The 144,179-nt window shown below is 43.4% G+C and overlaps 2 protein-coding genes across 4 annotated transcripts; one reads left to right on the top strand and one right to left on the bottom strand.

Moving 5' to 3' along the window:
- The first annotated feature begins 217 nt into the window (after nt 1–217).
- On the top strand, nt 218–51,515 carry LOC141132644 (hepatitis A virus cellular receptor 1 homolog). 2 transcript variants are annotated; one of them, XM_073621263.1, is made up of 7 exons: nt 218–368; nt 21,918–22,259; nt 25,841–25,894; nt 32,190–32,275; nt 34,574–34,682; nt 37,783–37,819; nt 49,747–51,515. In XM_073621263.1, the coding sequence occupies exons 1-7, from the start codon at nt 320–322 to the stop codon at nt 49,820–49,822; spliced, it is 753 nt and encodes a 250-aa protein (XP_073477364.1). In that variant the 5' UTR covers nt 218–319; the 3' UTR covers nt 49,823–51,515. The 2 variants fall into 2 exon arrangements, with proteins under 2 accessions (XP_073477364.1, XP_073477363.1); XM_073621262.1 differs by having other exon boundaries at nt 34,571–34,682.
- Nucleotides 51,516–64,336: 12,821 nt separating this feature from the next.
- PARP11 (poly(ADP-ribose) polymerase family member 11) lies at nt 64,337–120,901 on the bottom strand. 2 transcript variants are annotated; one of them, XM_073621254.1, is made up of 9 exons: nt 120,654–120,901; nt 117,471–117,582; nt 113,605–113,742; nt 101,778–101,898; nt 97,203–97,278; nt 90,449–90,521; nt 88,652–88,782; nt 73,430–73,581; nt 64,337–64,768 (listed from the first exon to the last, which is right to left on the bottom strand). In XM_073621254.1, the coding sequence occupies exons 2-9, from the start codon at nt 117,480–117,482 to the stop codon at nt 64,455–64,457; spliced, it is 1,017 nt and encodes a 338-aa protein (XP_073477355.1). In that variant the 5' UTR covers nt 117,483–117,582; nt 120,654–120,901; the 3' UTR covers nt 64,337–64,454. The 2 variants fall into 2 exon arrangements, with proteins under 2 accessions (XP_073477355.1, XP_073477356.1); XM_073621255.1 differs by lacking the exon at nt 120,654–120,901 and adding an exon at nt 120,491–120,642.
- Between the last annotated feature and the right edge of the window lie 23,278 nt (nt 120,902–144,179).

Here is a 144,179-nt window from a genome sequence, read left to right as displayed (position 1 = left end):
CAATTTGCATAAGTGTGAGTCAAAAACAAAATGACATTTTAGGCTTTACCTAGGTGGCAAAAAAAAACCCCACATTCTCTGTAATATACGTGGAACGGTTACAGTAACACTCATCACAAAACTCTCTAGGTTCTCTTAAGTTTCGAGTTCCTGCTTTCTTTTGGGGGTTCCTATTTCTTCACCGCTGTGATATAGATGAATACATGTGATTCAGTAATGACCTATTACTTCCTTCTAGAAATGCTAAACTTCCTTCTAGAAATGCTTGTCACAATATAGAGACTAAGTGAGAAGTTATGGGTTGTTATTTGCTATAGACATGAAACAGATGTGTGTCGCATTCTACTTCTTTCTGCTGCTTGTCAAGGGTAAGTAAATGGGAAGGTTGGGCAATAACACAATGAGGTTTCATCACCAAGGGAATAGAGACCATTTACTTAACAAAGTGGAAATTCATTTTGTAAAGTTTTTTTGCACTGATCTTTGCAAGTAAGATGAAGCTGCAGAGCCGGGTCATCCACAAGGCAACCTAGACAGGAACCCAGGGCTATATCCTTCATGCTCCTGATGTAAACCAAGGTAAGAAAGCAATTGGCCTGTCACTTCTTTAGAGGGATACACTTGTAGGCAGTTGGTGTCTGATGGGGCCATGCTATTATCTGTTACAGACATTGAAAATGTGCTTATTGTAATTCCTATGAATGCCAATAAAAGGAAAGGGGGAGGGTTAAAGCTTCTACCTTACCTTCTGTCCCAGGTAAGATATCCATTAAGGTAAAAAACCTTTTGTATCACAGATGCCCCCTCACCCGCCCTTATACTTGCCTGACCCCCATCGTGATCCAGCGCTGTGCATGAGAACTGAGGCTCACTTGGCTTTGTCCCTCTTCCCTGGGCAGATCGATAGCAGCAGGAGCCATTGGCTCCTGCTACTCTCAATCAACTCCAGTGACGAGGAAGCAGGGGGGCAAGGCTTGAGTCTTACTGTCTGTGTCAATGGACGCAGCAGCGAGTCTGGGGTCGGGAGTGAGCCCGCATAAGTGCCTCCATGGGAATCACCATTCTTATTGGGGCCACAAGCATGAGAAGAGGAGCCAGCAGCGCCGGCTGGGGACCCGAGAAGAGGAGGATCGGGGCCGCTCTGTGAAATTCTATTGCACAGAACAGGTAACTATAGACGTGTTTGTTATTTTTTAATTGTTTTTTTCCTTTACAACCACTTTAAGGTTTGACAATAAACCCTGGAAGCCGATCGGTACTATGCAGAGCTGCACCAGATTTTTAATTCTCCAGTTTTAGTAAATGCCCCTCCCATATCTTTGAAACTGTGTTCACATTAAACCAAATCAATAGTGTTGTTCATGAGTGGGTATCCAAAGTGAACAAAAGTTCACCGTATTTACCCTTACTTGCTTTCAGTCTCCTTGCTAAGTGAACAGTCTCTACTCCTTTAGTAAATCAACCCAAATGCAAAAAAGTGCCATAGACCATTGCAACCAATCAGAATTTGTCTTTAACTGTGAGAGCCCCAAAATCATTTATGGGTGGGCACTGGTGAGATGAATCATCCACTGGCCTTTTTTAATATGTCTGTGACCCCAATTATGAGATCTACATGAAGTTCATAATTTTCCTTCAAATGCAATTCCAAAAATGTTTTAAAACTTTTGATGGGAGGAGGGAGATGGGATCTTAGTATCTGCATTGCCAAAACTGAAAAACCCAAACTTGAATACCTGTTTTATGAAGGAGGGATGGAGGGGCAACTAATTTGAATTTTGTGAGCTGCAATTCTTGCATTACATAAATAAATTCAGCAATTTATTATCTTAGTAAAATGGGCCAGCTGTTTTTGACTCCTTAGGGTCAAGTGCAAATTCCTTGAGGTCATTTTGTTTATTAAATTATACACAGGAAAAGAGATGAGCAAACTTTTGAAAAATATGATCTCCTGTGGTTTTGGCAAACATCTAGGAACTCGTGAGTCTAGCAATGTAGGAGTTACTAAATCAGAAGCCCCATAGAAGTCAATGAGAATTCAAATTAGGCTCCAAAAGAAGTGTCTTTTAAAGAGCAGCCAATGTGAAATTGTGCAGAATGATTTTGGAAGCCCCTAGTGGCATTGTGAGACATATTGATGTGGCCACAAAATGTAAAAAGTGGATGCACACCGGGGTAATTGAAAAAAAAAAACAACAACAGCAGCACCTAGGAAGCCCCAAAACTGTACCTGGATTGCTAAAACAGAAGGGTGGCCCTGGCAGTTAAAAAATAACTCCATATTTGTTGAGAAAAAAACATTCCCCTCTGGGTGATCAATGTACATTGCAAGGAATTTAACAAACTTTGTTGCAGATTCCTATCTTTTGTTATTCTGAAGAAATAGCTGCCTTTTTGTCTGTGTCCATGTGCAAAGTGAATTTGTATGGGAGTGGTTTTAAAAATTATCATTCAGCTGCTGTACCTGCAGGGATCTAATGGGGAAATTGGCAAGCTCTGCCTCTCTTTAGATGTGATTTCTCTTTGGGAGCATTTCACCAAAAATTACATTGCAACACTGTACCCATAAGAAGTACATCTGCTATAAGAATGGTCTCTTTATTCTTGAGCCTTTGATGGAACTCATAATGAAAAGAATCTGAAAGGAAGAAAAGAGGAAACTATATAGTGTAGTATGTTCTACTCCACTTTTGCTAAACTTAAAATCCTATATTGTGCTCACATTTTCTTAAACTACAGTATATATGCTCCTTTTTATATATCTTTACTATCCAAACAATAATGCAAGTCTTCCATCCACCTCAATTTGCTCCTCTTCTCCAGTTGTTGTACGTCACCCTTCCTGGGAGAAATCCTCACACCTCCAAATAGATGCTGGGAGCTCCCAAAAAGTTGTATTTTACACATAGGGGTTGATTTACTAAAACTGGAGAGTGCAAAATCTGGTGCAGCTGTGCATGGTAGCCATTCAGCTTCTAACTTCAGCTTGTTCAATTTAGTTTTGACAATAAAACCTGGAAGCTGATTGGTTTCTATGCAAAGTTGCACCAAATTTTGCACTCTTCAGTTTTAGTAAATCAACCCTATAGTCTGATACCATAAAAAGGTATTCACTAAAATATGAACCAAAACCTACTCACAAATAGGGATGAGCCTGATGTTCGAGTCGAACGTAAGTTCGACTTGAACATTGGGTGTTCGCCGAATAGTGAACAATTTGGGTTGTTCGCGGCAAATTCGAAAGCCGCGGAACACCCTTTAAGTCTATGGGAGAAATCAAAAGTGCTAATTTTAAAGGCTTATATGCATGGTATTGTCATAAAAAGTGTTTGGGGACCCGGGTCCTGCCCCAGGGAACATGTATCAATGCAAAAAAAAAGTTTTAAAAACGGCCGTTTTTTCAGGAGCAGTGATTTTTAATAATGCTTAAAGTGAAACAATAAAAGTGTAATATTCCTTTAAATTTCGTGCCTGGGGGGTGTCTATAGTATGCCTGTAAAGTGGCGCATTTTTCCCATGTTTAGAACAGTCCCTGAACAAAATGACATTTCTAAAGGAAAAAAGTAATTTAAAAGTACTAGCGGCTATAATGAATTGTTGGGTCCCAGCAATACAGATAAAAGTAATTGAAGAAAACGACATGGGATCCCTCCCAGTCCATTACCAGGCCCTTAGGGTCTGGTATGAATCTTAAGGGGAACCCCAAACCAAAATTTACAAAAAAAAAATTGCGTGGGGGTCCCCTCCAAATTCCATACCAGGTCCTTCAGGTCTGGTATGGATATTAAGGGGAACCCTGCGCCAAAATAAAAAAATGGCGTGGGGGTCCCCCAAAGATGCATACTAGAACCTTATTTTTGAGCATGCAACCTGGCAGGCCACAGGAAAAGAGCGCCCCCCCTCCTGAACCGTACCAGGCCACATGCCCTCAACATGGGGAGAGTGCTTTGGGGTAGCCCCCCAAAGCACCTTGTCCCCGTGTTGATAGAGACAAGGGCCTCATCCCCACAACCCTTGCCTGGTAGTTGTAGGGGGTCTGCGGGCGGGGGGCTTATCGGAATCTGGAAGCCCCCTTTAACAAGGGGACACCCAGATCCCGCCTCCCCCGTTTGAAATGGTAACGGGTACATTGTACCCCTACCATTTCACAAAAAAAGTGTCAAAATGTTAAAAAAAAACCACAAGGCACACCTTGGGACAAGTCCTTTATTAAAAAATAAAAAAATAAAAATGTCCCACGAAGTCCATTCATCTTCTTCTCTCTCTCTGCCGATGGACCAAAAAAATAAATAAAAAATATCTGCCTCCATGGGAGGCACCCGCCGTATGACGCATCCTCGCAGGTGACAGTTCTTTTATAACTGAGGGCGAGGACAAGCGGTGACATACCCGGTGACCCCGCCCCCCTCTGACGCATGGGACTTCCCATGGCTTTTCTGGGGCGTCAGAGGGGGCGGGGCCACCCAGTTATGTAAACGGGTGGCCCCGCCTCCCTCTGATGCCACGGGGAAGCCATTGGGAAGTCCCCATGCATCCGAGGGGGCGGGGTCACCCGGGTACGTCACCGAGTGGCCCCGCCCTCAGTTATAAAAGAACTGCCACCTGCGAGGACGCCTCATACGGCGGGTGCCTTCCATGGAGGTGGATCTTTTTTATTTATTTTTTCGATCTGTCGGTGGAGCGAGAGAAAATGAATGGACTTCGTGGGACATTTTTATTTTTTAATAAAGGACTTGTCCCAAGGTGTGTCTTGTGGTTTTTTAACATTTTGACACTTTTTTTTGTGAAATGGTAGGGGTACAATGTACCCGTTACCATTTCAAACAGGGGGGGCCGGGATCTGGGGGTCCCCTTGTTAAAGGGGGCCTCCAGATTCCGTTAAGCCCCCCGTACGCAGACCCCGACAAACACCGGGCAGGGTTCCCCTTAATATCCATACCAGACCTAAAGGGCCTGGTATGGAATTAGGGGGGATCCCCAAACATTTTTTTTTTAATTTGGTTTCGGGGTTCCCCTTAATATTCATACCAGACCCAAAGGGCCTGGTAATGGACTGGGGGGGATCCCATGCCATTTTTTTCAATGACTTTTATCTGTGTTGCCGGGACCTGACAATTTATTATAGCCGCTAGTAGTTTTAAATTACTTTTTTTCCTTTAGAAATGTCATTTTGTGCAGAGTCTGTTCTAAACACGGGAAAAATGCGCCACTTTACAGGCATACTATAGACACCCCCCAGGTACGAAATTTAAATAAATATTTCACTTTTATTGTTTCACTTTAAGCATTATTAAAATCACTGGTCCCGAAAAAACTGACGTTTTTAAAACTTTTTTTTGCATTGATACATGTGCCCTGGGGCAGGTCCCACGCCCCAAAACACTTTTTATGACAATAACTTGCATATTAACCCTTAAAATTAGCACTTTTGATTTTTCACGTTTGTGTCCCATAGACTTTAACGGTGTTTGCGTGTTCGAACAAATTTTTTGCCTGTTCGCATGTTCTGCTGCGAACCCGAACCGGGGGGGTGTTTGGCTCATCCCTACTCAGAAATAGTGAGTCTAAATCACTGTAGAATGCTTATCTTCCTTAATTCCAAGATTTGTGCTTCCAAGATCATCAGAAAAAAACTGAATATAAAACTATAGTGTAATACCGCTTTAAGAATTAATCCAATCTCTGTGTTCTACCCACTCACATTTAACATGCAAAACCACATGCTTCCTATTAGTAACCGTGAATTGTGTCACCAATCCCACTATCCACCAGATGATCAATCCATGCACCTTACCAAATGTTACACATGTCAGTGCTCCTCATATGATATCTTTCCACAAAAGGTCCACCAATTCTTCCACTCATCCAAACTTATGATTCCCCCATGCAGAGATAGCAAAAAAGATCCATGGTGCTGCAATTCTTTTCAATTATACCATTTATCACAATGCCAATTCACTTACAAACAGGACAAAAAGGCCTCTACACCTCAGTAAAAACGGGTACTTCGGATGTGTGTGATGACTGCAGCGTGTTGTGGGTGTGGTGTTGTGTGTGTGTGTATATATATATATCTATAGATATAGATATATAGATATATCTATATCTATAGATATATCTTTATATATATCTATATATATATCTATATATACCGTATATATAAAGGATATATGTGTGTATAGAGAGAGAGAACTATGCACAGAGCATTATTCACATAAATACATTCTTGTCAGGCTAGTGACAAGTCCATTAAACACATCAAAAGGATATTAATTTTATGCGAGGTCACCTTGGTATTTGGGGAATATCCTGTTTATCTAATTAGGCATTTCAAACAGGACATTGTTTACATACTTGAGGGTGATAAATAATGTTATATGACCATACAAGAAGTATTCATTGATGGTATTTAGACTTGAGGGGTTATTCATGGGAAATGGTGACTTGTTTACCTGGTAGCGCAGTGCATTGCTGTATGATGATTGGCCAGAGCATGCACCATGACCTGCATGCTTTGGCCAATCACAGTGCCCTGAGCTAAGAGAGCCATAATTGGCCAAAGGCAGGGTGCCTTTTGACAATCATGGCTCAGGGGGACTAAGTCCATGCCCCACACTATATAAGGCCGCCTGCACGTCTGCCTCATGTAGTGTGTCATTGGCGTGGATGGAGAGAGAGTGTCATTTAGATTGAGCAGGCAGGCAAATTATTCAGTTAGCTGCAGTCTATTTAATATATATATATACACAGACAGTCTTATATATATATCTATATATATATATATATATATATATATATATATATATATATATATATATATATCCACTGTATCCAGTTTAGCTAGATCTGACTGCAGTCCGTACCTGGAGTACTGTTTCTAATATACTTAATTTAATATATATATATATATATATATATATATATATACAGATAGTCTCATATATATATATATATATATATATATATATATATATATATATATATATATATATATTAGGGCTGTGGAAAAAAAGATTAATTCCTCGATTAATCGTTAATTTTTTTGATCAATCAAAATTTTTTTTGATCGGCAGGCTGCCTGCCCTGGGGCCGCTTTGGGCCAAGCTGTGGCTCCTAGATCAGCTCGTGTGATAGATGCAGTGTTCTGTCTATCGCACGAGCTGATCTAGGAGGAGGGCGGGACTTTTCTCACAGCGCGGCCAAAGTTTTCACACTCAGCTCCGAGACACACAGTGGGAGATGCCCGCAGATTGCGTAATCCAGGCAGAGGCACTGACTACAGTGAGGCTGCGATTATGGGCACGTGAGACTGCATTATGGGCACGGTGAGATTGCATTATGAGCACGGTGAGACTGCATTATGGGCATGGTGAGGCTGCGATTTTAAGCGCAAAGAGGCTGCGATTATGGACATGGTGAGACAGCATTATGGGAACGGTGAGGCTGCGATTATGGGCACGGTAAGTCTGAGATTATAGGCACGGTGAGACTGCATTATGGGCACGGTGAGATTGCATTATGGGCACGGTGAGACTGCATTATGGGCACAGTGAGGCTGCGATTATAGGCACAGCGAGGCTGCGATTATGGGCATGTTGAGACAGCATTATGGGAACGGTCAGGCTGCGATTATGGGCACGGTAAGTCTGAGATTATGGGCACAGTGAGACTGCATTATGGGCACGGTAAGGCTGTGATTATGGGTATGGTGAGGCTGTGATTATGGGCACGGTAAGGCTGAGATTATGGGCAGGGTAAGGCTGAGTTTATTATGTCTTATGACGTCCTAGCCATGCCCCGCTATGTCTGGCTTCGGCCATTGCCATAACAACGGTGCTAAATCAGCTAAAAGTAGTTGGATCTGTATGTGCGTTATAATTAATCGAAATTAGTCGATTTTAAAAAAATCGATTAATCGAACACGAAAATTTTAATCAGTAACAGCCCTAATATATATATATATCTCCACTGCATAAAGTTTAGCTATATCTCACTGCAGGACGTTCCTGGTGTACTGTTTCTAATACAACCCCTGGCAAAAATGATGGAATCACCAGTTCCTGAGGATGTTCCTTCAGTTGTTTATTGTTGTAGAAAAAAAGCAGATCACAGACATAGCCAAAAACTAAAGGCATTTTCAAATGGCAACTTTCTGGCTTTAAGAAACATTAAAAGAAATCAAGAAAAATAATTGTGGTGGCCAGTAACAGTTAGATTTATAGAACAAGCACAGGGAATAAATTATGGAATCACTCAACTCTGAGGAAAAAATTATGGAATCATGAAAAACAAACAAACAAAATAACACTCAAACACATCACTAGTACTTTGTTGCACCACCTCTGGCTTTTATAACTGCTTGCAGTCTCTGAGGCATTGACTTAATGAGTGATAAACAGTACTTTTCATCAATCTGGCTCCAGCCTTCTCTGATTGCTGTTGCCAAATCATCTTTGCAGGTTGGAGCCTTGTCATGGACCATTTTCTTTAACTTCCACCACAGATTTTCAATTGGATTGAGATCCGAACTGTTTGCAGGCCATGACATTGACCTTATGTGTCTTTCTTCAAGGAATTTTTTCACAGTTTTTGCTCTATGGCAAGATGCATTATCATCTTGATAAATGATTTCATAATCCCCAAACATCCTTTCAATAGATGGGATAAGAAAAGTGTCCAAAATTTCAATGTGCATTTATTGAAGATTTAATGACAGCCATCTCCCCAGTGCCTTTACCTGACATGCAGCCCCATATCATAATTGACTGTGGAAATTTGCATGTTTTCTTCAGACAGTCGTCTGCATAAATCTCATTGGAACGGCACCAAACAAAAGTTCCAGCATCATCACCTTGCCCAATGCAGATTCGAGATTCATCACTGAATATGACTTTCATCCAATCATCCACAGTCCACAATTGCCTTTCCTTAGCCCATTGTAACCTTGTTTTTTTGTGTTTAGGTGTGAGAGATGGCTTTCTTTTAGCTTTCCTGTATGTAAATCCCATTTCCTTTAGGCGGTTTCTTACAGTTCGGTCACAGATGTTGACTCCAGTTTCCTCCCATTTGTTCCTCATTTGTTTTGTTGTACATTTTCTGTTTTCAAGGCATATTGCTTTAAGTTTTCTGTCTCGACGCTTTGATGTCTTCCTTGGCCTACCAGTATGCTTGCCTTTAACTACCTTCCCATGTTGTTTGTATTTGGTCCATGTTTTAGTCACAGCCGACTGTGAACAACTAACATCTTGTGCAACACTGCATGATGATTTACCCTCTTTAAGGAGTTTGATAATCCTGTCCTTTTTTTTAATTGACATCTCTGGTGTTGGAGCCATGCTTCATGTCAGTCCACTTGTTGCAACAGCTCTCCAAGGTGTGATCACTCCTTTTTACCTACATACTAACAAGCAGATTTAATCTGATGCAGGTGTTAGTGTTTGTAATGAAAATTTACAGGGTGATTCCATAATTTTTTCCTCAGAATTGAATGATTCCATAATTTATTACCTGTGCTTGTTCTATAAATCTAACTGTTACTGGCCACCACAATTATTTTTCTTGATTTCTTTTAGTGTTTCTTAAAGCCAGAAAGTTGCCATTTGAAATGCCTTTAGTTTTTGGCCATGTCTGTGATCTGCTTTTTTTCTACAATAAACAACTGAAGGAACATCCTCAGGGACTGGTGATTCCATCATTTTTGCCAGGGGTTGTATACTTCAGGCAGGCAGGCAGGTGATTCAGTTAGCTGCAGTGTATTTTATATATATATATATATATATATAATACATATATATTATTATACATTATTATATATATACAGATAGTCTTGTATATTTATATATATATATATATATATATATATATATATATATATATATATATATATATATATATCCACTGCATACAGTTTAGCTATATCTCACTGCAGGCCGTTCCTGGTGAACTGTTTCTAATATACTTCAGGCAGGTGATTCAGTCAGCTGCAGTGTATTTTATATATATGTATATATATATATATATATATATATATATATATATATATATATATATATATATATATATATATATATACAGATAGTCTCGTATATATTTATATCCACTGCATACAGTTTAGCTATATCTCACTGCAGGCCATTCCTGGTGTACTCTTTCTAATATACTTCTGGCAGGCAGGTGATTCAGTTAGCTGCAGTGTATTTTTTATATATATATATATATATATATATATACAGATAGTAGTCTCGTATATATATATATATATATATATATATATATATATATATATATATATCCACTGCATACAGTTTAGCTATATCTCACTGCAGGCCGTTCCTGGTGTACTGTTTCTAATATACTTCAGGCAGTGTACACAGTACACAGTACCGTGCATCCCTAGTGCAGTTGCTACTACTTTTCTGGTGGTGTACACAGTACACAATACATACAGTACACCCATAGCTGCTATTAGACTTCTGGTGGTGTACACAATACCGTGCACCCATAGTGCAGTTGCTACTACTTTTCTGGTGGTGTACACAATACAGTACACCCATAGTTGTTATTATACTTCTGTTGGTCTCTGGTTCTTCTCCCGCTCTCCGGTTCTTCTGCTGGGCTCCTCCGCTATCTTCTGCTCTTTTGCTGCTCTTTTGCTAGCGTTGGCCCGGTCTTCTCCATCATATTCTTCCCTCTTCTCTTCTTCTGATGTTGACACGACGCTCCCTCCCGATGTAATGCTGTGTGCGCGGTGCGCAATGACTTATATAGGCATGGGGTACGGTCACTGGGTGATGTCACCCGGTGACCCTGCCCCTTATGACGTCACAGTCCCAGGGCATGAAACGCGTCGAGTTTCCATGGGGTGCTCTGACAAGTCCGGCTCATTACTTATTCACTGACCCATATATACTTTTTATACATCTAAGATTCATTGAGTACTATGCATTTATCAATGTGTATGTGTACCTATCTTATAGCAGCTCTGTTGCATATGATGTACCAATGCCTGCTAATGTGAAACACCTTGTATTGTATTTATCAACGTTTGCTATCTTTTATGTGCTGCCAAGCTAATGTATATGTATCCATTATGTTTATGCCATTGTGCATGTATACATATGAAAATACTTTTTTACTACTGTTACAAATAAATAAATAAAAAATACCTCCACAAGTCAATTGCCTCATTTAACCACTTGAGGTCCGGGCCATAGCCGAATGACGGCTACAGCGCGGACCTCAATCTCCGGGAGGACGTCATATGACGTCCTCCCCTATGCACGCGCACCGCGCGCACCCTGCAGGGCGCGCGGTGTGCGCGCTGTGATCACCGAGTCACGGAGACTCGGATGATCACAGATCCGAGTAAGGGGCCGGTCCCGGCCCCTTACCATGTGATCAGCTGTCAGCCAATGACAGCTGGTCACATGATGTAAACAAAAGCTCGGTGATCGGTTTCGTTTTCTCCTCACGCTGACAGCGTGAGGAAGAAAAAAAAGCAGATCACCGGCTTATGTCAAAGGGACATCGGTCCCGAAGAGGAAGGAGGCACAGATGCCTCATCTGTGCCTCCAAGTGCCATCTGCCAGTGCCCACAGTGCCCACAAGTGCCACCTATTAAAGCCCACAAGTGCCACCTATCAATGCTCACAAGTGCCACCTATCAATGCCCACAAGTGCCACCTACCAATGCCCACAAGTGCCACCTATCAATGCCCACAAGTGCCACCTACCAATGCCCACAAGTGCCACCTATTAGTGCCACCTAGCAGTGCTGCCATCAATCAGTGCCCAATCAGTGCCCATAACCGCCACCCATCAGTGCCCATAACCGCCACCCATCAGTGCCCATCACTGCCACCTATCGGTGCCCATCAGTGCCGCCTCATCAGCGTACATCAACGAAGGAGAAAAATTAACTGTTTGCAAAAATTGATAACAAAATATTAAAAAATATAATTTTTTTTTTAAATTCTGTCTTTTTCAATTTTTTTAACAAAAAATAAAAACCGTAGAGGTGATCAAATACCATCAAAAGAAAGCTCTATTTGTGGGAAAAAAATGATAAAAATTTCATTTGGGTACCGTGTTGTATGACCGCGCAATTGTCATTCAAAGTGCGACAGCGCTGAAAGCTGAAAATTGGTCTGGACAGGAGGGGGGTTTAAGTGCCCAGTAAGCAAGTGGTTAAAGTCCCACATTCCCCTTTTTCAATGTACTGAACCTGTGCCTCATTTAAAGTCCCAAATTCCCCCCTCTTGGCTACACTTAAAAAATGTACCTGTTCCAAATTACAAACAGATTCAACTTAACAACAAACCTACAGTCCCCATCTTGTTTGTAACCCGGGGACCAACTATATACTGCTGTTCAGAGTATATAGGGCCTGGGGGCCCCATGCCTTTTTTTTTATTTGGGTGCGGTAACATCTGGTAATATCCATACCAGACCCAAAGGGCGGGGGGGGGGGCATTACATTACAGCTGAAAGCAGTTTTAAATGACTTTTTTTCCTTTAGAAATGTCATTTTGTGCAGAGACTGTTCTAAACATGGGGAAAATGCGCCACTTTACAGGCATACTATACACACACACACACACACACACACCCGCCACGATATTTAAAGGAATATTACACTTTTATTGTTTCACTTTAAGTATTATTAAAATCACTGCTCCCGAAAAAAACTGACGTTTTTAAAACTTTTTTTTGCATTGATACATGTCCCCTGGGGCAGAACCCGGGTCCCCAAACACTTTTTATGACAATAACTTGCATATTAGCCTTTAAAATTATCACTTTTGTTTTTTAACGTTCGAGTCCCATAGACTTTAACGGCGTTCGCGTGTTCGCATGAATTTTTGGTCTGTTCACATGTTCTGCCGCAAACCGAATCGGGGGGTGTTCAGCTCATCCCTATTCATCACGATAGAAGCACGGGTATAGATTTTAACACACATTATTTCATTCATGGAAGCCACCTACCGTAGGTTGATGGAGGCTGATGTTCATTGTAATATTTTCAAATACTCTTGTGGATTTGGTCATCTGTTGCAAGTAGCTTGTGGACTTTGTTCTGTGCTGGGACTTAATAAATGCATCTCTCTGGATGTACCAAGTTGCTGCAGGAATAATTTGCTTTTTGGATAAGCGGGGTTTTGTATTTCATACTGGCTAGCGATCCCTTGCCTCAACAATAATAATGATCACTCCTCATCCCTTTCAATACAATGATCTCACTTCTTGTGTGTGATGTCATCCTGAGGCGTTTCATCCAATCAACTTCTTCCTAGGATGTGATTGACAGATGCCCGGCTATCTTTAAAGGGGTGTTCCGGCCGCAATTTTATTTTTTAAAAGTCAGTAGCTACAAACACTGTAGCTGTTGACTTTTAATAAGGACACTTACCTGTCCAGCGAGCCCGCGATGTCGGCCTCCCCGAGGCCGATCCGTCCATCGGATCGGCTGCCGGCGCCTCCTTCTTCACGAAGGGAAACAGGCAGTGGAGCCTTGTGGCTTCACTGCCCGTTTCCTACTGCGCATGTGCGAGTGGCGCAGCACTTTGTGAATGGCCCCGTTGTTTTCTGGGACACACACATGCTGCTCGCTGAAGAGGAGGAAGCGCCGCGGAATAGGAAGAGGCAGATTAGGAAGACTGCCTAGCAACAGGGGTTTCAGGTAAGTTAAAATATTTTTTTTTTCAAATGTTTTTTTTTTAATTAATTAAAAAAATGAATGCAATTTTTTATTTTAGGGTGGCCCCTCCGCTTTAAACACTTGCTTCTGCTCACAGTTACTGCCAGATCCACCATTTTGATTAATGAAAAACTAATTTTTCAATAACACAATTGCTCCTTCATCTAAAAGCAACATATAACTACACACAATACACCTCTTAATCTACTCTAAATCATCCACACAAATACTGAAGGCCTACAAGGGACATCCTACATGCAGATAATACGGAAGTATTTAAATGTATTTAAAAGTATTTAAATAATAATAATAATAATAATAAATGCTTATTTATATGCTAGATATACATTATTTCCTTACTACACTACTCATACTGCCTGACCTTAAATGTATTTTAGATAAACTTTAATTAAAAATGTTATAATATTCCCTAAACACTAGCTGCATAAAATGAAACCACTTATATTAACCACTTATGAATAAACAGAGTGCATTTGGGCATTGTATCCCCATCTAGTGGGGAAAGAAAATATTGCAAATATCACATCTGTTTACAAATCTGAGATGAAGCAATATGTTTAACCCATTGGGTTGTAAACAATTTAGTTCAAATATCCAGTATGTTTAACTTTTGAAGATGTCTCTAGTACAAATTAAACCCTCTCCAATGTTCCTGAATCATATAGATCCCACAACATCTTAGTTGGGATGGGTCACGGTTATGGACTTCTGAAATGTTTACACAAAGAGAGCATTTTTAGACCTTTTTTTAATGTCTGTACATGTTCTCTTAGTCTGACATGCAATTGCCTCGTGGTAAGACCTACATATTACAAACTCTAAATAGTGCAGCACTATCCCTCAAAAAAGTAGATAAGCTAATTAGTGCATATACAGTATGTAACATATAATAAGTATATAAAAAATGTAAACATCAATAAAATTCACGAAAATCAATAAATAAGTGAAAATCAATAGCAGTATAGTTCAATCACATAAAGCCTATTTGTAATAAAAGTCCATCTGGAAAAAGCAACTTCCAGTAAATGTGCAATCCCAGAAACCATAGACTGTTCACTTATCCACCTCAGTGCCGTTCACCCCACCTTTGGGTATCCTCTCACCTGCTTAAATGGATCTCACTACTTTAGGGAGGTGAGCATGCGCTTTCGAAATAGTATATGGACACTTCTCCACCAACTCAACAGTCCTCAGCTCCCCAGTGTGGTATCATTTACATAAAAAGCAAGAAGAAGATCCAATTGTGCAGATCAATTCAGCCAAATTTTATTAAAATAGGAAAGAAACGCACATTTTAGAAGTGAATAAACAGCATATCTAAACAGTATTCACAGGCGTCCACAGCTCTGCCCAACTCCACCCAGCGTGATTACGTCACCGCTCATCTCACGTGTTGCGCCCAACAGGCTTTTTTAAAGGTTTAGACTTCTATAAAAAGATAGAAGGAATTATAAAAAGATATTGACCATTCCTGAGGAAGGATAGAGTTTTGGGTCCCCTTGTCCCCGCCCAACCACATTTTGTAGATCGTAAAAAACACTAATTTAAAAACAAGATTGGTTAAGAATGTTATCTCCACACCAAAGAAAAGTAAAAATGTTATGTTTGACCTAAAAGGTTTTTACCCATGTGGCAAATGTAACATTTGCAGGAACACTAAAATGAAGAGACGTTATATAGAGGAATTTGGTTTCTAAGACTACACAGACAAGATATCGGGTAAGAAAATGTATTTTATGTTACACAACCTTTGTCAACTACTTGATGGAATGCAGTTGTGGTTTACAATACGTAGGTCGTACCACGAGGCAACTGTATATCAGACTAAGAGTACATGTACGGAATATTAAAGAAGGTCTACAAATGCACTCTTTGTCGCAACATTTCAGAGAGGTCCATAATCGTGACCCATTACGATTAAGATTTTGTGGAATCTATATGATCCAGGAACATTGGAGAGGGTCTAATTGTACTAGAGACATCTCCAAAAGCTAAACATTCAGGTTATTGGAACTTAATTGTTTATTACCCACTGGGTTAAACATAGAACTAGACCTCAATTGCTTCATCTCAGATTTGTAAACGGATCTGATATTTGCAATTTTTTCTTTCCCCACGAGATGCGGGTACAATGCCCAAATGCACTCTGTGTATTCAGTAATACGTAATTAATATATTATAATGGTTTCATTTTATGCAGCTAGTTTTTAGGGAATATTATAACATTTTAATAGATTTTTATTTTATTTAAAATACATTTAAAGTCAGGCAGTATGAGTAGTTTAGTAAGGAAATAATGGATATCTAGTATATAAATATTTACATGTTGTCTGTATGTAGGATGTCCCTTGTAGGTTTTCTGGATCTGTGTGGATGATTCAGGGTGGATTTAGGGTATAACTACACACGTAGTTATATGATGTTTTTAGATGTAGGAGCAATGTTGTTATTGAAAAATGAGCTTCCATTAGTCAAAATGATGGATCTGGCAGTTACTGTGGGTAGAGGAAAGTGTATTTAAAGATGTCCAGGCATCTGTCAAATACATCCTAGGAAGAAGTCAATTGGATGAAACGCGTCAGTAGGGACGTCATCACGTACGCCGGGAGTGCAGCGGCAGCCATTTTGAGTGAGGTGTAGAGGCCTTTGTATCCTGTTTGTTTGTAAGTGAATTGGTATTGTGATAAATGGTATAATTTATAAGAATTGCTGCACTATGGATCCTTTTTGCTATCTCTGCATGGGAGAATCATAAGTTTGGATGAGTGGAAGAATTGGTGGACCTTTTGTGGAAAGATATCATACGAGGAGCGCTGACATGTGTAACATTTGGTAAGGTGCATGATGTGATCATCTGGTGAATAGTGGGATTGGTGACACAATTCACATTACTAATAGGAAGCACATGGTTTTGCATGTTAAATGTAAATGAGTAGAACACAGGGATTGGATTAATTCTTAAAGCGATATTACACTATATTTTTATATTTTGTTTTTTTCTGAGAATTTTGGAGGCACAATTCTTGGAATTAAGGAAGATGAGCATTCTACAGTAATTGAGGTTATATGTATAAGAAAATGTAACATTTGGTAACGTGCATGAAGTGAGCGGTGTAACGCAGCACACATGGTGGGTCTCAGATTGGGATTCAAAGGGACACGCATGTTTTAGACTCACTGTTTTTTTCTGAGAATTTTTGCATGCACAAATCTAAGAAATAAAGGATTGTCACGGACTTTGGGCTGCAGGAGAACCATGGCCTGGAGAACTCTGTGTTATAATGTGTTCTTAAGTTATCCAGAGCTGGTCACTAATTGCTTGTGGCTTCTTATGCAAGTTAGATGCAAGTTAGTCTGGGGAGCCGGACTGTCTAAGGAGGTCATTGTTATGATAATAAGACTAGCTCTACTGTGTAAGGTGACCTTTGTCTGAGATAATGGGAGAGACGTTTGCTGTATAAATTCTATGTATTTCTAAAAATAAAGCAGTTCATTTTCTGGTGTACTTCAAGACTGGTGTTGCCTGGTCCTTAGGGTTTTCTATAGCCAGATCCATTGGTCTCCTGTTCCAGGACTTGGGAAGCAGCTTCTTGGCGGAAATACCCAACAGGGTGTCTGGAGTCCGTCACAAAGGGGTTGTAAACCATTGTGTTTTTTCACCTTAATGCATCCTATGCATTAAGGTGAACAAATTCTGACAGTGACTGCCCCCCATTTTACTCACCTGAGCCCTTCGTTCCCTCGGCGGAGACGCACTCTTCCTCTCTGCCTGGGGTTCACGGCTCTTGATTGGATAGATTGATAGAAGCGCAGTCATTGGCTCCCGCTGCTGTAAATCAAATCCAATGACGCGGGCACCAGGGGGCGGGGTCGAGGCCAGCATTCTGTGTCTATAGACACAAATGCTGGACTCGGGAGCAAGTCCCCCAGGGGTTTACCAATGAGAGGAGCCGCCGGGGGACCCCAGAAGATGATGATCGGGGCCACATTGTGCAAAACGAACTGCACAGTGGAGGTAAGTACGATATGTTTGTTATTTTAAAAAAAAAGGGTTTACAACCCCTTTAAGGAAGATGACAGTTCTACAGTGTAAGAGAAGCTCAGTACATATTGGAATGACAAGGCTGGCTCATGCTCATACTTATGTTACTCGCGCAAGCGTATTAATGTGTTGAAAAAAGTATGCAGGTGCACGCGCACACATTCGGGCACTGGCACCAAATGGCCTACTTAACCGCTTGCTGAATCGCCGTCATGTTACGTCAGTAACATAGACGCCACTAGGGGGCGCGTGCGTGCACCCCCTGCTCGCCCACTGAGCCGATGCGAGTGCCCGGCGGTTGCGATCCCCGCTGGGCTCCCGCGATCGCTCGGGGCACACCGAGAACCGGGATTTGTGTGTGTAAACACACAGTTTCCGGTTCTCTGAGGGGAGAACAGACAGATTGTCTGTTCATACAGAGTGTGAACAGCAATCTGTCATCTCCCCTGCACAGTCCCATCCCCCCTTCAGTTAGAACACACACTAGGACAAACTTAACCCCTTCACTGCCCCCTAGTGGTTAACCTCTTCAGTGTCCGACGTGTCCGCCATAATGTCGCAGTCCCGATAAAAATCGCAGATCACCGCCATTACTAGTAAAAAAAAATAATAATAAAAAAGCCATAAAACTATCCCCTATTTTGTAGACGCTATAACTTTTGCACAAACCAATCAATATATGCTTATTGCGATTTTTTTTTTTTTTTACCAAAAATATGTAGAAGAATACATATTGGCCTAAACTGAGGAAAAAAAATGTTTTTTTTAGATATTTTTGGGGGATATTTATGATAGCAAAAAGTAAAAAAATATTGTGTTTTTTTTCAAAATTGTCGCTCTTTTTTTGTTTATGCGCAAAAAATAGAAACCGCAGAGGCGATCAAATACCACCAAAAGAAAGTTCTATTTGTGGGAAAAAAAGGACGTCAATTTTGTTTGGGTGCAACGTCGCACACCCACGCAATTGTCAGTTAAAGCGACGCAGTGCCAAATCACAAAAAGTGCTCTGGTCAGGAAGGGGGTAAAATCTTCCGGGGCTGAAGCGGTTAAGTTGGACTCTCACATGGATGGATTGCTGAGTGGTCTTCATCTAGTACATCCTTTACCCGAGCCTTGACCTTCCATACCCGCTTACCTGTGTACATCTCGGCTTGCCCCTGCCTGCCTACTGTGACCTTCGGCTTGTATTCTGACTTTGCTTCTGTCTTGCGTTCCTGTACCTTGAACCTGGCTGTGTACCGATCCTGGCTTGTGTCCTGACTCTGCCAGATGTTCCTGTACCTCGCTGTCTGGCTGTTAGTAACCTATTGGCTTGCGTTCTGGCTACACTTCTGTCTACCAATCAAGAGTCACCGTATTCCAGTTCCTGCCTGGTCATCTGCTCCCTGCAAACCCCAGCTGGTGTTACCAGCTACACCAGCCCTAGTGCCACTCTGTGCCCTCACACCTCCTGTCATCACTACCAGGGGTGTTAGACAAGAGGAGCAAAAGAAGCCCCTCTACAGCTCAATCTCCACCAGGTATGTGACAAATTGAGTTTATATGCATATACAAAGAAAATTTTATATTTGGTGAGGTGTATGGAGTGAGAGGTGTAACGTGGCACACATGAAGGAATGGGATTTAAAGGGACACACTTGTTTTAGACCCACTATTTGTGAGTAGGTTTTGGTTCATATTTTAGTGAATACGTTTTTATGGTATCACACTACGTGTACAATTTTCCTTTTACATAGTTACATAGTAGGTAAGGTTGAATAAAGACACTAGTCCATCCAGTTCAACCTGTGTAGGTGCACGTGTGTCAGTATTGATAATCATTTCCCATATCCCTGTATGTTGTGTTCTTTAAGATGCACGTCCAAGAGTCTTTTAAAAATATCAATACTCCCCACTGACAGCACCAATTGTAGAAGAGAGTTCCACATCCTTATCGCCATGAGAGTGAAAACCCCCCTAAGCAGCTTAAGGTTAAACCACCTCTCCTCCAATCTCAATGTGTGGCCCCGTGTCCTCGACGAAATAGTTTCTTTCCTATGCTGGGATCACCAATGAGGTATTTGTAAATCACTATCATATCCCCTCTCAAGAGTCTCTTCTTTTTGGGAGTACCTAGCATCCATTTGGAGGTGTGAGGTGAGGATTTCTCCCAGGAAGGATGACGCACCACAATTGGAGAAGAGGAGCAAATTGAGGTGAATGGAAGGTTTGCATTATTGTTTGGAGGGTAAAGGTGTATAAAAATGAGCACATACAGTGTAATTAAATTTGAGCACAATATATGATTTTATGATTGATGTGGAGTAGAACATACTACACTATATAGTTTCCTCTATTTCTTCCATTGAGATTCTTTTCGTTATGAGTCCCAGCAATGGGTCAATAATAAAAAGACAGTTCTTATAGCAGATGTACTTTATTGGATCTTTGAAGATTTTTTTTGAAAGAACATTTAAAGGGACATTGACTTTTTAGTGCTGATTTTAAAATTAATAGAATAAAAATTAAAATAAAAGAATAGAATAGAATATTTTCTGTTCTATACTATTCTATTCCGTTTTATTATATTATATTCTTTTATTTTCTATTCTATTCTGTTCTATTCTATTCTTTAATATTCTAGTTTATTCTAGTCTATTCTATAAAACAGCCTAAGTAGGAATCATCATCTTATTTCACTTTTATACCTTATTGTCTTTATTGCAATATGTTTCCATTTCAAATTCAAATTCATTTTGAATCGATTTGAAAATGGCAACTATACAAAACAAATCCGAATATACAATATTAATTCCAAAAAAAAACATTCTAACATAATAAATACGATGAAAGAAAATTATTAACTTAACTAACAAATCCAAAACGAAACTCATTTTTCCGTCATGCACATCTCTAGTCCTACTTCATATTTGTGCAATATTCAAGCTGGAGCTTATATTTTCCTTTATTGGTTCTTCTGTCCCCACCTTCATCAACAATGATGAGCAAATCTGCTTGGGTTTGAGAGGGCAGGTTCAGTGATCATGTCAAAAAATCCGCAAAGCTTAAAGGGTAACTCCACTTTCGTGGGGAAAACAATGGCAACTAAAAAAAATTATAATATAGCATATACAATTGCAACTCAAGTCATTGCAATTGAATCCTATTAAAAATGACCTTTCCTTTTCAATCTGCAGCTCTTCTGCAAAATGCAATGCAATATGGTTACCTGGAGGCATTCTCCTCAAAGAATGGGTACAGAACGCCCCCCCCAGAAACATCATTTCCCATTTGTATGAGTGGCTCACTGATTCTCCCAGAAGTCTGCACTAAGATTTTAGGCATCCCCTGCAACAAAAATGTAATTTTTTGTGAGAAACGCCCAATAGAAAATCAGATTTAGCTTCACCTAACAGTGTGAAATATTTGTTCCCCAAATCCTTATCTTTTTATACTGTTTTTCCCCTCAGGAACGCACCCTGTGCACAGCAGTATGGCCTCTGGTGCTATACCCAGCCAGTGTATGTGCAGTAGGGGCTCCTGTTTCTGAGATCTGGTGCTCTGCCTGAAGCAACCCAAGCACAGTGTTGTGCATGTGCCAGCTGGGTACAATGGCAGATCTCAGAGACAGGAGCCTCTACTGTGCATGTGCCAGTTAGATAACACCAGTGGCCCCTAACATGAACGTTTCAGCTAGGCATAGCACCAGCAACCCCTACTGTACATGCATTCCACACACAAGGCACCAGATAAGGTAGTGCACATGTGGGGGTGTCACCAGGGAGACACTGGAGACAAAAGAGACACACTTTAGGTGGAAACTCATCAAAGCTAATTTTCATAGGCCGCTAATACTGTAAAGACTGCAAAAAACTGGGAACAGTCGGCAACAGTGACATAATGTATGCAGCTACATGTATTCATTTATTTTTTTCAAAGAAGGAATAATATCACTTTCAATTTGTTGCTGGAGGGGACCTCCGGGGGGGGGGTTGAGCCCAGAGCTGAGCTTTGACACATGTTAAAATGATCCTGGAGCTTGAACATAACTAATAATAAAGAAAATAATTGTTTTGTCTTTAACCATTTACAGTGGCTTTTCTTATCAGAGACATCAGAATGGTAAATGAGATGTTAAAAACTTGATAACAGATAAGATGCTGACATCTACATTTGCAGGTCTTTTCGTATCAGCTAAGGATGTGAATGGATTTGTGGGCGGTGCAGTGACCTTACCCTGTACATACTCCATAAGGGATGGGACAACCTCCACGTGCTGGGGACGAGGCAATTGTCCATCAAGTAAATGTAACAATCCAAACATCTGGACGGATGGCAGCAAAGTGACCTGGAATGGATTTGATTCCAGATACCAGTTATTGGGTAACATACCAGAGGGAGATGTTTCTCTGACTATCAGTAATTTAAGTAAGATGGATGAAGACACATATTGCTGCAGAGTGGAGATCCCTGGCTGGTACAATGATCAGAAACATGAAATAAGTGTGAGAGTACATGAAGGTACGATCCTATGTTTAATTTTTAAGGTGTAGTTGTCAAATAGCAATATTGTTCTTATATACGCTAGTCAAGTATATCAGTTACTGTAACCCAACTCACCATCAGGTACAACCTGCCTCATATACTGAATGAATATAACTGTTTCATCATAAAGAGGAAGTTAAACTCCCTAACATCCCCTCTTGCCTGTTATACAGGGTTTTTTCAGAAAACATACTCCACTGCTCTGATGTCACAAGCCAGGTCCTGCGCTACCATCCTCACTTGCCATCGGGAGCTGGCTGTCTCTTCTGGTTTCTTGCATATGGCTCCCAGTGACATGTCACATGGCCACCCTTCCAACTGCTGTGTGTCCCTGCAGTCTCCTGGGATACTGGATGAGGATATCCCAGGAGGCTACAAGAGCACTGACACATTATTCAGCCCTAGGCAAGAATGAAGAGGATGAGCCAAAGTAAAAAAAAGAAAGAAAGAAAAGAATAGCTTTTTAAAGAGGAAGTAAACTTCCCTGGATTGTTTGTACCTATAGATAAGCCTATAATAAGGCATACCTATAGGTACTGTAAATATCTCCTAAGCTTATACTGGAGACTAGCACATTATGCCTGTAATTTGCAGGTCAGGTAAAAAGAAAAAAAAAGAGGCAGCGTTTACTTCCTCTTTAATATTGCAGAGGGTTGCAGGGAGAGAAAGTCCATTTTGGGAATTAAGGTCTACTTTAATGAGTTAAAAAGTTATTATAGAAGATTTCTAGATTTCCACTAAGATCCATTTGCATTTCAAGTGACTCTATCACTGGTGTAAACAATTATGTAAAAAGCACTTTCTCGCAAATGAAAGGGTTAAAGTGAATACTGTATATAGCCAAACCTTGTTTATTTAGGTCTGGATGGAAAGGGGAAGAATTAGACTGCCTGACAGTTTTTTCTGCAGTTGGAGACTCAGTAAGAGAGATTCCTTCACTTCCTGTCTGGTTAAAAGGCTGTATTTACAATCCTCGTTTTTATAAAAGACTTACACATTGTGGTATGCCTGCCTATAATAGAGGGGCTGCCAGTAATTTATCATTTTGAGTTAACAAACACTTCCAATCAGCTTTTGTGCACCAAATGACTTTGCAAACCCAGATATTACCTTTTAAATGTAGTGGTGATATCATCACTGCCTGTGCAGAGATTACAGAGTTGTGGGAGGGGCCCAGTAGGTCCACCCACTACAGGTTGACTGCAGAAACCTACAGAAGGGGGCGAAGACAAGACCAGTCACTCTGCACAAAAAATGAAAGCAGCAGTGACTGGTCTTTATTACAGAAAACTCCTGCACAGAGGAAAAGTTTCACACTGGATTACTGTACAGATCTGGACAAAATATACAAAGAACACCAAGATTCAAGTAAAAATACACATGACTCTTGTATTTAAATATTGACTTTAATAACTTTTAAAGCAGTGACAGAGTCAGAGTCAGTGTTAACGCTGAATGCAATTTCAAAACCACAGGACAGTATGACTTCATCTGTGGCTTGCGGACATCTGTGAGATTTCATGCACAGATGTTAATGCAAGTCGCAGATGAAATTAACAAAAATAGTGCAGGAATCTTTTTCAAATCAGTGCAAGTCGGAGTTGCACCAATTCGAGCAGTTTCATAGGCACAAACATCGTGCGACTTTTCATGTGATTTTAAACAGTCAAATTGTATGACAAGTCGCACCGGGCTAAACAGAGCACTGGGCAATCATGGCTGAATCATTTAAAAAAAAGATGTTCTCTTGCCAAGGAATAAAGGGCTTTCCTTCCTGTACTTCTGGTGTAATTCATGGTGATATAACAATAGAGGTGGGCACAGACAACAGAGTAGTCAGACTCTAACACACATTATTTTTACTTTTAGGAGAGCAATTCATTAGAAAATTGGCAGTGCTCCATTTTTATAAATTAAAACAATATTGTTAACAGAATATATTTACCTAACGATTACCTGAGCTGCTCTGCCATTGGCTGCCAAACTAAACATGTTTGCCTAGACTAGAGTTCTTCTTTAAATTGTAAATTGTAAATTCAAATGTAACGGATGTCATACTATGAGCAAATAACTGGAAACATTGGCCATTTGTATTTATTAGTTATGTTCTCTTGGGTCTAGCCATGGCTGTTAAAGGGGGCTATTTACTAAAGGCAAATCCACTTTGCACTACATGTGCACTGCAAGTGCACTTGGAAGTGCAGTCACTGTAGATCTGAGGGGGACATGCAAGGAAAATAAAAAACAGCATTTTTGCTTGCACATGATTGGATAATAAAATCAGCAGAGCTTCCCCTCATTTCAGATCTTACCCTCAGATCTACAGCGATCTACAGCAACTGCGCATACAAGTGCACTTTCAAGTGCACTTGCAGTGCACTGGTTGTGCAGAGTGGATTTGCCTTTAGTAAATCAACCCCAACGTTCTTTGTGCCAGAAGGTGGGATTCTATTACCATATTCTTTCTGTGGTGTATTTAAAAAAAAAAATAGTTGGATGAATGTCACAAGCATTTTCCCAGCTATCAGAAATTCTGACAATATTTTGCCTAGAATGTTGTTTTCCTATGCTCCATCTAGTGGCCATAAAGCAGTATTTTTCTGAATCAGGAAAATACCTCATTGTGGCCACTACATAGAGCTTGTGATAATAGGAAATCAACATATTTGGCAAACTACGGTCAGAATTTGTGATGACTGGACAAATGCCTGTGGCATTTGTTCACCAAATAGACCCCTAAGTGTATAGGGGTTGCCATTATTGACTCCCTTTTGACTCCCTCTGGCATCAGTCCTTCAGTAAATCCTTTATTGTACAAGTATGACAATAAGGAAAGTCAGCGTGAAGTCAGAATTTCTGATCTACATACAGTACTTTTTTTCGGGTGAGTTATTCATAAAATACTGAAGCCATTGGATCAGCTAGGCAGCTTGTATTTTGAAACAGGGGTGTCAGCAGTGGCAAACTTTATACTTTCTTGGAATGGGTTTCTTTTAAAATACTTAACTAATCTGTAAATGTAAAGGGTAAAATGCCGCGTACACACAGTCGGACTTTCCGGCATAAAATGTGCGATCAGAGCTTGTTGTCAGAAATTCCGACCGTGTGTAGGCTTCATCGGACACTTTCCATTGGAATTTCTGTCGCACAAAATTTGAGTTCTGGTTCTCAAATTTTCCGACAACAAAGTCTGTTCGCGCAAAAAGTCGTGTTTGTACACAATTGCGACGTACAAAGTGCCATGCATGCTCGGAATCAAGCAGAAGAGACGCACTGGCTATTGAACTTCATTTTTTTTGGCTCGTCGTACGTGTTGTACGTCACCGCGTTCTTGACGTTCGGAAATTCCAACAACTTTGTGTGACTGTGTGTATGCAAGACAAGTTTGAGCCAACATCCGTCGGAAAAAATCCATGGATTTTTTGTCGGAATGTTTGATTAATGTCCGATCGTGTGTACGGGGCATAACATGCATAACAAAAAATCCTTATAAAAAGAAACCAGATTTTTATGATTGTTTATGTTAGTTTCAATCTCCTTTCAAATGTATTTAACAGAACCAAAGAGCACCAAACCTGCACTCACTACGTGGTCCCTTGGCCTTACACATGGTAAGTCTTTGACTTAGTCTCCTACCATCTTTTTACCATTGAACTCCAGGCTGTCAGGAACCATTAATCAGACAGAGACAGAAAATGCCGTAAAAATCACACCATTTAATATAGTGGTAAAAATAGTACAAATAGTAAACGTAGTCAAAACATAGCCAGGGTTCAGTAACCAAATCGGGTTGTCAGAACAAGCCAGGAAATCAGGAAGCCAGAGATCAGCGTAGTCAGAGCAGCAGACAGGATCAGGAACCACAAGGGACGTCACCCAGGCAAGTCTTCAACAGGAACACAGCAGAGAGTCTCTAGATATGTTGACCAAGGCGAAGACACAGGAGATCTAATCCAGGCAGCCTAAATATCCAGCAGGGCTTGCTAATGAGCAGGATGTGATCACCAGGTGAGTCACTGTGGAATGATGAGTACTGGCAATTAACCGACAACTGAGCTGCCTGTGCTCTGAGAAGGGAGGTCTGAGCCCAGCCCTGACAGTACCCCCTCCTTAGCAACCCCTCCCGCCCAGAGGGCCACCAGGTTTGAGGGGAAAACATCTATGGAAAGCACGGAGGAGGACAGGGGCATGTACGTCTGAGGATGAGACCCAAGAGCGCTCCACCGGACCGTACCCTTTCCAATGAACCAAGCACTGTATGCGTCCACAGAACCTATGGGAGTCAATGATGGATTGTACTTCATACTCCTCATGGTTCTCAACCTGTACTGGGTGAGGACGTTGCACAGAGGTGGTGAAGCAGTTGCATACCAAAGGTTTTAATAAGGAGACATGGAATACATTAGAGATATGCATATTAGAAGGAAGGTATAAAGCGTAAAGCCACTGGGTTAATCCTGTGGAGAACACAGAAAGGCCAATTTCAGTGAGGGAACACGGAGTCGGAGGTTGCAAGATGACAGCCAGACCTTCTCCCCAACTTGGTAGGAAGACGCAGGTAGGCGTCTGTGGTCAGCATGGAGACTGTACCTATCATAGGCATGTCACAAGGGCTCTTGGACCTGTACCCAAGTGGAATGAAGACCTCTAATGCAGGAATGCTCTGAGGAACAAATGAGTTAGGCAACATGGATAGTTGGAAACCATAATTCGCCATAAACGGGGACAATCGGGAAGCGGAATTAATGGCACTATTGTGAGCAAACTCCACCCAAGGTAAGAGGTCTGACCAGTTGTTATGATGATCAGAAATATACCAACATAGAAACTGCTCCAAGGACTGGTTGGCTCGTTCTGCGGCCCCATTAGACTGCGAGTGATACACAGAAGAGAAGGAAAGCTGAATTCCCAACTGTGCACAAAAGGCTCGCCAAAACCTTCATGTTCCCCATGACTAAGTCAGTCTTTGATGAAACGTACATCGGGTGATAGGCATGCTGACGTCATCGCGGTGTACTGGTGGATGGGTGTCTGCGAGCCGGCCAGCATTCTCCTACGAGTTTGTTTTACTCCTGTTTGATGTAAGTGCAATACTTCCTTTTTATAATAAATGATATATGCGGATTCACACTATGGAGAGTTCCTCTTTTTGTCCCTATAATGCGGATCGCTGGTGCATTCTGTGAGTCTCAATCCTCTGGCATATCCTTATTACCACAAGTGATCCACTGCTGGTTCTGGTCTAATGTCAGGTTATCGATCCCATTTCACAGGCTTGCTATTGCTTGCCTTTTGGTAAGTGTGCATTTTTTAACGTGGAGGTTCACTGTCACTGGTGTTTTTATTCATCATTTTTCTTTGCACAATAAGGATCGCTTATCAAGATTCACTTCACAGAACGTTATTTCTTTATGGGACTTTTTTTGACGGTACCCCCTTTTATGTGGGGATTTACCACCATACCACACGGCACTCAGACTGTCACAATATGTTTGTTTAATTAATATTTTTTGCAGCGCAGCTTTCCTTTTCCTTTCTTATGTACTGTGTTTGCACATATCATGCAAAATTGAGCTGCAGCTTTTTTATTTTTTTTTTTTCATTTTATTTTGTTTAGCTATTAGCGCGGTATTTCTTCTTTGTTATATTTTCTCTCAGCTTCTGAAGCACACGACAGACATCTGTGTGGTGGCTCTTTAGGGAATTGGAAAATATGAGGATATCGTTGAGATATACCACCACATATAGCTGCAACAAATCTCGGAGGACATCGTTGATAAATTCCTGAAAAACTGCTGGAGAATTGCAAAGGCCAAATGGCATTACGAGGTACTCATAATGACTTGTTCTGATATTGAATGCAGTTTTCCATTCGTTGTCCTTGATATTTCATGAGATTGTATACCCCTCTCAAATCAAGCTTCGTGAAAACCGTTGCTCCCTTGAGGTGGTAAAATAACTCTACGGAACTCTACGTAATCTATGGAATTGGATAAGCATTAATCGTGAAACGATTGAGACTCCTATCATCGATACAAGGTCTTAGTTCACTACTCTTCTTGCAGATGAATCCTTGAGAAAGTGCATCTGCAACATACTCCTCCGTGGCTTTGTCCTCCGAGACAAACAAATAGTAAACCCGGCCACGAGGGGGTGGGGCACCAGGTTAAAGGTCAATTGCGCAATCATATGACCGGTGTGGAGGCAATCTGCCAGCTTGACCTTTGTCAAAGACATTGCTAAAATTGTGGTACTCCTCCGGCAGGAAGGAGAGTGAAGAGGTGCACAAGACTTTAGCCACTTTCTGAAAACATGCCTTACTGCATTGAGGCGACCAGGAAAGAAACTCAGCTCAAAGCCAGTCAAAAGAGGGGTTGTGCCTCTGTAACCAAGGATAACCAATAACCACCGGAAAATGAGGAGAGGAAATTACTTGGAACTGGATCGTCTCATGGTGAAGAGCCCCTACGGCCATGGTCAACCGACCAGTCTCATGAGTCACATGGGCAGGCTATAGAGGTCTCCCATCCAATAGCCTCAATAGCAAGTGGAGTTGCATGAAGCTGCAGCGGAATCGAGTGCTTGGACACAAAGGCACCATCTATGAACAGGCCTGAAGCCCCAGAGTTGATTAGAGCCTGTATCTTGATGGATGACTCAGACCAAGAAAGGCTAACCAGGAACCAGGGGCTTATCCTTCTGGATAACTGGAGACGTAACAACACCACCTAAGCTTGGTCCCCTACAGGACCTCAGGTGCAAGCGTCTCCCCGGACTAGTAGGAAAAGACTTCAAAAAGTGACCTGCCTGGCCACAATAAAGGCACAATCTCTCCCTCCTCCTAAAGGCCCTCTCATCTGCAGACAGACGTATGAAGCCCAACTGCATGGGTTCTACCTCATTGCCAGACTCATGATCAGAAGGTATGGGAGGTGAGGGAGGCAAGGGTGGGACTACAAAGCTCAGAGCCAAACGTACAGGAGGCTTCCACAAGTGCTCCTTAAAGGAAGGTCTTTCTCTGAGTCCGGAGTCAATGAGAATGGCAAATGTGATCAACTTCTCCACCTCAGTGGGTATGTCTCGGGCTGCTATCTCACCTTTGATATTGTCCAAGAGACCATAAGAAAAAGCAGCCAAGAGGGCCTCATTGTTCCAAGCAACCTCTGCTGCCAGAGTACGGAATTCAATAGCGTAATCAGCAACAGTTCCCGTACTCTGATGGACATATGAGGCTCTTGGCAGTAGAAGTGGAGCATGCGGGAATGTCAAATACCCTTTCAAAGGAAGCCACAAACTCTGGGTAACTCAGGACAACAGGTTTTTGCATCTCCCACAGAGGGTTTGCCCAGGCCTGGCTCTCTCAGAAAGCAAAGATATCATGAAGCCTACTTTGCTTCTGTCCGTGGGAAATGCCTGGGGCAGCATCTTAAAGTGGAGGGTTTCTCAATCTGGTTGAGAAACCCTCTGCACTGAACTGGATCGCCCCCTGAATCACTGGGGAAGTGGAGCAGAACCAGACATACCTCTTATAGAGGTAATACTCGAGGCGGGTGCCTGCAAAGAGACCGGAGCAGCAGCAGGGATGGCCTGTGACACAGGTTGTACTGGAACAGCCACAGTGGGAGGGTCAAGGTGAGCAGTGCCAACAAGAAGTGTTTGTAACGCTATGGCAAACTGATCCATGCAGTGATCCTGCTCATCCAACCTGGAAAAAATATTCCCAAGTGGATTGCCTGCATCTTCTGAATTCATGGCCTTCTCCTACTGTCAGGAACCATGAATCAGACGGAGACAGAAAATGCAGTAAAAATCACACCATTTAATATAGTGGTAAAAATGGTACAAATAGTAAACATAGTCAAAACATAGCCAGGGTTCAGTAACCAAATCGGGTAATCAGAACAAGCCAGGAAATCAGGGAGCCAGAGATCAGCGTAGACAGAGCAGCAGACAAGATCAGGAACCAGGAGGGACGTCAGCCAGCCAAATCTTCAACAGGAACACAGCAGAGAGTCTCTAGATATGTTGACCAAGGCAAAGGCATAGATCTAATCCAGGCAGCTTAAATAGCCAGCAGGGCTTGTTAACGAGCAGGATATGATCACCAGGTGAGTCACTGTGGAATGATGAGTACTGGCAATTAACCGACAGATGAGCAGCCTAAGCTCTGAGAAGGGAGGGCCGAGGCCAGCCCTGACACAGGCAAACAGTTTAATAAAAAGATGAAATCCATGTGAGAGAGCTGTTTTACCTTTTCTTGTTTGTTTCAATTGTTTGTATTTCTGTCCAGCTAGTCTTGAAACAGCTGTGTTACACAGCACAGTCCTGTCTGGTGGGGTCAGAGGTCTGTTTTTTCTCTGCCTATTTTAGGGCTGTCTTTAAATGCCCGTTACAGGCAGCAGCACCCGTAAAGTATATGGTTGCAGGCCGACATGTCAACTGCGCATGCGCTGTGCCAAAGCTATCCGGGCTCGGGAAAGCCCATACATGCTCGGCCACTTTTAGGCAGGCGGGCGCATGCGCAATGAAGAAATGGCCCAGGGCGGCGTTATTTTTAAACATAAAGGCACTCGTCTTGGTGGTGGCGTGTGCCTCTCCACATCACGGCCGGGTAAGACCAGACCCCTCTGCAGCCTCTGACCACCTCTTGTTACTCTCCTGTACCATGTCCGCACAGCCTCTGACATCTCCTGTACCATGTCCACACAGCCTATGACCACCTCCTGTACCATGTCCGCAAAGCCTGTGACCACCTCCTGTACCATGTCCGCACAGCCTATGGCCACCTCCTGTACCATGTCCGCACAGCCTCTGACATCTCCTGTGTTATGTCCGCACAGCATCTGACATCTCCTGTACCATGTCTGCACAGCCTATGACCACCTCCTGTATCATGTCCTCACAGCCTATGACATGTTCTGTACCATGTCCACACAGCCTATGACCACCTCCTGTACCATGTTCGCAAAGCCTATGACCACCTCCTGTACCATGTCCACACAGCCTATGGCCACCTCCCGTACCATGTCAGCAAAGCCTATGGCCACCTCCCATACCATGTCCGCAAAGTCTATGACCACCTCCTGTACCATGTCCGCACAGCCTACGGCCACCTCCTGTACTATGCCCGCACAGCCTCTGACAACTCCTGTATCATGTCCGCACAGCATCTGACATCTCCTGTACCATGTCTGCACAGCCTATGACCACCTCCTGTAACATGTCCGCACAGCTTATGACATCTTCTGTACCATGTCCACACAGCCTATGACCACCTCCTGTACCATGCCCGCACAGCCTATGAACACCACCTGTACTGTGTCCGTGCAGCCTATGTCCACCTCCTGTACCATGTCCGCACAGCCTATGACCACCTCCTGTACCATGTCCACACAGCCTATGACCACCTCCTGTACCATGTCCCGCACAGCCTATGACCACCCCCCGTACCATGTCCGCACAGCCAATGTTCACCTCCTCTGACATCTCCTGTACCATGTTCCGCACAGCCCCTGACATCTCCTGTACCATGTCCACACAGCCTCTGACATCTCCTGTACCATGTTCGCACAGCCTCTGTGACATTATGCTGTTGGGCTGGTATAATAATGCTATGGGGCTCGTATGAAATTATTTCCAGGGCTGGTTTTTAGTCCCAGTCTGGGCTTGAGTGTCTCCCTGTATATCAGACAGACAGGGCATCCTAACTGCATGAAAATCAGTTACAGTACAAACCAATTGAAAATATGATACTGTTTTAAGTAAATGCATATTAACAAACTTCTCTCTATAGATTTAAGATAAAATAGAGAGAAGCAGAACATTAGCCAATATCTTATTGTAATGTGTTAATGACAGTCATATTTAATAATCCCCTTGTTTTGTCTTTTAAATATTTTAATTTAGCTCCTGACTATAAACATCCAGAATATAGAAATGTTACCAGCACATTCTTTACTTCGATGATTCCAGGCATCTCAAATGGACAACAGGTTGGTGCATGAGCCAGTCAGAAAGCTGCACTACCAGCATTGGTTTTCATAGTGACTTTGAGGAATGTCCATTTAAAGTGTAACTTCAGTCAGAAAATTTGGACAGGCTCCTTCCAATGCGTTTCATCTACTGGACGTTGTCAAGTGGCTGGTAAAGCGGGATAGAGATCTCCTGCGGCCGCCTGTTAGCAGGATCAGTTTTTGTGCACACAAGCATGATAGGAAAGGGGAATGACCAGCTAGGAGTGGTGTGGGTATTAAGACGCTTTGGCAGATGCTGACTTAAAGTGGTTGTAAACCTCAGACATGAAAAAGGATCAAATCATATCAATCTATAGTGTGTACTTGTCTTAATTAAGAGCACTAACTATAATTTCTGTCTGCTGCTTCATTCCTCTGCTATCAGCATGAATCACTTCTGACAAGTTTTCCTGACATCAAGAGAAAAAAAGGTGACAAGGGCGGGATCTTCAGCTGACTGACAGCCTCAGCTCTGTCCCTGTGTGCTGTGTGAAGGGGGGTGTGTCCCTTCCCTCCAATCAGCTGTCAGAGCTCTCCTTACTGAGGTCTGCAGAGTGTAATTTCAGCTCTCCATCCCCTTTTTTCTGACAGCTCAGACAAGCTTTATACTGTAAAATCTGGACTTTGAATGAATGTAGAGTAGAGAAAACTGCAGATTAACTGGTATAACTTTTGTAGGAGGATTTGTTTAATCTCTGTGTATCACCTGAGGCCAGTCATTTCACTAGGTTTATATGTAAGGGTTTACAACCACTTTAAAGCCCAACTATGGGCAAATAAAATGTTACCTCTTAAATGAGGTGGTGCCTGCAGTGCAAGGGTTAACTGCTCATTTATATACTTACCCAATCCTCCGCTCCTCCCTGCACCTAGACAAATCATTGCAGCTCCAGCACCCCCACACTATAGCAATCTAAGGTCCTGACATCACCAAGACTAGAGCAGGGTCCATAGTCCTGACCTGGACATGAGGGTGCCGAGGGATAGTCCACTGCCAGATCGTGGTGGAGTGCCACCTGCTGGGGGAGCGGAGAATCGGGTACATTTTTTTTTTAAAGTTTGAAAATGTGAGTGCAGTTTTTTTATTACATGGTTTTTAATGGTATTACACAATTGGGGTTTTTTTAAACTTATTTTTGGTCCATTTATGGGAGGAAATGCTTTTTGAGACCTTAATATGCAAAAGATCGTGGATTTCTGGTGAGTGATTCTGGCATTTGCTTGGCATGTGGGGACACTTTCCCAGCCGCATTTAATGTTTTTCTCTAAAAGATGATACCATATAATTATACATGGATATTCTTTATAATTAACTCTGATCAACCCTCGGACATTAATTGCAAGTATTCTCTCTTCCCAATTCTACCTTATTGCTTTGTGGCTGTATATTGTCTTTATATTTTGAAACATCTTTCTTCTGTAAATATTTTATTTGCATCAACCTTGACCTTTTCATAATAAACCCTTATGTTGAAAAGTGTTAACCTTGTCTCTAAAGCTCTTAATGCAAGCTATAAACGAACCTGCCTCTTGAAGGGCGCTACTGTTGTAGAGTAAGACTCTGAGCAGATCTGTCTGTAGTGGCAGTGTGTGTGTCAGACGCTTATTCTAAAATTATAATTGGTATTGCAAAATTACGAGTCTCCCCCGGCTCGGTCTTTTAAACGGGGGTGGTGGCAGTTAAAGGGTTAATTGTGTAATTAGCCCAGTGACAATCACTCTCAGGCTGCTCGCACCTAGATTGTGGTCCCGCAAGCTGGAAAATCTTTGTGCTGGGCGCAGCTGAGAGTGGCATTGTTACGTAAGTGACAGCGTGGTGTGAGGTTGGCCGGTCCTTTGTCGCGAGTTAGCGAGGAGGGCAGGGATCTGACACCCGCGTTCGTCACATATTGGTACGGGCGGCACAGTGGTCTAGTGGGTAGCACTCTCGCCTAGCAGTAAGAAGGGCCGCTGGTTCGAATCCCAACCACGACACTACCTGCCTGGAGTTTGCATGTTCTCCCTGTGCCTGCGTGGGTTTCCTCCGGGTACTCCGGTTTCCTCCCACACTCCAAAGACATGCTGGTAGGTTAATTGGATCCTGTCTAAAATTGTCCCTAGTATGTATGAATGTGAGTTAGGGACCTTAGATTGTAAGCTCCTTGAGGGTAGGGACTGATGTGAATGTACAATGAATATGTAAAGCGCTGCGTAAATTGACAGCGCTATATAAGTACCTGAAATAAATAAATAAATAAATAAATAAATAAATAATTAAATTGTCATGTATTTCAGCAGATGGTGAAGATGGAAGGGGATCTGAAGAGTGACCACGTTAACCCAATTATTGCTGGAGTTGTGGTCCTTATTATTCTGTTGGTGTCTATGGTGGGACTTCTGTTTACTTGTAAGTGATTAATATTATTGATTTTTTTTGTGTCGCTGTGCTAGTTTGATCAACTGAGTGTCCCCAAATTAATAACAAAAATTCAAAATATTGTAATAAATGCATATTACAATAAGGGAGACAAGTTCTAGAGCCTAAATTGTATGCTAAGGTAAAGGTTTCTTTTTTTAGTAAGTGATAGAGTGGAAAGGGATGTCCCCACTGGGAAAAAGTGAAGGGAAATCAAAATTTTATAGATGCCTCTAGAACAAGAGGCGAGGGGAAATCTTTCTATGAGGATACATGTTCCTGACAACTTAGAGGGGATTCCTCTTATTTCCTTCTTCATCTTCCGTACAGGAAGTAGGAAAATTATCCAGCAGGGCATAGACAGATAACCTGATAGGGGTTTTAACTGTCCAAAAAAAAAAAGATGTGGCTATACACTTTAGGAAACTATATTGCTTTGTGGCAATTTGTTTATGAAAGTTCACAGGTGTACAAATTGAATTTATGTATAATTTTTAATTATTCCATTAAAAGTTTATTTAATAAAAATATATTACAGGATGCATCCTTGATAAAGGATTGTAATTATTCTGACTCCGATTGATGTGAAGCGATTTATCCCTTGTGAGACCTCTATGCCTGGCCTGTATAAGATATAATCACTGAGGACACTCCTCATCAAATAGTTTGAACTCACCAAATACTGATTCCATCAACAAAGGTGCTTTTATTCTGAACATCAGGTTACAGCAGATGACAGGATACAAACAGATGAATAGGTTGTAGTATTTATGCGGTAAAAAGATGATATTGTCTGTAGCTTACAATGCAGAATACATGTGCTCTGCTACATGTGGCTTGTTAACTGCATCCATGACACAGGAAGTACAATCACGGGGTGGAGCATTGTGTACAAAAGGAAGTGTGTCATAACATAAGGGAAAAAGAACATAAGAAACAAGTGCGTTACCACAAAAGGTCACTAGATGGCAGCATGTGAACTAAATATAAACGTCCATAGAAAATGGTTAAGGAACAATCTATATAAATTCTATGCCCCATTGAGGCAGCACAGATATGCATGTTGGATTTTCTTAAAAACAAATCCAGCACTACCTGCCTGGTTTTTAGTAGCCCGTGTATAACTAGCTAATTAAGATAATACTACCTCTGAATCAACAGAGAAAGTCTCAAAGCGTAAATAGGAAATATGCTTGTGCTAAATGTTCTGTTAACCTGATTAAAAAAAATACAAAACATTTATTTGTTTGTATTTAATTTTTCATTAATAAAATTAATTATAAAGATTCTATAAGAATATCTTATCTCTTCGCACCAGCTGCATTGGGACTACGCTAGGCAACCTAGTCCCAGTGCCCACCATAGTTCAGCACAAAATAAGGTAAAAAGTCTTGTTCCCAATGCATACAATACTTTTTTCAACATTGCAATGCAAACTGCTGAATTGCAATGTCACTAAGTGAAAAAAACTTGTAATATTTCAATAACGTTCTAGCAAATAAAAAGAAAAAACAGGAAATCGTGTGATGTGCCAGGATCGGTGCATTGGCACTGTTTACCTGCAGCGCACACCAGTTGCTGTGCCCTTAGCATTGCATTCAGTAGTAAATGAGCTGGCACTCATATGGTGGAGGGATTTAGTCATTTACATCCCTCATCTCTTTAACTTACACAGGGTTGTCAGGAGCTTAAAGCTTACTTGTATTGTAGAAAACAGCTATACTTAAAATGCAGGTCCCCCTCACCTAGCGGGCTTACCTGCTTACCTGTACATGATCCACAGTGATCTTCTCTAGGTGCCATACAGCTTCTACACAGAACGTCTCCGCGCTGGTCCATGCATGCACTTTAGAATTCCTACTTATTCCTATAGGAAGAACATGACTTTTTTTCCCCCCAACTTTTAATGGGCTTCCCATAATAAATGGGCCTGACAATTGAAAGCCTCCACCATCGGAGTAAATAGGAAATATACTGCAAAAATACACAGACGTCCAGAAGAATTTTAATGACGAGGTTGCGTAGCACCCAATGACCCCACAGGGAAGATCGCCGTAGATCATAGACAGGTATGTGGAGCACTTTGGGTTTTGCTGAGCAAGGGGGAATACCTATTTCTCCTTTAAATTAGCATTCTGTTTGGCTTGTTGTCTTTACTCCTGTTTTAAGAGCAATAAATACAGATGATTCGAAAAGCTAAGAGACATTTTATTCACCTGTGGATATACCCAATTCCTTCATGAAAAGGGTAATAGTAAACAGGGCCAGCACTACCTATAAAAAGGAAGAAACAGCTGCACTCCAAGATGATGAATATGAGTCCTTTATTAATCCATCCAAGTGACACACTAGGTAGGTGCAGGCCTAGAGCGAACATCAGTGGGGGGCACCGCGCCGCCCGGACGGCCGCCCGCCCATTCAGTTTACTGCATGGCTATCGGAGCCGGTGGCGGGAACTAGATGTCAGCTGACTGTGAAGGGGGATGGGGCTGGAGGAGACCCCATCGGCCTGATGTCGGCACAGGTGTCTCTGCAGCCGCAGACACCAGGGCCTGGTCCGCGGATAAAGGGAGTTGCATATACTACCCTTGCCTGTCCATATACTACCCTAGCCTGTCTATATACTACCCTAGCCTGTCCATATACTTCCCTAGCCTGTCCATATACTACCCTAAACTGTCCATATACTACCCTAGCCTGTCCATATATTACCCTAGCCCATCCATATACCTGCAGGCCATGGCTGGCATGAGGAAGCAAGCCGGTGCCACCACTATTTGTCTTCAGGCCGGGTCCAGAAGTGCAGGTGCGGGTCTGCGGGCCATGGCTGAAGAAATAGGTGGAGAGGCGCCACAAAAATCTCCACTCCCGCCACCTCCACCATATACATGGGCAGGGCAAAGGGGGTGGAGTCAGGGGTGGAGACAATGGGGGGTAACAAAATTAGGTTTGGTCTAGGGTGTCAAAAATCCTTGCACCAGCCCTGATAGTAAAGTAAAGTAAAATCATAGTTTTGACACTTTTGCATTCAGACAGTGTGATATAATATTACTTCTCTTTTTACAGCCATTTTATTTCTGTGTCATTTCAGGGAGATACTACAAAATAAAGAATAAAGACAAAACCAGGTACGTAAAAAAAATTCCAACATAACCATATATACATAACCATATAGACCACCAAGGTCTGGTAGTAATTATTTATCTATGGCCCATGGTGCATTAGTAAGTTGATTTATAAGAAAAATTGTCCATCAATCCAATCATCTTTTTTTTTCTAATACAGTGCTTTGAAAAAGTATTCATACCCCTTGAAATTTTCCACATTTTGTCATGTTACAACCAAAAACGTAAATGTATTTCATTGGGATTTTATGTGATAGGCCAACATAAAGTGGCACATCATTTTGAAGTGGAAGGAAAATGATAAATGGTTTTCGAAATGTTTTACTAATAAATGTAGCACTAACCCCCGAAGGAGCTGCTGAGTTAAATTGGGCTGTTACCGTCACCTTTTTTTACCTTTAGTTTCACCAATACCAGAACTTAGAGTCCATGTTGAGCTTTGTCTCTGACAATGTAGGCACCAGTCAGTTTAGTACTTTTTCAATGCTTTAATAGGAAGTAACTTGAAGAAGTAGCAGGAAAGAGGTAGAAGAAGAGTTGCAGGGAGGTTCAAATACCTTTTCTTTAAATCCTGAGGACTTTAAATCTCGGGGACGAATATACCTTCAGTCCAAGAGTAAATCTTTGCCCACCCGGATAGGTTTCTCTCACTGACCTAGCAGCCGGAGCGTAGCACGAACAAAAAGTCTCTGCCACAGACTTGAAAAGAACAATTCAACTGTACGATCCTCTGCCACAGGACGTAGTAGTTTTAGATGAACAGCAAACACAGTACTAGAACCTTTAAGCCGACCTGGCAGTACTTGTGCGATTGATTAGGTTAAGATGCATCCTCCAATTGAGTCACCAGGTCCTCCTCAGATACCAGCGTTCCGCACGGTCCTCTCCAAAGACGGGTCCTCCCCTGGTTCTTCCCAATTTTCCGGCTCCTTCCCGCAGGACAGACAGCACAGGACTATCTCCGTAATAGTAGGCCCCAGACAGGCTTCTGGGCCCACTTGCACAGCTGCAGCAACGCAACCCTCTGGCCTGGAGGGCCGCGAGGTAGAACTGACCCGTCACATACCTTTAGGCAGGAGGGCCAGCAGGTGAAATAGAATAAAAAATGGCGTCTGCCCCTTAAGTACCTTCTCCCAGAATGCACAGCAGTGGACCACCTCTGCGGAGTAGCCTCCGAGAAAGAAGAGCACTCAATATACTTCAGCTTGTTGCTTTCCAACACTGACCTATGGTGACAACGACACCTACAGGCAACAGTGCGGAACTGCACGCAACATAGCCAATGCTGGAACAGAGGCTAATTTAGCCATAGATTAAATTTGAACTATATACAGCACAGATGACCCACTAAATTTACATATAAGCGGTAGATTAGAAATCTACCAGCTCTACATAAATATCTGAAAAGTGTGGCGTGCATTTGTATGCAGCCCCCTTTACTCTGATACCCCTAACTAAAATCTAGTGGAACCAATTAGCTTCAGAAGTCACCTAATTAGTTAATCGAGTCCACCTGTGTGTAATTTAATCTCTTTATAAATACAGCTGTTCTGTGAAGCTCTTAGAGGTTTGTTAGAGAACCTTGGTGAACAAACCACATCATGAAGACCAAGGAGCACATTAGGCAAGTCAGGTATAAAGTTGTGGGGAAGTTTAAAGCAGGGTTAGGTTATAAAAAAAATATCCCAAGCTTTGAACATCTCAGGGAGCACTGTTCAATCCATCATTCGAAAATGAAAAGAGTATGGCGCAACTGCAAACCTACCAAGACATGACCGTCCACCTAAACTGATAGGCCGGACAAGGAGAGCATTAAGCAGAGAAGCAGCCAAGAGGCCCATGGTAACTCTGGAGAAGCTGCAGAGATCCGCAGCTCATTTGGGAGAATCTATCTATAGGACAACTATTACGCAGCGCTTTACAATATAAAAAGGAGACAACACAGTTATATTACAATAAAATACAAGAGGATTAAGAGGGCCCTGCTCAGAGGAGCTTACAATCTAATAGGATGGGGGAGGTGGTACAAAAGGTTGTAACTGTGGGAAATGAGCTGATGGAAGTGGTAGAAGATTAGTTGGAGACATGATAGGCTTTCCTGAAGAGTTTTCAGGGATCGCCTGAAGGTAGCAAGAGTAGGGGATAGCCGGATCAGTGGAGGTAGCGAGTTCCAGAGGATGGGAGAGGCTCTGGAGAAATCCTGGAGACGATCATGGGAGGAGGAGACGAGAGAGCTTGAGAGTAGGAGGTCTTGAGAGGAGCGGAGAGGACAATTTGGGTGATATTTGGAGTCAAGATTGGTGATGTAGCTTGGGGCAGAGTTGTGAATGGCTTTGTATGTTGGGGTTAGTATTTTGAATTTAATTCGCTGGGTAATTGGAAGCCAGTGTAGGGATTGGAGGCGAGGGTTGGCAGACACTGAGCGGTTGGTAAGGTGGATAAGTCTGGCAGCAGCATTCATGATAGACTGAAGAGGGGATAGCCTATGGAGAGACAGGCCAATGAGAAGGGAGTTGCAATAGTCAAGGCGAGAGATAACGAAGGAGTGAATGAGAAGCTTGGTGGTTTCGTTTGTTAAAGAGGGGCGAATTTTAGAGATGTTACGGAGGTGAATTCTATAAACTTTTGACAACGATTGGACTTGGGGCTGAAATGACAAGTCAGAGTCTAGGATTATACCTAGTACCTTGGCGCGAGGGGAGGGACTGATGGTTGCATTATTGATTTTGAATGAAAAGTCATGGAGGGGGGCACGGGCGGGGGGGAATAATAATAGCTCAGTTTTAGAGAGATTTAGTTTAAGGAAGTGGTACAACATCCATGCTGATATGTCAGTTAGTATGTTAGTAATGCGAGAGGAGACTGAAGGAGTGAGGTGAGGAGTAGACAGATAGATTTGAGTGTCATCGGCGTATAAGTGGTATTGGAAGCCGCAGGAGGTTATCAAGTGACCAAAGGAGGAGGTGTAGATAGAGAAGAGAAGGGGTCCAAGAACAAAGCCTTAGGGGACCCCACAGAAAGGGGCAATGGAGAGGAGGAGACAGAGTTGTAGGTGACACTGAAGGAGCGCTGTGATAGATAGGCAGAGAACCAGAATAGAGCAGAATCTCGGAGGCCAAGGGAATGTAGTCTATTGAGAAGGAGCGGGTGGTCAACAGTATCAAAGGCCACAGAGAGGTCAAGTAGTAGGAGTATGGAGTACTGGCTGTTGGTTTTAGCAGTTAGTAAATCGTTAGTGAGTTTTAGTAAAGCAGTTTCCGTGGAGAGCTGTGAGCGAAAGCCAGACTGTAAGGGGTCAAGATGGTTATCTTCACTGAGGTAGGAGCTAAGACGGTTGTAGACTAAGCGTTCTAGAAGTTTAGAGGTGAATGGGAGCAATGAGATGGGTCTTAAGTTGTTTAGGTTGGTGGGGTCCAGTGAGGGCTTTTTAAGTATTGGAGTGATCTGTGCATGTTTTAGAGGGGAAGGTGCCACTAGAGAGGGAGAGATTGAAGATGTGAGTGAGGGAGCATAGGATAGAAGAAGAGGGTGACCGTAGCAGTTGTGAGGGAACAGGATCCAAGGGACAATTGGTTAGGTGGGCATCTGAGGTATGTTGGGTGGGGAAGATGTACAGACAGTGGAGGTGTCCTCATGAATTGCAGCAATCTTGTCTTTGAAGTGACTGGCAATCTCTTGGGCAGTGAGTGAGTTAGTGGGTAGAGGGGGTGGCCGACAAAGCAGAGAGTTAAAGGTTGAGAAGAGCCGACGGGGACTGGATGACAAAGAATTAATAAGAGAAACAATGTAGCTTGTTTGGCAGCATGGAGACAGGAATTGTTTTTTAGAAGGGCAGATTTATATACGGTGAAGTCTTGCAGGCATTTGGTTTTATGCCATAGTCGTTTAAGAGCATGACAACCTGTCTTGAGATTTCCAGGGTTGTCAGTTTGCCAGGGTTGTAACGGTCGGGGCCTGATTCTGCGTGTGGTTAGAGGACCAAGTGCGTCTAGTGATGATGAGGGTGAACTGTTGTAGACAGAGGTGGCCAGGTCAGGACAGGACAGGGGAGAGATTATATCATATAGGTGGTCAGTAGCAGAATAGAGAAGAGAAGGGTTAAAGTGGCGAAGGTTTCTACAAGTAATTGTTTGCTGCTTGGAGTGATGGGTGGTTGGAGGCAAGGATACAGTGAAACTAATGAGGATGTATTCAGAGAGAGAAAAGGGGGGGTTTGTGAGGTTGCCAGGGTTGCAGAGATGGGAGAATATAAGGTCAAGGGTATTACCATTGGAATGATTGGAAGTATGTGTCCATCGGGTTAGGTCAAAAAATGAGGTTAAGTCGAGAAGTTTAGCTGTATTTGGGCTGTTAACATTGACAGGAATGTTGAAGTCACCAAGAATGATAGTGGGTATTTTAGAGGAGAGAAAGTAGGGTAGCCAGGCAGCAAAGTCATCAAGAAAGCGTGATACCGGTCCAGGAGGCCGATAAATTGCTGCAATCCTCAGAGAAATAGGAGAAAACAGACAAATACAGTCCATCTCGAAAGAAGAGAGGGAGGGATAGGAAGGACTTGGAAGTTGCTTTGTGGGGATAGAAGGAATCCAACTCCACCTCCTTTCTGTCTGTTGGGCCTGGGGGAGTGAGTCCAATGTAGGCCACCATGGGAGAGGGCAGCAGGAGAGTAAAAATTTTGAAGCCAGGTTTCAGTTATGGCGAGTATGTTAAAGCCATGAGAGATGAAGAGGTTATATACAGATGTTAGCTTGTTATAGATGGAGCGGGTGTTCCAAAAGGCGCATGAGATAGGTGGGCTGCTTTGAGAAAGTAGGGGGATAGAAACTAAACTGAGTGGATTGTGGTGGTTGCCAGAGGAGGAGGGTAGTGGCTTGCAGTTGGAAAATGGCGGACCAGGATTAGGAGAAATGTCACCTGAGACTAGGAGAAGGAGGAGGGCGAGGAAGGCAAAATGGGAATGGGATGTGCATGAGCGCACGTGTCTAGTGGCCCTGGTGTTTATGTCAGCATATGGGTGCAGTAGTAGGGAGAGGGTAGGAGTGAGGGTGATATGTGCATGCTGCAGGGTAGAGAAGAGGGGTAGTGTAAGGATAATTTGAGGATAGAAGACACTGATGTGAGAAGGAAGAGAATGAGGACCATGTTAGTGGATAGAGAATGGGAATCTGACTTGATATAAAATAAATCTCAAATGCTGGTTTGCTTGTCGTCTTGCAGAGTGGAGCAGAGTTCTTGTTGTAACTTCATCCAGCTTTAGTTATCCTGCTTTCGTTAAACTGCGGCGGTGAAGCTGCGCATCACTCGTGACAGAGCCACTCAGGAAAGAGCCATGTTGTCTGCGCCACCCCATAGGCTGCTTTAAATTTATAGGGAGACTGAGCAGGCATGCATTTCTCTATTGGTCATTATAGGGTCTGATTTGAGACACCTGAATATGGGAGAGGAGATGGCCAATACCAGACCAGACACAGGCTAGGGTCGTAAAGCTAATTACCTCTCTTGATCACTCAAGCCAAATGGGGTTGAGAATCAATCACCAGTAATGTTGACACTTGTGCACTACACAAATCTGGCCTTTATGTAAGAGTGGCAAGAAGAAAGCCATTGTTCAAAGAAAGCCATAAGAAGTCCTGTTTGCAGTTTGCAAGAAGTCATGTGGGGGACACAGGAAACATGTGGAAGAAGGTGCTCTGGTCAGATGAGAAAAAAAAATTAACTTTTTAGCCTAAAAGCAACATGCTATGTGTGGCGAAAAACTAACACTGCACATCACCCTGAACGCTCCATCCCCACCGTGAAACATGTTGGTGGCAGCATTATTTTGTGGGGATGCTTTTCTTCAGCAGGGACTGGGAAGCTGGTCAGAGTTGATGGGAAGATGGATTGAGCCAAATACAGGGCAATCTTAGAAGAAAACCTGTTCTGCAAAAGAATTGAGATTGGGGTGGAGGTTCACCTTCCAGCAAGACAACAACCCTAAAAATACAGCCAGAGCTACAATGGAATATTTTAGATCAAAGCATATTCATGTGTTGGTGGACAGTGAGAAGAATGCTCTCCTACAGATATCCGAAAAGTTCACTGGTGTCATTACTGGAGAGGCAAAAATTGTTAATTGCTGAGAGGAACCCCTAGCAACTTGGAGGAACTCTGTGGTTGAGAAAGCCTGCTTTACAAATTCTCAAATTATTTTCTAGGCTCAGTGATCCAGACCTCTAATGATTAAAACAGAACTTCAGGCAAATACATTTAAACACAGATATGTTTTCTGTTTTACTAGCCAAAGGATTTGTAATTCTGTACAAAATTAGGATTCACACACATCTGTACAACCATACACATGATGCATTTATCCACTTGTTCAGGAATTTGGCCTTGTATTCCACTTCTCCACTTCCAGCTCATTGGACAACGAATCAGCATCAACTCCACTGATCAATTTGCAGGTTAGTATCCAGGAAGCTGCATAAGGAGGTAATAGATACATCCTCCTGATTGTGCACTGTGGGAGGGGATGTTTGGATCTCAAAGCTGGCAGAAAAGAATTACAAATCCTTTTAAAAGTAAAGCACTAAACATATATGTTCTGTACTTCAGTGGAGTATTCAGATGTTTGTCTGGAAGTCTACTATACTCAGGTGATAAAAACTAGTTCTGTACTACTATTATTATGTGGATTGGATCTGCTGTCTTTCTGCATTGGTAGGCCTGATATTTGTATCCATTCGAAACTGGAAATTCAACCTTGAGATGCACACAGGGAGTAGTATGATACAGCTGAATAGTTAAGTGTTTCCTCTGTACATTGCTACATTGCTCTGTACATTGCTGCTCACCTCACTTTCCTTTGTCAATAATGTGGTGATCCTGGAACACATGTGTTGGTGAGGATTGAACACACACTGCAGGCTTATTGCTGCCTCTCACATACAGAAATCCTGATGTAAAAAGAAAATGCAAGTACTAAAAATTTGCTTATAGCCTCCAATCAATTTCAAGCCTGCCTTAAAAGCCAAAAACCAACACTCACTCAAAGTAAACCCTATACTGAGGGTAATCCTGACTAAAAGGAGTAGTACCAAATAATAGTTAGGCTGTCTATATTAAACTCCTTTCCATGCTGGCCAACATGTTGGGGCCCATATCTGATGTTGGGGTGCTCAGGATAAAATTCCTCCAAACCTTGGTAAAGGCACTTGCACTATGACCCATATAGGCAATGATGTTCCTTCTAATAGGGTGTACTGAGGTTTCCCAGTGGTCTCACCTGTGGCAACAAATTACCTCTTTCCCTTCCCCATCGGCGTCTCAATAAAGACAGCATCTACAGCATTCTCTCCAACAACTTGGCAGCAGGCTCAGTGTCAAAGATACTCTCTCAAGACCATGATTATAGAATACACTGAGATGATACCAAAAACCTTTATGTCTGGTTAAAGGTTTCAAAGTAACCAAAGTAACCAGATTCTGCTCTACTAGATCTTGAAAGTGATCAATGGCCACACTACATGAATAGAGTAAACTATACTAAAACGTGGTCATCTTGGGATTTGTTTGTATATTCAGAAGAGGGGAAGAGGTTACTAAAGAGTTGTTCTGGGGATTGAGGTCCCCCCGTCTTTGTTTTTACTAATGCACGTAAGCAATCCATCTCCCTGGGACTCGATCTTATTCCTTTCTTAATTTCCCCCTCCCCCCCTTTTTTTTGGTTTCTTTGTTTTTTCCCCCTTTAAAAAATAAAAAGAGGACTGCAGAGTCCATTCAAGTAAATCCAGGTACTTAATCTGTAGTTACTTTTTAAGATATAAAAATAGGAATGAGCTTTATTGATGCTGGAATACTATGTATTTTTGTATCCAGTTATAGAATGTTAAAGCGTTTGTTAACCCCAAAAAAAAAACAACCTGATCCTGTTCCCTTAAAGCATGTTATACAGCACAGTACTTGTGCTGTGTCATTTGGCCCCCTGTATACTCTAAAAAACCTGGCAGATCCTGCCTGGCTATACCCTCACCCCTGCAAACAGACCACGATAATCATGGCTGCTAAGCTCTGACATTCCGTCAGCTGCAGCTCTCCTGTCTGCAGCTCTCCCTTTGACTGTGTCCTCTGTCCTCCTCCCCCCTCCCCTCCCTGCTCGTACCTGGGCCCGCCCCCCTGCTCCTCTTGTATCTGATCTTAAATCTTCTTATCCCCTCTGTAGCATTAGAACACCTGTCCCTATGCCTGTGTAATGTAAAAACCCCGTCGATCTGTACCTGTATAAATGGCTCCAGCCGCTCAGCTGATTGTCAGCTCTCTCTCCTCTCTCTCCCCCTCCTCCACCAGCTGACATCAGCAAGACGGCTCGGCCCCGCCCTATACAGCTCTGAGCTGGAGAAACAAGGGAGCTGACATGTCAGCTGAGCGCTCGGAGTGCAGCTTATACAGGTGCAGATCGGCAGTTTTTTTACATTACACAGACACAGGGACAAATGTTATTAAGATACAGAGGGTATAACACTATTTTAGTACAGTGGTTTCACAACCACTTTAACCACTTCAATAACTGGCACTTTTGCCCCTTCCTGCCCAAGACAATTTTCAGCTTTCAGCGCTGTCGCACTTTGAATGACAATTACGTGGACATGTAACACTGTACCCAAACTACATTTTTATAATTTTCTTCCCACAAATAGAGCTTTCTTTTGGTGGTTGTTGATCACCTCTGGTTATTTTCATTTTTTGCTAAATAAACTAAAAATGACCAAAATTTTTGAAAAAAAAAAAGTTTTTTTCAGTTTATGTCATAAAATTTCGTTTTCTCCTTCACTGACGGGCACTGGTAAGGTGGCACTGATGGGCACTAATAAGTAGAATTGATAGTCACTGATAGGCGGCACTGATGTGCAGCACTGATGGACACTGACAGGCAGCACTGATGGTCACTGACCGGCGGCACTGATTGGCACTGACAGATGGCACTGATGGGAAACACTGATGACAAGGTACTGACAGGTGTTACTGCTGGACACTGTGGTGGGCACTGAGAGATTTTTTGGAGGAGGCACTGACTGGCAGCTGTTGGGCACTGATTGGCAGGTGATGGGCACATCTGATGGGGGCTGTGCTGATAATCAATGTGCTGATAATTATCAGCACAGACCCGACCTCTGACAGGGGGAGTCGCCAATCGGCTCTCCCTGTCAGCGCGAACCGTGGAATGCCGTTTACCGGCACTTCCTGGTTCACGTGATGATCAGCTGTGATTGGTCACAGCTGATCACGTGTTAAGAAGCCTCTGTCAGAGGCTTCTTACCATGATCGGAGATGTGGCGTGTCAGGCTGACACGTCGCACTCAAGATCACCGTGCTGCGCGCCCCCCCAGCGGGCGCACCCTGGCATGTTATCCTGCTGGATGTCACATGACGCCTAGTCAGGATAACAGAACCACTTCCCGGCCGTCAATCTGCTATAGGCCACGCAGGAAGTGGTTAAGCTACTTTGAAATGTATCGGTATTATAAGAGGTTTTGTACTTATTTTGCGGAACATTGATGTTTTAATGGACGCTCAGTTATTTTATGCAAATAAAAAAAAAAAAAAAAAAAAAAACTCATCTGTATAAAGAGGTTTGACCAATGAGTTATCTCAAATTCCATCTGAGACATTTCCATTGAATATGTTAAAATTCTTGTATTTCCAAAAAATTAAAAGAGAGCAGTATTCTCATATCCATGTAACTGCTGTTCATTATTTCATATCATTGCACGATTTTATAAATGTCCAGAATGCTACAAAAGCATTAAATTGATTATTAGGTGCAAATGACAACCCTTTTGAAAATAACATGAGTTCATCAGTTGACAAAACAACATCAGATTCATGATGGCTTTTTGCTTTCAGCATCTTTTCCCTGCCTGTCCTTTTTGTTTTTTGCTTTTTATGAAGGTAGTCCTTTTGGGAACCTGTAATAATGTGGTTCTCCCAGTTTTTTGACACCTGTTTTTCTCTCGTCTCTAGAAAATACTAAATTAGCCTAGTTATGTGATCCAGCCTAATTTGTGTTTGAAGCATATGATTGTGAAAAAGTCTCCATAAAACTAAAGTTCTCAAGTTTGCCCTGTCTTTAAAATAGATTTAGGGCTGTTTTTATGACTAAATTACCACGTTAACATTATTTTTTTAAATAACAAACATGTCTATACTTACCTGCTCTGTGCAATAGAATTGCACAGAGTGGCCCCAAATGTCCTCTACCGGCACTCCTGGCCCCTCCTCTCTGTCCAGATTTGTGTGTGCTCATTTGTGTGTGTAAGCTCAGCCCCATCCCCTTATCACTGGCTTTGATTGACAGCACTGGGAGCCAATGGCTCCCGGAGCCCCAGCACAGCCAGTGAGACACGGACGTGAGGGGAGAGAAGAGCTACACGTGTACAGCACTGGATCGAATGAGGGCTCAAGTTTGTATAAGGGGGATGAGGGGCCAAAGCCGATGCCTAAACATTTTTTACCTTAATGCAAAGAATGCATTAAGGTAAAAAAATGTTTAGCACATGTTCATATATGGTGGTCATGCCCTGTCGTGCAGCATTTTTGGACTTCTATCTTTCATATGGCCTCTACTTTGCTTTGAGTCCCTTTAGACCTTGACCCAGCTCTTGCATTTTTGAATCGTGTTACAATCGACTGTACCAGAGCCCAGCTTCACCTCCTCCTCCACCTTATTACAGCGGCCAAACAAACGATAGCTAGGGTTTGGAAAACCGCAACACTGAATATAGTTGAAGCCAAAAATAGAGTCACCCAAGCCATGATACATAGCAAAATCGAAGCCACAATCTTAGACAGAATCCCCCACCATCTCAAAATATGGCAGCCCTGGATAGAACAATTCCTGCCCCCGGATTTTGACAAGCACCTCCTTGAACCTTAAGTCTCCCTGACCCCCAAGGTTTATACCTAAATATGACGGAGGCCCATGCAACACCCCCGACCCCTCTTCTGGCAGCTCTTGCCCTCCCTATCTTACTTCTTCAACTCATCTGTCTCTCCCCCCTCTCTCTTATTCCCTTACCCAATCTATACCGTTGGTGACGCAGTCAATTGGTATAATACATTTATCTGTTGCCTCATCCGCATCCCATAGAGTAATACTCTACCTTATTCACTGCTACAGTAGACTCTCGCATCTAAGGGACTAGTATTACCGGAAATTAATCAAAGTATAGTTGTCCGCGTAATCCTATGTAATTCTGGATCTCCGAAACAATTACATTTTTCTCTGTATTTCATTATCAATATACTCTTGTAATTTTCTTTTATTACTCTCAACTGACTATATGTTATTGTTTGTTGATTGCTGCCAATAAAAATTTTTGAACAGAAAAAAATGTTTAGGCTGTGCAACCACTATAAATTCATATACTGTACCTTCTTCATATTCCTAAATGTCTTGTTGGTCCTTCACTCTTTTTGTAGCCATATTGGAAGCTTCTAAACTAGCCAATTTCAATCTATTATGTAAGAAATCAAAAGCTGCTGTTTATACTTTTCCAATTATGCCTTTGTAGCATTCATTTGAGTTTGCAAGTCATGCTAAGTTTTTTGCTTTTTTTTTAAACTCATTAGGTGCAAAGAACAGTCACTTCAAGTGTATGTAAACTCTAACAATTAAATTCTCTTTTTGTTCCCTTTTGATCTGTTTAATGTACCATTGGAAGCATTTTGTTATATCTGTTTGTTAAATGCAAAAAAATTAATTAATTAAAACGAGTAAAGGTAAAACGAGTGACCTTTGTAACTTTAGCAGAGTTGCTCTATTTACTAGACAATACTGGTAGCTCACAGCTGAACGCTACTATTACTTGATGCATGCAATTATTATCCAATTTCTGGGGTGTAAGGGGGAAATTCTCTTTAATAAAAGTTTCTTAAATTGTCTCTTGCAGGATTACAGGAACGCGGACACTGGAAGGTCTTCAGGCAGCACAAACGCAGGCAGAGCAGAATATTTATACATTATAGTATAAGATATTTTGTATATAATTGACAATTAAGTATATGTTTATTTCAGTCAGTTGTTTGATGCATTGTTGATTCTTCACTCCAATCTGTTAAAATTTCAGTTATTCTGCCCACAAATCTGTGAGTTCTTCCCCAGAAAAAGAAAAAAAATGTGTTGATATAAAAAATTTGGTTTGTTAGTTTATCTTTATTATTTCCTAGCATAATTGTGATGTACAACTGGACCTCAATTTGATGAGCAAGGACCTATAGGTCACAGAGTTGATTATTTATAACCATGGATCTAAGAGACAAGGGACAATTATGCCTGACTGAGTAAAATATATCTTGTTAGGCCTCTTTCATACAGGCAGCTGGGAAGGGGGTGGGAAAGGGACATCTGAGCTGTGGATTTACTGCCACTACCTAGCCGCCCACCTAAAGGCTGAACAACCTAGTGGAGGCTGTTCACATGCCATGACCATGATGCTTTGTCAAACTAGGTCACTCAATTCAATGGGTCCACGTTGCAACTGCGAGCCAAATGCTTGGCTCCGGGTTGCAGCACAACAGCCCAATTACAAACTGCCCTTTCGTAGGAAAACAAGAAAAAAAATTTAGCAGGCAGCAGGATTGCCACCTGAACATCTTACAGCAGCTGCTTAGCCACATAGAGCTTTGGCTAGTGTAAAGTTAGCTTTAACAACTTGGAGTACTGCATCCCCAGCATAAAATCATACATTGATGTATGTATATACATCTCATAAGTGTTTTGATATTAGCACATACTGTATATTTGTCCATATATATTTTAACTGCAGTTTTGGACAATAAAAATATAATACATGGTTAGGTGGGACATGGCTCCTTGTATTGACATAGGTTGATGTACAATTATACTGCTTTGTAGGGTCTATTAGACAAGTGTTTGTACATTTGGATTGTTCTGTAAAAAATTGAGACTCTAGTTTTTTATTTGAGGAAGATTGATTAAATACGTTTCTGATCTGGAATCAGACAGTGTCTTTATGTATAATATTATTAGCTGCCAGAAAATCCTTTTATGTGCTGCTACCTGAAGTTGATGTTCATGGTTAGATATCCCTGATTTTGATAAAAAGTCAACCTGCTCCTCATTAGGGATTCAGTGATGAGTGTTTTGTAGGCTCCCATGCAAGTGCCATTTTTTAGGGTTCACTCAGATGGATTATGAGCTTTGTCAGGTAGACACAGCTTATCGCCCATCTGATAACAGGCCCTTTCTGGAGTATAGCCTTCTGAAGCATTTCACCAGCACATCGCCAGAAGCCATTTAGTACTGTCCATGACAAGTGCACTAATTCAGCTACAATCGCCTCAACCAGCACATTGGGAATGTGGTTAGCGATCTCCTGTTGCAGTAACTGGTTCCTTGGGTTAATTCCCACCCAGACTGCTATTTCCTTGTGACCTCTGTGTGCTTGGTTTGTCTTTTTGAGTGCACTGTTTTACTTACATTAAAAAAAACAAAACATATTTGCAGTTTCATTGGATTGCTCAGAAGTGGCAAGAACATGTATATGACTGTAGCAGAGACATTAGACTGCAAGCTCCTGAGAAAAAAGTATTAGCACTAACAAGTGGAAAAACAAGTATATTTGTATGTATATGTAATACAAAAAATTTTACAATATGTTATTTTGCTAATGAATAAATCATTGTCTTTTTTCTACAAGTGTGTTGTTTCACTAAAAGTTTTAACTGCTTTGCCTTGACAGACCACATCTATTGCTATTTCATGATGTGGCAATAGTCATCCTTTTATACCCCAGGTGGGCAAATGTACATTTTATAACACAAACACAAAACTAAAATGCAGTATAGAACCATTTATGCCTTCAAAAGCACCCCCTGAGGGAGTGTCATCAAGCTTTCCTAGGCACCAGCATTAACTTCGTCAATGTAATTAACACCATTTTATTTGACTAAAATACAACTAAAACAATTCAGATAACTAAAATAGCATTTTAGTCAAAAGACTATGACTAAAACTAAATCGAAATTTGACATCAAAATTAACACTGCTAGGCACATAGGAAAGTGGATGCACAAAACAGTACCAACATCACTACATGGTGTCGTTCTCTACTTAACAGGATCTGCCCACTGCCACTGCAGGAAGAAAAAGGACCTCAGGACATCACAGAACCAGAGAGAAGATGGTTTTCACTTTGATTTCATGTTTTATTTTATCTCAGTACAGTTGATCCCGTCTAAACTTGTTGTCCACATGCAACCTCTGTTCATTTCTCAGGAGGGTTTATGATGTTTAGAACAGACATCAGCAGTCACTCATTTCTTGTCCTCTCCCACCTCTTAGCCCTGGTTCACATTGCAGCCATTTGGCATGCGATTTGACAAAAATGGCAGCTATTGCCGACAATGGCACCATCCGAATCGGTGCAATGCCACATTTGCGCCGCCACACTGATTCCCAAAAGTAGTTTCTGTATTACTTTTGACGACTTCAGGTGCGATTTCAATAAACATTTGTGCAGAAACCCGCACAGATGTCTCTGCAATCGCCCCCGAATTCAGAACTGATATGCGGGAATGAAACTGTGTGAGTTCAGCTGAACTTGCACAATTTCATTCCCACTGTCATGCCCTGTACACACGGTCGGATTTTCCGACGGAAAATGTGTGATAGGACCTTGTTGTCGGAAATTCCGACCGTGTGTGGGCTCCATCACACATTTTCCATAGGAATTTCTGACACACAAAGTTTGAGAGCAGGATATAAAATTTTCCGACAAAAAAATTTGTTGTTGGAAATTCCGATCGTGTGTACACAAATCCGACGTACAAAGTACCACGCATGCTCAGAATAAATTAAGAGATGAAAGCTATTGGCTACTGCCCCATTTATAGTCCCAACGTACGTGTTTTACGTCACCGCGTTTAGAACGATCGGATTTTCCGACAACGTTGTGTGACCGTGTGTATGCAAGACAAGTTTGAGCCAACATCCGTCGGAAAAAATCCATGGATTTTGTTGTCGGAATGTCCGATCAATGTCCGACCGTGTGTACAGGGCATCAGTGTGAACCTAGGCTTAAGTTTATTGAACAGCGGTGGGTCAATAATAAGGTTTAGGAGGCAAGAGATGGTAAACTAGGCTCTTAACCCTGTATTAGTAAAAAAAAAAAAGTGACCATTATTGACATTTCCAATAGGAAGCCTTGTAACAGAGATGATGAGGATGTGAAAACTTATATAATTCCCTTTCTCCTTGCCCCAGTGATTACAATGAATTTCCCACGGACAACAAATTATTGTGGTGTTTAACATTTCAAGGGGAATTCTTTGGCTGTGTGTACAGGGATTCTTGCTAGAGATATTGCGCTACTAAAAATTGTCTGAGTGCCCATGATTAATTACCAGTAATGGGTATACATTCAATTGCATGTAGTATCAACTAATCACACAAAATATAAAGCACCATGCTACCATTATTTTTTTTCTACATGTTACATCCTATCCTCCCTCCCTAAGTGTAGTGATCAATATTGATTACTCACTAAGCAATCATTTGTTAGGATCGCTCTTGTAAAAAAAAAAAAAAAAAAAAAAAAAAGCGCACTCTTTAGATATTTTTGACTTGGACTCTTTGACGGTATAAAATAAATTAAGATCAATATATGTGAACATATTTACTGCATGAACATGCATACTTTTGGGTTAATTGGGAGACCAACTTACTCTTAGTGGAGAGAAATTAAGGGTTTTATAATTTTATTTTTATTATTATTTTTAGATTAATTCTATTCATACTGACAGCGTGGAAGGATGAATCCCCCCTGCCAGATTATTGTATTCTGAAACCTGCGAGTGCCGGATGTCAGAATACCTGAACCTTGCTTACAACTAAGGCAGCGTTTAGTTGAAAAGTAATCCATTTTTTTTTTTTTTGATCCGGCATTGTCACCCACTACTCATTTTTGAGGAATCTGCCAAAATTCTAACAGTGCATGACCAGCTTAAAGCCCCATACACACTATTAGATTTTCTGGAGATTTTTATCTTCAGATTTACCAAAACCATGTAGTGCAAGGGCCTGCCTGATTGCATACAAATTGAAACTCTTAAGGTTTGACCTCATATTATATGTTTTTTGGTAAATCTGAAGACAAAAAACTGCAGAAAATCTAATAGTGTGTATGCAACTTCACACTTAGCATATTAACTTCCAACAGTATCGCAGAGGGCCAAGAGAGGTCTGAGCTGTTAACTCTCATCAGTCATTCTGTGGAAGACTGAATGATTAGGGGGATGTTGCCACACAGATAGCAATCTAAATAGGTGTCTACAGCAGCACTTCCTCTAAGTGAGTTCACACTGGTGAGATCCCAGTCAGTTTGTATGGCTGAAATTGCATTGCATTCAGACCAAAATGGTGCAGCATCTTTTTTTTTAGTCCGCACTGGAATCGGATCACATGGGTGTTCAGACCCATGCGATCCAATTCCCGTCCGATTTCACAGCTCGCACTGTGTTCTGCGAACCGATTTAGGGGTGTCATTAACTTTACATTGACACCTGCGGCGAATTGCAGATGTCAATGTGAACTGCCTGCGTGTAAGATGTGATGCGGGAACCCGCACAACAAGCGTGTTGGTTCCCACATCGCACCAGTGTGAACGAAACCTAATGCCCCGTACACACGGTCGGATTTTCCTACAGAAAATGTTCGATGGGAGCTTGTTGTCGGAAATTCCGACCATGTGTAGGCTCCATCGGACATTTTCCATCGGAATTTCCGTCTGAGATCTGGATCTCAAATTTTCAGACAACAAAAACCATTGTCGGAAATTCTGATCGTGTGTACACAATTCCGATGCACAAAGTTCCACGCATGCTCGGAATCAAGCAGAACAGCCGCACTGGCTATTGAACTTCATTTTTCCCAGCTTGTCATACGTGTTTGTACGTCACCGTGTTCTTGTTGTTCGGAATTTCCGACAAGATTTGTGTGACCGTGTGTATGCAAGACAAGTTTGAGCCAACGTCCGTCGGAAAAAATCCATGGATTTTGTTGTCGGAATGTACGATCGTGTGCACAGGGCATAACAAGTCAGGTTCAGCTTTAGCCAATTTCAGATTGGGTTTCGGACTTTCCACAGCCTTCAGCACAAAATTATCACAACATAAAGACACGATTATTTTAAGAAATGTGTTTTTATTATAACATGTCCTATATACAAAAAGATAAATAAAATTGTGTTAATGTAGAACTTCTGTACACCTGTGAGATTTCAGTTACTGCTGAATAAACAGCATTTTAACATTTTATCTTTTAAGCCTGACATCTCATAGAGACTATAATATTATATAACCCCAAATTCTAACAGTCTTTTTTTGTCCACAGTAATTTGACCATTTTTAAAAACAGTCCTCACAGTCTAGTCACCTGCTGACATTACTGTGGAGGTGGCTATAGGTTGTCAAACTAACACAATGCATGTGCATTAAAGCAGATCTTTGCTGTATCTGAGCACCACAAACCAAAAATGCTATTTAATTCAATTCATTTATAATATGCAAACTCCCCCCATCCATCCATGCCTCCATGCTTTATTTTGTTGAGAAATCACTTTGAAAAAAACTCAGTTAGCATTTCTGGCAGTGACCATCTTGAGTAAGGGCAGATGATTCATGTAACATTTACTTCCTGAAATCCACCTGCCCTTAGCTCAAGCATGCATGCAGGAGGGTGTAGTTGGCTGAGAAAACCCTTCCTCCCCTCCTGAAGACTCCTGGGATGTATGGCGTCATTTGCCTAGGAAAGAAACCAGGAAGTAACTGAAGAAGTGTAAAAACAAATAAATATGTTATCATTTCCTATTTACTAATTTACTACTAAATTTACTAGCAGCATGAGGATTCAAAATAATCAATGTTGATTGGGAAAGTGAAGTTTCACTTTAACCCAAAACATACACATTCATCTATAAATATTTTCCCAAGATTCACAAAATTTTTTATTTTTTGGGAAAAAGTAATTGGTTTGGATTATTTAGGGAAAAGTGTAAATCCTTGGTAAAAGCTGAGCGAAAACCTTTATAAATAGACCCCAGTGTGAATGATATAATTAAAGAGCTACATAAGCGCTATGTATATTGTAAGCAATGGAGGCCCTTTATACTCTCCCAGTGCAGTATTCCTTTAAATGTGGACTAAAGAAGACATAGTGGCATAGGCTGGAATTTTTTTGTTGGCTTTCATTGTGGTTGTAGTGTGTTTTTTCAAACTGATCTCTTTACAGCATGCAAAAAAAGCTTCATCATTTCTGAAGACGATGATCATAATACTGATCATAATTTGGTTTGAGTAAACCAAAACAGCAACTTTACATACCCTGGCAGAATTTATGATTTCTTTGCCATTTTTCAGAGAATATGAATGATAACACAAAAACTTTTCTTTCACTCATGGTTAGTGTTTGGCTGAAGCCATTTATTATCAATCAACTGTGTTTATTCTATTTAAATCATAATGACAACAGAAATGACCCAAATGACCCTGATCAAAAGTTTACATACCCTGGAGATTTTGGCCTGATAACATGCACACAGGTTGACACAAAGGAGTTTGAATGGCTATTAAAAGTAAACATCCTCACCTGTGATCTGTTTGCTTGTAGTGTGTGTGTGTGTGTGTGTGTGTGTGTGTGTGTGTGTGTAAAAGATCAGTGAGTTTCTGGACTCCTGACACACCCTTGCATCTTTCATCCAGTACTGCACTGATGTTTCTGGATTCTGAGTCATGGGGAAAGCAAAAGAATTGTCAAAGGATCTGCGGGAAAAGGTAGTTGAACTGTATAAAAACAGGAAAGGGATCTAAAAAGATATCCAAGAAATTAAGAATGCCAATCAGGAGTGTTCAAACTCTAATCAAGAAGTTGAAAATGAGGGGTTCTGTTGAAACCAAACCACGGTCAGGTAGAACAACTACAATGTCATTGACAACTGCCAGGAAAATTGTTTGAGATGCAAAGAAAAATCCACAAATAACTTCAGGTGAAATACAGGACTCTCTGAAAACATGTGGTGTGGCTGTTTCAAGATGCACAATAAGGAGGCACTTGAAGAAAGATGGGCTACATGGTCGAGTCGCCAGAAGAAAGCCATTGCTACGCAAATGCCACAAAGTATCCTGCTTACAATACGCCAAACAGCACAGAGACAAGCCTCAAACTTTCTGGCACAAAGTCAAAATTTGGAGTTATGAGACCAAAAGTGAGCTTTTTGGCCACAACCATAAACACTGCATTTGAAAAGGAGTCAACAAGGCCTATGATGAAAAGGTACACCATTCCTACTGTGAAAAATGGAGGTGGATCGCTGATGTTTTGGGGATGAGCTACAAAGACACAGGAAATTTGGACAGAATTGATGGCAAGATGAGTGCAGTAAGTTATCAAAAAATACTGGAGGAACATTTGCATTCATCAGCCAGGAAGCTGCACATGGAACGTACTTGGACATTCCAACATGACAATGATCCAAAACACAAGGCCAAGTCAACCTGTCATTGGCTACATCAGAATAAAGTGAAGGTTCTGAGTGGCCTTCTCAGTCTCCTGACCTCAATATCATTGAGCCACTCTGGGGAGATCTCAGATGTGCAGTTCATGCAAGAGAGCCCAAGAATTTACAGGAACTGGAGGCTTTTTGACAAGAGGAATGGGCAGCTTTACCATCTGAGAAGATAAAGAGCCTCATCCACAAATACCACAAAAGACTTCAAGCTGTCATTGATGTTAAAGGGGGCAATACACGGTATTAAGAACTGGGGTACGTAAACTTTTGATCAGGGTCATTTGGTTAGATTCTGTTGTCATTATGATTTAAAAAAGAGTAAACATTGATAATAAATGGCTTCAGCCAAACACTAACAATGAGTGAAAGAAAAGTTTTTGTGTTATCATTCATATTCTCTGAAAAATGGCCAAGAAATCATAAATTCTGCCAGGGTATGTAAACTTATGAGCACAACTGTATGTGCTGCTACAGAAGTAAATATTCCATGAATGCAATTATCACAATAAAAAAAGGATGTATGCCATGTGCAGTACCTTTAGCAACCAATCCATCTCTAATGTGCCATCCTTGTCAGTTCCATAACAAAATCCAAACAGAAGTTCCTTGCAAGAGCTCCCATATTTACCCTTTAGCTAACCTGTGCCTAGTACCTTCCCTCCTTTTCAGCACTGCAGCCTTAAGGATGGTACACGCTATAAGAAAATCGTGAGAATTATTGTCCGATTTTCCTTGCTGTTTCACAGTAAGTTGTAACCGAGGTAGGAAATAATGTACAAAAATACTAGTACGACAAAGGTTTTTTTTTTGTTTGTTTATGGTTTCTGATCATGTGTAGTCTTTCATTTCAGATTTTTCTTGTACGAAAACAGTACACGTTAAACGAAAATCGTTCGTTCTGTTCACGTACGAGTTTGTCCCTTCGGAAATTTTTGCTTGCAAAGTCTGAATTGGATTTCGAAAGCTGTGTACACACTATACACAAATAGAACGATCATGCCTTATGCAGAATTTTTCTTCCGATTTTCCCATAGTGTGTACCCCCTTTTAATCAGTCTTCTCAGCATTTAACACTTACAGGAGCATCCCTTGTTGCACACCGTGGAACCGTCCTCCAACCCTTATGCCACTACAGGACAAAATATTTATGTAAAGGTCAGAGAATAGAACAACAATGCAAAATGGAGGACCCAGGCTCCTTAGAGTGTCAGATACCTGTGTTCCTCACTGCACAATGCTGATCTGATACAATACTTATGTAGGGGGTTGGATGGGGAGCTACAACGGAGGATACAGGCTCTCAAGTGTTAAATTGCTAAAGAGACAAATGGAGACTGCAGCGTTGAAACTGAGGGGAGAAGTAGATAACACTGTACATTAAAAAAGTACAATACTGTATCTGTTCTAATGCAGGGAACCTCCTTCTGGAATCTGTTACAGGACTGACAGGGAACTCTACTTGCTATAGGTTACTGTATATTTTAAGCCAAAGGGTAACTCCACTTTCGTTGGGAAAAAAATTAACAAATAAAAAAATAATTATATAGCGTATAGAATTGTGACTCAAGTCATATTGTAATTGAATGTTATTAAAAATTATATTATATATAAATAAAAGAGACCCAGCAAAATAGCCCGACACATGTAACAATTAAAGAAAAAGAACTTTATTAATCGCCTATAACCTAGATAGAACATACAAAAACCCACTATCTAGCTAATAAAATCATAATTGGCCAATTATTAAAAAACCAACCATAGCAGCTGCAGGGAGAAGGGGTAACAAAATTGTACCCCAATAAGAGGCGCAGTCTGCGTGAACTAAATCACAAGGTTAAAGATTAAATAACTATATGCATCTGAATATTATTCAGAATTCATGGAAAGATATATGTTCATTAAGGCTCGATTCACACCTATGCATGTTGCTTTTGAGCGTTTTTGGAGGTTTTTTTTTCATGCTTGCCACGTTTTTGAGCAGCGTTTTTGCGGCGTTTTTGCCGCGATTTGCGTTTTTTTTTTTTTTTTTTACATTTTTTTTTACAGTCTAAAAAAAAAATTAAAAAAAAATTTTAAAAAATAAAAAAAATTTTAAAAAAACGGCAAAAATGCATCAAAAACGGATCAAAAACGGTGCACTTGCGTTTTTGATGCTTGTCCATTGAATTCTATTACATGCAAAACGCTGCATTTTGCATGAAAAAAAGTCCCTGACCCTTTCCAAAAATGCAGAGAAACAAAAAGGCATTGATGTGAACATGTTCCATAAGAACCCATGTTAAAAAATTCCCGTGCATTTCTGCAAAATGCAAAATGCATCAAAAAACGCGCTAGTGTGAATGGAGCCTAAGAGATCCTCTTGTCTAGTGGAATGTAGAGTGAGACCAACTCACATATAAACCGTGTACATGGGCCACTACATGTGGCTAAATATCATTCAAAGTCTGTGAAGGTGTCCTTTGATGGAATATGTTGTGAGACCAACTCACATATAAGCAACGTGGAACCAGAGTGAATTATGACACATATATCAAGCGTCACCATGGATGACATTTGCCTCTGAAGCAGCCGGCGTGACCGGCGAAATGGGTCAGACTTCCAGTCTTGCTCCCACAATGACAGCTTTTGGGATACCTCTATCTCCTCCATTTATTTAGGGACCATTGTTCATCTGGATATGGTCCTATAGACCATTACTTTCTAGAAGAACAGCCTGGACTTTTCAAGACCCACACGGTTGGCTAAGTATTACTCTATTCTCTTGATATATGTGCCATAATTCACACTGGTTGCACATTTCTTATATGTGGGTTCGTCTCACAACATATTTCATCAAAGGACACCTTCATTGACTTTGAATGATATTTTGCCACATGTAGTGGCCCATCTACACCATTTATATGTGGTTTAGTCTCACTCTGCATTCCACTAGAAGGAACTTTTAATGAACTCTGAATGATAACCAGCCACATGTTGGTCCCAGAACATATTGCATCAGAGGATCTTTCCATGAATTCTGAATAATATTCAGTTACATAGTTATCTTGAACAGCAATATGGAAGGGAGGCTTTAATCTTGTGATTTAGTTCACGTAGACTGTGCCCCCCTATTGGGGTACATACATTTATGAACATTTTGGTGTACACAATTTGGGGGGGGGGATGCTCACATAATCTCCTTGCAGCTGCTATAGTTGTGTTTTTAATAGTTGGCCAATTATGATTCTATTAGCTAGATAATAGGGTTTTTATGTACTAGGTTATAGGTGTTTAATAAGATTATTTTTCTTTAATTGTTACATGTGTCAGGCTATTTTACTGGGTCTCCTATACATGTACACATCCATTTAGGGACACATTAGACATTTACATTTATTGATGTTGAGCGTCAGTCTGGCTTTTATGTAATTTTTCTTCTTTCATATATGTATGCACTGTCAGTTCCCCCATAACATACACAGATATCGTGACCTTTTTTTTCTTCTTCTCTGTCTTGAGAACACCGTTTCTTTTTTTTTTTTCTTTTTGATTACCTTTCCTCATTAGAGCCTTGCAGGTGCAGCAGCAGATTGATAATTATAAAACCACTCCCATACAGACTCGCTTAGCACATAGACACAGACAAACAGCTATTTCTTCAAGAATTGGCAAGCTTGTTAAAATCCCTGCAATGTACATAGATCACCCAGAGGGGAATGTTTTTTTTTTTCCTCAAAAAAAAAAAAGAAAAAAGTTACTGACCTGCTTGCAGTGCTTAAGAAACAATTGTTTTTTGGCATCATAGGTCTGCACGCTACTAAATGATTGTACCATGGAGGGCTAACAAATGGAGGGCTTCTTTGGAACATGGGGGGGGGGGGGGTGAACAAAGCACCTTTTACTGACCATCACTCTTTGTGACAGTCTTTTGTGCACTGTTGATAGGCACTACAAATGCTCTAACACCACACTGGGAACAGGTTCTCTTGATAACTGCTACATGGCTGAAAGACCGAATTTCAAAAACAGCTAAAGTGATCTCTACTATTTGCTCTCAATTTGGACTTAGATCTTTTGAATCTGCTAATGAATATGCTTTGGTTGGGCAATGGTGAAGCTGGAGACAAAGTCACTTTCTGAAAAGCCACTACCGAATCCTACACTTCCTCTCTACAGTTCTCTATAAAAAAAAAAAAAAAAAAAAAAAAAAAAAGGAACTAAACCTAAAATTTTAAAATAAATTGCTGTAATTAGACCCACTTACTTGCCTGTTTGCAGTCTTCTATTGAATGTTCAGCTCAGTGTACGGACACTGTGGCTGTGTTAAAATGACTGACTCCTGTGTGCATGCATAGAATCACATCATCCCCTGCTGACAAATCAAAAGGCTGAAAGCCCGGAATCCGGAAGTAGCGCAGGGAAAAGATGACAGCAGCAAGTGCTGGAAGGTGGAGGCGAGTATCTTGTGGAGTTAGGCTTCTAGGCATGTACCAAAGTAAGGCCATAATTTCACTGCAAAGTACAGAAAGGGCCACCAGCCACTGGACATTGTATCATAGCTAGAAAGGTGCCCTAATGGGGTAGCATTACTTTTGAATGTTAAAAGGGAACCTGTACACAAGCAACCAAAGAGGAGAGTGCCTAACTAAAGGTGCCCACAGACATTACGTTATACCAATCTGGCCAAAAATGCCCAGAATAAGCAATGATCTATGTATATGGGCTCAGACTGCAAAAATAATGTATGAGAACCTTTTCCTGATCAGGGTATCACAGAGGAACCCTGGTGCCAGGGCTAAACAGGAAGTGGAATGCTTCCCACAGTTCATGTTATTGCTCAAAGTGTATGTAAACACCCCTGTTCACTATTGGGAAGCCAGTCTGAGCAATGACTGCAGCTGGGGCACAAGCAGGTAAACAGGAAGTGGATGCAAAAGGCTGTAGAGCAGTGGTTCTCAACTCCTGTCCTCAGGACCCACTAACAGGCCAGATTTTAAGTATTACCTTGGGGACAATGCAGCCTAAAATACTGCAATCACTGAGCAGCAAATTATATCACCTGTGACGTATTTCAGTTATCTTACAAACCTGGCCTGTTAGTGGGCCCTGAGGACCGGAGTTGAGAACCACTGCTGTAGAGGATAGTAGGATTGAGCTACAAAAAAAAAAGATGAACAAATGGAAAAACAGTATTTTCTAAAAGAAAAAAAATGGCAGTTGTTTTGGATAAACTGCCTTAAGAAACCAAATGTCATCCAGGCAGGGTTTACATCTGCTTCAAGGCCTCATGCACACGGACGTATGGAAAAAAAATGCTCCAAATATGCTGCCAGAAGTTGGCAAAAAAAATGCTTTTAATGGTGCATTTTTATGCACCCTTTACGTGCGTATGCATATATTGCATTTAGATGTGCAGGAGTGTAAATTGATTCTATTGGTTAGAACAGTGGTCTCCAAACTGCGGCCCAGGGGCCAGATGTGGCCCTTTGATTGTCTATATCTGGCCCTTGGGGCACTGTTTCTCTCACTGACACCAACCACGGGGCACTATTTCTCCCACTGACACCAACTACGGGGCACTATTCTTCCTACTGACACGAATTATGGGGCACTTTTCCTTCCACCGACACCAATGATGGAGCACTATTCCTTCCACTGATACCAATGATGGAGCACTATTCCTTCCACTGATACCAACTATGGGGCACTATTCTTCCTACTGACACCAATCATGGAGCACTATTCCTTCCACTGACACCAATAATGGGGTAATATTCTTCCTACTGAAACCAATCATGGAGCACTATTCCTTCCACTGACACCAATGATGGGGTAATATTCTTCCTACTGACACCAATCATGGAGCACTATTCCTTCCACTGATACCAATGATGGGGCACCATTCCTTTCACTGACACCAACTATCGGGCACTATTCTTCCTACTGACACCAATGATGGGGCACTATTCCTTCCATTGACACCAATGAGGGGGTACTATTCTTTCGATGGACACAAATGATGGGGTACGATTCCTTCCACTGACACGAAAATCTGCCCCCCCTAAAGTCTAAAGGACAGTGCATTAACTTATTCTAACCACTAGAATAAATTTACATGCACAAGTGCACGTTTAGGCACATAAGGGGGTAAATTATGCTGGAAGACTCCTCTCTGAACACAGGTTTGGGGCACTTTATGCTCCTGAACACTGCTTCTGAATACACCTGTAAATGAAACAATCTGCATATGCACATTAGATAACCTAGAACTGCTTCCAGAGGCATAAAAAAAAAAAAGACAGACGCCCTTAACAGCAGCATTTTTTTTCTGCCCATGTGCATGAGGCCTTAAGGAAACCTGTGGTTAACGTAAATATGCAGAAAGCAAATCACAACATAAGCTATCAACATAAATCTTGTGTTTTAAAATAAATGCAATCCAGTCCTTCCCGGGTCCCCTGCTGTTTTTTCCCCAGTTCCTAGTGAGATTAGGCACACTACCTGCCCTATCCCACAATGCAATGGGGGGTGTGTGTGCACCCACACCGTCATGGAGGGGAATCTGCCTATGCTCATTGGCTATGTTTGGTCTCACGCAGGCTCGCCAGAATAATGACACAGATGTACAATTTCAGGCTCCATGGTTCACAGGTACAATGTCAGGCTCCTGCACACTCTCCCTCCAGTTCCTTTGTGGGGAGTTATGGTTAAAAAGCTGGAGGAAGTGTAAATGGACTGCAAGCACTTTGATCAGCTCACTCAGTCTATTGAGAACTACAAGCCGTCTGCATGACACGTTACCTGCAACAATATCACTGTGCAAAAGCAGCGATAGTGTATTTGTGTCCCTGCTCTCTAAACAAAACACCATTCCATTTTTTCCATGGGAAAAAAAAAAAGTTAACCCCAAACCAACCCCCCCCTACAGCAGAGCATCACCAAGAAGGAGAAGAAAGCCATTGTTTCACTGCATTCCTTTAAACATCCTCTTCTGCTTTTTATTGACCAAGCCATAGTGTTCTGTACTAAAGAAAAAAAAAGGGAAAGAAAGAAATGTGGTCGTCTAAATAAAAAAATTAAATAAATAAATGTAGTCAGTCAAACTGTATGATGTACTCTGGGTAGATCTGATTGCTGTCAAAAATGACATAAAGGAGCGGAGAAAAAGGATTGTCCACGCAGCTGTCATATAAGTTGATGAGACTCCCATCCTTTGAAGGCGGTCGGATGTAGGTCTTGTTTCCTGTGGTGTAATCTCCAACTATGACCCTGGCCAGGAACATGGATTTGTTTGTAAACGAGCTGCAAAAGAAAGGATTCACGCCATGCAGTCCTAGTGTCATACTGTGCTTGCTGCTATTTTTACAGTATTGGCTTGATAACGAGGCATGCTTTGCAAAGTAGGTACCTGCAGAACAAGAAAGCACAACGAGATCAACCATTTCAATTACATTCGGGATCAAACTGCCCCAATAAAATAGATATAAGTCCAAACTCATTGAGCATGTTAAAGCGGAACTTTACCCTCCAGCATTCCCATTTATTTTTTAAGCCTTACCTACCTACCTGGTGGTGATCTTTGCTAGCTTTTGATACTCGCCCACCAGCGGATCCAGCGCTGTCCAGCTGAGAGCTTCTTCTCTTCTGGCAGCGCTCGGTCCCACGCTGCCATATTTATCTGTGACATCATGTCTAGGCTGTTGGCTGTTCTGGGATCAGCCGACACACCTCCTGATGACGTGCCGACAGGCCCGCCCCCTCCTCCTTTCCTCAATGAAAGGCTATGCCTCCTGGGATGTGACATACAGGGAGGCACAGCGGGCAGTGTGCGCGTCATTAGCCTAAGGCGAGTGATGGGCATGGGAAGGCAGGATGGGCGTTCTCTTAACAAAAAGGAGGTAAACAAAAGAGAAAAAAAAAAAGAAAAAACATATTTCTTCAGAGGACGGGAGGAAGGGTGAAGGTCATGCTTGGGAGGCTGAAGGTCCGCTTTAATGTAATTTTAATATTTCTAAATCTGCAGCTTTCATTAAAATAATAACTGGTGATCTTGCCTTTTTTCAGGCACTTTCTGCTATAGGGCGACAACGCTTTTTCTGTCTCCCAGTTGTGCTCCTGTGTTGTCTCAGCCTGTTACATGGGCTTCTGATGGAAACTACAAGTGGACGTTTTAAGAAACATTTTGCAGATATGATCCACTGATGTCACCTAGTAAACCCGCCATCAGAAATGCCATGTAGCCATCGCTGGAGTGCATGCAGACAAAAACAGGTGAAGCAGATCAGTACTGAGATGCATCAAAGGATGAAAAACTGTGAAAAAGGTATTTATTAAAGAGTACTGTATATGTATAGCCACATTTTTGAAGTTTTAGCAACATTAGATAAGGGTTAGAATCGATGTAAAATAGGATTTTTATAACAGCTTACCTGTAAAATCCTTTTCTTTGAGTACATCATGGGACACAGAGCTACAGTATTTACTGAATGAGTTATATAGGCACCTTTAGGCGATGGACAATGGCACACCCTAGTCAGGAAGTTTAACTCCCTATATAACCCCTCCCCTTACTGGGAGTACCTCAGTTTTGTAACAAAGCAATATACGTGTATTAGAAGAGGGGAGGGACCTCTGTGTCCCGTGATGTACTTGAAGAAAAGGATTTTACAGGTAAACTGTTATAAAAATCCTATTTTCTTTTTCGTACATCACGGGACACAGAGCCACAGTATTTACTGAATGGGATGTCCCAGAGCAAAGCGATCTGAGGGGAGGGAGACACAAACAAAAAGTAGGGTGCAATCAGACCTGAGGACCTATACTGCTGCCTCCAGCACACTGCAACCAAAGGCGATATCCTCATGCCTTCTCACATCCACCTGATAGAATCTGGTGAATGTATGGACTGAAGACCAAGTTGCAGCCTTGCAGATTTGAGCCATGGAGGCCTGGTGATGCACTGCCCATGAAGCACTAACAGCCCTGGTGGAGTGCGCTTTGATTTGAAAAGGTGGAACTTTCCTCTTGAAACCATAAGCTTGAATAACTAATTACTTGCTGAATCCACTTAGAAATAGTAGATTTCGATGCTGTCTGTCCTTTTCTAAGACCTTCAGGCAACACAAACAAAACATCCGTTTTCCAAACCTGATCAGTCGCCTCCAAATAGATTTTGACCGCTCTCAGTACATCCAGGGAATGTAGTGACTTTTCTTCCGTAGAATAGGGTTCCGGAAAAAATGAAGACAGAACAATATCCTGGTTTAGATGAAAACCTGAAACCACCTCTAGTAGAAAGCTAGGATGAGGACCACTCTATCCTTGTGAATGATTAAATATGGCTCTTTACAAGAAAGAGCCACCAATTCTGATATCCGTCTTGCAGAGGAAATGGCTACCAGAAAAACTAGCTTCCTGGTCAAAAAGGACCAAGGGAATATGTTGTTTCGGCTCAAAAGGCTGCTTCTGTAATGCCGACAGAACTAAATTCAAGTCCCAAGGGTTCAGGGGTGCTCTAACCAGAGGATTAAGCCGCGTTACCCCCAGTATAAAGCTTCGGACCAAAGAATGCAAAGCAAGTGGACGTTGAAACAATACCAATAAGGCCGAGACCTGGCCCTTGACTGTACTCAACGCTAGCTTCATCTCTAACCCAATTTGCAGAAAAACAAGGATTCTACCTGTGACGTACTTTCTGGGATGCCAACCCCTGGATTCACACCAGGAAACATATGCCTTCCAGACTCTTTAATAAATGACTCTGGAAGCTGGCTTCCTTGCATTAATCAAGGTAGATATCACCGGGCCTGAAAGCCCACGATTCTTCAGAATGTGGGTTTCAATAGCCAAACTGTTAAATTTAGCGTTTGTAAGGTAGGATGGAACACTGGTCCCTCCGATAGCAGGTCTGGACGTGGTGGTAGGGTCCATGGTGGCTCTACCGCCATCTTTACTATTTATGCATACCAAGATCTTCTGGGCCACGCTGGGGCCACCAGAAGCATCGACTTCTTTTCCTGCTTGATCCTGCAAAGAAGTCGTGGTAGCAGCAGAATAGGAGGGAATGCATAAATCAGTGATAACTGATCCCACAGGGTCACCAACACATCTGTCCCGCGTGCAAGTGGATCCCTTGTTCTTGACACAAAGTTGTCGATCTTGTTGTTGAACCTGGACGCAAACAGATCTACGTCCGGGATCCCCCATCTTTGGCATATAGCCAGGAAGGATGTCGGGGTGAAGAGGCCATTCCCCCGGGAACAACTTCTGGCGACTTAAGTAGTCCGCCTGCCAATTCTCTACCCCTGGAATGAAGATTGCCGATATGCACGGCACATGCCTTTCTGCCCAGGTTAGGATCTGGTTTACTTTTCCCTGGGCTGCACGACTCCTGGTGCCCCCTTGGTGATTGATATAAGCCACTGCTGTGGCATTGTCGGATTGGATCCTGACAGGACAACCCTGCAACCTGAATGTCCAGGCTTTTAGGGCTAGGTACGCTGCCCAAATCTCTAGAATGTTGATGGGTAAGGTCCTCTCGGTTTTGGACCATTTCCCTTGGACAGTCGTCTCTTCCAGAACTGCTCCCCAACCCGAAAGGCTGGCATCTGTTGTTACCAACTTCCAGGTAACTGGTAAGAAGGATTTCCCTTTCAGCAGATTCTCGGGTACCAACCACCAGCTGAGGCTCTGACGCACTATTGGCGACAAACGCATCGGAAATCTAGCGCCTGGACTTTCTTGTTCCAGGCAGACAGGATACTGTTTTGCAGCAGTCTCGAATGAAACTGAGCATAGGGAACTGCTTTGAATGAAGCCACCATCTTTCCCAACAACCTCATACAAAGAAGAATAGAAGGACCCTTCTTCGCCCTGACTACCTGAACCAGCTCCTTTATGGTGCTGATTTTTGCCTGGGGTAAAAACACCCTCTTCTGGGTTGTATCTATAACCAGACCCAAGTACTCTAGTCTTCTTACTGTTTTTAAAGAAGACTTCTCTTGAAGACCCAACCAAGGTATTCCAAGTAGTTGACTGTAGTGACCAAGCTTTGGTCTAAGCGGGCTACCGACCAGTCTATTAAGAGCAGGTCGTCTAGGTAAGCTATAATCGTTATACCCTGGGCCCTTAATCTGGCTAGAGGAGGAGCCAGGACCTTTGTAAACACCCGAGGTGCAGTAGCTAGACCGAAAGGTAGAGCTACAAACTGAAAATTAAGTTTTTCCACTTCGAAATGCAGATATTTATATTATTATATCCTTGATGTCAAATGATGCCAGAAGTTCTCCTCCTTGTAGGATGGAGACTACCGATCGGATTGATTCCATGCGAAAAGATCTAATTTTTAGGAACTGGTTTAGATCTTTGAGATCTAGAATGGGTCGGACATGTCCATTTGGTTTTGGCACCATGAAAAGGATTGAATAAAACCCCAACCCCTGCTCTTCCATGGGAACCACCATGATCACTTTTTGTGACATAAAAAAGTCGGTCTAACGCTTGAAGGAGAGACTTCTTTTTCTCTGGGTCTTTGTGGACATTTGATCTGAGGAAACGAGGAGACGGGAATTCTCGGAACTCTAGTTTGTAACCTAGATTCCACCCATCTGTCCTGAAAATCTTCCTGCCAGACCTTTGAGAACTGTAGCAGTCTACCCCCCCAATCAAACGAGCGGGGGCGCCCCTTCATAAAAAGGCTTTAGCGTTCTGTCTTGTAGGTTTCCTCCCCCAGGACTTCTTTTGTCCCTGGGGTTGACTCGGAGTTTTACCTCTTGAACCTGACGGTGGAGGCCGTCGCGGCTGCCTGGAGGCTGATGCCCCCGGCACTGAAGAAAGAGCCCGTTTAAATGAGGGACGTTTACTCCTTTTCTTAACTGGCAAAAGGGTACTTTTCCCACTTGAAATCTTTTGGATATAATTGTCCAAATCATGCCCAAACAGCCTTACACCGCGAAACGGAAAACCAGCCAGGAGCTTTTTGCACGGCGCTTCGGCTGACCAATTTTTCGACCATAAGATTCTACGCATATGCACCAACTCAAGAGTAAGGCGAGAGGTCTGAGGGATAGAATCTCTGATTGCGTCAACTGCAAAACACAAAGCCGCTGGCAGCTCGGCTAACTCCTGGGCCTGCTGTTCAGGGAAAACCTTGAGCACCTGTTTCAAGTGGTCTCTCAAGGACTGACATACCCCAATTGCCGCCACTGCAGGTTGAGCTACTGAACCTGCCAAGGAAAAAATGTTTACCAGGAATTCCAATTTTTTTATCGGTTGGATCCCTAAGCATTTGAGCGTTGTCAACAGGACAAGTCAAACTTTTATTTACAGAGGATAAAGCAGCGTCAATTGCTGGTATACCCCACATCTTTGTACATTTTTCCTCCATAGGATAAAGTGTTGAAAACTTTTTAGGAGGGAAAAAAATGTTTATCTGGGTGATCCCACTCAGAATAAATAAGTTTTTCCAGCAATGAACAGGAAAAGCATGCAGAGCTTGAGGGGGCTTCAGTGAACCCAAAAAAGAAGTGGGCTTTTCAACAGACTCAGTTACGAGTAACTTAAATGTGGAGCGGACCATTTCAGTAAGAGAATGCACAAGCAATTTCTCAGCCAGTGAAGATGAAGAGGGTTCTTCCCCACTTGATTCCTCAGAAGAGGAGTCATCAGTCTCTTCCCGGTCCCCTGAGGGGAATTCGTCTCCCCCTTCCCCAGTTTCTCTGTTTGAGGGTCCTGGGTGGTAGAAGGGAACCCAATGCGTTTTCTTCCACTTTGTGAAGATGCAATTAAGGCCACTAATCTTTCCTCCAATCCACTCATGGCTGAGGAAAAAACCTCCTGAGTATATTATACATACACACACACACACACACACACACACAGGCTGAAATGCAAGAAGCAGTTGCAGCCCCTAACCCCGACGGCTCACTCTGACCAGCCTCCCCAGCTCTTTCAGGGGGTGATGGCGTTGTAGAGGGGGGTCCTCAGAGCCTGAGGGAGATCCCTTTGAGCCCTTATTTTTGGGGTATTTGTACCTCCCCTTATGCCCATAGTGCTAAGCACAAATGCAGAGGTACTACCAGAAATGCACCCACCACTGAGCAAAATAGTTCAGCAACTGCCACTGCTATCAAGTCTGACGCTAAGTAAACGTGCCTGGGAATGCCCGTGTCACCCACACTCACATGCCATTCATCTGCCCTGTGTCCCTCCTGCAAAAAGTGCACCCTTATAGCTATGCATAGCCTGCGTTGTGGGCATTGAACCACGCCGACCTGATGCTCCGCCCCTCCTCCCCGACCACCCCTTCCGCCCCCCTTAATCTTTTTTCAAAAAAGACCATTTTCCCGTGTGAGCGGGGGCTCCGATCTGACTGGATCGCACGTGGAGGGGGGGCTGGGCCGGAGGAGAGAGGAAGACAGGTGGATGGAGAGCCGTCGTAATGGCGGCGGGAGCGGTGCAGCATACCGCTGGACTGACCCATGGTCGCTAGCCTGGAAAGAAGCTGTGGGGGGGGGGGGGGGGTGACATCCTTGAAAAAAGAGAAAACCCCCCTTCCCACATCCTACCTGAAGCTTGGGCTCGGAGGAAGACTGACAAGCATTGAACAGGTACGTGCTCTTGACAGCCCCCGGTGGCGACTTTAGGCATAGCAACATTTACTTAAAAGGAGAAAACCCACAAGAATTAGAAATCTCCCTTACCTTATCCGGCTGCAGGGTTCTGTGGTAAACCAAACAGACCCAATCTTCACCACTCACAGTGGGCTCCGTTTAAAAACCTTCATGAACCGGGGCCCCTTGTTACCGGGGGATCCACACTCCTGGCCCTGTAAAGCACCCACCAGGAAAATATGGCTGAAAAAAAACAAAACACTGGATCCCGGGGTCCAGCTCTCTAAAAAGAGAAGCGTTACAGGCAGAACCTCGTTTCTTTGGACAGGAGGCCCAGTTACCATTCAATTCGGCCTGGAAAAGACACTTTGAATGGATCCGGTTGCATGACTTGCCCCAGCAAAGATTTCCCCAGCAGAGCTCAGCACAGCACATCTTTACTCGTAACCAACACCTTAGACACTGGCAAAAAAAAACTGAGGTACTCCCAGTAAGGGGAGGGGTCATATAGGGAGTTTAACTTCCTGTCTAGGGTGTGCCAGTGTCCATCGCCTAAAGGTGCCTATATAACCCATTCAGTAAATACTGTGGCTCTGTGTCCCATGATGTACGAAAAAGAAAGATTTTATTGATGTTTAAGAGGAACTTCATACATGCTTTATTTATTTATTTTTTATTTAATCCCAAATCTTGGGGTTCTGATTTGTTTTGATATTATCACATCATCATTCATTTATAGGGATCTATCAATGAACAGACTAGAAGTTCCATCTCCCACCGTGGCAAAGGGACTCGTACATCTCAATGGAGCACAAGCCCAGTGATGATGTCACCACAATAATGGGCCAGTGTTGACTTCTTCCAGTTTGGCAAGCTTATAACTGCGCTGCCAGACCTTTACAATACTATATTTGACTGTTCAACACTACCCGCCTCCATGCGGGAAGCGCTCATTAGATTACTTCCCAAATCTGTTAAAGACTCTAGGTTGCCAGAGTCTTATAGACCAATTTCCCTAGTACAAGTAGACATCAAATTCTTAGCAAAGATACTGGCCATATGCTTGAACCAGGTTATTCTATCACCAATTCATCCAGACCAAATAGGCTTTATGCCCTGTAAAAATACAGCCTTCAACAATAAATGGCTGTTTATGAATTTCCAAGCCTCTCATGATCACAAAGGCATGAGAGAGATAGTAGCTTTGGATGCGGCTAATTTTCTATTCAGTGGAATGGTGAATCTATGGCAGTGTCTAAAACGCTTTGGTTTTGTGTCAACTGCTGTATCAGGCCCCCGTATTGGCAAATGACTGGATCTCTGAACCATTTTCCCTGTTCAGGGGGACAGGCCAGGGATTTCCACTCTTCCTACTCCTACACTGCTTAAAAATCACTTGCGATAACCATTAGATTTAGGCCCTCCATACGAAGACTGCGAGTGGGCCAGTTTGTCCAGACTATTGGAATATATGCAGATGATATTCTCCTTGGTTTTGAGGACACTGGTCCTTTGCTGTAGGTTACTCTGCAAACTATCTAGCAATTTGGGGAATGCTTAGGTCTGGGACAAATCCTAAGTGCTTCCCACTGACACTTTTCCATCTATGGAAGTTTAGCATTGGTGCAGGTTAGAGCATTCTCAAACACCCAGAGAACTCACTTGCAGTTTGGAGATGATATGTTTGTCATATTAGCACTCTCACAATTCTGATGCAATAAAGTGGGGGTGATGAGGCATGCACTGGACAAGGTTTGGGGGATTGATCAGCCATGACACTACAAACTCCAGTCACATGTGATACCTTGATTACAAGGTTAGGCAAACAAACACAGAAAATAAAACTACACTACTACCCAGTTTAGATAATGAAAACATTTTTGAAAGTGTACATTGAATTAAAACATACCTGTTCTTTGCCCAAGAACCCTAATAAAAAAAAAAAAAAAAAAAAAAAAAAAAAACAGAGAGAGCAATATGGAAGGGCAGAGAGGTGGCAGCATCTAATGCCTCGTTTCCACCGAGCGGATCGGTTTGGTTCGGTACGGTACGCTATTTTGGGTGTTTCCATTATGAAAGCGGCCCATACAACCGAACCGTACCGCTCCATTCAGGGTCCTGCTTCAGATGTGGGGCCATAGAAAATGGAACGGTTCGGTTAGGGCGGAGCTACGATACATTCCACTGATTGGCTGACAGAAAACCCTCTGCTGTGCTATGCTGAGGCATTTTTTCTAAACCCTGTATGGCCCCTTGTGGTCCCACTTGCAGTGGAAACGCTCACCAGAATAGACCGGACCATTCTAGGCCATTCAAACTGTACCGACCCAAACCGATCCGCTCAGTGGAAATGAGGCATAAGAGGACCAAACTGTACTAAACTGCACAACTTTCAAGAAGTCACTTAAAAAAGCAAAGGCTGGAAAAGCAGAAGGCTGCCACATGTAAACACCTCTTACCTTTTCCATAAACGGTGCCATGTATACCATTCAATCGCCAGTCAAAATTATGAATGCATATTGCACTGACAAATTCATTGCTTGTACCATGAAAGAGCATCTCCTCCGCAATTACAGACACTCCTTTCTTCTTTTTCATTTGAGCTTTCTTCCTACAGAGAATGCCACAAGCAATCACCGATATGGTTTAATAACCCTTTTACTGGCAGAGATTTTTTTTTCAATTTTGTCTGCACACATGTTATAATGCACATTTCAGTTAGTTCTGTTCAGCAATTTCGTAAGTCATACAATATTTGAGCTACTATTGTTGCAGGCAAAAAAATGTTGTTGTACGCAAACATACAGTTGCAATAAAAAGAACGTGAACCCTTTTGGAATGATATGGATTTCTGCACAAGTTGGTCATAAAATGTGATCTGATCATCATCTAAGTCACAATAGACAATCACAGTCTGCTTAAACTAATAACACACAAAGAATTAAATGTTACCATGTTTTTATTGAACACACCAGGTAAACATTCACAGTGCAGGTGGAAAAAGTATGTGAACCCCTAGACTAATGAGATCTCCAAGAGCTAATTGGAGTGAGGTGTCAGCCAACTGGAGTCCAATCAATGAGATGAGATTGGAGGTGTTGGTTACAGCTGCCCTGCCCTATAAAAAACACACACCAGTTCTGGGTTTGCTTTTCACAAGAAGCATTGCCTGATGTGAATGATGCCTCACACAAAAGAGCTCTCAGAAGACCTATGATTAAGAATTGTTGACTTGCATAAAGCTGGAAAGGGTTATAAAAGTATCTTCAAAAGCCTTGCTGTTCATCAGTCAACGGTAAGACAAATTGTCTATAAAAATAGAGAAAGTTCAGCACTGCTGCTACTCTCCCTAGGAGTGGGCGTCCTGTAAAGATGACTGCAAGAGCACAGCGCCAGTACTGCTCAATGAGGTGAAGAAGAATCATTGAGTGTCAGCTAAAGACTTACAAAAGTCTCTGGCATATGCTAACATCCCTGTTAGCGAATCTACGATACGTAAAACACTAAAAAAGAATGGATTTCATGGGAGGATGATATCACAGAGGAAGCCACTGCTGTCCGAAAAAAAACATTGCTGCACGTTTACAGTTTGCACAAGAGCACCTGGATGTTCCACAGCAGTACTGGCAAAATATTCTGTGGACAGATGAAACCAAAGTTGAGTTGTTTGGAAGAAACATACAACACTATGTGTGGAAAAAAAAAGGCACAGCACACCAACATCAAAACCTCATCCCAACTGTGAAGTATGGTGGTGGGGGCATCATGGTTTGGGGCTGCTTTGCTGCGTCAGGGCCTGGACAGATTGCTATCATTGAAGGAAAAATGAATTCCCAAGTTTATCAAGACATTCTGCAAGAGAACTTAAGGCCATCTGTCCACCAGCTCAACAGAAGATGGGTGTTGCAACAGGACAATGACCCAAAGCATAGAAGTAAATTAACAACAGAATGGCTTAAACTGAAGAAAATATGCCTTCAAATTTTATCCTTCTATGAAACCCACTATCCCAAACCTTCAAAATCTCTACTGACCAAGTACCCAAGAGAGAAAAGATCATTATACATAGTTGATATAGGACCGAACACCTTTACCCCTTCCAATGAATTACCATATATGCTCAAATGGGAATCTAAAAAAAAAAAAAAACACACAGATGACCATTACAGAATGGTCTATTATGTGGCTCAACCTATGCAAATGTACTAAATCACTGACTATTAGAGGGACAGCGGTGAAACTTTTCACCAGATGGCGTTACACACCCTTTCATCTAAATGTAATCTACCCAGAAGTCTTTCCTAACTGCTTTAGGGGTTGCTCAATTCCAGGGACTTTCCTCCACACATTTTGGGAGTGTGAGCAGTTATCTCCTACATGGAAGGAAGTTTTTTCCCTTATCGATTGTCTTGCAGGTAAAAATAAAATTTTTAAAACAACTTACCTGTAAAATCCTTTTCTTTGAAGTGCATCACGGGACACAGAGCCATAGTAGTTACTATGTGGGTTATAGGCCACCTTCAGGTGATGGACACTGGAACTTAAAAAGTGCACTCCCTATATAACCCCCCCACTAGTGGGAGTACCTCAGTTTTGTAGCAAAGCAATACACGTGTATACCAAAGAAGGGAGGGATCTCTGTGTCCCCTGATGTACTTCAAAGAAAAGGATTTTACAGGTCAGCTGTTATAAAAATCCTATTTTCTTATCGTACATCACGGGATACAGAGCCATAGTAGTTACTATGTGGGATGTCATAGCAATGCCAACTGAAGGGAGGGAGACACAACAAAAGTAGGGCACCAAGAGACTAGAGGACTCATACTGTAGCCTCCAGTACACTGCGCCCAAAGGCGATATCATCATGATCTTTTACATCTACTTGATAAGATCTGGTAAATGTATGGACTGAAGACCAAGTTGCGACCTTGCAGATCTGAGTCATTTGACGAATCCATTTAGAAATAGTAGATTTCAACGCTGCCTGTGCTCTTTTAGGACCGTCTGACAACACAAACAAAACATCTGTTTTAGGAATCTGAGCGGACACTTTCAATAGACTTTGAACGCTCTCACCACATCAAGAGAATGTAGTGACCTTTCCTCCACAGAACGAGGTTCTGGAAAAAAAAAATAGGATTTTTTATAACAGCTTACCTGTAAAATCCTTTTCTTTTGATGTACATCACGGGACACAGAGCCTCAGCAATAACTGATGGGTTATATAGGGTATCACTAGGTGATTGGACACTGGCACACCCCAACCAGGAAGTTCAACCCCCTATATAATCCCTCCCCTTACAGGGATACCTCAGTTTTGTAGCAAAGCAATATAAGTGTATTAGAAGAGGGGCGGGACCTCTGTGTCCCGTGATGTACATCAAAAGAAAAGGATTTTACAGGTAAGCTGTTATAAAAAATCCTATTTTCTTTCTCGTACATCACGGGACACAGAGCCTCAGTAATAACTGATGGGATGTCCCAGAGCAATGCTATCTGAGGGGAGGAGAACCACAACCAAGTAGGGTGCAATCAGACCTGAGGACCATGTACCGCTGCCTGCAGCACACTACGCCCAAAGGCGATATCCTCATGCCTTCTCACATCCACCTGACAAAATCTGGTGAATGTATGGACTGAAGACCAGGTTGCGGCCTTGCAGGTTTGAGCCATAGAGGCCCGGTGATGCACTGCCCAAGAAGCACCAATGGCCCTTGTGGAATGTGCCTTGATCTGAAAGGAGGAATCTTCTGTTTCAAACCATAAGCTTGAATAATCAATTGTTGAATCCATTTAGAAATGGTAGCTTTTGACGCTGCCTGTCCTCTATTGGAACCCTCTGGCAGCATAAACAAAACATCCGTTTTGCGAATCTGAGCAGTTGCTTCCAGATAGGCCTTGACTGTTCTTACTACATCCAAAGAATGTAGTGACCTTTCTTCCGAAGAACAGGGATCTGGAAAAAAGGAAGGCAGAACAATGTCTTGGTTTAGATGAAAATCTGAAACCACCTTCGGTAAAAAACTAGGATGAGGGTGCAATACCACTCTATCCTTGTGTATGATCAAATAAGGCTCTTTACAGGAAAGAGCTGCTAATTCTGACACTCTTCTAGCAGAAGAAATGGCTACCAGAAAAATTAACTTTCTTGTCAACAAGACCAAGGGAATCTGATGTATTGGTTCAAAAGGCCGTTTCTGTAAAACAGACAGAACCAAATTCAAGTCCCAGGGGTTTAGGGGCGCCTTTACCGGAGGATTAAGACGCGTCACCCCCTGCATAAAGTTTCAGACCAAAGAATGTGAAGCAAGCGGCCGTTGAAACCATACTGATAAGGCCGAGACCTGGCCCTTGATGGTATCAAGGCCAGCTTCATCTCTAATCCCAATTGTAGAAAATCAAGAATTCTACCTATCACATATTTTCTGGGATGCCGACCCCTGGATTCACACCAGGATACATAAGCTTTCCATCTCTATGATAAATAATTCTGGACGCTGGCTTCCTTGCATTGATCAAGGTAGATATCACAGGACCTGAAAGCCCACGACTCTTCAGAACGTGGGTTTCAATAGCCAAACCGTCAAATTTAGCGTTTGTAAGGCAGGATGGAACACTGGACCCTGAGATAACCGGTCTGGGCGTGACGGTAGGGTCCACGGGGAACCCACCGTCATCCTTACTATTTCTGCATACCAAGTCCTCCTGGGCCAAGCGGGGGCCACCAGAAGTACCGACTTCCTTTCTTGCCTGATCCTGCAAAGGAGTTGTGGCAGTAGCAGAATAGGCGGGAATGCATAAATCAGTGAGAACCGATGCCACGGAATCACCAACGCATCTGTCCTGCATGCAAGAGGATCCTTTGTCCTTGCCACAAATCTGTCTATCTTTTTGTTGAATCGGGATGCAAAGAGATCTACATCTGGATGCAGAGACCATTCCCCTGGGAGTAACTGCTGGCGACTTAAATAGTCTGCCTGCCAGTTCTCTATCCCTGGAATGAAAACTGCCGATATGCATGGCACCTGCTTCTCTGCCCAGACTAAGATCTGGTTCACCTCTCTTTGAGCAGCTCGGCTCCTGGTGACTCCCTGATGATTGATATAAGCCACTGCTGTGGCATTGTCGGACTGGATCCTGACCGGGCAACCCTATAGCCTGATAGTCCAGGCCTTTAGGGCTAGATATACCGCACGGATCTCCAGAATGTTGATGCGTAAGGTCCTCTCGGTGTTGGACCATACCCCTTGGACCGCAGACTGTTCCAGAACTGCTCCCCAACCCGACAGACTGGCATCCGTTGTTACCACCGTCCAGGTAACCTGTAGAAAGGATTTCCCCTTCTGCAGGTTTTCGGGTATTAACCACCAATTGAGGCTCTGACGCACAGCATGAGACAGGTGCATCGGAAAGTCTAATGCCTGAACCTTCTTGTTCCAGGCCGACAGGATACTGTGTTGCAGCAGTCTTGAATGAAACTGAGCATAGGGAACTGCTTCGAATGAAAACCCTTTTTGGTCCTGACTACCAGAATCAGCTCCCTTAAAGCAGTGATCTTTGCCTGAGGTAGAAATACTTTCTCCTGGCTTGTATCTATGATCAGACCCAAATACTCCAGTCTTCTTACTGGTTTTAGGAAAGATTTTTCTAGGTTGAGGATCCAACCTAGGTGTTCCAGATACTTGACTGTGGTCCCCAAGTTCCCGTTCAACGAGGCTACCGACCGGTCTATCAAGAGCAGGTCGTCTAGGTATGCTATGACACTTATACCTTGAGCCCTTAATCTGGCCAGAGGAGGAGCCAAGATCTTTGTAAACACTCGAGGTGCAGTGGCTATCCCGAAAGGCAGAGCCACAAACAGGAAATGGCGCCCTCCTATCTCGAAGCGCAGAAACTTCTGATGAGCAGGAAAAATGGGCACATGCAGATATGCATCTCTGATGTCTATCGATGCCAGAAATTCTCCTCCCTGCAGGATGGAGACTACTGTCCAAATTGATTCCATGCGGAAGGACCGAATCCTTAGGAATCGATTCAGATCCCTTAGATCCAGAATGGGTCTGACATCCCCATTTGGCTTTTGGACCGTAAAAAGGTTGGAATAGAATCCCAATCCTTGATCCTTCGTGGGAACCACCATAATGACCTCTTGCAACAAAAGCCGCTCTAACGCTAGAAGGAGCGACTGCTTCTTCTCTGGATCCCTGGGCACATTTGATCTGAGGAAACGAGGAGAGGGAAATTCTTGGAACTCCAGTTTGTACCGTAAGGTTACCGTGGAGATTACCCATCTGTCCTGGAAGTCCTCCTGCCAGAGCTTTGAGAACTGTAACAATCTTCCCCCCACTCGAGCGAGCGGGGGCGCCCCTTCATAAAGAGGCCTTAGTGTCCTGTCTAGCAGACTTCTTCCCCCAGGACTTCTTTTGTTCCTGGGGTTGACTCATGTTTCTTGACCCAGACGGAGGAGGCCGTTGCGACTGCCTGGAGGCTGATGTCCCTGGTGCTGGGGAAAGAGTCCGTTTGAAAGAGGGACGCTTACTCTTTTTCTTAACAGGTAAGAGTGTTTTTCCCACAAGAGATCCTTTGGATATAGTTATCCAAGTCTTCTCCAAACAACCTTGCACCACGAAATGGAAACCCAGCCAGAAGCTTCTTACATGGTGCTTCAGCTGACCAATTTTTCAACCATAAGATTCTACGCATATGCACCAACCCAAGTGAAAGACGAGAGGCTTGCATGATAGAATCTCTGATGGCGTCAACAACAAAATATAAGGCCGCTGGAAGGTTAGCCAACCCCTGAGCCTGTTGTTCAGGTAGAACTTTGATGACCTGCTTAACATGGTCTCTTAAGTATTGACAGACTCCAATCGCTGCTACTGCAGGTTGAGCCACTGAACCTGCTAAGGAGAAAACATCCTTCAACAGGGACTCCATCTTTTTATCCACAGGATCCCTGAGAATCTGAGCATTGTCTACAGGACAAATCAGATTTTTATTTACGGAGGAAATGGCCGCATCAACGTCCGGTATTCCCCACATTTTAATAAACTTTTCTTCCATAGGATAAAGTGTTGAAAACTTTTTCGGCGGAAAAAAACGTTTATCTGGGTGATCCCACTCAGAATAAAGGAGCTTTTCAAGTAAATTATGAACAGGAAAAGCATGTGCTGTTTGAGGAGGTTTCAGTGACCCCAAAGAAGAAGAGAGTTCTTTAACGGATTCAGATACGGCAACTTAAATGTGGAGTGGACCAATCCAGCAAGGATCTGCACGAAGACTTTCTCATCCTGAGAAGCTGAAGAGGGCCCTTCTCCACTTGATTCCTCAGAGGAGGAATCATCAGTCCCATCCTGATCCTCTGAAAGGGATTCTTCTCCCTTATCCCAGAGCTCCTCTGCTTGAGGGTCCTGGGTAACAGAGGAAGACCTAGTGCGTTTTCTTCCACTGAGTGAAGATGTGATCACGGCCATTAATCTTTCCTCTAAACCATTAATGGTTGAGGAAAAAACCTCGTGCGTAATGTATACAGGGGCTGAAGTGCCAGAAGCAGGTGTAGCCCCTGACCCCAACGGCTCGGCTAGCCATCCCTGGCCCTTCAGGGGGGGATGCTGCTGCAGAAAGGGGGTCCTCAGAGCCTGAGGGAGATCCCCTAGAGCCTCTGGTTCTTGGGGTATTTGAACCTCTTCTACCCATAGTGCAAAGCAACAAGGTGGAGGTATCACAAAATGAACACTAACTGCTGAGCGATGTAGTCCAGCAACAGCCCTGCTACCAATGCCCAGTCTAGTGTTTCCTTAGTAAATGCTGCCTAGGAGAATGCCTGTGTCCCATCTTACATGCGACCATCAGCTCTGTGTCCCTCCAAAGGCTGTGTGCACCTGTAAAGTGTGCCTTTTATAGCCTTGCAGCCGGAAATGTGGGCGTCTGAGCGCGCTGGACGCCACGCTGACGCTCCGCCCCTCCACCACCCCCCCTCGTTTTTCAAACAAACGTGCATTTCCCGCGCGAGCCAACCCTCCGGGACAAGCGTGGAGGAAAGGCTGGGAGTGGAGAAGGAAGGAGAGAGGCCGGCAGTGATGGGGCCTGCACGTGGCAATGGCGGCGGCAGCGTTAGTGCGGTATACTACCGCCTCACAGACCACCTGCGGCCTCCCCCTATTCTGGGGGGAATATCCCAGAGGAGAGCCCCCCATCCCATCCTACCTGGAGCTCGGCTGGAGGAGCTTGTGCAGCGTGAACATCGAGACATACAATCAGCATGAGAAGGTATGTGCTCTTGGCAGCCCACGGTGGCGACAATAGGCATAGTATGCATCTACTTAAAGGAGAAACCTACTAGAATTAAAAAATTCTGTGGAATCTCCCTTACCTTATCCAGCTGCAGGGTTCTGTTTATACAGACCCAATCTTCACCTCTCACGGTGGGCTCCGTTTGGAAAACCTTCAGAGACTGGGGCCCCCTACGGATAGGGGGATCCGCAGTTCTGGGCCTGTAAAGCACCCGGCCAGAAATAAGGCTAGAAAAAACATTTTCTGAAATGCGGGATTCAGCTCTCTAAAAAGAGGAAGCATTACAGGTAAAACCTCGTTTCTTCGGACATGAGGCCCGGGTACCATCCAATTCGGCCTAGAAAGGACACCTTGAAATGGATCTGGTTCGCCTGGCTTGCCCCAGTATAGGATATAGGATATTCCCTTTGGAGCTCAGCACAGGACATCTTTACACGTCCAACACTTAAGACACTGGCTAAAAAACTGAGGTATCCCTGTAAGGGGAGGGATTATATAGGGGGTTGAACTTCCTGGTTAGGGTGTGCCAGTGTCCAATCACCTAGTGATACCCTATGTAACCCATCAGTTATTACTGAGGCTCTGTGTCCCGTGATGTACGAGAAAGAAATTAAGGCAGAACAATATCCTGGTTTAAATAAATAAACGATGCTACCTTCAGTAGGAATTCAGGATGAGGCCGCAATACAACCTCATCCCTATGAATAAACCAATATGGCTCTTTACAAGAAAGAGCAGTCAATACTGATGCTCTTCCTGCAGAAGATATGGCAACCAAGAAACGTATTTTTCCTCGTCAAGAGGACCAAGGGAATATCTCATATTGGCTCAAAAGGCTGCTTCTGTAAAGCAGACAGGACTAAATTAAGTCCCAAGGGTGCAGGGGTGACCTGACTGGAGGATTAATCCGCATTACCCCCTGAATAAAGTTATGAACCAGAGAGTGTGAAGCAAGTGGTCATTGAAAAAAAAAAAAAAAAAAAAACACAGATAAAGCCGACATCTGGCCTTGATAGTACTCAAGGCCAGCTTAATTTCTAATCCTATCTGTAGGATTTCAAGGATCCTACCTATGACATATTTTCTGGGGTGCCAACCCCTGGATTCACACCAGGAGACATATGCCTTCCAGATTCTATAGTATATTACTCCAGAGGCCAGCTTCCTAGCATTAACCTAGTAGAAACTACTGAAGCTAACAGTCCACGATCTTTTAGAATGTGGGTCTCAATAGCCAAACCGCTAAATTTAGCGTTTGTAAGGTAGGCTGGAATACCGGACCTAGCGAGAGAAGGTCTGGCCATAGCGGTAGGGTCCAAGGGTCTCCTACCACCATTTTTACGATCTCGGCAAACCAAGATCTCCTGGGCCACAAGAATCACCTCCTTCCCTTCCTTCCCTTCTTGCTTGATCCTGCGAGAAGGCGCGGAAGCAGCAGAACCTGAAAATTACTGATAGGCAAGGAATGTTGTTTTCCCAAGATAGAATATGATTCCCCTCTCTCTGGGCTGCAAAACTTCTCGTGCTCCCTTGGTGATTGATATAGGCCACAGCTGTGGCATTGTCGGATTGGATCCTGACAGGACAATTCCGTAGACTGAGCGTCCAGGCCTCCAGGGCCAGGCATACTGTAATTTAATCGCTAGAATATTGATGGGCAAGGTCATCTCTGATTTGGACCATTTCCCTTGGACAGATGCTTCTTCCAGGACTGCTCCCCAGCCCAGAAGGCTGGCATCTGTTGTTACCACCTTCCAGGTAACTGGTAGAAAGCACTTCCCTTTTTGAAGAATCTTGGATATCAACCCCCAATTGAGGCTCTGACGCACTTTGGGAGATAAACGCATTGGGAAGTCCAGAGCTTGGACCTTCTTGTTCCAAGTTGACAGGATACTGTTTTGCAGCAGTCTTGAATGAAACTGCCATAAGGAACGACCTTGAAAGAAGCCACCATCTTTCCCAACAATTTCATGCAAAGTTGAATAGAAGGATTCTTCTTTGTTTTGATCAACTGAATCAGTTCCCTTATGGAACTGATCCTTTCCTGGGGCAAAAACACCCTCTTCTGAGCTGTAGCTATGATCAGCCCCAAGTACTGCAATCTCCTTGATGGTTTTAAGGAGGATTTTTCTAGGTTGAGAATCCAACCTAGGTATTCCAGGTAGCTGACTGCGGTGACCAAACTTTGGTTTTAAGCGGGGTAACGATTGATCTATCAAGAGTAGATCGTCTAAGTAGGCTAGTATCATTATACCTTGAGCCCCTAACCTGGTTAAAGGAGGAGGACCTTTGTAAACACTCGAGGTGCAGTAGCTAGACCAAAGGAAGAGCTACCAACTGGAAATTAAGATTTTCTACCTTGAAGCGTAGAAATTTCTGGTGAGCAGGGAAAATAGGCACATGGAGAAAAGCATCCTTGATGTCGATTGACGGCAGAAGTTCTCCCCCTTGTAGGATGGAGACTACTGATTGGATTGACTCCATGCGAAAATAACGGATATTCAAAAACTGGTTTAGATCTTTGAGATCTAAAATGGGTCCGACATCCCCGTTTGATTTTGGAATCGTGAAAAGGTTTGAATAAAAACCCTAATCCTTGCTCTTCCAAGGGGACCACCGATATTACTGTTTGAGACAAGAGATGATCCAAAGCTAGAAAGAATGACTTCTTTTTCACTGGATCTCTGGGAACGTTTGACCTGAGAAAACGAGGAGACGGGAACCCTCGGAACTCTAGTTTGTAACCTAGAGATAATGAGGAAGCCACCCATCTGTCTTGACATTGTTCCTGACAGACCCTTGAAACTGTAGAAGCCTTCCCCCCACTCGAGCGAGCAGGGGTGCCCCTTCATAAAGGGGCTTTAGTATTTTGTTTTGTGGGTTTCCTCCCCCAGGTCCTCTTTTGGCCCTGGGACTGACCCTGAGGTTTACCTCTTGAACCTGACGGTGGAGGCCATCATGACTGCCTGGAGACTGATGCCCCTGGCACCGGAGAAGAAGCACATTTTAAAAGAAAAAATGCTTAAACTTCTTTTTAACCGGTAAAAGGGAACTTTTCCCATTAGAAATTCTTTGGATATACCTATCCAGATTGTCTCCAAATAACCGTTCACCATGAAATGGGAAACTGGTCAAGAACTTAAGTTCACCCTTTTTTTTCTAAATTTTAGCTCCCCTATGCACCAATATAGCATTAATGTACTTTTTTTGCAAAAATATTAAAGCTTTCCATCTATAGACACTTACCTCACCTGTCCTCATCAATGTTTCCAAACAAATCCATTAGTACTGCCTTGCTTCCTAATCAGACTATAGGCCATGACACAGGAAGGAGTTGACCAGCTGACCTCATTAGCACACACCCTGTATCATCCACCCTACTACCTACCCAACACCCATTCCCAGCTGCACGTTTTTAATAATGAAATGCAATCAGTGATCGCCCTTCTCACTAAATACACAATATACAATCAGATTGCATAGTGTATGGCCATCTTTATACAAGTACATAGGAGGAAGTGGACAGAAACACTCAGCTGTCAAGCCTCTTTCACATCTCTGCATAGCGGGAACTTGGAGCTTTGGAGCATTTTCACTCATCACACATAGGGTAGCCCACCGACCTGAATGGGCTGCCCTACATGCAACAATCGCCCCAAAGATGCTTCAGAACATTTTTTTTTTAAGAGTGGAGCTTGGTGCGTTTTTTACAGCAATTTTTGGTGCAGCGCATTTTTAAACTGCAAGAAACACACAGATGTGAATGGTGCCTCATTGTTCTTGTGTTAACGCAACAATTTCACTTTCAGGCCTCATTCACATCTAGCATAGTGGGAGCGCACATTTTGTGGCTCGTTTTTCCTGTGACACGCATAGGGCAGGATGCTTGATTTCAATTGGCTGCACTAAATGTGGCTTATGGGACATTTTGGCGTTTTGTGGGACATTATGTGATACTTACCTGAAAACAAAGCCCGCGCCATCCCCGCTGCAGGCCGCATCCACGTTCGCCCCTCTTCATTCCGGGGCCGCGGACTCCAGCTCTGTGACTGTCTGGAGCCAGGTGACGTAACGGGACCTGCCAGTCACAGCACTCGCTCGTGAAGAAACGGCGTGGGGGGCAGTTTTTTCACAGCGCATGCGCAGATGACATCATCTGAGCAAAATGCAGTAAATATCTCCTAAACGGTGCACGTTTAGGAGATATTTACAGCACCAATAGGTAAAGCCTTATTATAGGCTTACCTATAGGTGCAACTTCCACAGAGAGGTTTACAACCTCTTTAAGAGGGCCAAGCTGGAAGGGAGCATCTGTCTTTTAGACAAATACCCCCTTCTATGACACTGCAGTGAGGACAGCCTCCATTGCAGCATTTTTATTGGACAGCTGGGGCCAACGGTACTTTACCATTGGTCCAAGCTGTCCATTGAGCTCAGTGCTTCCGACAAGAAGTGAGAGGCACTGAGAGCTCATCCTCTGTCTGCTGCAGACAGCGTATGCCAGCTTGTACTTAAACTGGCCACTCTGTATGTAGCTTCTGACAGGCTGCACAAGGAGCCTCGTATCTCCGGAACCATTGGTCCCAGGAGCCCCAAATTGACCAGTGGTGGGGTAGTACTTCTCTGTGACCCCAGGTTGCCAAGCTATGACCCTCGAAGCTTGATCGATTATTTTTTTGTTATTGTGTAAAATCCAGTAACACACTGTCTCATTCTGCTCATGCTCAGTTGCTCTCCATTTTTAGGTATTGCTGAGTTTGTAGAGGCCGATCTGCTAACAGCCTTAAAGCCTAATTAAACCCTCCTATTCTTTAAAGCCAAGGAAGCTGCTTCCGTTTAATCTGCAACTGCCATGGTGCTGCACATGTGATCAGTTAGGACACCAGCCATTGCCACAGTTAGCAATCCCGGCATTCCAGGAATTCCAAGAACGTTTTTTTAAAACCGGTAACTCAATGGGTTTAGTTCCACTTTATGATTTACTGCTGTTCAGGGGCTCCAGCAAGAAGAAATAGGAACAATGCTGGAGGCAATTTACAACACATGCTAATTTTGGCAGCATAATTATTAATGTGTAATGTATGTTCTTTACTGAAGGGCATTATTTTTTGTCAAGTTGTTATGGATCAAGTTCAACCTTAATGAACAGGGGAAACCTGCACTCATTGGCTAACTGGAAAAACACTTTCAGGATTTACAATATCCGGCCTGAATCTACCAGTAGCTGCTGATAAAAAAAAATCTTCCAATTTAATAAAAAATATGGCAGAAGGGATGGAGACATCCATTCGGTTTTCTATGTGCCTGGTGTCTATTTCTCCTGTAGGCAGCCATGAAACCTGTGTGTTACTTATTATCCCCTTCCCACCGAGCGTACGCAGATGTGCGTACTCGGCTTTCAGGGGTTATACCGGGAAGATGCCCGCAGCTGCAGGCATCATCCCGGTACCGTTGTTTAGAGGGGGCGCTTGCCTATCTGAGTATAACAACCAATGCGGCTAAAAGCCGCTCGGCTGTTATACCGGAATAGCGGGAGGGGACGTCCCCCCTCCCGCCGCCTCCTGCCGATTCTACCGGGCCTCCCGTTCAATCGGGAGGCCCGGTGACCAGTCAGCTGGGGGCGGGCTGGAATGAAGCCGTGGGCGGCTTCATTCCAGCCTCCTATATGTAAACACGTCACTTCATGACGTCACTTCCCGTTTACTCGGCTGCCAATGGCGCTGGTTTTAAAAAAATACACAGTATTCAAAATCGCCGTTTTCAGCGATCTGAATACTTTTAAGTGCAAAGGAGGGATTTGGGGTCTTTTAGACCCCCGTTCCCTCCATAAAGAGTACCTGTCACCACCTATTATTGTCACAAGGGATGTTTACCCTTGTGACAGCAATAAAAGTCATCAGTTTTTATTTTTTATTTTTTAAACACAATTTATAAATAAAAAAAAAATAAAATAAATAAGAAAAAATTATTATTTTTTTTTTAAAAGCACCCCCGTCCCCGTGAGCTCGCGCAGCAAAGAAAACGCATACGGAAGTCGCGCTCGCATATGTAAACGGTGTTCAAATCACACATGTGAGGTATCGCCGCAAGCACTAGACTTCCTCTGTAACTCTAACCTGGTAACCGTAAAAAAAAAATTTAAAGTGTCGCCTATGGAAATTCTTAGGTACCATAGTTTGTCGCCATTCCACGAGTGCGTGCAATTATAAAGCGTGACATGTTTGGTATCTATTTACTCGGCTTAACATCATCTTTCAGATTATACAAAAAAATTGGGGTAACTTTACTGTTTGGATTTTTTTAAATTCATGAAAGTGTCCCTTTTCCCAAAAAATTTGCGTTTAAAACACTGCTGCACAAATCACAAGTCCGTATTTTTTGCTAGAAAATTACTTAGAACCCCCAAACATACATACATACATACATACATACATACATATACATATTATATATAAAAAATGTTTCGGGGTTTTAAGTAATTTTCTAGCAAAAAATACGGACTTTAACACCAAAATTTTAAAAATAGGCTTAGTCATGAAAGGGTTTTTAACATCAAGCGTGTCCGTCAATAGTATAAACCATGTGAATAAAAAGTGACCACTTCCCATTTGAAAGCTTTGGTTTGATCGGTTTGACTCCTGGGCTGCTCATCTGTCCCTAACTGCATGTAAACTGCTGCATGCAAACCAATTGTGGACAGCCCATGGTGCCTGTCACTCGTTTGTACAGGCTTTCTTGTTGCAACCAATTGCACATCCCTGTGAACCCTGGTGTAGATTCATGCTACTGAATTTTGCTGCACTACAGCCCCGATCTTAAGTGTATTTAAGCTCAGGACAAAAGCGTAACATACTGTGGCTTACTGGTATCTTAGATGAGGTTGCTGCAACTGTTTTAAGTTTTCAAGATTTGTTATATTTTTTTTTCACCTGATGGTCCTGCCAGTAACACATTTCCTTCCCTAAGGTGGCTTAGTCACTCACCATAAAGTATCTATGGAGGAGCAGCATTGTCACCCTAGTACAGGAAGTGTGTTAGGACTAAAGAGAGGTGTTCTATGGTCCACAGAGATAGCTACAAACAATCTGATTGCCATGGTGTAAGAGCAAGATCTCACAAAGTTACCCTCCCCAGGACTACTGCCTCCTGGGATATGTGACATAGGTATCCCTCCCAGGAAGCTACTGGAGTAGGCTGAAGTGTGAGGTGAGAATTAAGGAAGGTTCAAGCAAAGAAAAATTAAAAAAAGATATTTATAAGCCCTGCAATATAAAGAATGGCAGATCTTTAATATTGTGGAAGGAGGAGGAAATAAATAGGGCAGCTTAGCTGAAAGAGTACATGGCTAATGTAAGTCAAACATTTTACAGCACTGTAATGCAGCTTACCGGCAGTAAAATTCCCACAGATCCAGATTCTGCAATCGTAGAATCTTTGTGATGCGGTTCTGGTCCATAGACTGTCCAAACAGGCTGGCTACTTCTTTATATTCATTGCATACCTTGATTATGGGGATGAGCTGAAAAAAGAAACCATATGCATTTAATTAGCTAGTAACTCAAGCACAAAAGTGTAGTTTCAAAATAGTTAAACAGAAAAGGGAGAGTGCAGAGCGGTGTCGATAACAAACATTTTAATCACAAAAGACATATTAAGCTGGCTATACATGGATCGAAATTTGGCCAGTTCAACAGGGACCAGACCAATTTCTATCCATGTATGGGCAACCCTGGTTGTACAGATGTCGATCAATTTACTTCTGTACAACCAGCCTGCTGCTTAAATGCCAGTTGATCAATGCTGCCAGCTATAGTTGGCAGTGCTGATCAGTGTATTCTGAAGGCAAGGAAATCTTCCCACTGTCAAAATACAATAGATCGGGGGAGGGATTCCCCCCATATGCCTCAAATGTGTGGAAGGTGGAATCTGCTCATATTTTTTTTATTCAACCCACTTCTTGAACCAAAAAAAAAAAAAAAAAGTAATCATTTATGGGCTGACTAAGAAAGCAAAATTCAGCCTCATAATGATAGAATGGGATCATCACATCTCAGAGTGCAGTAGAGGGACAGACAAGCCTGTGGATCTCCAGACTGCACTCAGAGTGTGCTGTGCGCAGGAGGGCTCCCAGTTCCTACCCATTGTGTGGTTTCTTTTTTTTAATAATCAAAATTTTATTCATTTATATAATACATCATTTATACAACATACTATACCCCTACATTCAACCCAATAGCAAGACTACACATTACCCCACATATCCCATTTACCGAGGTTTATAAATTACCACAAAAAAAAAAAAACAAAAAAAACAAACAAAAAAAAAAAAACCTTATCAAAATCTATAGTTCTTCCATCCACCCCTATCCTTGTTATTAATTGCTCCAACTCCTTCCTCCAACTACAAACGTGAATTAAACAATAATTATAATGTGGCTTCTCCAATTTATAAAGTGAGAAAAAGAGAGAAAAAAAAAAAAAAAATGTATTTACTATCTGTGATGTCCCCCCCCCCCCCCCCCCCATTGTGTGGTTTCACTGCTACTGCTGGCCACTTCTAATTACCGGCTTCTGGTTGAGGCTGTGCCACTGGGCAAGTTCCCAGACCTGTCACTATACTGCATTCTGAGATGTGATGATCCCACTCTGTGATTACTGAGGCTCTATTTTGCTTTCTTAGGCAGCCAAATACATGATAGATCCTTTTTTTTTTTTTTTTTTTTTTTCGGTTCATGCAGCAGGCTTTATTAAACCCCCCCCCCCCCCCCCCCCAAAAAAAAATTGTACAGAAGTCAATTGGTAGGTCGACTTCTGTACGACCAGGGTACTCATACATGGAGTAAAATTCACCCAGCTGATTTTTTATTTTGATTACATAAATGTAAGTAGATATATATTTTTTGTGATTGCTGGTATGGTTGCTGCAGTTGGTGTACAGCTTACCCTCCTGCAGGAAACTCACTTCAAGTAATCCATTATCCTTCAGATCAATGATTTTGTACTTTTTCTTATGGCTGAAGGAAAGTTATGAACTTAAAATTTTCCTATATTTCTTATTTTATTTTACTATGCACTTCTAGATATCCCTTTTTTTTTTTTTTTTTTTTTTTTAGAAACCACTATAACCTTACATGCTTGTTTACAAAAGTGCAGCCACTGTAAATAGAGAGAACTTTAGTATCTACCTGATAAGGCTGGGCGCTGTTCACATGCTCCCAGTGGGATGGTAACGGGATCGATCCATTGTCACAGATATAACTGTTGTGACAAAAAAAAAAAAAAAAAAAAAAACACACATGTAAGTACCAATTGTATGTTAGTTAACCACCTCAATACAGGGCACTTACACCCCCTTCCTAACCAGACCAATTTTCAGCGCTCTCATACTTTGAATGACAATTACTCAGTCATGCAACACTGTACCCATATGAAATTTGCGCCTTTTTTCCACACAAATAGAGCTTTCTTTTGGTGGTATTTAACCACTAGTGGTTTTTTTATTTTTTGTGCTATAAATAAAAAAAACTTAAATTTCGTGAAAAAAAACAAACACCTTTTTCTTTGTTTCTGTCATAAGATTTTGCAAATTAGTAGTTTTTCTTCATAAATTTTGGCCAAAATTTATACTGCTACATAGCTTTGGTAAAAATAACCCAAATTAGTGTATATTAATTTGGTCTTTGTGAAAGTTATACAGTCTACAAACTATGGTGCCAATCACTGAAAATTGATCACATCTGATCAGGCCTTCAGTACATCAGGTGTATCTAATTTCTTGAGACACTAACAAGTCAGGAAAGTACAAATACCCCCCAAATTACCCCTTTTTAGAAAGTAGGCATTCGTAAGTAGCATGGTGAGTTTTTTTAAGTTGTAATTTTTTCCCACAATTCTTTGCAAAATTAAAATTTTTTTTTCTTTTTTTTTCCTTCACAAAATTGTCATATTATCAGGTTATTTCTCACACACAGCATATGCATACCACAAATTACACCCCAAAATACATTCTGCTACTCTTCCCGAGTATGGCGATACCACATGTGTGAGACTTTTACAAAGCCTGGCCACATACAGAGGCCCAACATTGAAGTACTTTCAGGCGTTCTACGAACATAAATGACACATCTCATATCTCAACCACCTATTACACTTTTGAAGGCCCTGGAGCACCAGGACAATGGAATTGCCCACAAAATGACCCCATTTTGGAAGGTAAACACCCCAAAGTATAATCTATGAGGCATAATGGGTCTTTTGAATGGTTCATTTTTTCCCCAAGTTTTTGGAAAAAGTGGAAAAAAAATGAAGATGCACTCAGATGGACTGTGACAGGTGCTCGGGCACTCAGATGGACTGTGACAGGTGCTCGGGCACTCAGATGGACTGTGACAGGTGCTCGGGCACTCAGATGGACTGTGACAGGTGCTCGGGCACTCAGATGGACTGTGACAGGTGCTCGGGCACTCAGATGGACTGTGACAGGTACTCGGATGAACTGTGACAGGTACTCGGATGAACTGTGACAGGTACTCGGATGAACTGTGACAGGTACTCGGATGAATTGTGACAGGTACGCAGATGAGCTGTGACAGGTACGCAGATGAGCTGTGACAGGTACGCAGATGAGCTGTGACAGGTACGCAGATGAGCTGTGACAGGTACGCAGATGGGTGGTGACAGGTCCTCTTTATTGGGGGGGCGCAATCAGTGTGATTGGTGCACACTGTAAGCGGTAACGAGATGTTACCGCAATCTCTTTCTCACACACGATCGGTGTGTGAGGAGGAGAACCCGGTAACATCTCGTTACCGCTCTATGTTTACATTTAGTGATCGGCTGTGAAAAGATCACAGCCAATCACGTGGTAAACAGTGATTTACCAGCATCGGTGACGAGCTGTTCCTAGGAACACGCCGACACCGACGTGCACACGCAGCGCTCCGTGCAAAGTGGGGCGGTACCATCTGTGATCGGCCGTGACTTCATCACGGCCGATCACGTGGTAAACAGCCATGCCCAATAGCCGTTCGCCCCCCTCGGTAGCGAGTGGCGTCTCCGTGACACGCCGCCACTGATAGTACAGGGTTGCGCTCACACAATCGCGCGCATACCCTTTTTAAATTGATGGACGTCTTTAAGCGGTTAAAGAGGATTTGTCACTTATAGTCAACAGTATGTTCATTCTTAACCATTTAATGATATGTGGGGGAGATTTACTAAAATTGGTGCACACAGAATCTGGTGCAGTTGTGCACAGTAACCAATCAGCTTCTAACTTCAGCTCATTAAATTAAACCTTGACAATAAGGCCTCATACACACGGACGTTTTTACAGTGATGTTTTGGAGATTTTTTTGCAGCTTAAAAACGCCACTCTATGTTATTCAATGGCCTAATACACACCATGGCATTTTTGAGCAGTAACAGGCATTGGCATTTTTAAATTTCAAAAAAAAACCAGGACCAGCCTTTTCTGAGGCTCCAGTGCTAGAGCTGTAAAAACACCAGACGCCGGTAAAAGGTGTTAAACGCGGTTTAACGAGGCTTAACGCTGTATACACAGCATTAAGCCTCGTCTGGCATTTCTCTGCCTCAATTCAAAATCAATGGTTCTCTATGGGAGCCCATTGATATGAATAGAAGTCACACCAGATGTCGGATCAAGATGATCAGACTTCTGGTGCGACTTGTGTGCTGAGAATCTTGAAGGGAAACCCCCCGCCAAAATGTAAACAAAAATTTTTTGCATGAGGTACCCTCCGCAAGACGATATCAGACACTTCGCTCTGGTATGGATCTTAAGGATAATTCCCCCACGCCAAAAAAATGGCGTGGGGGTCCCCCCCAAGATCCATACCAGACCCTTATCTGAGCATGCAGCCTAAAAGGTCAGGAAAGGGGGGGGGCAAGCAAGCGCCCTCCCCCTCCTGGACCAGACCACATGCCCTCAACATGGGGGGAGGGGTGGATGCTTCAGGGCAGGGGGCACCCCCCCACCCCAAAGCACCTTGTCCCCATGTTGATGAGGACAAGGGTCTCTTCCCAACAGCCCTTGCCTGGTGGTTGTTGGGGTCTGCGGGCGGGGGCGTATCGGAATCTGGAAGCCCCCTTTAGCAAGGGGGCCCCCAGATCCTGGCCCCCCACCCTAGGTGCATGAGTATGGGGTACATTGTACCCCTACCCATTTACTGCAAAAGAGTTATTTTAAGTGATTTATTAAATCAGCTCCGCGTCTCTTCCGATTTAGTCTTTTCCGATTTCTTTTCCCCCCTCCGGCGATGTATTCTCCCTCTTCGCTGTCTTCTAGCTCTTTTGCCGGGTCATTTCTCTCTGTTCTCCTTACGATGTTGACTCAATGCAATCTCCCAGTGTAATGACTTATATTGGCATGGGGCGGGACCACCCGATGATGTAATTTTGAGGCCACACCCCTCGTGACGTCATCGCCCCATCATGCCCCGGCACGACGGACCCAGCATTTCACCAGGAGATCGCACTGAGTCAACAACGGAAGAAGAGCAGTGGGAGAAGACCCAGCAAAAGAGTGAGAAGACAGCGGAGGGAGAAGACAGCGCAGAGAGGAGAAGAACCGGCAGATGGAGACGACGTCGCCAGAAGAGGGAGAAGAGCTGGAGCTGCCTTAAAGTGGATGTAAACCCGACAATTTTTTTTTTTTTTTTTTTTTTTATTTAGGATTGTATCTTGTACAGTATAGGATTTCATATCATCTGTGCCCAGTCTTGCCATGAAGCGTTAATCCAGCTCAGAGCAATCCTCTTATCTTTTTTCAGTGAGATAAAAATGGACAGACAGAGAAATACTTCCCCCCCTGCTGTGAGTGACAGGTGAATTACATATCTCATGCACGAGCCTTAGAGAGGCATTATGTGTAATTCTCATCCCTTCTCCTTTCTTCTCCAGCACTCCCAGGATTGGCTGCTCCACACCTCAGCATGATTGGGCATGCTGAAGTCATGTGGTGACTTTTCTGGATTTTGACTGGATGTTAGTGATCATAGCAGAAGTTCAGTGTAAGAAATACACAGGAGAAAATTGATGTTGATAAGGGGAGTGTAGAGGTGGGCGGGGAGTCTACTGACATCACAACTCCACCCACCGAGCTCCAGACAACAGACCCACCCACAGAATCTGCAGTTTTTCAGGTCTCATAACAGACAGACGGGAGACATTTGGCAGGTAAGGATACATGTATATCCTTATATATAACCACTATGGCAGTAGTTTAGAAAGGATGAGAGTGGGTTTACATCCACTTTAATAAAATACTTTAAAAACCTGTGTAGTGTGTTTATTTTTGACACTTTTTTTTTTTTTAGGTGAATGGGTCAGGGTACAATGTACCCCACACTCATTCACCTAGGGTGTGAGGCCGGGATCTGGGGGGCCCCCTTGTTATAGGGGGCTTCCAGATTCCGATAAGCACCCGCCCGCAGACCCGACAACCAATGGCAAGGGTTGTCGGGAAGAGGCCCTTGTCTTCATCAAAATGGGGACAAGGTGCTTTGGGGTGGGTGGGGGGCACAGAGCCCCCCCCCCCCCCGCAAGCATCCACCTCATGTTGAGGGCATGTGGTCCGGGGGGCTCACTTGTCCCCCCTTTCCTGATCTACTGGGCTGCATGCTCGGATAAGGGTGTGGAATGGATCTTCGGGGGGGGGGGGGCACGCCATTTTTCTTTTGGCTTGGGGGTTCCCCGAAGGGTCTGGTATCGTCTTGGGGGGGGGGGAACCACACGCAAATTTTTAATTTTTGCATTTTTGCGGGGTTCCCTTTCAAAATTCTCAGCACACAAGTCGCACCGCAAGTTGGATCATCTTGGTGCGACTTCTATTCAAATCAATGGGCCCCCATAAAAAACCATTGATTATAAATAGAGGCAGAGAAACGCGTCTGAAAGCTAGCGCAGCTAAACTCACATTGACACCGCTTTTTTCCTGGCGTCTGTACTAACTTTACAGCTCGTTTTTAAGACGTTGTGTGTATGAAGCCTAAAACCTAGAAGCTGATTGGTTACTTTGCACAACTGCACCAGATTCTGGGTACACCAGTTTTATTAAATCTTCCCCAGTGACTCTGGTTCAAATGCCTTAACCCATTTTTCTGGTGTATTTTAAATCTATCACGATTGGGTGAAGCACAATGTTCTTTTTTCTGCCCCTTGACAGTAAGCTCCTTATTAACACTACTATAGGCACAACTTTAGGCATCACGCACATGCACGTTTTAGTACTGTGTGCACAGGGCAGCCCATTCATTTCAATGGGCTGCCCTACACACAAAGAAGCTCTAGCACTTTCTTGAGCCTTGAATTTCACAGTGCATTTTACCTTGTCTGTTGCCCCTTTTTGCATTCGCAAAAACCACACTTCTTGCTTGGCGGTTTTGGGATGCAATTAGCAATCAATGGCACAAGTGCAGCACACGTTTTTTGCATCATTCATTAACAGCCCAGTGTGCATGTAGGCTAAATGGACAGAGAAAGACATTTTTAAGACCTAGTGGTGAACTAGCAAACCTTTTTTGGCATCTGATTGCAATGAACCAATTATAATCTTCCCCGTATTTGAATTCTGGCCCATTTAGTGTAAGATCCAGGGGAGTAAGGACATCTTGTGGCAAAGAATAGGTACTACAGGGGACAAGAGAGACGATGCAGTATGAAGTATGCAGCACAAATTGCCCCCTCATATATCCCAGGAGGCTGCGAGAGGACTTTAACTGAGCGACGGGCAGGCAAAGCTGGCTTGCGTCATTGAGGGTCCGGCTGCCTGAACCCAGAAATGTCAACCAAGCTCTCGATGACTGAATGTACCAAGATGGCGGCATGGGACACCTGATCAGGGAATAATAGCAGGGCAATGCTGGGTTCACTGGGCAGGGGAGTATATTTTCTGAGGCGATCCCAGCTTCACAGGTAAGAGAAGATGGGTGGAGGAAAAAGCAGGGCCAGAGTGAAGTTTCTCTATAAAACGGAGTTCTCACACAGCTCCATAAAGAGTTACTAATAATTCTGGAAACCAGCACTGTATGACTTCCTCTATCTCTGCTTCCTGCATCTCCATTTATTTAATGGTTATAAAATTGGTCTGACTCTGCTTGGTGGCTACGAGAAACTTACAGTCTATCAGCCTTTCTGTATGTGAAAGGCAACAATAAAATGTGCAGCTGCTGTTCCAGCACCACAAGCAGAGGTGTTCCAGTATTGCCAGATTAACAACAAAAGGGAGTAGGATTGACTGGTGTGGCACAGATGTACGTGAATAAAACAAAGTATTCAGCAGTAGGCTGGGCTCCTGGCATATGTATACTGTAAATATCTCAAGGTTTACTTTTCAGTTTTGAATAGAGTGTACCTTTACTGACCTCACCATACCTACAGCAAGGATGGAGATAAGGAAAATCTCACCAGTGAAGTCCCCTATACTGGAACAGTATTAGGACTCACATTCAAGGGAGTTTATCTCCTTATATTTGTCACATATTTATAACACCGATTAGATGCAGGTCAGGAGATTTGAATGGATATCAATAGTGTAATGTGGATAAAAGGTCCAAGATTTGTTTGTTTGACCTGCTTTGCACTGCATTTTTTGAGAAATAGTCTTATTGGGATGCGGTTACCTTACAGGCAAAGCAGTTTGAATGAAACCTTCTGCTGCACTTTGCATTCAAAAGCAAGTGTTTGGGTGGCGCAGTGTTTGAATGGAAAATGCAGCGTTTTATAGTAATGCTCCTGTACATGCCCTATAGCAATTAAGTTCACCAGCATCCACCACTGACAAAAACTCTATTTTAGGTGACCCACTGGAAACATACAAAGTACGTACATGTAAGTTTAGAACTATAATAAAAATCAAAATGAAATACCATAAATATGTATAACATGATCATGAGAAAATACAATATCTGTGATCATCACCTGAATGCGGAGATTGAAAACGGGGCTCTCTTTACTGGCCGTTTTGTGCCACTGCATAAATTGGTCTGACACATTTCTGCAGCGGAGGGGAAAAAAAAAAAAAAAAAAGTATTTAATGAACAAGAAGGTGATTTTAAAATAATTTTAAATCAAATCTTTCATTTATATCAAGACCTCAAATTGAATCTCGTTTAGCTCCACTGAGACTACTAGATAAGCCTTTTATTCTACTGGGCTCTTTTGGAAGACCTAAAACCACAGTTCCCTTTTACTGGCATCTGTGCCCTTTTGGAGAGATTTCCCATCATGGTGTATCCAGGACATGATGGAAGCAAGATCTCTCTAAAAGGAGCTCAAATAGTTCTAAAGTGACATTAAATGATATCCCTATTCTCCAAAAATAATCCATACACATCCACTACTTAACAGCCCTGTAATCTATTAATTGTATGACATTTTTTACTGTCTTTTTCTGCCTCTTAGTAACATCCAGTGTAAATTTTGACATCAAATTTCGATTTAGTTTTAGTTATAGTCTTTCAACTAAAATGCCATTTTAGTTTTAGTCATCTGAATTGTTTTAGTTTTAGTCGTATTTTAGTCCCCAGTACATTTTAGTAGTGTACAATTGAATGGGTTTAGTTAAATTGTAATACATTATTTAATGCAGAGTTCCACCCAAAAGTGGAACTTCTGCCTAAGGGTATCCTGACCCCCTGACATGCCACATTTGGCATGACTTTTTTTTTGGGGGGGGGAGTGGGTACCTAGCTCCCACTTCCGCCCGTGCTGCCTAGGCGACTTCTCCTCCCTCCAATCTTGTGGGGCACGCCACAGGTCCCAGAAGTTTGCCCGGCCATTCAGGACATGCAGTGAAGCCACAAACTGTCACAGCCAGATGCCCACACTTGCAATGCCGGTGCCGCGGACAGACAGGGGAGAGAATGGAGGCTTCGGGTGGCCACATTGCTTGACTGTGGGACAGGTGAGTTGTGTGTTACACTTTTTGTAGCTGCTGACTTTTAATAAACATGGGTCCAGCTGACACTCCACTTTAAGCATTTCTCTAGAATTGCCAAATTCATTATATACTTCTGGTGTAAAAAATCTAATAACATGTTATTATTTATGGTATTATGGTTTGAACATGCACTACCGACACAGATTTAGCCATTGGGTTATATTATGTCTTTATAAATAAAACTAAGTTTCATAAACAAAATATATTGCTTTTTGATAAACAGAAGTACAACTTGAAAAATATAAAAAAAAACAATGTAAAACTCTATTGGCTGAAATGCCATTGCACATATTACCTGAATATATTACCAACATTAAAAATATAAAAAAAAAAAAAAAAAAAATAAGAAAAGCTTTTTTCTTTTTTTTTTCTTTTAGCAGCTTAGTAGATACCCCCTACATATTCTTAGTGGCAGTGCAGTGTTAAATTTGATGTCAAATTTCAATTTATTTTTAATCATAGTCTTTTGACTAAAATGCCATTTTAGTTTAAGTCGTATTTTAGTCCTTTCAGTTGTTTTAGCTTTAAGCCCCATACACACTATTAGATTTTCTGCAGATTTTTGTCTTCAGATTTACCAAAACCATGTAGTGCAGGGGCCTGCCTGATTGCATAAAAATTGAAACTCTTAAGGTTTGACCTCATATTATATGGTTTTGGTAAATCTGAAGACAAAAATCTGCAGAAAATCTAATAGTGTGTATGGAGCTTAAAGTGGATGTAAACCCAATGTCATCCTTTCTAAACTACTGCCATAGGGGTTATCTATAAGGATATACATGCCTCCTGCATGTATCTTTACCTGTCAAATGTCTCCCCTCTGTCTGTTATTAGACCCGAAAAACTGCAGGTTCTGTGGGTGGGTCTGTTGTCTGGAGCTCGGTGGGTGGAGTTGTGATGTCAGTAGACTCCCCGCCCATCTCTACACTCCCCTTGTCAATATGCATTTTCTCCTGTGTATTTCTTACACTGAACTTCTGCTGAACTTCTGCTATGATCTCTAACATCCAGTGAAAAGACAGGAAAGTAACCACATGACTTCAGCATGCCAAATCATGGTGAGGTGTAGAACAGCCAATCCTTGCAGAGCAGCAGAAGAAAGGAGTGGGAGGGAATTAAAAAATAATGCCTGTCTTAGACTTGTGCATGAGATGTAAATCACCTGTCACTCACAGCAAGGGGGAGGATTTGACAAAGTTTTTCTCAGTTTGTCAAGATTTTTCTCACTGAACAATAAAAGAGGATTGCTCAGAGATGGATTAACTGTGTGGCAAGACTGGGCTCAAGTGATAGGAAATCTTATATTCTACAGTATGATATAAAAAAAAAAAAAGAAAAAAATTATTTCGGGTTTACATCCACTTTAAGTTGTATTTACTCAACGAAAACAGTATTAATTTAGTCGACGAAATTAACACTGGTAACATCCTCCATCACTTCTGGAACAAGCAGTGCATGTTTGCTACAATTCCCAAAGTATGACCATTGAAAACAAATGCAGACACCCTCTAAAACAAAGTTAGATCACAGCAGTAAAAAAAAAAGTAATTTGGAGATCAGGAGGAGGCTGGGAGCAATACAATGTACTTTTTTTGAGTTAAAAATGCTTACTTCAATAGATTTCTTTTTTAACCAGTTAAAGCAGAATTCCAGTCAAAAATCTAAATTTGCCCTTGCTTAGAATGTGTAACAACTTAAACGTTAAAATTATGTATTATCTTGATTGCTGACTGTCTAGATTAGAAACAGCAGCTAGACAATCAGAAATTTGCTAAGATTTAAGTCTAGTACATACGATCAGACAATTGTATGAAATGAAAAATACTGCTTTTGAAGCGATCATACGTTAATCTGATCATTAGTACAGAGCTTTCGTCTGAAATTATCCGATGGGACAAGCAAGAAAATTTTTCTTGTACGACACCAGATCAGTGCATGTTTTCATCTGAAAATACAATACATTACTGTCGTATGAAAATTTTCGTAAATTTAGTAACCTCTTTATTTTCGATATGAGACCAGCATGCAAAAAAAAAAGACAATTTTTCGTCCAATAATCTCATCATGTGTACCAGGCTTTACTGGAAACAGTGTAACTGTGCAGCCAAATGGGGCTGCTTTCAGGCACTGCCATAAGCCGTTGTCTGTGCCTATGTAATAATTTCAACACAGCTCCGGGTAGCCCCGCCCCTCCGTCATGCCCGGCCATTAGCGCTATCAACAGCAATCTGCTGCAGCTTTTCCTATCCTCCTAGCCTTGCCTATCGCTAGGTAACTCACTTCTGGACATTATCTATGAGTGGACATGCCCAACAGCCGCCCTGCATAACTAAAGCCAAGGGCTCTATGGTCACGTGACAGGACTTTTTAAGAAAAGAAAAGAAAACATTTTTTTTAGAAATCTAACTATCAAGATGTAATAATACTGTGGTATCTGATTATAGGGAGATGAATAAAAAAGAAATTCCTTTCAATTTAAGTGTCACTTTAATTTAGGGAGGTTGCAGAGGTGTCTTGACATGACATATTGTCACGCATTGCAAATAAATGCAACAAAAGCCTCTGATGTTGAAACTGTTCAGTTATATTTTTTGTGCTGACTAGCCGGAATCTGCAGTGGGATATTTATAACTGGACCCTCCTGTCTATCTATCTGTCTAGAAAGTTAAACTGTTACTAAACCCACAACAGTAAAATCAGTCTGTATATGCAGTAAAGCACGCTGGTTATACTCATTGTGGAACCTATCCTCTGCATTGTGTAAAAAGGCTGTTTGATCCTGTCTTCTCTGATCCAGCTCTTCTTCCACTGTCCCCAATCCATCTCCTGATAGAACAGAGCCTTGGGGGCACTCTGCACATACTCAGTTTGGTGTATATTGCTAGAGAGTTTTTTTTTTTCTTAAGAGGGTGGATGTAATCAGCACTGGGCCAATCAGCACTGTCCAGACAGTGGGTCAGCGGTCCTGCAGCCTCATAGGACAGTCAGAGCAGAATGAAAACTCCTCCTACAAGCTTTAACCAGTGCTCGGCCGGACACTGATAGAAGTTACAAGATTGCTATATACTGCTGATAAGAAAAAGGTATTTAGCAGTTTATATATTTACTAAAATAATTGCATTTCCATGTTCTGTGTACTGTGTAAGACTAGACATAGTGAATGAATGGTCCTGGGTTTAGTAACACTTTAAAAACAAATCTGGAGTTCCCCTTTAAAGTATTATTTCTTATAACAATTAATTCTTATAATAATTTATTATTACAAATAAAAAGGGGGACTTTCTTCTGAAAGCTTGCATTAGTAAAAAAAAAAAAAAAAATATTTCTGGTTAGCCACTAAAAGATATGACAGCAAATGCAACCTTTTAGTTTATCAAAGTTGCAAAATTCATATAAAGGCCTCAAAAGCTGCTGCTTTTGCACTGCTGATGTGTGGGTAAGGCAAATAAAGGATGCTTACTCTGCCTGCCTGTTCATTTGTCCTACAAGTATGTGTTTATTTTAATCATCTGTAAATCAGATTTTTTTCAAGAACACTTCATACAAAGGCTTACCTGTGAAATCTATACGATAGTTGAACTTCACCGTTGAAAATTCTACTGAGCTTTGAGGATTTTCGCGATAACGCTGTTCAAGCTCTTGACTTGTTATCGAGCAATACTCAGATGGACTTGACTAAAATATATCAAACAAGAAAGAGCATTTAAAGAGAAAATGCTAACCATAGAAGGACAGTGGTCTCCCTAAAAACAACTAGCAGGTCCATAGTATAAAAATAAAAAGAATGGCTCCCACATGTGGCCAACTTGTGAAGTACATAAAGCAAGCCTAGAATAAAGGATAAAATAACCTGCCACACAAAACGACCAATTAAAGTGGAACTAAACCCTCCTAGCCAAGTAAGGTGCCGTCTTAGTCTCTGTTTGATCCACAGTTGCCATGGTGTTGCACATGTGATCAGTTATGACACCGGTCGTTTGATGGCTTGACAGTTTAGTTAAAGGCATAAGCAACTGTGACAGATAGCATTCACCGTTTTGTAAATCGCTTAAATCACAGTGTTTAGTTCCACTTTAACTACAGATGCTACTATAGAAAATACCATATATGTAGCTTAAGTACATAAAAGAAGAGGAACGCCAACCTAGCATAAGCCTGCTGGGAACTCACAGTAGTGACTTGCAGAGATAGAGACAGAAAAACTGCCTCAGGTCTGGACTAGGGCTGCAATTAACGATTATTTTCATAAATCAATTAGTTGGCCAATTATCAATTAATTGGATAATAACCTTAAAAAAAAAGGTGGTGTATCATTTAGTTAACATGTAAAGTTTAAAAAAAGCTATTTATTCGTAATTATCTATATACAGTGGTAAATATACAACTAACTTTTTTTTTTAATCAACAAAATAGATTTTTATTGAATAGAACACATTACACAAGGCATTACATGGTACAGTTGCATAGGTATACAATTCATAGAAAACAGGAGGAGTTTCAATCTTCATAACATTACACGAATGGTAGTAACTGTATAGCCAACTTATCTAACAAAGGACTGGGAAGCATTGCATAATACTCTGAGTTCCAAGCACTCTTGGAAAGAAAAGTGCAAACAATTAAACAAAGCAACAAACAAACAAAAAAAAAAAAAAAATAAAAAGTTCAGTCCAACTGGTAGTATGCAGCCGTTACTTTGTGTTATAGAGATCCCAATTCCATCACACTAACGTCAAGTATCGCATAAGGCAAATCACTTCTGACAGGCCACTTATAGTCTCATATGGTCACCTGAAGTCAGTGCAGGAAACCATCTAACCCATTAGTAATCAGGGCATCATTTAGGGTTATTAGCAGGGCGGGCAAAAGAGTATCCCCGTATTTCCTGTATGTTTCCGTGGGCAGCTCCCGGTGATTTATTATTGGCCATCTGTGCCATTGCTAAAGAAAGTTCCTCAAGTGTTAGTGGGCTATTAAGTGCAGCAAGGCCCTGCCTCGATATACATGGAAGGGAGCACTGCTCCAAAAAATGAACCAGCTCCTCCTGTGTGGGATGCACTTTAGACGTGTACAAATCCCGGAAGAAGTGTGAAAATACTTCAGGAATTCGGGTCTGGTCAACAACCGTTTCCCCCCTCTACATTTTGGATGGCCTCTATATGGGTCGTTCCCTGATGGGCTTTAGCCATCATTGCTAGCAAGTGTTCTGTGTTTTCCCCCTCATTAAAGTACTTTTGCTGCAGGAAGAATCTCTTGTTCTCCTCTGCAGTAGTAGAAACCTGTTGATACAGGGCCTGCACTTCTTGCAGTCTACGTTCAGACTCCACTGAGGTGGGGGCAGCAACGTATAACCATTCTGCTCTGGCATTCTCACTCATTACCAGATTCTCCCACTCTTTGGTTTTAGTTTTAATAGCGGTAATCTGTGTGATAAGTAAGCCCTGTAGATGAGCCTTCAGGGCATCCCAAACCACTGTAGATCTAGTTGTGCCCTGATTAAAGTGCAAGAATTCTGTGACAGCTTTGGGAATGGGGTCAGATTCTGGAAAAATTGTGAACCAGAAGGAGTTGACCTTCCACAGCCTATGCTGATGTCTAGGAGAAACAGCTACGCGGACACGTAGGAGAGAGTGGTGCATACATCACGGAGTCAGTCAGCTGCTGTGCCAAATTGTTGCCCAGACATATATCTATGCGAGAGAGGCATTTGTAGGAGGCTGAGTAGCAAGAAAAGCAGAGCACATTAGGATTCTGGTCCCTCCACACATCTTGCAGGCCTATGTGTGTATAGCGACGATCGTCTCAGCTCTTTCGTGCATGCGCAGACAGCGATATCTCATCTACTGATCCTCGCTTCCAGCTTCCAAGATGGCGCCGGACACTTCGGATCGCTTCTGCGCATGCGTGAGCATGACGTCATCACCGCCGCAATGGCGGCAAGTTTAAAAATGCTGTTTATGTGTTTGTTTCTCCCCTGAGCTCTGAAAGGGAGAAAACGATTGGATCTTTTGCTGTGTCATCCAGTCTGCACTGCCCTGTCTCTCTCCCTCTCTCTCTACTCACCAGGTAAGCTCTAAATAATAATAAAGTTAAAAAGCTGGATAGGAAAACACTTATTTTCTCCACCAAGAATCGCGAAATTTCCCAGCCTGTCCGTCTCATTGCACAATTTTCTCAGCATCACAATCAAGTGAGAGACATTCTCAACAAATTTTGGCCACTACTTACGGCAGATATTGTTATTAAAAAATACATTAAACCTTATCCGGACATAACCTACCGACGATCTCCCTCATTAAGAGATCGTTTGATAACCAGCCATCATCCCCCTATGCAGGCGCCTTCTCTAACTGTCCCGGGCACTTTTCCTTGCGGAAAATGTGATGTATGTGAATTCATTTATGACTCCCGAAAAATTCCGCTTCCCAATGGTTCCATCCACAATATAAAACACACAATTACCTGTCAAACTGTGGGAATAGTCTACTTAGCTACTTGCCGTTGCGGATGCTATTATGTCGGCAAGACTAAACGCCCATTTTATATACGCATTATAGATCACATAAAACCATTGTACAAACGCATCACAACCACTGCAATCAATATACATATTGCCTTACAACATAATTTCGACCCTCATGTTATTGGGTTCACCGCCCTGGAGCATGTTCCTTTACATGCTAGGGGCGGTGGCATTGATAAAAAGCTACTTCAACTTGAAACTAGGTGGATACACACCCTGGCAGCTACCAAATTTCCAGGGTTGAATGAATACATTAGTTTCAAATCCTTTTAATTGTGGCTCTATATATTTTTTTGACATTTCTGGTTCACACATTGCAATTCTCTCATTTCTTCCTCCCATTTCCCCTCCCACTTTCAAGTCATACCATGTATCCACGGATCAAGTTATCTTTATTCATTACAGAACACATTTGAACGCAATCACTGTCTATAATTGCTAATATCTTATTGTGAATTGTTTTTACCAACAATTTCATATCATACGACTATGTATCAATTTAGGCTTTGTTATAACTCTCATATCTACATGTACTTGTTATATGTATTTTTTTGGCTGCTAGGCATGGCTTACTGTGGGACCTCTGCGGGGACCTGGCCCAGTGTGTCCCAATCGGTGTGTGGGCGACCCATGGCCACAACTGTCCCCGCTCATTTCTTTCCCCCTATTGCTGTGCGCTGGTGATGGCCCCTCTCCTTCCCCTCCTCGGCTTTCCTTCTGCTGCCCTTGGGTTCCCCCTTTCCCTCTACTCCCTCCTTTTCCTGCCAAGTAGTGTGCCACGGGGTGTGCCTGACCAGTTCCCCCTCTGGGTGGGTTGCTGCTCCCTATGCCGCCTTGGCTGTATGGACACCCAAGGGCGGCACTGCTTTCCATCAGTGTCTGCCTGTCCCCAGCCATTGGCGCTCATATGATCTTCATTGATCAGTATTACATCCTCCGATGTACTGCAGCACCACCGTTTTGGCGGGTTTTTCAGTATATCGAGTCCTGCGCGTCTTTCTAGACCACATGACGCGTCAGATGATCCCGCACAGCTCCCTGGGTGTTATAGGCCCACAGAGCTATCGACGGGCGCATGCGCAATGGCTCCTTGTGTCCGCTCACACGCTCGGTGACATCAGACGCCGTTCGTGTGTGGGGGGCATTAAAGGCCGGCTTCTCCGGCCATTCCTTCGTTGGCGGTCTAGGGTGCCCATACCTGCTGTCTTGCTCAACTTGGTAAGCTTGTGCTTTATCTTCATACTTTGCGCTGAAGACATCTTTGCCGCTTAGGTCTGGGACATCAAGTCTGACTCAATGCTTTTCTCCCATTACAGTGTAGCTTCACTGTGCCTCATTTACTACCTACACTGACTGCATCTCTATAGCCCCAGGGTACTTTCAATTAAGTCACACTGGACCTATTGATGAGTTTATCCCCTTTTACTTATCGAACTACGTAGGCTTACCATACCTAGCTGGATAATGTTCATGACCCCATTTCTTATCCTCAATATTTAATTCTTTGGGAATGGCAATCAACTTCATTTCCTTGTATGCCCTTGTGACTTTTTCCTCTTTCCTCCCTCTAGCCACCATTCGTCTGACTCTTTTCAATATTAATGCCAGTGTACCGGGCGCCCTTACCTGTCTCTTGTTTTTATTAAGACATATACTGTGAGTATATTTGAGGCTTTGTTAGCTCGATGTCTTTGCCGTTGTACACTCAGATTCCTGGGTGCTCACCAAAATTATGTTATTTATATAATTTTCCTCTATCCTGCCAGGCCCCTTTTTTCGCCCCCTGCAGCCACCTATTTGCGACATGGAGCCCTGATTTCACCCTGGGGGATTGTATATGTTCACCCTTTTGGGACCTACTGGTAGGTAATTTACCATCTTTAGGACAGAGGTTTTTGGGGTTATCTGTTGGGTGGGGGGGTATGCCCCTAGTGGGTGTCCATTGGGGCGGTCGCCTCCCTTGGCGGCTCTTTGTGTGGGAAGATTTTCGGCCATGTCTGGCAGCCACTTAATATTTATGTAATATCTGTTCATTTCATTCCACTTTATTCCATTAGTTTTTGTCTGAAATATATATTGTTACAGTTTCTCTGACTACTTGTCTCTCTATCTAGAATTCAGGAAATTAACACAGGTATAATCAACTATCCCTGAGAAAGCCAATGTTGGCGAAACATGTAGGATTCTAATACCTGTTAACAAGACCCGCCGCTACGCTACTGGCTGGTTTTTGCCATATTGCTGTATATGATGGTTTTGTATTTTTCCCCTCATTGTTTGTCCACACCCTTGTCGAATATATTTATTGTATATTCCTTTTAATCTGCTTATTAATAAATTTTATATAGTATATAATACTTTTTATAGTGCTGTGTCAGTATACAATACTCTAGCAATTTATTTTGGGCACCGCTATAATCCCCTTACTCTCCTCCTACTATTGTTACCAAATTTACTGGGATTAGGTGCTGTATTATATCAAGGACTATCTAGTCAACAATCTTCTTTTTTCCATTAGGTAAGCTCTATAGCTTCTTTCTCACGCTCACTATGCCTGCTTATACATTATGCATGCTGATTTACCTATATGTTCTAGGTCAGGTTCATTCACCTCTCATGGAGGCCGCTGCCCTGGTAGACCATCGCCAGCCTATTAGGTAAGAGGGGATGATTGGTAAGTACGAAGAAAAAAGGAAAAAAAAAAAAAAAAAAAGAGAGCCTTTACTAATACTGTTTAAACTGAACAGCCCTACCAGGTCTTACAGATCGTCACATTCAAGATGAGGGGAGCCTTCAAGAAGGAGCCGCTCAAGCAACAGCCACCGCTCAAGCCGCAGGAGAAGCCGATCAAAATCACGGCATAGTCACTCCCATCACAAAAAATCCCCTACACGCAGGAAATCTCCTGCCACCCAGCCTTCCCGTCCATCAGGGAACTCCTGCTGGATTTGCGGCGCCACAGCGCTGCCGGACAGGCTAGCCTGTCGCACGTGCTTCAACAAGGCAACCAGAGACAGAGAGATAGATACAAGGGAGTCAAATAGAGAGTCATCCATCCCTTCAAATCGCAGGGTCCGAGGTCAACAGACCTATACAAGGCACTTCATCTGCTACCCCATCATCATCAAAGAAGTCGGATCCTCTTTTTGACAATGATGACCTAGAGACATCGGCTTTGATTTTTCACTAATCGATCCATTCGTGAAATCAGTGAAGAAAGCAATCGATTGGATGGAGGAAAAAGAAACTCCTCAAAAAATGAGGAAATACTTTCCAGACCTTAAAAAAGACCCAGGGACCTTCCCGTTCATCGACTAACTTGAAGATCTAATCAAGGACGAGTAGTAGAAGCCCGAGAAAAAGACCAGCCTCAGTAACAGATTAGCAAAGCTCTATCCGCTTAAAGAACCTAACGTCAACCCACTAATATCTCCACCAGTGGTTGACTCCTCTCTGATGCGCCACGCTAGGCATGTAACACTTCCAATAGAGGACGCACTCACATTTAAAGACGTTATGGATAGAAAGATCGGCCTGGATCTTAAAAGAACCTACCTGTCGGCAGGTGGCGCTTGCAGGCCAGCAGGAGCACTGGCAGCTGTGGGTAGTGCTATCCCAAGCTGGTCCACTAACGCCGAAAAGCTGGTGACAGAGGGGGTGGAACAGGAGAAAGTCATTTCAGCCCTCCAAGAGCTTAGTCTTGCAGGCGACTTTGTCGCAGAAGCCTCTGTGGATGTAATTAAAACCACTTCAAGAGCAATGTTAAGTTCAGTGATGGCCAGAAGGGCGCTATGGCTAAAACCCTGGTTGGCAGATCCCTCCTCAAAGTCCAACTGGTGTAAAATACCTTTCGATGGCACAAACCTTTTTGGAGAAAAGTTGGACTCGGCCATTTCTAAAGTCACCGGCGGAAAATCGGGGGGCTTATCCCTTCAGACAGAAGGCCCAGACAACAGAAGGAATCTTCCGGATAAATACAGGGAGGCAAAATCTTACAGGCCCGGAAAAGAGTATAGGAGAAACTGGAAGAACCCCCAGTCATCATTTCTCAAGCTCCAAAAATCCAAGACCCCTACCACAGGGGATCAAAAAGTCTTTTTGAAGGTGTGTCCGCCCATCCAGCTATAGTAGGGGCCAGGCTCATGAAGTACAAGCAGGTTTGGGCAGAAACAATAAAGGACCCATGGACGGTGGATACTGTCCAGTTCGGGCACAAATGGAGATTCAAGACACGGTCGCCAAGAGACCAAGTCTGTATAACCAGACTACCGGCATCTTTAGAGAGAAGGATGCTACTAACAAAATATGTTCAAGATTTGTTCCAGAAAGAGGCCATAGTGGAAGTTCCACTATCCCAAAGGGAAACAGGGGTTTTACTCCGTTATTCTTGGTGAAGAAAAAAACAGGGGACCTGTGTCCCGTTCTGGATTTAAAGAATCTCAAATCGCTCAATCTTAGTCGAGACTTTCAAAATGGAAAGCCTGCAGTTAATTCTTCGGGCCATGAATATCGGGGATTGGATGCTTTCCGTCAATTTACAGGACGCTTATTTGCATATTCCCATTCACATTTCATTTCAAAAGTTTCTCCGCTTTGCGGTAGGTCATCACCATTTCCAATTCCGAAGTCTCCCGTTCAGGATCTCCACCGCTCCAAGAACGTTCACAAAAGTCTTACTGCCAGCAATAGCCTTACTGAGGGAACAAGGCTTAAGAGTCCATCATTACCTGGACGACATCCTCCTGCTTGCGGACAATTGGGATTCCCTCCTACTGTATCGATCCATTCTGACCACCACCCTACAAAACTTCGGCTGTATTATAAACCGGAGGGAAAAGCAACTTACAGCTCACCCAGAGAATGATCTTCCTGGGGGCGGAACTAGATACCCGCCTCAACACAATAGAACTCCCTCAGGAGAAAATTCCCAGTCTAATCCAAAAGGCAAAGAAGCTACTCACATCTACCACACTGCCAGCCAGAGAGTACCTCAGCATATTGGGATCATTTTCAGCAACCATCCCAATAGTACAATGGGCTCAATGGAACATAAGACCTCTTCAAACATCACTTTTAAGACAGTGGAACAGGGTATCATTGTCTCAGCCAATCACAATCCAGAAAGAAGTGAAACAATCACTCTGGTGGTAGACCAGATTGAACAATCTCAAGAGATGCAGGCATATAGTCCCCCTTCTCTAAGAAGTAGTCACTTTGGACACCAGCCTGAAATGCTAGGGGGCACACTACCATCACTACGCAGTCCAAGGCCGTTCAAAACACAGAACGTGGTTTCAAATATCTTGGAGATGAAAGCAGCATTCCAAGCTCTGCTAGCCTTCAGCCCCCTCCTCAGGGGGAAAGAAGTCCTGTTAAAATTGGACAACAGGGTGGCAGTTGCCTATATCAACAGGCAAGGAGGCACCAGGAGTCGCTTCATGATGCAGGAAGTCCGCCCAGTTCTCGAGTGGGCACAGTTAAACCGGTCGGGGGTAACGGCAATGTACGTCCCAGGAGTTCAAAACCAACTGGCCGACTAAGCCGGACTTTTGTATCCAACGAGTGAGCTTTAAGCCACCAAGCTTTTGCCCTCATAACCAAAACTTGGGGTATACCGGATATAGACCTGGCAGCGACACCAACCAACACGAAATGCCAGAAGTATCTGGCGAGAATTCCTTTCCCATCGGCGGAGGGCACGGACTGTCTACAACACAATTGGAACTTACGTCTGGAGTACATCTTTCCACCGACGCCCCTCATTCCAAGATTCCTACTCAAAGTCAAGAGGTCAAAGTCTACAGTTATAGCAGTCCTCCCCTTTTGGCCGAGATGACCATGGTTCACGACGCTTCTCCAACTGAACACAGCAAAGCCATTGCCGCTCCCAATGACAGCAGATATACTGTCGCAGGGACAGCTCCTTCACCCAGTTCCAGAGAGGCTGCATCTAACAGCCTGGAGATTGAAAGGGCTAGGTTCTTAGTCCAAGGCTGCTCCCAGAAAGTGGTAGACACTCTCCTTCAAGCCAGAAAATGCACAACCAACAATACCTATAGTAAGATCTGGGAGAAATTTCTCTCAGTCGCACAACAGCAATCCTGGAACTCTTCATCAGGTCGCTCAACAGTCGCTCAGATCCTCGAGTTTCTCCAGCTAGGATTACATAAAGGACTTAGGTCTAGTGCCCTGAAGGTACATGTGTCAGCCATGTCCTCTATGACAGGAGTGAAGTGGGCACAGGAGCCTCTTGTCATCCAATTCCAAAAGGCTTGCTTAAAGTTGAGACCACCCAGAAAACCTTCCTTCCCGACATGAGACCTTTCGGTAGTGCTGGAGGCCTTATCCCATGAGCCATTTTTTTCTGTTGGAAGGCATCTCTCTGTGGGACCTAACTCTCAAGGTCACCTTCCTAATAGCAATTACATCGGCTAAAAGGGTCTCGGAAATGCAGGCCTTGCTGGCAAAGGAAGGCAAGGTAGTCTTAACACCATCGGATCGCTTCATCACGAAGGTGTCGTCTTCCTTCCACTTTAATCAAGAGTTATGCCTTCCCACTCTCTCCACAGGGTGATCCACACCCACTCGATGTAAAAACCAGTATCCAAGCCTACCTCTCAGCAACCAATAACCTGAGAAAGACGGAGAATCTCCTAATCATTCCACATGGCTTCAGGAGAGGACAAGCAGTGACCTCTCGCACCATCGCAGCATGGTTGGTGAAGATCATTAAAAGAGCTTACGCATCGAACAACACACAAATACCTGAGGGCTTACGGGCACACTCCACAAGGGCAATGGCGACCTCCTGTGTTGCCTACTGCAGGGTATCTTCCGAAACCATCTGCAAAGCAGCTACTTGGTCTTCAAAGAGCACCTTTATTTCCCATTATAAAGTGGACTCCGCTAGATTGTCCACGGTTGAATTCGGGAGAGCAATTATACAGTCTAATACCTCAATTCCTTCTAAATAAACTTATCTTCTGCTCATACCCACCCAGTTTGCGAGTTATTCCCCATAGGTGTATGCTGCCATGATGCGACAGGAAAACGGAAAATTGTATACTCACCTTTTCGTAATTTTCCTTCCCTGTCGCATCTCATGGTAGCATACAGATGCCCACCCGTCTGAGGTGAGATAGATAGATATAGAGATATATATATATATATATATATATATATATATATATATATAATCTCACAGAGAATACTGGGGCGGGTGCCCTCTCAGGGTTTAATAGCTACACAGTCCTATCAGGTTGCGGAGGCGGAGCCACAACCCATAGGTGTATGCTGCCATGAGATGCGACAGGAAAGGAAAATTACCGAAAGGTGAGTATACAATTTTCCGTTTTCTTACTCCTATTACTCCCCTGAGCTACCAAATCAACTTCCCTCTAAACCTGCAAAAAGCCCCCACAGTACTGGAAACCAGGCCCCACAGCATTCTTGCACTTTAATTACATCTACGCTTCATTCTCATTCTCTACTGCATCTCTGCTGCACATGCAGCCCTGTAGCATCTCAAGCACACCCACAGACTCTCTCACCTCACTGCTGTACCCGCAGCCTCCTCTGGACCCCAGCAGCACCCACGGACTCTCTCACCTCACTGCTGTACCCGCAGCCTCCTCTGGACCCCAGCAGCACCCACAGACTCTGTTGCACCTTTGCTGCACACACAGCCCCGCTATATCCCTCTAACTCCCACAGAGTCCTAATGCATCTCAGCCATGTTCACAGACTCTGCTGCATCTTCACTGCTCTGGCAGTTGCTACTGCACCACAGCCGCATTCAGGGTATGAGCCGCCACTGCATTGTCTCTGCACTCTCAGCCTCCAGCCACTCCCCTACCTCCAGCTGCCATGCCTCTCTGACACTCCATTTCCTTCTTACCTGACACCAAGCCTCCTTCGTGTATGCAAAAACCTGTAGAGTGACCTAGTGGACAGCCAGCAGCAAAGGTCAAACCCCAATGAGCGAGTCCCTGGCAGGAATTTAGGACATTTCTGCAATGTTTGCACATTTCTTTATGTGCTATCATTTTAGAAAGTTGTGAGTACAGAAAAATACCTGCTGACCTGTCAAAAAATCCATTAAGCTTATAAAATCTTGTAGTGAGCTGACAAGTCTGCTGCACTGAGATTCCAAGCAATGGTGTCAGATCTGACCAGGTAACCCCAACTGGACTACATTATAACCCCCCCCCTATGTTTTTGAAATGAGGGGAGGGGGTTGTTCTATAGTCCAGCAGGTAGGAGCTGGATGAGCTGTTAAAGTGATACTAAAAGGTTCATGTTTTTTTAAAAAACAAACATATCATACTTACCTCCACTGTGCAGCTCGTTTTGCACAGAGTGGCCCCTAACCTGCTCTTCTGGGGTCCCTCGGTGGCTCTCGCGGCTCCTCCTTACATCAGATAACCCCCTGGGAGAAGCGCTTTCCTGGGGGGTTACCTTGCGGGCGTGCTCCTGAGTCCAGCACCTCACTCCATAGACGCCTAATGTAGGCCTCAGCCCCAGCGGCCGCGTCATTGGATTTGATTGACAGCAGCGGGAGCCAATGGCTGCACTGCTATCAATCTATCCAATCAACAGCCGAGAACCCCCTAGCAGAGGGACAGCGCATCCCCGTGGGACAAGTTCGAAGGTTCAGGTAAGTAAATAGGGGGGACTGGGGGGCCGGTCAGTGACAGGTGTTTTTTCACCTTAATGTATAGGATGCATTAAGGTGAAAAAAAAAACAAACCTTTGCAACCCCTTTAACAACACTTGGGATTTCAGCAAAGAAGAGGCAGAGTGAACAGGAAGTTAGGAGTCTGCTTTAAATACCAGTGAATGCGAACAGTAATACATACCTCAAACATATGCCATTTTCCACATTCTGCCAGATAGAACCAACCCCATTGTGTTTCTGAAACATCCATTTCCTCCTGTACATCACTTTTACTGGTACTGGGCTTCCCCACTGTTTGCATAGGTAGGCCATGTTCAACCTGAAATAGCAATTAGAATTGTGCAATTATCAACACACACTGCACTGCAATTATATTCTGGTTAGCGTTCTACCATTCCAGTAACTCACAAAATAATTTCACTTCAATTGATATATACTGTAGAATGACACCTGTGTGTAGATGATATACTGGTAATTAACACAAAGTATGTGATCCTCATCCTTATTCTGTTCTTTCCAATGCTCCTAATAACGATATACAAATACATCAATGGTGACTCTAGTATAGGGAAAAAACTATTCTATTTCAGGGAGCTTTAGAGGACACGTGGCCACTCAATGAAACTGGAGGAGAAGTGGTACAACCGTAAAGAGTTCATTACCCCAACATTTCATATTCCTGATATGTGCCTGCTCTACCATGTACTTGTATGAGAAAGTATCCCGTCCTCTTTGTATTGCTTCACGTGAAAGCCTTGGTGTTCCTGCCATTGCCCTTGCTTTCCGATTAAAAACTGATCACACTAAGCAGGAGAGCACACCTCGGTCAGTTCTCTAGCTATGCTGGGAACTCTGTGTACTCTACTCCAATAATCAAATTTGTCCTAACACGTCCCCGCTGCACAGCCATTCAGTGGGAAGTTTGTTGTGCTGCTGCTTCTCCTCCTTCCCCCAGCTCTTATGCAGCTGAGGAAATATGATCACTTAAAAAAAAAAAAAAAAAAAAGGGGGAAAAAAAAAAGTATTTAATGAATATTTTATAAAAAAAAAAAAAAATGGTTTGCCTTTCATTTCGTTTTTAAACTGAGGACGATGTTTTACAAGGCAATTATTTAGCATCACTTTAAGCTATGTAGCTATGTTTACTTTCAGAGCAGTAAGGATGTGGAACTCCCTTCCACAATTGGTGGCGTCATCGGGAAGGGTCGGTAGTTTTAAAAATACTCCTAGATGGGCATCTTAGCAAATTCAATATACAGGGATATGGGAAATTATAGTGACATAAACACACAACTCCCTTCCACAATTGGTGGCGTCATCGGGAAGGGTCGGTAGTTTTAAAAATACTCCTAGATGGGCATCTTAGCAAATTCAATATACAGGGATATGGGAAATTATAGTGACATAAACACACACAGGTTGAACTGGATGGACTGGTGTCTTTACTATTCCATGAGCTATTAGTGCACTAACACACAGTGCACTAGCACGATAAACCTGCTGTTCATTTGGTACTATGAGCGTAAGGTAAAAATTGTAATATGTATGAAACACACCCCAATGCAGTGTACAATAGATCCAATGCAGAGCACAATGCACATACCAAGCGTTATGGTGTGTTGAGTTTTTATAAAAAGGGTTATGTACAATTTTTTCCCATCAGGCGTGGTAGCCCATTTTCTCCTATAGCTGAATGTACAATATTATAAAGTGAATATTTTTTAATGATAAACATGCCATACTTCTCTGCTCTGTGCAATAGTTTTGAACAGAGCAGCTCTAAACCTCCTCTTCTGGGATCCCCTGCCAGTGGTCCTGGTTCCTCCTCTTCGGTGAGGGACCCCATAGATAGCTGCTTCCTATGGGGGCACTTCTGCGGGCTCGATCCAAAGCTGTGCTCCCTGCGTCCATAGACACAGACAGCACGGCTCGGCCCTGCCCTCCATAGCTCCTGCAACTATCTCTCTGTCCTGTGGAGAGAAAGAGTGGAGCACAGCGCTGGATTGAAATCGGGCTAAGTATTTAGGGGGGGGGGTTGGGGGGGAGCAACATTTTAAAGTTTTTTTTTACCTTAATGCAGAGAATGCATCAGGGCAAAAAATCTTTTTAGTATGTTCATGCGTGTCATAATGTTTTATATATGTATATTAGTATTTAATTTCAATAAAAACCTGACAAGGGGTCTAGCCCTTCCCCACCCTATCGAAAATATTAAAAAAAAAAAAAGTCTTTACATAAAATTTAATACATGACAAAGGATTCCCAGAGCAGCAGAACAAAACTAGTTCCCTTTAATGCACAAGCTCTCTCACCGACAGCATGGATGGAGTTTTCCAATAAGGAAGAAGTCACTGCTTTGACTCCTTCTCCAAGTAAATTTCAGGTTTTAAGCGATGTAAATTATAGGCTTCACATAAGTGGAGAGTGGAGATGGATTAGAACCCCTGTTCCCCTGTTAGGGAGATTCGCCTTCTCTATTTGTCCTGTTTACCATTATCATTGAAAGTGAAAATAAAAGAAAGTCCCAAATGTTGGGTTGTCCCCAGAAAAGTAATAGAAGGGAAATCTTCCAATGGGGACACTAGTTCCGATGGCCTGGGGGTCCCCAAATGATTCCCTGATTTCTTCTCACTTCCTGATTTAGCTATGGGACAGGTAGTGAAGGTAAATCTCCCTAATGGGGCACAGATGGCAAAAAATAAACCAACAGGGGTTATAACCTTCCCTCATTCTATTCAAAATGAACAAAACAAAAAAAAAAAAGGTTTGCCTATATTTCTACTCTAAGAGACTAAGGCTAATCATACGCACTTCCGACACTGGCAGCTGCCTGAAAGGATGCAGTCACTCACATCCAACACTTTTCCACCCACCCCTTTGATTTTTACACTTAAGGTAATCAAGCTGGGTGGTGGTGGCAGGGCCACCTATGGCTCGAATTTCAGCTGATCCAGTGAAATTTAAGCAGTATATCGCAAAACCTGTGAAAAGAAGCCGAGTGCTCCACCTACCAGCTGGATTAGAGACTACACAATATTCATTCATAGATGCCTTACTTAAAGGAGAAGTATAGCCAAAGCTCGTTTGGCTGGACTTCTCCTGTGGATCACAGAAGTCGCTCCAGGCACCGCGTCATCACAACAATAAAGTCTGGATCTGCCAGGTGCCTGGACCAACACCCGGCTCAGCCTCTCAACGAGCCACTGAGAGATTGAGCTGGCCTCCCCCTCCACAGCCCAGTGCTCCAATGAGCGAGGAGGGAAAAGAGCAGAGAGCTGTGAAAACAGAGCGATTGGTGGTGTTCGTTCTCTCGGTTCTCAGTGCAGAAGCACCAGGGACAGATGCAGCACTGGTTCGGTGCTGCATCGACCGAGGTAAGTATGACTCCGGAAGAAAAAAAAATGCTTAACTTCTCTTTTAAAAAGACAAAAACTATACTTTAAAGAGTCAGTTGACACCATGCTGTGTTTCTGTGCATTTCCCGTGTGGTGCGATTTTTCAGCCCATTCATTTGCACGGGCTGAAGTTGCACCGTAATTAGGAGAAAGGAGTGCATGCACTGTTTTTAAAAGGTGTCGCACCAAATTAAATGGCACTGTGGTACCATGCGATTTTGTGCCCGCAAGTCTGTTATTGTCTGGGGAGCCATTAATATTACATTGACACCTGCAGCAAATTGCAAAGGCAATTTGCGATTGCACGCATATGAAATGCGCCATTCCCGCATCGTGTTCTGGTGTGAACTGGGCATCAAGAATGCTTTTAGTATTTTTGCTTTAATAAAATGTTTTCTGGATTCATTATACTATTGACCCTGAACATTAATTTGGTGATGACATTGATATTCATTCATAGGGATGCAGTTGTCACTCATCCTGGATCCAATCCTTCAATTTCTGCATTACACTTTTCAGGTGAACCGTGATTCCTTGACCTCCTGAGCATAGTTTGTAGAGGATGGAGAATCAGCTCTATGATTTCTGCTTCCAAAATACCTGACTATTCCAAGTGTAGATCATGTCCATCATAAAATATTATTATGCTTACCACCTGTGCCATACTCTACGACTTTGCTAAAAAAGAGGGAGTCTTCCTTTAAACTTCCATATCACACTGACAGTGCACGATCTCCACGCAGATTGAATTAGTACAAACGTGGCTGTAAAAAAAAAAAAAAAAAAGAGAAAACATTGATAAAAATTGAACTTTTCGGAAGAATTAAATATTTTCTATGTGCATAATATCTGTATAGTACAGTGTCTAAAGCAGTGATACTTTATATTCTTTTCAATGACTGAGCCACTCATATCAATGCAATACTTTGTATCTAGGTTTTCAAGTAAATGTTGAAAGCAATGTGCATGAGTGCGCTCCTGACACTGGATCTGCTATACTCATACAATCCATGTCCTGATTAAAGGACTGCTTTGCTGCCTGTCACCATTATGGCATGCTGAAAGGACAGTAAGAAAGTACATGTTACTGCAATTCATAATAAAAAGATTACCCAGAGGAAAGCCACACAAGCACCAGGAGGACGTGCAAACCTACTTGAACTATCCAATCAGTCAGGCCCTTGTTCTACATAGTTAAAGAGTTAAGCCCTGGTTCACAATGATACGGTTTTGCAATGCGATTTGACATGTCAAATCCCATGCCAAATCGGCGTCAATGGCAGCGTCCGAATCGGTGCGACGCTGTACTACTTTTGGCGATTTCGGGGTGCGATTTCCATTGACATCTGTGTAGAAACCCGCACAGATGTCTCTGAAATCGCCCCTGAAGTCGGGACTGACATGCGGGAATTAATGAACTCGCACGATTTCATTCCCGCAGTCAGTGTGAACCAGGGCTTAGGGAGATTGTACATCCCGACTGTAACATGTGTAGTGAGCTTTACAGCAATGCAATTTGTCATGACTGTTCAAAATTGCATGAGAAGTCGTGCCCTACTTTCGGCAATGAAAATTTTCAAATTGTTGCGACTTGAAAAAGGTTCCTGCACTACTTTTCTGCAATTTCATTGCGACTTGCATTGACTTCGGTTAAATGAAATTAAATACAATAAAATCGAAGATCCAAATTGCACTGATCGGTGGCTTTGAAATCACTCAGAAGTAGCTTGCCCCAGGGCTTAAAGGAGAAGTACAGCCTAAGTTCGTTTGGCTGTACTTCTGTGGATCACAGGAGTGCAGTTTATTCTGCACTCCTGTGACCCGTTTTCAGCTGACAGTGGGCTGAAGCGTACCGCCAGCTGACATCACAGAGCCAGTCAAGGCTGGGGAAAGATTGTGACAATATGGTTGGGATCCACCCATAACCTGGACCGGCACCTGGGTCAGCCTCTCAGTGAGCTGCTGAGAGCCTGAGCCAGCCACTCCCACCCCCTGCACAGCCTGGGGGGGGGGGGGTTTAGAGCAGACAGTGGTGACAGTCACCAGATCTCTGCTCAGGGAGCTCTAAGGACTAAGCAATCAGCGGTGTTTGATCGCTTGGTTCTCAGTCTAGATAAGTATGATTTAAAAAAAAAAAAATCCTTTACTCCTCTTTTAAACTTCTCTGAGGTAACAAAGTTTACTTTTTTTGGTCCCAGCAAGTACCTGCATAAGAACTCAACATGCTTGCTGTATCCCCCCCCCCATGACTCTCGGTTGGACCTGGGTCCAAGCTGTATGGATTCAGTTGTCAAAACCTCAAATGTCCACTGAGGCTGTGGTAACTGACAGCTGAATGGAGGGGCAGGGCAGCTTTCTGCCGGTAAGGGTCGAGTGGCAGAACTTTGGGCCTCATGTACAGCCTAAGCCTAGGATGCAATTGGTGCAGAAACTTAAAGTGGAACTCCAGCCACAGACCTCTTCACAAATCTATAAGGCTAGGTTCACATTAGGCCATGCTCTGAAAAATTAGCTGCAGTGGATCGTTTTTCAGAGTGCAGCTAAGCAGCCAATGCCCAGCATTCAGATGGCCTTCTTAATGCATTTTTTGACAAAAAGCATTTTATAGTGACACTAATGTGCCGCAACTGCCAGATAAGCATTTGGCTTGCGGTTGCGAGCCAATGGCTTTAGGCTAGGTTCACACTGGTGCATGCAAAACACTGCATGTGCACATCACAAGCGATGTTTGTGCAGTGCGATTTGCGCCATAAATTTTGAATGACTTAAATCGCATTGGATCCGCACCAGAATGGTGCAGGATCGTCCCCCCCACACCTGAATCGCACAGCATGGGTGTTCCAACCCATGAGATGCGATTCTGGCAATCGCACTGCATTTTTCGATTTGTTTGGGGGAGTGTCGTTAAAGCGGCGTTCCACACAAAAATGGAACTTTGGCTTTTCTGAACCCTCCCCCCCTCCGGTGTCACATTTAGCACCTTTCAGGGGGGAGGGGGTGCAGATACCTGTATAATACAGGTATTTGCACCCACTTCTGGGCATAGACTCCTGCGGGGGGTCTATACCACTTCCCACCCCCCCGCTGTCTGCTGGGAGACACACAGGTCCCAGAGACAGCAGGGACCACTCGGATTGCGCATGCGCAGTAGGGAACCAGGCTGTGAAGCCGCAAGGCTTCACTTCCTGATTCCTTTACCATAGATGGCGGCGGCAGCACCAGAAGACCAAGGGACGGTTCGGCCTCGGTCGGCCGACATCGCAGGAGCCCTGGACAGGTAAGTGTCCTTATTTTAAAAGTCAGCAGCTACATTATTTGTAGCTGCTGACTTTTTTTTTTTTAAATTTCAGCGGCCCTCCGCTTTAATCAAACATTGACAACCGCAGCAGATTGCATGGACGCTGTGTGATTGCTTTGGAATGTGATGCAATGGGGGGAAAACGCAGTGAATCTTGTGCATGTGGGACATCGCATCAGCGTGCACTAGGGCTGAATGGCCGAGACTGACAGACGGTGGCCCCCTGTCAACTCAATATGCCACCTTTGCTGTGGTGACATGTGAGCGGCCTCCTCTGGCCGTATTCTACACTTTAGGTGGGCGATCGTGGGGTAGTAAACTGTGGCTCAGCTGCCTGTTTTTACTGACCCCCTAATAAGGGGGAGGGGGGTTACCTCTTGTCAGGTGCACCAAATTCTCAGCCTGGTTCTGTTGTCACCAGATACTACAGCTGGCCATGATAGTGGCGACTCTCGTACAGAGGAGCCACTGTGTCCTTTATATAGATTGTATTCTGGTCAGAGGTAGAAGTGTCTCCTGATCATCAAGTTGTCATACCTCCGGATGTCCCTGGCAGAGGTCAGCTGATGTATTGCTGGCTACTCAGGAGCCCAGGACCTGCCATACAGGAACACACATAGAAGACACGTCTCATTCATGTCTCTCACATAGCTGTGTCAGCTCTCCCGGAAATGCTGAGGATCTCCTCTCTTCACCCCGCATACACAAGCCGTCTCCCGGAATCTCAGTGGCTTTCTCTTCTGAAGCCCCGCCCACCCACATCAGCTGATCTCTGTATGCGTTCCACGGCTGGCTTGGCAGGCTTCCTCCGGGTTGCCTAGTTACGCCTCGGCCTGGCACAGCCGCTAGACGGTATAAGTAGGTACAGGCAGAAAAGAAAGGAAGGTTTATATGCTTCTAACTATTTATTTCAGATTTTAGAGATTCATACAAGCCTTCTTCTAGGCCTATATCGTAAAAAAAACCGTAATATTATCGTTGGTTTTCTTGTCTTCAGTACTGGAGAGCGGCGGCCATTTTCTTGTAGCCCATGCTATGTTTCCTACAGACTCTGGCCTGCCAGCTGTTACTACATGTCCCAACATGCCTCTGTCTCTGGGAGTCATGCCTGTGGCTGTGTAGAGACTTGCAATGCCTCATGGGACTTTCAGTTTCTTATCTCGGGGTCATAGTATGGTGACACGTGTAGAGAATGGATTTGTAGTAATCTCATAGGCCTGGTTCACACCTATGCATTTATTAGTGCATTTTCAGTTTTGCAGAAACACAGTACGGTCCATTTAACATGGTTTCCTATGGATGTAGTTCACATCTGTGCATTTTATGGAAACGATCAGGGAGTTTTTTCTGGTTTTTGGTTCCATAGACTTCAGTGGATGAAAAGTGTGTATTGAAAAACGCAAAATGCACCTGGAATATGGAAACTGCAACCTGCATAAGGCCCAGTTCGCACCACATGCAGTCCAGTGTGTTTTTTTCTGCATCAAAAATGCATGGAAAGTAGGTTATATGGTATTCAATGGAATAGTTCACACCAGTGCTTGCAGTTCCAGTGCGTTCCAGTTCCAGAAAAAAAGTAGAAGCTGCATTGGACTACGTTTCTGTTTCTTTGGTGTGAACTGGCCCTTAGAAAATATTTTTTTTAGGGTTGGTTCACACCACAAAAACACACTCCAGATCTTTTCTGGATGCATTTCTGCATGTGCCTTTTTAATGCGTTTTTGATACATTCCAGATGCTTGTTTTCTTTTTTTTTTTTTTTTTTTTTTTAGACCCCTTTTACACTGAGGCACTCAAAAACTGCCCATAAAACGTTGGGCGTTTTTGCTGTGCTTTTGAACAAAAAAAAAGCACCAGCTGAAAAACGCATAGATGTGAACGTGTAACATAGGAAACCATGTTAACCACTTTAAGACAGAGCCTCTTTTTTAGATGTGATGTTTATAACTTAAAAACATTTTTTTTTTGCTAGAAAATTACTTAGAACCCCCAAACATTATACATTTTTTTCCCAATATCCTAGAGAATAAAATGGCGGTTGTTGCAATACTTTCTGTCACACCGTATTTGCGCAGCGGTCTTACAAGCGCATTGTTTTAAAAAAAAAATCAACTTTTTTGAATTAAAAAATACAACAGTAAAGTTAGCCCAATTTTTTTTTATATTGTGAAAGATAATGTAACGCAGAGTAAATTGATACCCAATATGTCACGCTTCAAAATTGCGCCCGCTCGTGGAATGGCAACAAACTTTTACCCTTAAAGATCGCAGCGGGAGGGGGGGCCCTCTCCCGCCACTGATAAAAGTGATCTTGTAGCGTATCCACCGCAGAGACCACTTTATCTTGTAGCCGACCACCGGCCCGAACACGGGGATACCGGGGTTATGGCAGCTAGCTGCTGCCATAACAACGATATCCGTCCTCAAAGTAGGGACGTACATTGGCGTGCGGCGGTCGGCAAGTGGTTAAATGGACTGTAGTGCGTTTCTGCAAAAATGGAAAACGCACAAAAAAGCACATAGATGTGAATGTAGGGTAAGGGGCCGGACTGTGGCCAGTGGGAGAACACAATGCCCTATTGTTGGTATAATGGAAGGAATAGTGCCCTATCATTGGTGTCAGTGGTAGGAATAGTGCTGCATCAATGGTGTCAGTGGGACTCCGATGGAGACGCACCGATTTGACCGCTCCCATTGCACATAATAGGGTGTGACTTGTCATGCGATTTGGTACTATCAAATCACAGGGCACGTTGCACCGATGTGACCGGGGACTAAGGGCTCTTTCGCATGGAGTGGGGTCCAATCTGACCAGCAGGAATTCAGTGAGCAGATCCCCTGCTGAACTGGAGCCAAATAGGACAAATGTCAGTTTTTTTTACATCCGTGCCCATTCAGTTTGTGTCTGGTGGACAGGGACAGACTCATGATAGCTCTATGGGTGGCCAGTGTAATGAATAACATCCCGTGTGATAGCTTGGGCAGTGACAGGTACTCTTTACTGAGAGATCAGGGGTCTGTAAGACCCTTAACCCTACCTCCACCCTCCAAATCAGCCGAAGCAGATCAATTCCCTCTCCATCCTTTTATTTTATGTTCATTAACCCACAAACTGCCGTAGCTGTACGTCGGTAATTTGACGTGGAATACCAGGGTTATGGCAGCAGATATCTGCCATAACTCTGGTATTTTCTGAAATGGCGGGAGGTCCACTTTAGGATAAAAGTGGTATCTGCGGCAGATTCGCCACAAGATCACTTTTATTGGCGGCGGAAGAGGTGCCCACCCCCCCGCATTCTGGCCGTCTCCGCCACTTACCGGAGCCGCTGGTAGTGGCGGAGACAATCGGATCCTTTCCCCTCAGAGGCTGTGAGTGGAGTGAGGGAATGATGGCCCCCACTTGACTCAATGACGCTGGATGATGGAAGGGACATCAAACGTCGCTTCCGCCCAACAGCCTTAAAGGGGGAAATTTTTTTTGGAAAAAAATAGAGACTTTTATTTTTTATTGCATTTAAGTGTAAATGTGAGATATGAGGTCACAGGTCTTCCCTTGGTGCTCACGCACAGAAGCGAACGCATACGTAAGTCGCACCCGTATATGTAAATGGTGTTCAAACCATGCATGTGAGGTATCCCTGTAATCATTAGAGCAAGAGCAATAATTCTAGCAAAAGACCTCCTCTGTAACTCAAAACTGGTAACCTGTAGAAATTTTTGAATGTCGCTTGGGGAGATTTATAAGGGTCAAAGTTTGTCGCCATTCCACGAGCAGGCGCAATTTTGTAGCACGACATGTTGGGTATCAATTTACTTGGCGTAACATTATCTTTCCCAATATAAAAAAAAATTGCGTTTGTAAGACCACTGCGCAAATACGGTGTGACATAAAGTGTTGCAGCAACAGACATTTTATTCTTTACAGTGTCTGAAAAAAAAAAACATATAATGTTTGGGGGTTTTAAGTAATTTTCTAGCAAAAAAAATAATTTTAATTTGTAAACAACAAGTTTGAAAAATAGGCCTGGTCCTTAAAGCGGAGTTTCATCCAAAAATGGAACTTCCGCTTTAAGTACTCGTGACCCCCTGACATGCCACATTTGGCATGTCATTTTTTTTGGGGGGGGGGAGTGGGTACTTAGTTTTCATAGGTACTCAGCTCCCACTTCCTCTCCTGGTGCCATGGCGCCGGAAGGACGTTCACCTCTCTCCCACCCCCCCTGCAATCTTCCGGGGCACGTCATGATCACAATCCCCATCGGGTGGATGACACATCTGTGTCTGCTCAGTTTCTGCAGAGTGGACACGGACAGAGCCTGCTCTGCTATATGAGCAGCCCGAGTAAACTACCTCTGATCTACGCCACTAAACGGAAGATGATGGAGACCCGATGGTAGGTGGGTGTAAACAGACACAAGTCCCTGCAATGTAAATTGATCACCCAAATGGGGAATATTTTTCTCAACAAAAGAGGAGTTACTCTTTAATTGATTTACAGATTTTACACTCTCTGGTTTTAGTGAATCAGCTCATGACTGCTGAGGTGCAATAAGCCCAGGTCCCATACCATAACTTACCATGACCACTTATAATACCTTACCCCTTCTTCCCATCCAATAAAAACCACTTACAACCATTAACGTTGGAAAGGGCAAGGCCACAGCTTTATTATCTTAAAACATAACATTAAATATTTAAACCGTGCCAGTCACAGTTGCACTGTGAGCACTCAACTCCAAATGTAAAAGGGAGATGAAGGAGGGGCCTGTCCCTACCATAAGTGCCGGACCGGCCGTCTATCTCCCAATTACCATCAGGGCATAACAAATTTTCCATATTTGCTGGCAAGGTCACCAAAACCGCAGCACACTGTGACATACCATCAGAAATAGGCCGGGAGGGTGGGCAGCTCTTCCATGCTTTCATTCGAAAAGGCCCATAATCCCCTGGGATGCCAAACTCCTGAGCTCAGGCCCAGCCCCTGTCCCTTCCTGTACCAATCCCAGGTGACCCAATAGTCACTTTAACTCCTCTCTGGCCATTCCCCCATCAGTCAGGGCTCTCTTTCCCGAGGGGCTCAAGAGGCCTTCATAAGTGTCCTTCGTGATGTATTTTTATTGGGGGCTAGATAGTTTTTTTGTTGTTGTTTTTTTTAAAGGGTGACGCTCCCCAGGGATCTTTGTTCTCCTCCATGTTGTCCAGGTATAGCTCAACCTCTGAAGGGTTCCCTACCCCTGATCTACAGGAAGCCCCATGCTGGTTGTTATAAAAACCAGGAAATACTACGAAACAACATCTGCAGCTACAGGGATGGACTGAGGACGGATAGTAATAAAAAATATTTAAACAATACTAATACAGCATTTTGAGTCAATGATTAATCCTCTTTATTAATACTTAATGCAATGAATGTGACTAGTTGATCTAAACCCAATCACTAAAATGTCATAGTTTCTGAGTTAACATACTTTTGTAATTTGAATTTGAATCAAGCAGGGAACAGTTTGACTGACTATTCGCAGTTGAAAATATCCATCCATTGAAATAGTGCTGCTACCCAAAATAGCCTTAAGGCTCTCTTCACATCTCCGCTTATGGGGGCGACAATTGCGGTAAAAACATGCAAATAGAACTGTGTGACGCCCATCGCCCAAAAGAAGCTCCTGTATTTCTTTTGGGAGATGATTGTTGCCTGACGAATTGCGGTAAAATCGCACTGCATTTGGGGTGCTATTAAAATCAACGGCAACGCACCAGGTATACACAGGCGTCCCGCGATTTTCCACTATTACAAATCGCAGGCAGAATCGCAAAGATCCCCCCCCCTCCCGCAATTCAGAACGCGAAGATGTGAACGGAGCCTTGATGGTAAACAGGATGACTCATGTGCTCGGATGGCCCCAGTACTTAGGCATCCAAATGTCCATTCAAGGAGAAAACAATTCGGGACCACAATATCTCAAAAGTAAAACATGTATGATTTTATTAAATTCATCCAATAAAAGGAATCAATACCTGTAGTTATTGATGCATTTCAGCCTAGCAGCCAGGGCCGATCCTGAGCAGGGTGCACGGGGTGCAGTGCACCCAGGCGCCACAGAGGTGGGGGCGCTGAAGCGCCAGAGTGCTCCCCTCCTCCCTCCTCCTCCATAGGCAGCTCTCTCTGCCGGTCACCGCCGCTGTGTTTCTTGCCGAAGTCCATCCCCCCTCCCTCCTCCTGTCAGAGGAGGAGAGCGGAAACAGCTGGAGATCGGAGTGGCTGTGTCTCTGTGTGCAAAGAGACCAGCTGCGCAGTGACGTCACTGCGGGAGGCGGTCCATGCCCGACGTGTTTCAGTTCTACTCCTCCTGTGTGTAACTCCCGCCTGCTGCGCAAACCTGACACGCTCTGTTCTCCACCCTGCTGCCCGAGTGTTTTTAAATTAGCTTAATGGAGGGGTGAGGGTGGTTTGTCGGGGGTCTATACTAATGGAGGGGGGTGGTTTGTCCTGTTGGGGGTCTATAGTAATGGAGGGGGAGTTGTCCTGGGGGGTCTGTACTAATGGAGGGAGAGGTTTGTCCCGGGGGGGTCTGTACTAATGGAGGGGGGTTTGTCCTGGGGGGGGGTCTATACTAATGGAGGGGGGGTTGTCCCGGGGGGGTCTGTACTAATGGAGGGGGGGTTTGTCCTGGGGGGTCTATACTAATAGAGGGGGGTTTGTCCGGGGGGTCTATACTAATGGAGGGGGTGGATTGTCCTGGGGGGGTCTGTACTAATGTAGGGGGGGTGGTTTGCGCTTGGGGAGGTCTGTACAAATGTAGGGGGGTGGTTTGTTCTTGGGGGGGTCTGTACTAATGGAGGGGGGAGTTTGTCCGGTGGGTCTGTACTAATGTAGGGGGGTGGTTTGTTCTGGGGGGTCTGTACTAATGTAGGGGGTGGTTTGTCCGGGGGGGTCTGTACTAATGGAGGGGTGGTTTGTCCTGGGGGGGTCTATACTAATGGAGGGGGATGGTTTGTCCTGGGGGGTCTGTACTAATGTAGTGGGGGGTCTGTACTAATGGAGGGGGTGGTTTGTCTGGGGGGGATCTGTACTAATGGAGGGGGGTGGTTTGTTCTGGGGGGTCTGTACTATTGTAGGGGGGTGATTTGTCTGGGGGGTCTGTACTAATGGAGGGGGGTAGTTTGTTCTGGGGGGTCTGTACTAATGGGGGGGTTGTCCTGGGGGGTCTGTACTAATGGAGGGGGTGGTTTGTTCTGGGGGGTCTGTACTAATGTAGGGGGGTTATTTGTCTGGGGGGTCTGTACTAATGGAGGGGGTGGTTTGTCTTGGGGGGTCTGTACTAATGGAGGGGGTGGTTTGTTCTGGGGGGTCTGTACTAATGTAGGGGGGGTGATTTGTCCGGGGGGGTCTGTACTAATGGAGGGGGGTGGTTTGTCCTGGGGGGTCTGTACTGAGGGAGGGGTTTATACTTAGTGGGGGGTCTGCACTGACAGAGGGGGGTCTATACTTAGTGGAGGGGGGTCTGTACTGACGGGCGACTATAGTTGGTAGAGGGGGGGTGACACCATCCCTAGTGACGCCACTGCAGCCGCGGGCTCTTATTTCCCCTCTCCTGCTCCTCCTCGTGCGCGCTCCTGTACTAGTGAGCGGCACACTATGTTTCTTTCCCTGCCTTCATATCGGCCAGGGAAGAAATAAAAAAGGAGCAAAGAAGTGGATTGTGGGACATGTAGTCCCGAGGACTGGCAGCCCCACTGTAACACAGAAACTGCAGTCCACACAGCATGCTCAGCTGAATGGGTGAGAGAGAGAGCCAGGAGCCTGGGAAAGCTTTCAGGGAAGTACACCCAGGACTCCAGATTGAGAGGACAGTGCTGAGGGAACACCATCAGAGAGAGAACCCCGCTGCCCTGTGCCACCACGGGGAAAGTCACAAAGCCTAGCACCATCCCTGGCGGAGAAAGGAATGGAGTCATTGCCAGAATTCCGATCTGGGCTCTACCCAGCGGAGTCGCCACTGGCAATTCAGAGTGAGCTGACTCCTGATCAGAGGAACCATTGCTGTATCGTTGGGTCAGGTGAGAGGGCCGATCGGCCATTATCTACTAACGTCCATAGGAACTGCAGTCTCTGACCATCTCTTGTAACATGTCTGCAGTCTCTGACCATCTCTTGTATCATGTCTGCAGTCTCTGACCATCTCTTGTATCATGTCTGCAGTCTCTGTCCATGTCTTGTATCATGTCTGCAGTCTCTGTCCATCTCTTGTATCATGTCTGCAGTCTCTGACCATCTCTTGTATCATGTCTGCAGTCTCTGACCATCTCTTGTATCATGTCTGCAGTCTCTGACCATCTCTTGTATTATGTCTGCAGTTTCTGACCATCTCCTGTAGTATGTCTGCAGTCTCTGACTATCTCCTATAATATATCTCCAGTCTCTGACCGTCTCCTGAAGTATGTCTGCAGTCTCTGACCATCTCCTGTAATATGTCTGCAGTCTCTGACCATCTCCTGTAATATGTCCGCATTCTCTGACCATCTCTTGTAACATGTCTGCAGTCTCTGACCATCTCTTGTAACATGTCTGCAGTCTCTGACCATCTCTTGTAACATGCCCGCAGTCTCTGACCATCTCTTGTAACACGTCTGCAGTCTCTGACCATCTCCTGTAATATGTCCGCATTCTCTGACCATCTCCTGTATTATATCTCCAGTCTCTGACCATCTCCTGTACTATGTCTGGGGGCTCTTTCTAACAGACTCTCTAACAGAAGCCCTTTCTGTGTGCATCAGAGAGACTCCTCTCCAGGTCTCATTAATGTACCCTCTTCCTGTATTTTCTTTATTGTTAAAAGATCACGGGAGGATCCTAGGGTAACAAAGACTTCTTAGGGGAGCATCTCTGTGTTTGAGTCGTTGCCATAGTAACATTTGTAAAGTGGAGGAGTTGGTAAGATGACCACGCCCACGTGGGGGCGCCAGAAATATTTCTGCACCCAGGCGTCTGTGACCCTAGGATCGGCCCTGTACTAGCAGCCCGGGCAATACGACACACAGCCGTCCAGGTGGCACAGAACATAGATCACCTGACTCCACCTAAATATATAGGCTCTCCCAGCAGGCCAAAGAATTCAAGAAAACTCCTGCTCATTGGCTGAGACACCCCACATACCCCTACCCTGACCTTGGGATGCCTTTCTCATATCTAGTACCACCAAGTACCCGGCCACCTAGTGGTAGAAGAGAAAAGTGCAACAAGGCCAAACTTAGGGAGAAATCAAAAGATTTCTAACAATCAACCAGGATAACTACTCCTGGCAAGTAAATTTGTGAGGAGCAACCCTGCCTAAACTCCAGGGTGCTACATAATAAATCAAACATTTTATGGATGTTACCAGAACAGATGGTGAGTAAAAATCTTCCAATGCGTTTTATTCGGTCAGAAAATATAAATGCAGTTGCTAGTATTTGTTGGTCATGTTCAGTTGGACCAGGACAATGCTTGTAGATCAGTCCTCACAATGCCGGCTTTGTTTCAGTGTCGAGTGTTGGAACACGGTGGACTGCGCACAGAGAGACGGGCCGCATGTTGGGGACCAGGGGGCTAAAAGGTGGGGAAGGAAAGATAAATGCAAAGATTCGCAGTTTTGTGAAACTTTGTGGTGCATTAACCAATGTGTATTATTGCACGTCATTGTGCTTTGTGTTGGGACAGTCTATTCATGATGTATGAACTGCCTTAATGCAATGCATGTTGATGCGCATCACAATGGATCATGACCCTTTTTTAGTAATGCAGAGTACCACATTGCAAAGTATGTGAGCTATAGTGTGTTGTGCATTTACTCTACTGTATACCTTACATGGGTATATGTTAAATGTGTATTTACCCATTTGCCTGACACTCAGCTTTTAACAAATACATTTAGCTGTTAATATCTCTGAATCAAAGAAACAGAGCCTGTGGTTTTCACAGCTGAGGCCAGGTTCACACTTCTGCATTGTGGTAGTGAGGACATTACTATGTGCTTAAGCCCTGGTTCACACCGTTGCAACTTGTCATGCGCTTTGACACTTCCAAATCGCATGACAAGTCGCACCCCATTGGAACTTCAACTCATGTTTCAGCAATTATAGAAAAGGTTCCTACACTACTTTTTACCATTTTCATTGCACAATTTCAAAGCCGCTCCAGGGGTGCACGAGGGCTTATTGCAATGTATGTTAATGCGTGTATAATGCATTGATGGGTTGTGGCACCATTCATGGGTTTAGTAACACTTTAAAGTGATTGTAAAGGTTCGGTTTTCTTTGTTTTTTAAGAACAAACATGTTATACTTACCTGCTCTGTGCAAGGGTTTTGCACAGAGCAGCCCCGATCCTTTACTTCTGGGGTGCCCTGGCGGTGCTCCTGGCTCCTCCTTTTCACTGGGTGCCCTGACGGACATTAAGGTGAAAAACCTGGAGACTTTACAACCCCTTTAATGTGACGCACGTTAACGCACAAGTGTATTAACACACCGCAAAAAAGTAACTTATTCTGACAACCTCTCAGTTGCAATTTGTAGCTAGATATAATTTTCGAACTACTCAATTAAGTATTTTTGTGCAGGCACAAGCATTTTCCCCGGTTGGACCACCATCCCAAGGGAGCAAAGTAGTAGGAAAAAATAGATGTATAATAGATGTCGCCATGCTGCAACACCCCACACTTCAAACCAATCGGCTCGGTGCACTTTTGTGATCTCAACATTCGTAGGGACCTCAACAGATATCCTTCTGCCAGCTTCTGAAAACCACAGGGAAGGAGAATAATATGAATAAGCCCTAAACTGTGTAAAAATGTAAGGTTTTACTCATTTCCAACCATGGTAGCAGTACAGTATGTAATGTGTGTTCAGGAAGTCATATCTTCCTGTTCATGTAGTTAAATTGTTGCTTTTCCTAAAAGTTATCGTTTTTTTAAGCCTAACCACAATTTGCCTCAATCCATGCATGAGCTCAGCGAAGCTGGCCCCCCTACAATCAGCACAAATAAAAACTCAAGTGTGTTTCTTTAGTGCTACGTTTGTGCTGTTTTGTGCCGTAAAAATTTACATTTGTGCTGCTTTTATTTTTAAGATATTAGCAATTGTTTTTTCCAGACTATGACATCACCTAGCCCCCCTACAATGCCCAAATGACACAAAACTGGTATCGTTGGTTAGTGCTACGTTTGTGCTGTTTTGTGCTGCTAAAAATTCCGTTCTATCTTTTATCGTTTTTGCGTTATTAATGATTTATTAAAGGTCACCAAAGGTCAGTCAGCCCCCCTACAATGCCCAAATGACACAAATCTGGTCTCGTTGGTTAGTGCTACGTTTGTGCTGCTTTGTGCTGCTAAAAATTCCGTTCTATCTTTTATCGTTTTTGCGTTATTAATGATTTATTAAAGGTCACCAAAGGTCAGTCAGCCCCCCTACAATGCCCAAATGACGCAAAACTGGTCTCGTTGGTTAGTGCTACGTTTGTGCTGTTTTGTGCTGCTAAAAATTCTGTTCTATCTTTTATCGTTTTTGCGTTATTAATGATTTATTAAAGGTCACCAAAGGTCAGTCAGCCCCCCTACAATGCCCAAATGACGCAAAACTGGTCTCGTTGGTTAGTGCTACGTTTATGCTGGTTTGTGCTGCTAAAATTTTTATTTGTGCTGTTATGGTTTTTAAGTTATAACAGTTTTTTTTTTTCAAACCCCACTCACTTTGCCCACCCTACAATCAGCACAAATAAAAACTCAAGTGTGTTTCTTTAGTGCTACATTTGTGCTGTTTTGTGCTGCTAAAATTTCCGTTCTACCTTTTATCGTTTTCACGTTATTAATGATTTATTAAAGGTCACCAAAAGTCAGTCAGCCCCCCTACAACACCCAAATGACACGAAACTGGTCTCATTGGTTAGTGCTACGTTTGTGCTGTTTTGTGCTGCTAACATTTCCGTTCTATCTATTATCGTTTTTGCGTTATTAATGATTTATTAAAGGTCACCAAAGGTCACTCAGCCCCCCTATAATGCCCAAATGACACAAAACTGGTCTCGTTGGTTAGTGCTACGTTTGTGCTCTTTTGTGCTGCTAAAATTTCCGTTCTATCTCTTATTGTTTTCGCGTTATTAATGATTTATTAAAGGTCACCAAAAGTCAGTCAGCCCCCTACAACACCCAAATGACACAAAACTGGTCTCGTTGGTTAGTGCCTCATTTGTGCTGGTTTGTGCTGCTAAAATTTTTATTTGTGCTGTTATGGTTTTTTAGTTATAACAGCTTGTTTTTATATTTGTGCTTTTTTGTGTTATAATAATAAAAATTTGTGCTGCTTTTATTTTTAAGATAATTACAATTTGTTTTTTCCAGATGATGACATCACCCCGCCCTCCTGTCACGAACCTGGTTAGTGAGCTCCTGGTTAGAAAGCAGCCATGGGAGCACAGTGAGGTATGAGTGCCTGTGATCAGTCCAGTAGACTGCGTGGTGGCAGCAGTCAGCAGGTGGATGTGGCGGCAGAACCAGCTGGTGGCAGATGAGCTGGCACTGAGCTTGGCTGGTGGCAGACTGTGGGTAAGCAGCTGGAAGCAGGAGACAGATGAGACCTTGCTGGGCTGAAGAGCTGTAGCAGGCTGGATGAGCAGGATGCAGGGTCAGATGAGCCGGATCCATAATGGTCAGGCAGATCAGGCATAGACGGCACACAACAGGATAGTCGGGTCACAAGCCAAGTAAGCAACAGGAGGTAGATCAGGCAAGAAGAGAAGGCAGAAGCAGAATCCAGAGACAAGCCAAGGTCAGGGCAGGTAGCAGTCAAACGGAGGTCAGGAGCAAGCTGGGCTAGGATCAGAGGTCAAACACAGGAATCAGGAATGAACACACAGAAGTAGCACACCAAATTGCAGCCTGTTTAAATAGTCTGTCTGGTGCCAGCATTGGTGACAGGCTCACGCTCATCTGCCCAGCCATTTGCCAGTCTGCGCATGCGCATATGTACGTACAGGGAGACATCATTTGTGCTATGCAAAAGCCTTCCCTGACACCTCCTACAACAACCAAACTAAATGAAAACGGGCTGGTTGGTTAGTGCCACGTTTGTGTTGGTTTGTGCTTATTTACTTTCCATTCTATCTCCTTTGGTTTTTCAGTTATTGTTGATTTATTACAGGTCACCAAAGGTTACCCAGCCCCCCTACAAGAGACAAAGGGCATGAAACTGGGCTGGTTGGTGCCTCCTTTGTGCTGGTTTGTGCTGTTTAAATATCAGTTCTACCACTTTTTGTTTTTCAGTTATTTACTATTTAACGCGTTTAACAGCATCTCGTGTGCATGAGGCCTTATAGTATCTAATAACATGGGATGCCAAGTGGGTGGGGTTTGATCAAATAAAAACAAACTTTTACGATTAAGAAATCAAAGCAGCACACATAATAATTTTAACAGCACAAATGCAGCTCTAACCAACCAACCCAGTTTCCTGTGTAGGGGGGGCTGAGTGACCTTTGGTGACCTTTAATAAATAGTAAATAACTGAAAAACGAAAAGCGGTAGAACTGATATTTAAACAGCACAAAGGAGGCGCCAATCAGCCCAGTTTCATGCCTTTTGTCTCTTGTAGGGGGGCTGGGTAACCTTTGGTGACCTTTATTAAATAACTGAATAATTTGGGGGTTCAAACAATAACTGAAAAAAAAAAGGAGATAGAATGGAAAGTAAATAGGCACAAACCAACACAAACGTGGCACTAACCAACTAGCCCGTTTTCATTTTGTTTGGCTGTTGTAGGGGGTGTCAGGGAAGGCTTTTGCATAGCACAAATTATGTCTCCCTGTACATACATATGTGCATGTGCAGACTGACAACTGGCTGGGCAGATGAGCGTGAGCCTGTCACCAATGCTGGCACCAGACAGACTATTTAAACAGACTGCAATTTGGTGTGCCGCTTCTGTGTGTTCATTCCTGATTCCTGTGTTTGACCTCTGATCCTAGCCCAGCTTGCTCCTGACCTCCGTTTGACTGCTACCTGCCCTGACCTTGGCTTGTCTCTGGATTCTGCTTCTGCCTTCTCTTCTTGCCTGATCTACCTCCTGTTGCTGACTTGGCTTGTGACCCGACTATCCTGTTGTGTGCCATCTATGCCTGATCTGCCTGACCATTATGGACCCGGCTCATCTGACCCTGCATCCTGCTCATCCAGCCTGCTACAGCTCTTCAGCCCAGCAAGGTCTCATCTGTCTCCTGCTTCCAGCTGCTTACCCACAGTCTGCCACCAGCCAAGCTCAGTGCCAGCTCATCTGCCACCAGCTGGTTCTGCCGCCACATCCACCTGCTGACTGCTGCCACCACGCAGTCTACTGGACTGATCACAGGCACTCATACCTCACTGTGCTCCTATGGCTGCTTTCTAACCAGGAGCTCACTAACCAGGTACGTGACAGGAGAGCGGGGTGATGTCATCATCTGGAAAAAACAAATTTCTATTATCTTAAAAAAAAAGCAGCACAAATTTTTATTATTATGACACAAACAAGCACAAATATAAAAACAAGCTGTTATAACTAAAAAACCATAACAGCACAAATTAAAATTTTAGCAGCACAAACCAGCACAAATGAGGCACTAACCAACGAGACCAGTTTTGTGTCATTTGGGTGTAGTAGGGGGGCTGAGTGACCTTTGGTGACCTTTAAAAAAATCATTAATAACGCAAAAACGATAAAGGATAGAACATAAATTTAAACAGCACAAAACAGTACAAATGTAGCACTAAAGAAACACACTTGAGTTTTTATTTGTGCTGATTGTAGGGGGGGTAAAGTGAGTGGGGTTTGAAAAAAAAATCTGTTATAACTTAAAAACATAACAGCACAAATAAAAAATTTAGCAGCACAAAACAGCACAAATGTAGCACTAACCAACGAGACCAGTTTCGTGTCATTTGGGTGTTGTAGGGGGGCTGACTGACTTTTGGTGACCTTTTAATAAATCATTAATAACGTGAAAACGATAAAAGATAGAACGGAAATTTTAGAAGCACAAAAGAGCACAAACGTAGCACTAACCAACAAGACCAGTTTTGTGTCATTTGGGTGTTGTAGGGGGGCTGAGTGACTTTCGGTGACCTTTAATAAATCATTAGTAACGCAAAAACAATAAAAGGTAGAATGGAAATTTTAGCAGCACAAAACAGCACAAATGTAGCGCTAAAGAAACACACTTGAGTTTTTATTTGTGCTGATTGTAGGGTGGGCAAAGTGAGTGGGGTTTGAAAAAAAACAAAACTGTTATAACTTAAAAACCATAACAGCACAAATAAAAATTTTAGCAGCACAAACCAGCACAAACGTAGCACTAACCAACGAGACCAGTTTTGTGTCATTTGGGCGTTGTAGGGGGGCTGACTGACCTTTGGTGACCTTTAATAAATCATTAATAATGCAAAAACGATAAGTGATAGAACGGAAATGTTAGCAGCACAAAACAGCACAAACGTAGCACTAACCAACGAGACCAGTTTTGTGTCATTTGGACGTTGTAGGGGGGCTGACTGACCTTTGGTGACCTTTAATAAATCATTAATAACGCAAAAACGATAAAAGATAGAACGGAATTTTTAGCAGCACAAAACAGCACAAACGTAGCACTAACCAACGAGACCAGTTTTGTGTCATTTGGGCGTTGTAGGGGGGCTAGGTGATGTCATAGTCTGGAAAAAACAATTGCTAATATCTTAAAAATAAAAGCAGCACAAATGTAAATTTTTACGGCACAAAACAGCACAAACGTAGCACTAAAGAAACACACTTGAGTTTTTATTTGTGCTGATTGTAGGGGGGCCAGCTTCGCTGAGCTCCATGCATGCTGTGCATTAAAGTGATACTAAACACACACTGTTTAATTTACATTATCCTTTCTATTTCTGTATATGGATGATGGCACTGTAATTAATTTAATGAAAAAAAATCCAAGTACCTTTTGCCATTATCGATATACACGACCCAGCTCTTTCCCAGCCTATCTGTAGGTAAACAGTGGCAGGAGGAGCTTCTAGTCTCACATGTTTGGAAAAAAACTAAAAAAAAAACAGCCTTCGGGATACAGAGTAAAAATAAATAATTAATATCAATATCAATATCAATATCAGGCAGCTACAGTATTTACAAGTTAGTGTAGTGCGTCCTCTGCACGGTGTGCATCTAAAGCTACCTGAAGAAAATTAGTGGTGTTCTTCTGATCCTATTAATATCACAGGCAGGCGGCTACAGTATTTACAGTTAGTGTAGTGCGTCCTCTGCACAGTGTGCACCTAAAGCTACCTGAAGAAAATTAGTGTTCTTCTGATCCTATTAGTACAGTACCACAGGCAGCTGTAGTATTTACAAGTTAGTGTAGTACGTCCTCTGCACAGTGTGCACCTAAAGCTACCTGAAGAAAATTAGTGGTGTTCTTCTGATCCTATTAGTACAGTACCGCAGGCAGCTGCAGTATTTACAAGTTAGTGTAGTGCGTCCTCTGCACAGTGTGCACCTAAAGCTACCTGAAGAAAATTAGTAGTGTTCTTCTGATCCTATTAGTACAGTACCGCAGGCAGCTATAGTATTTACAAGTTAGTGTAGTGCGTCCTCTGCACAGTGTGCACCTAAAGCTACCTGAAGAAAATTAGTGGTGTTCTTCTGATCCTAATAATACCACAGGCAGGCAGCTACAGTATTTACAGTTAGTGTAGTGCGTACTCTGCACAGTGTGCACCTAAAGCTACCTGGAGACAATTGCTGTTGTTCTGCTCCTATTAATACCACAGGCAGACAGCTACAGTATTTACAGTTAGTGCACTGTGTCCTCTGCACAGTGTGCACCTAAAGCTACCTGAAGAAAATTAGTGGTGTTCTTCTGATCCTATTAATACCACAGGCAGGCAGCTACAGTATTTACAGTTAGTGTAGTGCGTCCTCTGCACAATGTGCACCTAAAGCTACCTGGAGACAATTGCTGTTGTTCTGCTCCTATTAAATTCACAGTCAGGCAGCTACAGTATTTACAGTTAGTGCACTGTGTTCTCTGCACAGTCTGCACCTAAAGCTACCTGAAGAAAATTAGTGGTATTCTTCTGATCCTATTAATACCACAGGCAGGCAGCTACAGTATTTACAGTTAGTGTAGTGCGACCTCTGCACAGTGTGCACCTAAAGCTACCTGGAGACAATTGCTGTTGTTCTGCTCCTATTAATACCACAGGCAGCTACAGTATTTACAGTTAGTGCACTGTGTCCTCTGCACAGTGTGCACCTAAATCTACCTGAAGAAAATTAGTGGTGTTCTTCTGATCCTATTAATACCACAGGCAGGCAGCTACAGTATTTACAGTTAGTGCACTGTGCCCTCTGCACAGTGTGCACCTAAAGCTACCTGAAGAAAATTAGTGGTGTTATCATACTAATAATACTACAGGCAGGCAGTTGATTCTGCTAGCTGCAGTATCATTATATATATATATATATATATATATATATATATATATATATATATATACACATCCCAGCTTTGTGCAGCTACATCTCACTGCAGGCCATTAGTATGTCTGGAAGGCCAACAAGGAGAGGCAGACAGTCACAAGCCAATAAAAGAGGGCAAGCAGGCTCTGTGTCTAGAGGCAACAGTGCTGGTCATGGAGACAGTGCATCCTCATCAGCACGTGGCCATGGGACACGCTTGTCCTTTTTTTCGGCAGCTGGCCGTGTTGAGCCGCAACATGCGGAAGACTTGGTAGAGCCAAGCCGTCCTCATCCTGCTCATCCTCTCTCACCCAGGCTCAGGGTACTTTGTCTGGCAAAGCAGCTGCCAATGCGGCCTCTTCCCTCTGCTCAATGGCATCAGTCACTCCTTCCCTAGCCCCACCATGTCCTCCTGAGGAGTCCCCCGAACTGTTTGACCACAGTGTTGGGTACATGCTCCAGGAGGATGCCCAGCGTTTTGAAGGCTCCGATGATGGTACCCAGCTAGAGGAAGGCAGTAACGTGAGCCCAGAGAGAGGGGGTGCCCAAGAAGGACAGCAATCTGGCAGTCATGTTCCCCGAGCTGCAGCATACTGGCAGCTTTGCTCCAGTGATGAGGAGGGAGGGGATGATGAGGTCACTGACTCCACGTGGGTGCCTGATAGGAGAGAGGAGGAGGAGGAGGCACATCACCAATGAGGCAGGATGCCCTCCAGGGGCCAGCTTAAGGGCAGCACACGACTGCATCACACCACAGAGCTCCGCATGTGCAGGGCGCTGCTGTCTCTGTGCGTTATTCCAAAAGTTCTTTGGTGTGTGCCTTTTTTGAGACGAGTGCATCAGATCCCACCGCTGCTATCTGCAACATATGTCTCAAGCGTATCTCTCGTAGCCAAAACATCTCCCGCTTGGGCACCGCATGCTTGACCAGACATATGTTGACCTGCCATGCAGTTCATTGGCAAGCGTACGTAAAAGACCCACACCAAAGAACAAAGAGGACCTCTCCTTGCTCCTCATCAGCTGGGATCTCCAACCCCACTATACCTTCAGTCCTCTCTGAGACCTGCACTGAGAGGAATGAAGGTGTAGAATTAGGTGTGTCACATCCAAGTACTTGGGGGCAATCTGCTATCGGTACACCGACGTCAGATTGTACCAGGCAGATTTCCCTGCCCCAGCTGCTGCACCACCAAAAGAAGTTCGCTCCCAGCCATCCACATGCCCAGGGGTTGAATGCTAGCTTGGCTAAATTGCTAGCACTTCAACTGCTGCCTTTTCAGTTGGTAGACTCTGCCCTCTTCCGTGAGTTTGTGGAATGTGCAGTTCCTCAGTGGCAGGTTCCCAAACGCCACTTTTTCTCACGGAAGGCGATTCCGGCTCTCTACCGGCATGTGGAAGGCAATGTCTTGGCCTCGCTGGACAGGGTGGTCAGCGGTAAGGTGCATATGTGTAATTTCAAGTACACAGCGGACGCCCTCCACAGGCTAAGAAACATCGGTTCAACTCTACTAACCGCCACTCAAAAAAGACTAAATAAAGAAAAATTACTAAGGACCAACCTACAAGCAACCATCAAATACAGGGAGACACCAATCCAACTACAACAACTAGCTTGCGCCCTGATTAATACTAGATTTGCAGTCAAGCACAGACTAGAAATCCACGACTTCATCATCGATAACAACATAGATTGCCTCTTTATTATGGAAAGCTGGCTAACATCCGACTGCAACACCATCTAACTGAATTGGTGCCAGAGAACTACAGCATCCTAACCGAGCATAGAATAGGAAAAAAAGGAGGAGGCCTAGCAGTCATCTTCAAATCGCACCTTGCCTTCACCAAACCAACTTCACAGAACTCAGTGCATTTCAGGGAGATACTCCCCCTGCAACTTCAAACAACACCCCAAAACACCATTCACATATTACTATGCTACAGACCACCAGGACCAAAGACAAATCTCCATACACCACTTACTGAATTAATCTCAATGCACACCCTGAAAACCAAAAACCTTTCTGGTACTTGGAGACTTCAACCTTTGGGCAAACTCCACCCAAGATCCTATTGCGACCGCCTGCATCAACCAACTGGAAGAGCTAGGTCTTCAACAGCTGATAAATACTACCACGCACCGTTCAGGACATACCCTAGACCTCATCTTCAAACAGAATATAGACATCAACATATTCGACAACACACCACTACCATGGACGGACCACCACGCCATCAAACTTAAAATCACCACCAACTCCATCCTCCAAAAACAGAAACATTCAACAACACAATGGAACAGATCCCATAAGAAACTGCATTCTGAACTCTTCAAAACCACATGATCAAACAAAATACAATCGCTAAACTTAGACCTCTCAACGGAACAAACATTCAACTCCCTAAACAAGGCATTACTACAAACAGCAGACTCAGTAGCACCAAAACGCAGAACACTCATCCGCAAAAAAAACTCGAGATAGTTCAACGGCACTCTCACTCTACTCAAGCAAGAACGTAGAAGAGCGGAAAGAGCATGGAGAAGAAATCCTACCAAGGAAAACCATACAAACTACAAAATACTCACTGTGAAATACCACAAAGCGATTTTCACAGCCAAAAAAGAACATTTCTCGAACATTTCTCGAACACCATCTCAACTGCCTTAAAACTTTTCAAAATAGTCACCCAATCAATGAACCCAACCTGCTTAGAGCCCCCAGCAAACGATACTCAAGAATTCTGCAATGAGCTATCAAATTTTTTCATTGACAAAATCGACAGCATTCGGAAATCAATTCAACAGAAAAAAGCAACCAACCTTACCCAACCAAAGCAAAAAGAGGACATTGACGCGAACAGCACACAACCGCCAGACTTCTTCTTGACCCCAATCACGACTAAAAACATTATGAGAAGCCTTCGAGACAGCACATCACCAAACGACATCATTCCCACGAAACTCCTGAAAGAATGCTCCGACATCCTGGCTCCCACTATAACACATCTCATAAATCAGTCATTCAAAGAAGGGATTGTGCCAACCACCCTCAAGCAAGGCATCGTCAAACCCCTGCTAAAGAAACCCAATCTCGACCCTAAAGACCCTAACCACCGCAGACCGATAACAAGCCTCAACACCGTCTCCAAGATTATGCAGAAAGCGGTAGTACAACAGCTACAACACCACCTGGACACGCATCAACTTCTGGACACTCTACAATCAGGTTTCCGCCCAGGCCATGGCACGGAAACTGCACTTCTAAAAATATGGGACGATGCACTCGAAGCAGCAGATGACGGAGAATCATGTCTCCTGATACTGTTAGACCTCAGTGCAGCATTTGACACAGTGGACCACAATACTCTACTTGTCCAGCTCACAGAAGTAACAGGAGCCACAGATTCTAGTCTAAAATGGTTCGCATCCTTCTTAGAGAATCGCTCGCAGACAGTGAAACTAGGAGCTTTCACCTCGGAAACCCGGGCAATCTCCTGTTTAGTCCTTCAGGGTTCACCCTTGTCGCTAGTGCTATTCAACATCTACATCTGCCCTCTCCTCAAAATCATCAAAAAATCAGACCTCTGCTTCCACTCATACGCAGACGATACCCAAATCTACTTTCGGATCACCGGACAAAAAGACCACCATCAGCAACTAGAGAAATGCCTAACTTTAATAGATGACTGAATGACCATTAGTTCCCTCAAACTCAACGGGTCAAAAACAGAACTTCTCTATATACACGCTAACCAAAATCCCAAAACCAAGACTCCATGGACACCTCCCGCTATCTTTGGACAGACCATCTCTCCGAGCACCAAAGCCAAAAGTCTTGGAGTTATCTTTGACTCAGAAATAACAATGGATGCACAAATAGGATCTCCCATCTCCTCCGCCTGTTACGCAGACTCATCCCCTTCATCCCAGAAGATGACAAAGCAGCAGTAGTTGGAACAATCATCAATTCCCGTCTCGACTACGCAAACTCACTCTACATAGGATTACCCCAATATAAGCTTGCGCGCCTACAGGCCATTAAAAACGCGGCGGCAAGACTGCTAACAGGAAAAAAACCCTGGGAGTCCATCTCCCCATCCCTGAGGAGCCTACATTGGCTAACAGTAAAGAATCGGATCACATTCAAGATCCTCTGCCTCACCCACAAATGTATACAAGGTAACGCCCCTCAATACCTCAGAGAGAAAATAAAACACTACACACCCAATCGCAATCTGCGATCATCTAGCCAAAACCTCCTCCTCTCTCCCAAATACCGCTACAAAGCAAGGGGAGAACGAAGATTCGCAGTCCAGGGACCTCGGCTATGGAACTCTCTTCCGACTCACATCCGCATGGAAGAAAACCATCTGGCCTTCAGGAAAAAACTCAAGACTTACCTCTTCTAACGAAGCTGACAACACAAATGCATCAGCGCCTTGAGGCGATTCAGTTCGCATTTGCAGCGCTTTACAAATCATTCATTCATTCATTCATATTACCACTGACTCATGGTCCAGCAGGCATGGACAGAGACGTTACCTATATTTCACCGCGCACTGGGTGACTCTTCTGGCAGCTGGGAAGGATGCAGGACAGGGTGCAGTAGTGTTGGAGGTCGTTCTGCCACCACACCTCCAAAATACTACTAGTGGTGATTCTGCCACACCTCTCTCCTCCACCCCCTCCTCTTCTTCTTCCTCCATGGCCTCTTTCTGTGCTGATTTGACTTCGGAACCAGCTGTGCTCCGTAGGCGTTCAAGGGGCTACGCAAGCACGCAGGCCAAAAGATGCCATGCGGTGCTTGAGCTGGTGTGCTTGGGGGACAGGAGCCACACCGGGGTAGAGATTCTGTCAGCTCTGCAGGGGCAGGTTCAGAGGTGGTTGCGCCACGCCAGCTTAAGGCAGGTATGGTGGTTTGCGACAATGGCACCAACCTCCTCTCCACCCTCTGACAGGGACAACTGACCCATGTGCTCTGTTTGGCTCACGATCTTAACTTGGTGGTGCAGCGGTTCTTGGGCAGTGTCACGTACCTTACAACGGAGCCCAAAATGATGAGGGTGGCCTCTTGCACGGTTCCGGTCCAAGCACCCCTGGGTTCAGGGGGTGCGAGGGCAACGAAAGGGTGCAGGTGCCTGCAGGCAGGAGGCTGGAACTTGGAGATACAGGAACCTCTGCTGAGGAGATGTGGAAACTGATCACCAAACTTGTTCAGCGGGAGCCAGATCAGGATCAACTGCAGAATCAGTAAAAGGCAGGTGTTGGCAACAGGCTGGCAGCGGGGTACCAAGTCAGAAGGCAAAAACCGTAGTCAGAAACAGGCAGAGGTTGGCAACAGACGGGCAGCAAGGTACAGAATCAGGAGGCAGAACCGTAATCATAAGTTCAAGCCAAGGTCAGTATTGCAGGTAGAGGCAGGTTCAGCAGGCAGGGGAGAACCAAGAGAATGGTCAGAAGATAGCCTGGTTTTCAGGAACAAGGTCAATCAGGCAGAGTAACAACAAGAACACAGGACCGGGAACCGGACATTACATAGTTACATAGTTACATATTAGGCGAGGTTGAAAAAAGACACAAGTCCATCAAGTCCAACCTATGTGTGATTATGTGTCAGTATTACATTGTATATCCCTTTATGTTGCGGTCATTCAGGTGCTTATCTAATAGTTTCTTGAAACTATCGATGCTCCCCGCTGAGACCACCGCCTGTGGAAGGGAATTCCACATCCTTGCGCTCTTATGCCCCGTACACACGGTCGGATTTTCCAATGGTAAATGTCCGATCGGAGCGTGTTGTCGGAAATTCCGACCGTGTGTGGGCTCCATCGGACATTTTCCATCGGATTTTCCGACACACAAAGTTGGAGAGCAGGAGATAAAATTTTCCGACAACAAAATCCGTTGTCGGAAATTCCGATCGTGTGTACACAAATCCGACGGACAAAGTGCCACGCATGCTCAGAATAAATAAAGAGATGAAAGCTATTGGCCACTGCCCCGTTTATAGTCCCGACGTACGTGTTTTACGTCACCGCGTTCAGAACGATAGGATTTTCCGACAACTTTGTGTGACCGTGTGTATGCAAGACAAGTTTGAGCCAACATCCGTCAGAAAAAATCCTAGGATTTTGTTGTCGGAATGTCCGAACAAAGTCCGACCGTGTGTACGCTCTATAACAGTAAAGAACCCTACGTAGTTTAAGGTTAAACCTCTTTTCTTCTAATTTTAATGAGTGGCCACGAGTCTTGTTAAACTTTCTTCTGTGAAAAAGTTTTATTTCTATTGTAGGGTCACCAGTACGGTATTTGTATATTGAAATCATATCCCCTCTCAAGCGTCTCTTCTCCAGAGAGAATAAGTTCAGTGCTCGCAACCGTTCCTCATAACTAAGATCCTCCAGACCCTTTATTAACTTTGTTGCCCTTCTTTGTACTCGCTCCATTTCCAGTACATCCTTCCTGAGGACTAGTGCCCAGAACTGGACAGCATACTCTAGGTGCGGCCGGACCAGAGTCTTTTAGAGTGGGAGAATTATCGTTTTATCTCTGGAGTTGATCCCCTT

This window comes from Aquarana catesbeiana, linkage group LG03 (genome assembly GCF_042186555.1).
Source record: "Aquarana catesbeiana isolate 2022-GZ linkage group LG03, ASM4218655v1, whole genome shotgun sequence".
Classification (NCBI taxonomy): domain Eukaryota; kingdom Metazoa; phylum Chordata; class Amphibia; order Anura; family Ranidae; genus Aquarana; species Aquarana catesbeiana.
The sequence above is the reverse complement of the archived record's forward strand: the minus strand, read 5'-3'. Positions and strand labels throughout refer to the sequence as shown.

What these genes read in the sequence shown, in the direction of transcription:
- LOC141132644 (XM_073621262.1), top strand. Translation starts at nt 320, where the DNA reads ATGAAACAGATGTGTGTCGCATTCTACTTCTTTCTGCTGCTTGTCAAG. An exon ending in CTTTCTGCTGCTTGTCAAGG is followed by an intron (nt 369 to 21,917) that starts GTAAGTAAATGG and finishes CTACATTTGCAG; the next exon opens with GTCTTTTCGTATCAGCTAAG. An exon ending in AAGTGTGAGAGTACATGAAG is followed by an intron (nt 22,260 to 25,840) that starts GTACGATCCTAT and finishes TGTATTTAACAG; the next exon opens with AACCAAAGAGCACCAAACCT.
- PARP11 (XM_073621254.1), bottom strand. An exon ending in CTGTGGGAATTTTACTGCCG is followed by an intron (nt 73,582 to 88,651) that starts GTAAGCTGCATT and finishes CATTCTCTGTAG; the next exon opens with GAAGAAAGCTCAAATGAAAA. An exon ending in TGGCACCGTTTATGGAAAAG is followed by an intron (nt 64,769 to 73,429) that starts GTAAGAGGTGTT and finishes CTTGTTCTGCAG; the next exon opens with GTACCTACTTTGCAAAGCAT.